Here is a 144,179-nt window from a genome sequence, read left to right as displayed (position 1 = left end):
ACTTTAGGATCTATGTGGTTGGAATAATGCCTTTGTAATGCTTGTTAATGTTTGTAACTTAAGCTTCATGCCTGGTAGGTTAATCCATTCATTGTTCAATGTTAATTAACCATCTGCCTTTGATATAGACAATTCTCAGACCCATTCTTGTTAGTCAATGTCAACTCATTGTCTAATGCTTGCTTGTATATTTTAATTATCTTTATAGAGTCATATAAACATTTTAATAGGTTAATTGCTTAGTCTTTGTTACGGGTTTTATGTGACATATATCTAACATACTGTATATACACATATTACTGCTCACTACAGTCAGAGGGTGAATTTAGACACAGTCTGTCTACTGCAGGCAAGCCACCATTGGACTGTCGTAGGCATGACTACTTTAGTGGCTATGTGTGGTCGGGCCGGCAGTGGCATGCCATCATATCAGCTGCCGTCAGTTCACCAAAATCGTCCCAATACCGGCTAGCGTGCCGACCAACAGTATATTCACCAGAGGTCCGGCTAGCGTGCCAACCAACAGTATATTCACCAGAGGTCCGGATAGAGTGCCAACCAACAGTATATTCACCAGAGGTCCGGCTAGAGTGCCAACCAACAGTATATTCACCAGAGGTCCGGCTAGCGTGCCAACCAACAGTATATTCACCAGAGGTCCGGCTAGCGTGCCAACCAACAGTATATTCACCAGAGGTCCGGATAGCGTGCCAACCAACAGTATATTCACCAGAGGTCCGGCTAGCGTGCCAACCAACAGTATATTCACCAGAGGTCCGGCTAGCGTGCCAACCAACAGTATATTCACCAGAGGTCCGGCTAGCGTGCCAACCAACAGTATATTCACCAGAGGTCCGGCTAGCGTGCCAACCAACAGTATATTCACCAGAGGTCCGGCTAGGCCGTATCCTAAAGCCTAACAGTATATTCACCAGAGGTCCGGCTAGGCCGTATCCTAAAGCCTAACAGTATATTCACCAGAGGTCCGGCTAGGCCGTATCCTAAAGCCTAACAGTATTATAAGACAGTTTTCTTACCTACACCCCCAAAGGGCAGAGAGTTGAGGGTGTAGTGCATAATAACGTCGTTGACTGTCACCCCGCCACTGGTAGTCTCAGCCAGCATTCGCTTTATCACCTTATGGACAGAGACAGAGACAGAGACAGAGACAGAGACAGAGAGAGGGATGTCCTTTATTACCTTGTTGACAGACAGAGAGAGGGATGTCTTTTATCACCGTAATGACAGAGACAGAGAGAGGGATGTCTTTTATCACCGTAATAACAGAGACAGAGAGAGGGATGTCTTTTATCACCTTATGGACAGAGACAGAGAGAGGGATGTCTTTTATCACCGTAATGACAGAGACAGAGAAAGGGATGTCTTTTATCACCGTAATGACAGAGACAGAGAGAGGGATGTCTTTTATCACCTTATGGACAGAGACAGAGAGAGGGATGTCTTTTATCACCTTATGGACAGAGACAGAGAGAGGGATGTCTTTTATCACCGTAATGACAGAGACAGAGAAAGGGATGTCTTTTATCACCGTAATGACAGAGACAGAGAGAGGGATGTCTTTTATCACCTTATGGACAGAGACAGAGAGAGGGATGTCTTTTATCACCTTATGGACAGAGACAGAGAGAGGGATGTCTTTTATAAGCCCCATCATATGTAAATACATACTGTACATACCCCAAAATAAGGACAATTGTTGTTGCCACAGTAACAGATAACCTCCTTCCAGTAAATAAACGACATTTCTGCAGGAACTCAACTAAAAGTGACTCATGCGCAATCCCAAAATAAACCCCTAAATCCTATGCCCAAATTGTGGAGATTTGAGTGGATTTGGCAGGTGTAATCTCCACTTTGTCCTCCCGTTTTTGGGGGATTTCAGCCTTACTCCATAGCTTGCTCACTAGCTCCCTCCAGACCTTACCTTCTTGTTGGAGGAGAAGACGTAGAGCGCCAGGGGCTTCTCTCTCTCGTTGATGAAGTGGATGGCGTCATCTATGTCGCTGACGGTCACTATGGGCAACAGAGGGCCGAAGATCTCCTCCTGCATCAGCCTAGCCTGGGGGGGCACGTCCTTCACCACCGTGGGGGCTGAGGGGTCAGGGTTCAAAGTTTTTTGACAGACACAACATAGTTCTCAAGTGTTTCAGAAAGAATCCCAGCTGGAAGATTCTCAATTAGTACATTCTTAGTTTGAGGATTCCCAGTTAGAGCAATCCCAGTTGGGAGATTCCTGGAATCAAGAGAGCCGAAGCAGGGAGGGAATCCTCCAACTGAGCCACACTTGGTCCCATGCAACGGCAGGGTTGTGGGTTTGATTGTCACGGGGGAACAGTACAAATTCAATTGTATGCACTCACTACTCTGGATAAGAGCGTCTGCTAAATGACAAAAAAAAAATGTTGTTTTTTTTATTTAAAAAAACGTAATTCTCCAATTTGAGATTTCTGAAAAACCTTGTAACTTTGGGAAAGGTACTGGGAATGTTGCAACCCAAGGGGAAATACAGTAATATTGAAACCCAAGTCTGCCCAACTACTAACTAATGTGTCACCAAATATCTGTGAGCCCAATGAGACTGCGTACCAATGTAGCGCTGTGATGAGTCACTCTGCCCCCCTACTGTTGCCGTGTAGCCCTCCAGTAGAGTCATCAAGCGGTTGAAGTGGCGCTGGTTGATGATGCGGCCGTAGTCAGGGGAGGATTTGGGGTCGGGCCCATAAAACTCCTAGGATTAAGGAAAACAACGTGTGGATTAGATGCTAGCTAGAGAGTAAAAGGGTTGCTACCTACAGTCAATCAGGGTCTGGGTCAATTCTGGAAGGGAATTGAAATCAAATTCATGAATTGGGAAGATTCTCATAGAAAACTATGGACTAAGTGTTTTATTTATGAATCTAATCATTTCCTTTCACTTCCCGAGTTGACTGAATTGAACATCTGAATTGATACCATACTGTGTACATTAATATACAATGTGCTAAGGTAGTAGTAATCCATTGACAGAGCTATCGTAGCATCCTTGCTAGCTAGCTACAGTAGAGATAGAGAGGACGTAAGAGACCAGTAGTGTCTGCCGGATGCCCTCCACCACTCTGTTCTGGATGCTGGGTTCACACAGGATGTAGTCTGGGGCGATGCACGTCTGACCACAGTTCACAAACTTCCCCCACGTGATACGCCTGCGGGGGATGAACAAAACCAACATGAAGAGAAAAATGAAATGAAAAAAATATACCACAGACATCAAATCAATATGCATCTTTCACATACATATCGCATCTGTCACATACATATCGCATCTGTCACATACATATTGCATCTTTCACATACATATTGCATCTTTCACATACATATTGCATCTTTCACATACATATTGCATCTTTCACATACATATCGCATCTGTCACATGCACCTTGAACATTTTTCCGTTTCAAGCATTCTGATGATTTGTAAAAAGGAGCTAAGCATGCTGTTGTCTCATTACATATAACGACCCTTTAGGGTTAAACAATTCTGAGGGAAAAATCCCCAAATCCCCTGATTTTCCAGAAATCCTGGGTGGGGGGTTATATATTTCCTGCTTATTCCCTTCTAACTCCGGGAATCTCTCGAAAGGGATTTCTGGAAAACCTTGGGAGTTTTGGGAACGTTTTGTCAATTTTGCAACCCTATGACCCTTAAATCCTGCTCCTCACATCTTTCTCAACTTTCTACATCACCAACTGCCAAAACATTAGCCACGATGCTAAGCTAATATACGTCAGCTGAAACTGCTTTGCTAGTCAAAGATGCTAACTAGCACAAAACTCCTGATCAAAGATGCTAACTAGTACAAAACTCCCTATCAAAGATGCTAACTAGTACAAAACTCCTTATCAAAGATGCTAACTAGTACAAAACTCCCTATCAAAGATGCTAACTAGTACAAAACTCCCTATCAAAGATGCTAACTAGTACAAAACTCCCTATCAAAGATGCTAACTAGTACAAAACTCCCTATCAAAGATGCTAACTGTTAAAGCTAGCTCACTATGTAATCTCCAGCTGATATCAACAGGTGGGGGGGCTGTTACCTTGACCAACAATATGGCTGTTCTATTACTGACACCATGTATTACAGAACACATGTATTACAGACCACAGGTATTACAGACCAAATGTAATTACTATGAACTGCATTGAGGTTTCTGACCGGCATGCGACTCTGAGGTCGACGTCCTTATCGATATAACAGGGGCTCTTCCCTCCTAGCTCCAGGGTCACGGGGGTGAGATGTCGGGCTGCTGCCTCCATCACCAGTTTACCCACAGTGCTGTTCCCTGTGTAGAAGACGTGGTCGAAACGCTGACGCAGCAACTCCTGAGTCTCTGACACGCCCCCACACACTACAGGGTACAGCTCCTGGAAAGACCCCAACATTAATTAACAGGACAGTTCATCCCAGAACCAAAGCTGCTTAGATGCGTGCTAAGATGCTTGCAAATTAAGAATGCTGTGTACTATCCCTTTAAGCGTGCTGTGAACTATCCCTTTAAGCGTGCTGTGAACTATCCCTTTAAGCGTGCTGTGAACTATCCCTTTAAGCATGCTGTGTACTATCCCTTTAAGCGTGCTGTGTACTATCCCTTTAAGCGTGCTGTGTACTATCCCGTTAAGCGTGCTGTGAACTATCCCTTTAAGCGGGATGTAGCCAGTATGGATGTAGCCAGTATGTGTGTATGACATCACAGCAACAGAGGACTTGTCTATACTACACGCAGTATAAAGGTCATGCTGTAATATTGGAGCTAAATCACTGACTATTGGCTCACAGTCACAGGACAAAAACAGTTCAGCTCAGATTGCTCTCATAAACTGAGTGTACAAAACATTACGAACACCTTCCGAATATTGAGTTGCTTTCACCTGGTCAGTCTATGTCATGGAAAGAGCAGGTGTTCCTAATGTTTTGTACACTCAGTATATGTATATGTATATACCAAATGGCACCCTATTCCCTATATAGTGCACTACTTTTGACCAGGACCCATAGGGTTCTTGTCTAAAGTAGTGCACTATATAGGGAGTGGGGTGCCATTTGAGGGACGGTGACATACAGTATTCTCATACAGCAGACAAGGGAGAATAGAATAGGGACCTGGTCCAGATATCGTGGGAGCAGAGCTTTGAGGAGACTAGCTGAGTATTCACTCAGCTCAGACGGCTTCACCACAGCTGCATTGCCTGCAGAGAGAGAGAGGGAGAGAGTAAGAGAGAGACAGAGAGAGACAGACAGACAGACAGAGAATGAACAGTGTGTGAATGGGATGACATCACTAACAGTGTGTGTGTGTGTGTGTGTGTGTGTGTGTGAATGGATGGATGACGTCACTAACAGTGTGTGTGTGTGTGTGAATGGATGACGTCACTAACAGTGTGTGTGTGTGTGTGAATGGATGACGTCACTAACAGTGTGTGTGTGTGTGAATGGATGACATCACTAACAGTGTGTGTGTGTGTGTGTGTGAATGTGATGACATCACTAACAGTGTGTGTGTGTGTGTGTGTGAATGTGATGACATCACTAACAGTGTGTGTGTGTGTGTGTGTGTGTGTGTGTGTGAATGTGATGACATCACTAACAGTGTGTGTGAATGGGATGACATCACTCAGTGGTAGCAGAATGCCAGACATCTAGGGAGATGGATAATGCTGTGTGTACGTGTCAGTGAGGGATGGAGAGACAACGCTGAATAAAAGACAACTACAGTGGTGGGAAAAGTAGGAGAGGAGGGGGCAGCTGAAGATTACACAGCTAAGGAGGAATAGGGAGGGGGGGGGGGTCGTTGGGGCGTACCTGCAGCGATAGCCCCGACCAGGGGCTGCAGGGTTAGGGCCCAGGGGTAGTTCCAGGCCCCGATAATGAGGACCACTCCCAGGGGCTCCGGCTGGATGTACGCCTTCAATTACAGTACATTACATTACATTCAACTTTATTCATCCTTTTTGAGTTCCAAGTAGAACCCTTTTGAATTCCAAGTAGAACCATTTTGAGTTCCAAGTAGAACCTTTTTGAGTTCCAAGTATAACCCTTTTGAGTTCCAAGTAGAACCCTTTTGAGTTCCAAGTAGAACCCTTTTGAGTTCCAAGTAGAACCCTTTTGAGTTCCAAGTAGAACCCTTTTGAGTTCCAAGTAGAACCCTTTTGAGTTCCAAGCAGAACCCTTTTGAGTTCCAAGCAGAACCCTGTTGAGTTCCAAGCAGAACCCTGTTGAGTTCCAAGCAGAACCCTTTTGAGTTCCAAGTAGAACCCTTTTGAGTTCCAAGTAGAACCCTTTTGAGTTCCAAGTAGAACCCTTTTGAGTTCCAAGTAGAACCTTTTTGAGTTCCAAGTAGAACCCTTTTGAATTCCAAGTAGAACCCTTTTGAGTTCCAAGCAGAACCCTTTTGAGTTCCAAGTAGAACCCTTTTGAGTTCCAAGTAGAACCCTGTTGAGTTCCAAGTAGAACCCTGTTGAGTTCCAAGTAGAACCCTGTTGAGTTCCAAGCAGTACCCTGTTGAGTTCCAAGCAGAACCCTCTGTTGAAAGGGTTATTCAAAGGGGACAGCGGTAGAACCATTTTAAGTTCTAGATATAACTTGGATTCTAACAGTGTAGCTAAGTGTAAATGGACTAATGGAGTGCAATGATAAGTCTTCCACAGCGTACCTGGTCTGAGATGGTGAGGAGGTTCCTCTCTACAGGCCGAGGAGCAGCCCACTGGGCCAGCTTCGACACAGCCAGGCTGATCTCATTCTCCAGGCCGATCAACTCAAACAGCGGGGTGTCGTACTGGCTCTGTGGAACGCAAGGTGAGGTTTATTCAGTAAACTTACTGAAAATCTTTGCAAAATGATCTAAAATATATAAATCTGTGTATTTGTACAGTTATTCCCAACACTATAAACTTTTAAAAGCTGCTGAGGAAGACATAATTCCTAGTTCAGAGGCGTGATAGTTTGTGATATTCTTACAAGGCTCATGTAATTGGCTTTTATCGAAGGTGTCACAATCGACCTCAGACTATCACTATCTGACTTTATGATAAGCGATCAATCTATTACCTATTACCAGAGGACTGGCCACCCCACATAGCCTGGTTCCTCTCTAGGTTTCTTCCTAGGTTTTGGCCTTTCTAGGGAGTTTTTCCTAGCCACCGTGCTTCTTCACCTGCATTGCTTGCTGTTTGGGGTTTTAGGCTGGGTTTCTGTACAGCACTTTGAGATATCAGCTGATGTACGAAGGGCTATTTAAAATAAATTTGATTTGATTGATTGATTGATCACAGCTCCATGTAATGAACTACTACTGTATGTTTGAAGCTTACCCTGTTGATGTCCTGTTTGAGGGCGGTGGCGATCTCTCCCTGTCTGTCTGTGATCATCCTCTGGAGAGACTTGAGCTGCTGAACTCTGAACTCCAGGGGTCGCGACCGCCCAGCGAGGAAAGCCTCCCTGGCCCTCTGCACCGCCTGCTTCTCCATGGTAACCGGTCACCAGCACACACCTGAACAATAAACACACAGCCACTCTAAAGTACACACAAAGTACATGTACGATGCGCATCCTTATACTTGTATCGTACATGGCTATATACTGTATCTTAACTACATTTCTTATGAAATATAATTGTTTTGAATAATTACAGTACATTGGTTTATCATAGATTTGCCTATGAATACACTCACGTGAAGAAAGTGCAGAGAATTATCCCAAACCATCGAATAAATGTGCAGTGCTTAAAATGAACAAATAGGAAGTAGGTCTACTGTATTGTTCTTGACGAGTATATTATCTTATCAACTTTGAGCTGATATGTAGCGGGATTCAACAGAGGACAAAGCACGAAAGTAGAATGCACGGTCTGCAATTTAATTTTACCTTTATTTAACTAGGCAAGTCAGTAAAGAACAAATTCTTATTTTCAATGACGGCCTAGGAACAGTGGGTTAACTGCCTGTGTACCTTGTCAGCTCGGGGATTTGAACTTGCAACCTTCCGGTTACAAGTCCAACGCTCTAAACACTAGGCTACGCTGCCGCCCCAATAGAAGAGTAACTACAGGATCAACAGCACTTTGAAAGGTATATTCAGTTGTTTGTTTTCTCTACCGTCAACCTAAATGTGGAATATAAAATAGTACTTAAAAATGCGTGAAATAATGTCCATTTCATGTTGGTTGTCAAATCGGTTGAAATAATCATGAAATGGTGAATTACGATGCTTTCACCGTACAATAAAGAAGTACTGAACAGTATTTTGTATGTTGAATAAGCTTAATTAACTACATCATCAAATACGTTAAAAACATGTAAAACAACGTTTCCAATACTCACACATGAATAAAAGAAGCACGCAGGATTATTGTCTGTTGTCAATAAATTCCATCCATAAATCGGAAAAAACGAAGGACCAAAAATACACTGCTGAAAAGTTCAACCCTGCGGGAGTGTTTAAAAAAAAATAACGATATCAGAACCTTTACTATTCTGCGCAAACTTCTTGCATAAAATAAAAAGGCATTCACCGTGTGGAAAACATGCGCTGCTATCGATGTCTCATTACCAAGGAGGTGAACTACATTATGCCACAATACCGTACCTTCTGTCCTGCCCAAGTTCTGCCTCACTGACGTAACCGTGGGATTGACGTTCATTTATTGCTCGAGGCGACGGGTGGTATCCGTTTAGCTGCAGACGGTAGCCGACTCAAATTAGCCGGTTTTTTTTTGCATTTTTGCTATTAATGGAATTATTTGTCTTTATGGAAAACGACCTAAAAATGACCTAGAATTTTCTTAATGAAGTTAATTAAATATGTTTAAAATATATACACACATATATATATATACACACACACATATATATATATATATATATATATGTGTGTGTTTTTTAATGTCTTCTAGATTTAGGACAGACAAAACCTTGTTTCTATAATGTATTTTTTGACTGTCCTTGCCATTATGAATGTGTTATTCAATTAGTTTCTATGGGCTTTAGTAGTAAAGACCCAAATCAATATTTAATCAAATCATTTGTTAATATTTTTTTAATATCCAAAGGGGTCCTAAAATAATTTTAAAAAACAAATAGTTAAGACCCATAGTACACTATATATACAAAAGTATGTGGACACATTTGAAATTAGTGGATTCCGCTTTTTCAGCCACACCCATTGTTGACATGTGTTTAAAATCGAGCACACAGCCATGCAATGTCCATTGACAAACAATGGCAGTAGAATGGCCTTACTGAAGCGCTCAGTGACTTTTAACGTGACACTGTCATAGGATGCCACCTTTCCAACAAGTCAGTTTGTCAAATTTCTGTCCTGCTAGAGCTGCCCCAGTCAACTGTAAGTGCTGTTATTGTGAAGTGGAAACTTCTAGGAGCAACAATGTCTCAGCCGTGAAGTGGTAGGCCACACAAGCTCACAGAACAGGACCGCCAAGTGCTGAAGCGCATTCATCCCTAAAGCCAACACCTCATTTGGCCGCCTTTCGTTCCAGTTCTCTGCTGCCTGTGCCTGGAACGAATTGCAAAAATCGCTGAAGTTGGAGACTTTTATCTCCCTCACCAATTTCAAACATCTGCTATCTGAGCAGCTAACCGATCGCTGCAGCTGTACATAGTCTATCGGTAAATAGCCCACCCAATTTTACCTACCTCATCCCCATACTGTTTTTATTTATTTACTTTTCTGCTCTTTTGCACAACAATATCTATACCTGTACATGACCATCTGATCATTTATCACTCCAGTGTTAATCTGCAAAATTGTAATTATTCACCTACCTCCTCATGCCTTTTGCACACAATGTATATAGACTCTCTTTTTTTTCTACTGTGTTATTGACTCTACTGAATTGTTTACTCCATGTGTAACTCTGTGTTGTCTGTTCACACTGCTATGCTTTATCTTGGCCAGGTTGCAGTTGCAAATGAGAACTTGTTCTCAACTAGCCTACCTGGTTAAATAAAGGTGTTCTCAACTAGCCTATCTGGTTAAATAAAGGTGTTCTCAACTAGCCTACCTGGTTAAATAAAGGTGAAATAAAAATAATTTCAAAATTGCGTGTAAACACCGTCTGTCCTCGGTTGCAACACTCACTACCAAGTTCCAAACTACCTCTGGAAGTAACATCAGCAAGGTTGGTTGTGAGCTGCATGAATTGGTTTCCAAGGCTGAGCAGCATGCCAAGCGTCGGCTGGAGTGGTGTAAAGCAGTGGAAACGCGTTCTCTGGAATGATCTGGCAGTCCGACGGATGAATGGACAAATCTGGGTTTGGCAGATGCCAGGATGCAATGTGCCCCAATGCATAGTGCCAACTGTAAAGTTTGGTGGAGGAGTATTAATGGTCTGGGGCTGTTTTTCATGGTTCGGGCTAGGCCCTTTAGTTCCAGTGAAGGGAAATCTTAACGCTACAACATACAAGGACATTCTAGACGATTCTGTGCTTCCAACTTCGTGGCAACAGTTTGGGGAAGGACCTTTCCTGTTTCAGCATGACAATGCCCCCGTGCGCAAAGCGAGGTCCATACAGAAATTGTTTGTTGAGATCGGTGTGGGAAGAACTTGACTGTCCTGCACAGAGCCCTGACCTCAACCCCATCGAACACATTTGGGATGAATTGGAACGCCGACCGCCAGCCAGGCCTAATCGCCCAACATCAGTGCCGACCTCACTAATGCTCTTGTGACTGAATGGAAGCAAGTCCCCATAGCAATGTTTCAACATCTAGTGGAAAGCCTTCCCAGAAGAGTGGAGGCTGTTATAGCAGCAATGGTCCAACATCTAGTGGAAAGCCTTCCCAGAAGAGTGGAGGCTGTTATAGCAGCAAAGGAGGGGACCAACTCCATAATAATAAAGCCCATGATTTTGGAATGAGTTGTTCGACGAGCAGGTGTCCACATACTTTTGGTCATGTAGTGTATAACCATCTTAAAACAATTCCACATGTCAGTTTAGCACCACGAGACGGGGTTATCAATCCATATGAATGTGCTTGATAAACATTTTAAGTGCGCTTCAACACTTAAACCACAACAACAACCACTAGAAATGTTTGCTGGGACTCTCCATAATACAGATTGAGAGGGAAATGAATTGTTGGGACTCTCCACAATACAGATTGAGAGGGAAATGAATTGCTGGGACTCTCCATAATACAGATTGAGAGGGAAATGTTTGCTGGGACTCTCCATAATACAGATTGAGAGGGAAATGTTTGCTGGGACTCTCCATAATACAGATTGAGAGGGAAATGTTTTCTGGGACTCTCCACAATACAGATTGAGAGGGAAATGAATTGCTGGGACTCTCCATAATACAGATTGAGAGGGAAATGTTTGCTGGGACTCTCCATAATACAGATTGAGAGGGAAATGTTTGCTGGGACTCTCCATAATACAGATTGAGAGGGAAATGTTTGCTGGGACTCTCCATAATACAGATTGAGAGGGAAATGGATTACTGGGACTCTCCATAATACAGATTGAGAGGGAAATGTTTGCTGGGACTCTCCATAATACAGATTGAGAGGGAAATGGATTACTGGGACTCTCCATAATACAGATTGAGAGGGAAATGTTTGCTGGGACTCTCCATAATACAGATTGAGAGGGAAATGGATTACTGCAGGTAGTTTAATCATCCAGAGAGATCCTATTCAATGATTTGCTTACTCTAATTCCTAATTCTATGGTTTGGTTCATACTGTTGTAGGCTATGATTCACACAGTACATTATAACGCTTGGAATTCCATACTAATCAGAGTACCATTGGACATAATCACTTGTAAAACAATAGGAGGCACATTATTTACATGACAAAACCGTCCTTTAGGAAATACCCAGGAATAATACACGGAATACATCATACTCAGTCTGTCATTGAGGTCAGAATACATTTTCAACAATGTAACAGAAATTTAATGCAAAATGGCACAATATGAAATAAAAACAACCTGCACTAAACAAGTTTAATGACATTATAAACGTCTTTAAAATGATTGAAGGTTTATAACCATTGTATAAATAAATAAAAGTAACATTTTAATTTAATTTAAAATGAACTATTGCATTTTTGGTAAGACTGACACTGAGCCATAACTGTTGCTTCAGTACTACAAGTCTAAATCAGAGTCCAAGATGGTGGAGCCACGCGTACACCACTTTCACCATCAGCCTCACAGCAGGAACACCACTTTCACCATCAGTCTCACAGCAGGAACACCAGTTTCACCATCAGCCTCACAGCAGGAACACCAGTTTCACCATCAGCCTCACAGCAGGAACACCACTATCACCATCAGCCTCACAGCAGGAACACCAGTTTCACCATCAGCCTCACAGCAGGAACACCACTTTCACCATCAGCCTCACAGCAGGAACACCACTTTCACCATCAGCCTCACAGCAGGAACACCAGTTTCACCATCAGCCTCACAGCAGGAACACCAGTTTCACCATCAGCCTCACAGCAGGAACACCAGTTTCACCATCAGCCTCACAGCAGGAACACCACTTTCCCCATGTCAGCCTCACAGCAGGAACACCAGTTTCACCATCAGCCTCATAGCAGGAACACCAGTTTCACCATCAGCCTCACAGCAGGAACACCAGTTTCCCCATCCGCCTCACAGCAGGAACACCAGTTTCCCCATCCGCCTCACAGCAGGAACATCAGTTTCCCCATCAGCCTCACAGCAGGAACACCAGTTTCACCATCAGCCTCACAGCAGGAACACCAGTTTCCCCATCCGCCTCACAGCAGGAACATCAGTTTCCCCATCAGCCTCACAGCAGGAACACCAGTTTCACCATCAGCCTCACAGCAGGAACACCAGTTTCCCCATCAGCCTCACAGCAGGAACATCAGTTTCCCCATCAGCCTCACAGCAGGAACACCAGTTTCACCATCAGCCTCACAGCAGGAACACCAGTTTCCCCATCCGCCTCACAGCAGGAACATCAGTTTCCCCATCAGCCTCACAGCAGGAACACCAGTTTCACCATCAGCCTCACAGCAGGAACACCAGTTTCCCCATCAGCCTCACAGCAGGAACACCAGTTTCCCCATGTCAGCCTCACAGCAGGAACACCAGTTTCCCCATGTCAGCCTCACAGCAGGAACACCAGTTTCCCCAGGTCAGCCTCACAGCAGGAACTCCAGTTTCCCCATGTCAGCCTCACAGCAGGAACATCAGTTTCCCCATGTCAGCCTCACAGCAGGAACATCAGTTTCCCCATGTCAGCCTCACAGCAGGAACACCAGTTTCACCATGTCAGCCTCACAGCGGGAACACCAGTTTCCCCATCAGCCTCACAGCAGGAACACCAGTTTCCCCATGTCAGCCTCACAGCAGGAACATCAGTTTCCCCATCAGCCTCACAGCAGGAACACCAGTTTCCCCATGTCAGCCTCACAGCAGGAACACCAGTTTCCCCATCAGCCTCACAGCAGGAACATCAGTTTCCCCATGTCAGCCTCACAGCAGGAACACCAGTTTCCCCATGTCAGCCTCACAGCAGGAACACCAGTTTCCCCATGTCAGCCTCACAGCAGGAACACCAGTTTCCCCATGTCAGCCTCACAGCAGGAACACCAGTTTCCCCATGTCAGCCTCACAGCAGAAACACCAGTTTCCCCATCAGCCTCACAGCAGGAACACCACTTTCACCATCAGCCTCACAGCAGGAACACCAGTTTCACCATCAGCCTCACAGCAGGAACACCAGTTTCACCATCAGCCTCACAGCAGGAACATCAGTTTCACCATCAGCCTCACAGCAGGAACACCAGTTTCACCATCAGCCTCACAGCAGGAACACCACTTTCCCCATGTCAGCCTCACAGCAGGAACACCAGTTTCACCATCAGCCTCATAGCAGGAACACCAGTTTCACCATCAGCCTCACAGCAGGAACACCAGTTTCACCATCAGCCTCACAGCAGGAACACCAGTTTCACCACATCAGCCTCACAGCAGGAACACCAGTTTCACCATCAGCCTCACAGCAGGAACACCAGTTTCACCATCAGCCTCACAGCAGGAACACCAGTTTCACCATCGGCCTCACAGCAGGAACACCAGTTTCCCCATCCGCCTCACAGCAGGAACACCAGTTTCCCCATCCGCCTCACAGCAGGAACACCAGTTTCCCCATCCGCCTCACAGCAGGAACATCAGTTTCCCCATCAGCCTCACAGCAGGAACACCAGTTTCACCATCAGCCTCACAGCAGGAACACCAGTTTCCCCATCAGCCTCACAGCAGGAACATCAGTTTCCCCATCAGCCTCACAGCAGGAACACCAGTTTCACCATCAGCCTCACAGCAGGAACACCAGTTTCCCCATCCGCCTCACAGCAAGAACATCAGTTTCCCCATCAGCATCACAGCAGGAACACCAGTTTCACCATCAGCCTCACAGCAGGAACACCAGTTTCCCCATGTCAGCCTCACAGCAGGAACTCCAGTTTCCCCATGTCAGCCTCACAGCAGGAACATCAGTTTCCCCATGTCAGCCTCACAGCAGGAACACCAGTTTCCCCATCAGCCTCACAGCAGGAACATCAGTTTCCCCATGTCAGCCTCACAGCAGGAACACCAGTTTCCCCATCAGCCTCACAGCAGGAACACCAGTTTCCCCATGTCAGCCTCACAGCAGGAACACCAGTTTCCCCATCAGCCTCACAGCAGGAACATCAGTTTCCCCATGTCAGCCTCACAGCAGGAACACCAGTTTCCCCATGTCAGCCTCACAGCAGGAACACCAGTTTCCCCATGTCAGCCTCACAGCAGGAACACCAGTTTCCCCATGTCAGCCTCACAGCAGGAACACCAGTTTCCCCATGTCAGCCTCACAGCAGGAACACCAGTTTCCCCAGGTCAGCCTCACAGCAGGAACACCAGTTTCCCCAGGTCAGCCTCACAGCAGGAACACCAGTTTCCCCAGGTCAGCCTCACAGCAGGAACCTCTTCAAGAAACACAAGACACAAAATGGCTCCCACTATCACCTCTATTCACAAAACAGGACAACAAGTTAATACAAACAGTGACACAGCAAGTCACAGAGATGAGGAGATTGACAATCAGATGTACTTTAAAGGGACTGTTCATGTGAGGACAAAGTGTAGAGGTCAACAAACAGAGGTACAAGAAAACAAAGGCCTCATTTAGTGGAGGAGAATGGTGCATGCTGGGTAATTAAAGGGGGGCTGTAGATCATGTAGCTAGTTTTGTGTGGTTAGATTTTTCCTCAACAACACCATACATTGTCTGACGGGTGACAAAGCCATTCTTGTGTTGCAGCAGCGCAATGGGGCTGTGTCCCCAATGCCACACAGTTCCCTATATAGTGCACTACTTTAGACCAGATCTCTATGGGGTCCTAGTAGAAAAAAGGGTACCATTTGGGACAAACGTTTAGCCTTTGGAGCTGTGGAACAATGTTCTTATAACGCATCTTGAAATCTCTGAGGAAAAATGTTACTTTTCATGATGGAGAAAATAGAAGCGTTTCCCCATTTTAGACAAACGAATAGAATAGCTCATTGAATTTTATTTTAACTAGGCAAGTCAGTTAAGAACAAATTCTTATTTCCAATGACGGCCTATGAACAGTGCAGGTTGAGAGTTACTGTTTGACAACATGAACTACTGTTTATTATCTATGCATGGTTACTTTAATAACTCCAACCAGGTTGGACTGCACTGTTCAGGGGCAGAACAACAGATTTGTACCTTGTCAGCTCGGGGATTCGAACTTGCAACCTTTCGGTTACTAGTCCAACGCTCTAACCACTCGGCTACCCTGCCGCCCCGAATGACAATAGCTGAGGTTTCTTTTTTTCCCCTCAAGATAATAATTGAATCCTATTAACAAAAATAAACTGTTTTTATGTGAAAAGAGTTACTGTTTGACAACATGAACTACTGTTTATTATCTATGCATGGTCACTTTAATAACTCTACCTATATGTACATATTACCTCAATTACCTCGACTAACCGGTGCCCCTGTATATAGTCTCATTACTAACCTGTACCCCCTGTATATAGTCTCAATACTAACCTGTACCCCTTGTATATAGTCTCATTACTAACCTGTACCCCCTGTATATAGTCTCATTACTAACCTGTACCCCTTGTATATAGTCTCATTACTAACCTGTACCCCTGTATATAGTCTCATTACTAACCTGTACCCCTGTATATAGTCTCATTACTGACCTGTACCCCTGTATATAGTCTCAATACTAACCTGTACCCCTTGTATATAGTCTCATTACTAACCTGTACCCCCTGTATATAGTCTCATTACTAACTTGTACCCCTGTATATAGTCTCATTACTAACCTGTACCCCTGTATATAGTCTCATTACTAACCTGTACCCCTGTATACAGTCTCATTACTAACCTGTACCCCTTGTATATAGTCTTATTACTAACCTGTACCCCCTGTATATAGTCTCATTACTAACCTGTACCCCTGTATATAGTCTCATTACTAACCTGTACCCCTGTATATAGTCTCATTACTAACCTGTACCCCCTGTATATAGCCTCATTAATAACCTGTACCCCCTGTATATAGTCTCATTACTAACCTGTACCCCTGTATATAGTCTCATTACTAACCTGTACCCCTGTATACAGTCTCATTACTAACCTGTACCCCTTGTATATAGTCTCATTACTAACCTGTACCCCCTGTATATAGTCTCATTACTAACCTGTGCCCCTGTATATAGTCTCATTACTAACCTGTACCCCTGTATACAGTCTCATTACTAACCTGTACCCCTTGTATATAGTCTCATTACTAACCTGTACCCCTGTATATAGTCTCATTACTAACCTGTACCCCTGTATATAGTCTCATTACTAACCTGTACCCCCTGTATATAGCCTTATTACTAACCTGTACCCCCTGTATATAGCCTCATTACTAACCTGTACCCCCTGTATATAGTCTCATTACTAACCTGTACCCCTATATATAGTCTCATTACTAACCTGTACCCCTGTCTATAGTCTCATTACTAACCTGTAACCCTGTATATAGCCTCATTACTAACCTGTACCCCCTGTATATAGTCTCATTACTAACCTGTACCCCTGTATATAGTCTCATTACTAACCTGTACCCCTGTATATAGTCTCATTACTAACCTGTACCCCCTGTATATAGCCTCATTACTAACCTGTACCCCCTGTATATAGCCTCATTACTAACCTGTACCCCCTGTATATAGTCTCATTACTAACCTGTACCCCTATATATAGTCTCATTACTAACCTGTACCCCTGTCTATAGTCTCATTACTAACCTGTAACCCTGTATATAGCCTCATTACTAACCTTTACCCACTGTATATAGTCTCATTACTAACCTGTACCCCTGTATATAGTCTCATTACTAACCTGTACCCCTGCATATAGTCTCATTACTAACCTGTACCCCTGTATATAGTCTCATTACTAACCTGTACCCCTGTATATAGTCTCATTACTAACCTGTACCCCTATATATAGTCTCATTACTAACCTGTACCCCTGTCTATAGTCTCATTACTAACCTGTAACCCTGTATATAGCCTCATTACTAACCTGTACCCCCTGTCTATAGTCTCATTACTAACCTGTAACCCTGTATATAGCCTCATTACTAACCTGTACCCCTGTATATAGTCTCATTACTAACCTGTACCCCTGTATATAGTCTCATTACTAACCTGTACCCCCTGTATATAGCCTCATTACTAACCTGTACCCCCTGTATATAGCCTCATTACTAACCTGTACCCCCTGTATATAGTCTCATTACTAACCTGTACCCCTATATATAGTCTCATTACTAACCTGTACCCCTGTCTATAGTCTCATTACTAACCTGTAACCCTGTATATAGCCTCATTACTAACCTGTACCCCCTGTATATAGTCTCATTACTAACCTGTACCCTGTATATAGTCTCATTACTAACCTGTACCCCTGCATATAGTCTCATTACTAACCTGTACCCCTATATATAGTCTCATTACTAACCTGTACCCCTGTCTATAGTCTCATTACTAACCTGTAACCCTGTATATAGCCTCATTACTAACCTGTACCCCCTGTCTATAGTCTCATTACTAACCTGTACCCCTGTATATAGTCTCATTACTAACCTGTACCCCTGCATATAGTCTCATTACTAACCTGTACCCCTATATATAGTCTCATTACTAACCTGTACCCCTGTCTATAGTCTCATTACTAACCTGTAACCCTGTATATAGCCTCATTACTAACCTGTACCCCCTGTCTATAGTCTCATTACTAACCTGTAACCCTGTATATAGTCTCATTACTAACCTGATCCCCCTGTATATAGCCTCATTACTAACCTGTACCCCCTGTATATAGCCTCATTACTAACCTGTACCCCCTGTATATAGTCTCATTACTAACCTGTACCCCTATATATAGTCTCATTACTAACCTGTACCCCTGTCTATAGTCTCATTACTAACCTGTAACCCTGTACATAGCCTCATTACTAACCTTTACCCCCTGTATATAGTCTCATTACTAACCTGTACCCCTGTATATAGTCTCATTACTAACCTGTACCCCTGCATATAGTCTCATTACTAACCTGTACCCCTGTATATAGTCTCATTACTAACCTGTACCCCTGTATATAGTCTCATTACTAACCTGTACCCCTATATATAGTCTCATTACTAACCTGTACCCCTGTCTATAGTCTCATTACTAACCTGTAACCCTGTATATAGCCTCATTACTAACCTGTACCCCCTGTCTATAGTCTCATTACTAACCTGTAACCCTGTATATAGCCTCATTACTAACCTGTACCCCTGTATATAGTCTCATTACTAACCTGTACCCCTGTATATAGTCTCATTACTAACCTGTACCCCCTGTATATAGCCTCATTACTAACCTGTACCCCCTGTATATAGCCTCATTACTAACCTGTACCCCCTGTATATAGTCTCATTACTAACCTGTACCCCTATATATAGTCTCATTACTAACCTGTACCCCTGTCTATAGTCTCATTACTAACCTGTAACCCTGTATATAGCCTCATTACTAACCTGTACCCCCTGTATATAGTCTCATTACTAACCTGTACCCCTGTATATAGTCTCATTACTAACCTGTACCCCTGCATATAGTCTCATTACTAACCTGTACCCCTATATATAGTCTCATTACTAACCTGTACCCCTGTCTATAGTCTCATTACTAACCTGTAACCCTGTATATAGCCTCATTACTAACCTGTACCCCCTGTCTATAGTCTCATTACTAACCTGTACCCCTGTATATAGTCTCATTACTAACCTGTACCCCTGTATATAGTCTCATTACTAACCTGTACCCCTATATATAGTCTCATTACTAACCTGTACCCCTGTCTATAGTCTCATTACTAACCTGTAACCCTGTATATAGCCTCATTACTAACCTGTACCCCCTGTCTATAGTCTCATTACTAACCTGTAACCCTGTATATAGTCTCATTACTAACCTGTACCCCTGTATATAACCTCACTTGTTATTTTACTGCTGCTCTTTAATTATTTGTTCCTTTTAATTATTATTCTTATTCATATTTTATTAACTGCGTTGCTGATTAAGGGCTTATAAGTAAGGGCTTATAAGTAAGGGCTTATAAGGGCTTATAAGGGCTTATAAGTAATGGCTTATAAGGGCTTATAAGGGCTTATAAGTAATGGCTTATAAGGGATTATAAGGGCTTATAAGTAATGGCGTATAAGGGCTTATAAGGGCTTATAAGTAAGGGCTTATAAGTAAGGGCTTATAAGGGCTTATAAGGGCTTATAAGTAAGGGCTTATAAGGGCTTATAAGGGCTTATAAGTAAGCATTTCACAGGGGTACCTGTTGTATTCGGCGCATGTGACTATTAACATTTGATTTGATACACTTTATACAGCCAATAAGCTGCAGTACAGGTCAGTTAGAGACACACAGTAAACTGCTGTTTCTAAGTCCTCAACTGCTCCCTATCGCATATATAGTGCGCACAAGTAGTACACTAAATAGGAAATACCATTTGGGATGCACTCTTTATCTCCCTTTCTTCCTTGGATCACTGGTCGCTGAGAGGTTCTCGTTATTTAAACCAGTCCCTCCCTCTGCCCTCACACAGGCCACTATGTTATTTAAGTAGGAGGGGTCGTAGAGACCAGCGGAGCTAAGAGGTGGGGGGGGGGGGGGGGGGGTATCTACTGTGGGGATCTCAATGGTTCATAGTATCCATTTATGAACTTTGTCCCAAATGGCACCCTATTCCCTATGTAGTGCACACTACTTTTGACCAAGGCTCTGGTCAAACTGGTTAAAATTAGTGCACTATATAGGGAATAGGGTGCCATTTGGGATACTATCATGGTTCTTTAAACCAGTGGTCACCAACCTGGCGGTCGCGATCGACTGGTCGATCTCCAAGGCATTCCTAGTCGATCACCAAGCATTTCTGTAAAAAAACAACGATAAATCCTTGTGTTTCTGTTTGTTTTATTAGTTTTGTGCTGTTTGTGCTACATTAACTACTCTAACCTGCTACATTAATTACTCTAACCTGCTACATTAATTACCCTAACCTGCTACATTAATTATCCTAACCTGCTACATTAATTACCCTAACCTGATACATTAATTACTCTAACCTGCTACATTAATTACCCTAACCTGCTACATTAATTATCCTAACCTGCTACATTAATTATCCTAACCTGCTACATTAATTACCCTAACCTGCTATGTTAATTATCCTAACCTGCTACATTAATTACCCTAACCTGCTATGTTAATTATCCTAACCTGCTACGTTAATTATCCTAACCTGCTACATTAATTACCCTAACCTGCTATGTTAATTATCCTAACCTGCTACATTGATTACCCTATCCTGCTACATTAATTATCCTAACCTGCTACGTTAATTATCCTAACCTGCTACGTTAATTATCCTAACCTGCTACGTTAATTATCCTAACCTGCTACGTTAATTATCCCAACCTGCTACGTTAATTATCCTAACCTGCTACGTTAATTATCCTAACCTGCTACGTTAATTATCCTAACCTGCTACGTTAATTATCCTAACCTGCTACGTTAATTATCCTAACCTGCTACGTTAATTATCCCAACCTGCTACGTTAATTATCCTAACCTGCTACGTTAATTATCCTAACCTGCTACGTTAATTATCCTAACCTGCTACGTTAATTATCCTAACCTGCTACGTTAATTATCCTAACCTGCTACGTTAATTATCCTAACCTGCTACGTTAATTATCCTAACCTGCTACGTTAATTATCCTAACCTGCTACGTTAATTATCCTAACCTGCTACGTTAATTATCCTAACCTGCTACGTTAATTATCCTAACCTGCTACGTTAATTATCCTAACCTGCTACATTAATGATCCTATCCTCCTGCTACGTTAATTATCCTAACCTGCTACGAATTGTCAATTCTGGTCAATTCTGACATAAAGTGTATCTCATCTAGTCAAACCCCTGTAACTGTTAGCAGAGAGGAAGAGGCGAAGCGAGAGGGTTTTACTCCAACCCAAAAAATGTGTCCATGTTTAAGCAGATCATGAATTATTAAGCAAGTGAGGAGTTTTTGTATGGGGGCAATGAGAGTACGTTGAATTTAGTCAAGATAAACATGAATTGCTATTTTGATACGTAATGCTCATTTGATCTAATAGAAGTTTGGTAATGTTTAGGTTGTTAGTACTGATATAAGTGTGATGCAAGTGACAACCTGGCAACTTTGAAAAAAAAAAAAAAAACTTTATATCAGAGCTGTCCCTGTTGAAATTCGAGACAGTCTATGCATATTCATGAGGTTGATTAATTTGTAATACCTTTGCCATAGAATTCAGGCGGTTGACGCCAACCCCTCTCATCGAATATTGAACATCCCTCATCGAATATTCACCACCCCTCAATGAATATTCAAAGAATTTGATGGAGAAGAGACCACTCTTAGGAAGTTTTCCCATAACAAAGGGGTCGAATACTTATCTACTCAAGACATTTCATCTTTTAATTTTTTTCTTAATTTGTAAAAACGTTTAAAAAACTATTCCACTTTGACATTCTTGGGTATTGTGTGTGGGCCAGTGACAAACATAATCTAAATATATTCCATTTTAAATTCAGGTTGTAAGACAACAAAATGTGGGAAAACGTCCAGGGGTGTTGAAAACGTTCTTACGGCTCTGTAACTGCAGTTGTGAGAGAAGTTGTTCGCCATGTTTTGTGTTTTTTGGCAAGGGTTGTGCGACGTCACGCACCCAAGAAGGCTCAACCAATCACCCGACAGATATTATTGACTGCCTCCAGGGATAGACCCAGTCAGTCCCGTGTTAGCTAGAACCTCGCGACTCTGCCCGCCTGTGGGGGGGGTAAACAGCCTGTGGTTACCTAGGTTACCCCATCGGCTCACAGCAAAACACTTTTTCAAAACACAACGTTCTTGTCGTCTGCTTGTTTTAGGCAATTACAAAACTGCATTTTAGAATAAGGCTGTAACGTAACAAAATGTGAAGGAAAAAAATTCAGTGGTCTGAATATTTTCTTAAGGCACTTGTATTTGCTCTGGCTCTAATCAGCACTACTCCCTTATTCATCAACCTCACCTGCAGACAGACTCCCTAGAGATACCACTGTTAGAGAGACACAAGAACAGACAGAGAGGGAAAGAGAGGAGGGATGGAGGGACAAAGCACAGTAGAGGAGGGTTGCACCCCAAATTAAACCCTATTCCCTATGTAGTGCACTACAAGATCACTTCACTACATAAGGAATAGGGTGCCATTTGGGACGAATTTGAATGTGACGAGAGATTAGTATTTTTTTTATACCTTTATTTAACTAGGCAAGTCAGTTAAGAACAAATTCTTATTCTTAATGACGGGCTAGGAACAGTGGGTTAACCACCTTGTTCAGGGGAACAGTGGGTTAACCACCTTGTTCAGGGGAACAGTGGGCTAACCACCTTGTTCAGGGGAACAGTGGGCTAACCACCTTGTTCAGGGGAACAGTGGGCTAACCGCCTTGTTCAGGGGAACAGTGGGCTAACCGCCTTGTTCAGGGGAACAGTGGGCTAACCGCCTTGTTCAGGGGAACAGTGGGCTAACCGCCTTGTTCAGGGGAACAGTGGGCTAACCGCCTTGTTCAGGGGAACAGTGGGCTAACCGCCTTGTTCAGGGGAACAGTGGGCTAACCGCCTTGTTCAGGGGAACAGTGGGCTAACCGCCTTGTTCAGGGGAACAGTGGGCTAACCACCTTGTTCAGGGGAACAGTGGGCTAACCACCTTGTTCAGGGGCAGAACGACAAATTTTTACCTTGTCAGCTCTGGGATTCGATCCAGCAACCTTTCGGTTACTGGCCCAACGCTTTAACCACTAGATAACCTGCCGTGTTGGTGACAAGAACACTGTGTCTTAACATGCTTGTTAAGCGGAGCGACACCGGGGAACCCAAGAGCAGATTCAGATGAGGAAACAGGGATGAATGAAACCAAAATATTTATTGATACACAGGGAGATATGGAGTGCAGATCCGGGGAAGCTCGGTTGAGTTGCAGAAAAACCAGATGTGGAGACTGAGGTTGGAGTTGGATGAGTAGAACAGGGTAAACAGGTCCTGATGGGAATCCAAGGTAGTGGTGGTGAGGTGTGGAGACTGAGGTTGGAGTTGGATGGGTAGAACAGGGTAAACAGGTCCTGAGGGGAATCCAAGGTAGTGGTGGTGAGGTGTGGAGACTGAGGTTGGAGTTGGATGGGTAGAACAGGGTAAACAGGTCCTGAGGGGAATCCAAGGTAGTGGTGGTGAGGTGTGGAGACTGAGGTTGGAGTTGGATGGGTAGAACAGGGTAAACAGGTCCTGAGGGGAATCCAAGGTAGTGGTGGTGAGGTGTGGAGACTGAGGTTGGAGTTGGATGGGTAGAACAGGGTAAACAGGTCCTGAGGGGAATCCAAGGTAGTGGTGGTGAGGTGTGGAGACTGAGGTTGGAGTTGGATGGGTAGAACAGGGTAAACAGGTCCTGAGGGGAATCCAAGGTAGTGGTGGTGAGGTGTGGAGACTGAGGTTGGAGTTGGCTGAGTAGAACAGGGTAAACAGGTCCTGAGGGGAATCCAAGGCAGTGGTGGTGAGGTGTGGAGACTGAGGTTGGAGTTGGATGGGTAGAACAGGGTAAACAGGTCCTGAGGGGAATCCAAGGCAGTGGTGGTGAGATTGCTAACAGTGAGGTTTGGAAACAGCGCCCCTTGTGCCCAGTGCCAGTATTACTGAATATCACTGTACGGCACACGGTCGGTATAAAAGGTACGACAATCCGGACACCGCCCAAGCCCAGACAGCAGTCTGTTTCTGCCTGAGAATCATTTGCCTCTCAGTGCAACCAGGAGGCAGGTCAGAGGTCAACTGGTTAGACTGTCTCTGTCATCACAGCCCAGTCCTAATTATGTTTGACTCAACTCCTGGCTCACACGCACACACCTCACTCATCTTCTTGGCACACCAACACACACATCCACCAACACCCACCCACCCAACCAACCAACCAGACACACACACACACACACACACATCCCCCATATCAACTACGTTCCCGATGTGGAGGAATATACTCCTTTGGAGAAGACCAGTGTAAAGTACATGCTCCGGTCATAGGGTGAAGGACTTCTAACTGTGAGATGTCTCAACGACACTATCATGGATCTAAAAACAATAAATGGTCCTTTACTGAGGTGGTGCGGGTGTTTGATGAATTTACAGCGTTGTGTTACTGTGTTGTGCAAATGGTTGGAGTAATTATGTTACTATGCATGGAACTGGTTTAAACTGTTTGGCTAAGGTATCTAAGACACACGCACGCACGCACGCACGCACACACACACACCCCATTGTCTCAGACACACACTGAGATGGAGGAAATCTAGGACACCCAAAGGTAATTAGAGCTGCTAACTGTAAATTAACAATGGTGAGATCAGAAAATTATTTAGAAATATTTTATTTTAACGATGTATCAGGTGACAAGGATGTTTTTTTTCTATTAAAAATGGTGTTTATGTTTGTGTGGTTCAGTTGTACTGTCATTGTAGTTGGGGAGACAGAGTGTGTTCATTTTATTAAAAATAAATCAATAAAACTGGTCAAAACTGACCCTCACCCACCACCAGTCAAATTTATTGAAATAGAAAGTCATACTTTCAATATATTACTCTACTCCGCAACTTGTACAAAAAGGTTAGAGTTATTACACATGAAAGACTGATCCCTGATAAACTCCCCGATAACCTCAGATTGCTGCTGGTCACTACAAAGTCTGATTGGACTCAACATGGCCGCCCAGTATTTTATTTATAAATCCTAAGTCACACAATCAATCACAGTTTTTAAACATTTTTTTTTAATGAAATGGAGAGTGAGGTATTCAGATTCACGGTTATATTATTAATATAGTATAATATAAAGCACATCCACTGTTCCATTGTAGTCTTTAAAATCAAATAAAAAAGTTATATCACAAGGACAGACTACGTAAACAGCATCTGACCAAATTACGTGAGATTTGTGTTGATTCTTACAGTCAACAGCTATTAGCCAGGCATCTTGGGTAATCCAGGGATTAATGATTGTGACCTCTCTGGATCAGATCCTCTATGTGTGTATGTGTGGATTGAAGTAGGCTCACTGTGGAGATCAATAGGCTACAGTATCATATTCACATTGTCCTCGTGGGAGCAGTCTAAATGACTGGTCTATACGATCTGCAGCTCGTGGCTGTCTGAGAGTCCCCAGCTGGCCTTGTGTTCATTGAAGAGCTTGGCCAGGGATTTCATGTTATAGGCCATGATAGTGGTCCACCTCCTCCTGAGTGGGAGAAGGCCTCTTTGGCACTGGGATAGGACTACCCACTACAGTGGTGACCGGGCAGTGGTTAGGCATCCAGAACCAGCGTTCACCTACAAACAGACATGGGGAAAAGCTCATCATCTTCTTAAATAGTTGCTGTAACCTCCAGCCCACACTCCCTTCTAACAAGATCACCTGGCGGAACATATTGTTCTCCCCATACGAGTAGACGGGCACCAGGTTGGCCCCAAACTCCAGGGCCACCCGGAAGAAGCCTTTCCTCTGTTTCATAACCACAGTGTTGACCCCAGGCAGTCTCAACAGTGACTCAGCAGCGCCCCCTATCACCATCACCACCGTATTGCCTTGTTCACTATGAGACAGAAGGTGTTTGAGACTGGGCTTGCTGACGGGACAACAACCTGTGGCCATAGAAATCTCAGATCTTCACAAGTGAATAGAGCGTAGGGTTCAGAGGTCCATTTGAGATTGGGCCTGAGAGACACTTCTTCCTCTACGGGACAGTTCAATCAAACCCAAGCAGCAGCAATACACCCTGGGGCTTCCATTACCACAGCACATCAAGTGATTTATCCCTCAGTCAATGTGTTTCCCAATGAGCTTGTGCTCCTACGGCTCTTCTCTCTCTCTCTGTCGTCGTCTAAAACGTTTTGTTTATTTCTGTTTAATTCCCGGTTGGTCCCTGAGTAGCCTTTTTTTTTTTTTTTTACAACGTTCTTCGGAGGTTGTGTCATGGTCTCTTGGAGGTTTTGTCTCGTTCCTGGTTGGTCCCGGGACGTCACCTGATGGTCGTAAAGAAACGGCCGGGGTCTCTGACCTCTAACCTGTTGGTTCATGTCATTCTGATCTTCCTGCTTGGGATTTGAACTCACAACCTCTTGGTTAATTCTGATCTTCCATGCCATGTCATTAATATCATGTCTGTATTAATGACTGCCTTCACCAGCCTATTGAACTTCCTGCCTGTTCCTACACTGTCAACTTCAAAGTAAACCTCAGGTCGGTTAAAATAACACTGAAGAGAAAGGATTATATGTATCATAGTGACTCAGGAGTAACACTACAAATAGAATAACCCCAACAACAATATTTTGTTATTTGTTTCATTAGTCCATTGTCATCATAGTCCCAAAATCAATACAGCAGGTACGATGCATTTTGCATTAGGAGTAACCTGTACGTTGATAGATTTTGTGGAGAACTTGTTCTGCCCCTTGAACAAGGCAGTTAACCCCACTGTTCCTAGACCGTCATTGAAAATAAGAATTTGTTCTTAACCGACTCGCCTCGTTAAATAAAACATAAAAAAATTTAGCAGCAGATATGATTAGATAGATCTCATACAACTGTACGACAGTTTAGCCCTGCTATACAGCAATAGTTTCTAAAGGAATATAGCACATAAACTTAATCAATATGCATCTTACCTTTCAATTGTTCCATTGGAAGAAAGGTCCCAGAATTGATGGAATCTTATTTCTGGATCGTTTGGGGCTTCTTTGTGGATGAGGTGAAAAGTGTCCTCTTTTAAAAAGGGGATTTTGGCATCATTAGGTGGTCCACACACACGTTTGGGGACGGTATATTTATCTACAACTATGGTTTTGGAAGTCGGTATGGTTGGTATGGTCGGTATGGTCGGTAATGTCGGTATGGTTGTAAATCATATAGGGCCATCTAAAAACAATATGTTCCCAATATATTATGTGTGAATCTAAACTAACCCCATCTCCCCTTAACTAACCCCATCTCCCCTTAACTAACCCATCTCCCCTTAACTAACCCATCTCCCCTTAACTAAACCCATCTCCCCTTAACTAAACCCATCTCCCCTTAACTAACCCATCTCCCCTTAACTAACCCCATCTCCCCTTAACTAACCCCATCTCCCCTTAACTAACCCCATCTCCCCTTAACTAACCCCATTTAGCTTGATTGAATTGGGCACTCACCAATACTGGGGACTGGGGACATACGAGTACGTATGGACTGGATCTCATTAAGTCCACAGATTTAAATCTTCAGCAACGTAGCCAGGCAGCGGTGTTCCACTAAGCACATTCTCCACCAAACATAAACCCACATAAACCCTTATTCCATCCTGTCAAACTGAACACAGGTACGTGTAAATATCTTCATGGTTGAATCTTCCAGCTAGAACATGTAAACCAATAGATGCATAACTCATATGAACAACCGCCCGACTCGAAGACGGGCGCCACAAAGGAAACCATATAAGAAGGGCAGCGTACACCGTGAATCAAAGCCATGGTTTTCAGGCTTCAAGGCAGGTCCTACAGGCACACCTGGACTACTGTTCAGTCGTGTGGTCAGGTCCTACAGGCACACCTGGACTACTGTTAAGTAGTGTGGTCAGGTCCTACAGGCCCTTAGTTTTGTCACACCTGGACTACTGTTCTGTAGTGTGGTCAGGTCCTACAGGCACACCTGGACTACTGTTCAGTCGTGTGGTCAGGTCCTACAGGCACACCTGGACTACTGTTCAGTCGTGTGGTCAGGTCCTACAGGCCCTTAGTTTTGTCACACCTGGACTACTGTTCAGTCGTGTGGTCAGGTCCTACAGGCACACCTGGACTACTGTTCAGTAGTGTGGTCAGGTCCTACAGGCACACCTGGACTACTGTTCAGTAGTGTGGTCAGGTCCTACAGGCCCTTAGTTTTGTCACACCTGGACTACTGTTCAGTCGTGTGGTCAGGTCCTACAGGCCCTTAGTTTTGTCACACCTGGACTACTGTTCAGTAGTGTGGTCAGGTCCTACAGGCCCTTAGTTTTGTCACACCTGGACTACTGTTCAGTAGTGTGGTCAGGTCCTACAGGCCCTTAGTTTTGTCACACCTGGATACTGTTCAGTCGTGTGGTCAGGTCCTACAGGCACACCTGGACTACTGTTCAGTAGTGTGGTCAGGTCCTACAGGCCCTTAGTTTTGTCACACCTGGACTACTGTTCAGTAGTGTGGTCAGGTCCTACAGGCCCTTAGTTTTGTCACACCTGGACTACTGTTCAGTAGTGTGGTCAGGTCCTACAGGCCCTTAGTTTTGTCACACCTGGACTACTGTTCAGTCGTGTGGTCAGGTCCTACAGGCACACCTGGACTACTGTTCAGTAGTGTGGTCAGGTCCTACAGGCCCTTAGTTTTGTCACACCTGGACTACTGTTCAGTAGTGTGGTCAGGTCCTACAGGCCCTTAGTTTTGTCACACCTGGACTACTGTTCAGTAGTGTGGTCAGGTCCTACAGGCACACCTGGACTACTGTTCAGTAGTGTGGTCAGGTCCTACAGGCCCTTAGTTTTGTCACACCTGGACTACTGTTCAGTAGTGTGGTCAGGTCCTACAGGCCCTTAGTTTTGTCACATCTGGACTACTGTTCAGTCGTGTGGTCAGGTCCTACAGGCACACCTGGACTACTGTTCAGTAGTGTGGTCAGGTCCTACAGGCCCTTAGTTTTGTCACACCTGGACTACTGTTCTGTAGTGTGGTCAGGTCCTACAGGCACACCTGGACTACTGTTCAGTCGTGTGGTCAGGTCCTACAGGCACACCTGGACTACTGTTCAGTCGTGTGGTCAGGTCCTACAGGCCCTTAGTTTTGTCACACCTGGATACTGTTCAGTCGTGTGGTCAGGTCCTACAAGCACACCTGGACTACTGTTCAGTCGTGTGGTCAGGTCCTACAGGCCCTTAGTTTTGTCACACCTGGACTACTGTTCAGTAGTGTGGTCAGGTCCTACAGGCCCTTAGTTTTGTCACACCTGGACTACTGTTCAGTAGTGTGGTCAGGTCCTACAGGCACACCTGGACTACTGTTCTGTAGTGTGGTCAGGTCCTACAGGCCCTTAGTTTTGTCACACCTGGACTACTGTTCAGTCGTGTGGTCAGGTCCTACAGGCACACCTGGACTACTGTTCAGTAGTGTGGTCAGGTCCTACAGGCCCTTAGTTTTGTCACACCTGGACTACTGTTCAGTAGTGTGGTCAGGTCCTACAGGCCCTTAGTTTTGTCACACCTGGACTACTGTTCAGTAGTGTGGTCAGGTCCTACAGGCCCTTAGTTTTGTCACACCTGGACTACTGTTCAGTAGTGTGGTCAGGTCCTACAGGCCCTTAGTTTTGTCACACCTGGACTACTGTTCAGTAGTGTGGTCAGGTCCTACAGGCACACCTGGACTACTGTTCAGTAGTGTGGTCAGGTCCTACAGGCACACCTGGACTACTGTTCAGTAGTGTGGTCAGGTCCTACAGGCCCTTAGTTTTGTCACACCTGGACTACTGTTCAGTAGTGTGGTCAGGTCCTACAGGCACACCTGGACTACTGTTCAGTAGTGTGGTCAGGTCCTACAGGCCCTTAGTTTTGTCACACCTGGACTACTGTTCAGTCGTGTGGTCAGGTCCTACAGGCCCTTAGTTTTGTCACACCTGGACTACTGTTCAGTAGTGTGGTCAGGTCCTACAGGCCCTTAGTTTTGTCACACCTGGACTACTGTTCAGTCGTGTGGTCAGGTCCTACAGGCACACCTGGACTACTGTTCAGTCGTGTGGTCAGGTCCTACAGGCCCTTAGTTTTGTCACACCTGGATACTGTTCAGTCGTGTGGTCAGGTCCTACAGGCACACCTGGACTACTGTTCAGTAGTGTGGTCAGGTCCTACAGGCCCTTAGTTTTGTCACACCTGGACTACTGTTCAGTAGTGTGGTCAGGTCCTACAGGCCCTTAGTTTTGTCACACCTGGACTACTGTTCAGTAGTGTGGTCAGGTCCTACAGGCCCTTAGTTTTGTCACACCTGGACTACTGTTCAGTAGTGTGGTCAGGTCCTACAGGCACACCTGGACTACTGTTCAGTAGTGTGGTCAGGTCCTACAGGCCCTTAGTTTTGTCACACCTGGACTACTGTTCAGTCGTGTGGTCAGGTCCTACAGGCCCTTAGTTTTGTCACACCTGGACTACTGTTCAGTAGTGTGGTCAGGTCCTACAGGCCCTTAGTTTTGTCACACCTGGACTACTGTTCAGTCGTGTGGTCAGGTCCTACAGGCACACCTGGACTACTGTTCAGTAGTGTGGTCAGGTCCTACAGGCACACCTGGACTACTGTTCAGTAGTGTGGTCAGGTCCTACAGGCCCTTAGTTTTGTCACACCTGGACTACTGTTCAGTCGTGTGGTCAGGTCCTACAGGCCCTTAGTTTTGTCACACCTGGACTACTGTTCAGTAGTGTGGTCAGGTCCTACAGGCCCTTAGTTTTGTCACACCTGGACTACTGTTCAGTAGTGTGGTCAGGTCCTACAGGCCCTTAGTTTTGTCACACCTGGATACTGTTCAGTCGTGTGGTCAGGTCCTACAGGCACACCTGGACTACTGTTCAGTAGTGTGGTCAGGTCCTACAGGCCCTTAGTTTTGTCACACCTGGACTACTGTTCAGTAGTGTGGTCAGGTCCTACAGGCCCTTAGTTTTGTCACACCTGGACTACTGTTCAGTAGTGTGGTCAGGTCCTACAGGCCCTTAGTTTTGTCACACCTGGACTACTGTTCAGTCGTGTGGTCAGGTCCTACAGGCACACCTGGACTACTGTTCAGTAGTGTGGTCAGGTCCTACAGGCCCTTAGTTTTGTCACACCTGGACTACTGTTCAGTAGTGTGGTCAGGTCCTACAGGCCCTTAGTTTTGTCACACCTGGACTACTGTTCAGTAGTGTGGTCAGGTCCTACAGGCCCTTAGTTTTGTCACACCTGGACTACTGTTCAGTCGTGTGGTCAGGTCCTACAGGCACACCTGGACTACTGTTCAGTAGTGTGGTCAGGTCCTACAGGCCCTTAGTTTTGTCACACCTGGACTACTGTTCAGTAGTGTGGTCAGGTCCTACAGGCCCTTAGTTTTGTCACACCTGGACTACTGTTCAGTAGTGTGGTCAGGTCCTACAGGCACACCTGGACTACTGTTCAGTAGTGTGGTCAGGTCCTACAGGCCCTTAGTTTTGTCACACCTGGACTACTGTTCAGTAGTGTGGTCAGGTCCTACAGGCCCTTAGTTTTGTCACATCTGGACTACTGTTCAGTCGTGTGGTCAGGTCCTACAGGCACACCTGGACTACTGTTCAGTAGTGTGGTCAGGTCCTACAGGCCCTTAGTTTTGTCACACCTGGACTACTGTTCTGTAGTGTGGTCAGGTCCTACAGGCACACCTGGACTACTGTTCAGTCGTGTGGTCAGGTCCTACAGGCACACCTGGACTACTGTTCAGTCGTGTGGTCAGGTCCTACAGGCCCTTAGTTTTGTCACACCTGGATACTGTTCAGTCGTGTGGTCAGGTCCTACAAGCACACCTGGACTACTGTTCAGTCGTGTGGTCAGGTCCTACAGGCCCTTAGTTTTGTCACACCTGGACTACTGTTCAGTAGTGTGGTCAGGTCCTACAGGCCCTTAGTTTTGTCACACCTGGACTACTGTTCAGTAGTGTGGTCAGGTCCTACAGGCACACCTGGACTACTGTTCTGTAGTGTGGTCAGGTCCTACAGGCCCTTAGTTTTGTCACACCTGGACTACTGTTCAGTCGTGTGGTCAGGTCCTACAGGCACACCTGGACTACTGTTCAGTAGTGTGGTCAGGTCCTACAGGCCCTTAGTTTTGTCACACCTGGACTACTAATCAGTAGTGTGGTCAGGTCCTACAGGCCCTTAGTTTTGTCACACCTGGACTACTGTTCAGTAGTGTGGTCAGGTCCTACAGGCCCTTAGTTTTGTCACACCTGGACTACTGTTCAGTCGTGTGGTCAGGTCCTACAGGCCCTTAGTTTTGTCACACCTGGACTACTGTTCAGTAGTGTGGTCAGGTCCTACAGGCCCTTAGTTTTGTCACACCTGGACTACTGTTCAGTCGTGTGGTCAGGTCCTACAGGCACACCTGGACTACTGTTCAGTCGTGTGGTCAGGTCCTACAGGCCCTTAGTTTTGTCACACCTGGATACTGTTCAGTCGTGTGGTCAGGTCCTACAGGCACACCTGGACTACTGTTCAGTAGTGTGGTCAGGTCCTACAGGCCCTTAGTTTTGTCACACCTGGACTACTGTTCAGTAGTGTGGTCAGGTCCTACAGGCCCTTAGTTTTGTCACACCTGGACTACTGTTCAGTAGTGTGGTCAGGTCCTACAGGCCCTTAGTTTTGTCACACCTGGACTACTGTTCAGTAGTGTGGTCAGGTCCTACAGGCACACCTGGACTACTGTTCAGTAGTGTGGTCAGGTCCTACAGGCCCTTAGTTTTGTCACACCTGGACTACTGTTCAGTCGTGTGGTCAGGTCCTACAGGCCCTTAGTTTTGTCACACCTGGACTACTGTTCAGTAGTGTGGTCAGGTCCTACAGGCCCTTAGTTTTGTCACACCTGGACTACTGTTCAGTAGTGTGGTCAGGTCCTACAGGCCCTTAGTTTTGTCACACCTGGACTACTGTTCAGTAGTGTGGTCAGGTCCTACAGGCCCTTAGTTTTGTCACACCTGGACTACAGTTCAGTAGTGTGGTCAGGTCCTACAGTCACACCTGGACTACTGTTCAGTAGTGTGGTCAGGTCCTACAGGCCCTTAGTTTTGTCACACCTGGACTACTGTTCAGTAGTGTGGTCAGGTCCTACAGGCCCTTAGTTTTGTCACACCTGGACTACTGTTCAGTAGAGTGGTCAGGTCCTACAGGCACACCTGGACTACTGTTCAGTCGTGTGGTCAGGTCCTACAGGCCCTTAGTTTTGTCACACCTGGACTACTGTTCAGTCGTGTGGTCAGGTCCTACAGGCCCTTAGTTTTGTCACACCTGGACTACTGTTCAGTAGTGTGGTCAGGTCCTACAGGCACACCTGGACTACTGTTCAGTAGTGTGGTCAGGTCCTACAGGCACACCTGGACTACTGTTCAGTAGTGTGGTCAGGTCCTACAGGCCCTTAGTTTTGTCACACCTGGACTACTGTTCAGTAGTGTGGTCAGGTCCTACAGGCACACCTGGACTACTGTTCAGTCGTGTGGTCAGGTCCTACAGGCACACCTGGACTACTGTTCAGTAGTGTGGTCAGGTCCTACAGGCCCTTAGTTTTGTCACATCTGGACTACTGTTCAGTCGTGTGGTCAGGTCCTACAGGCACACCTGGACTACTGTTCAGTAGTGTGGTCAGGTCCTACAGGCCCTTAGTTTTGTCACACCTGGACTACTGTTCAGTAGTGTGGTCAGGTCCTACAGGCAATTAGTTTTGTCACACCTGGACTACTGTTCAGTCGTGTGGTCAGGTCCTACAGGCCCTTAGTTTTGTCACACCTGGACTACTGTTCAGTAGTGTGGTCAGGTCCTACAGGCCCTTAGTTTTGTCACACCTGGACTACTGTTCAGTCGTGTGGTCAGGTCCTACAGGCCCTTAGTTTTGTCACACCTGGATACTGTTCAGTCGTGTGGTCAGGTCCTACAGGCACACCTGGACTACTGTTCAGTAGTGTGGTCAGGTCCTACAGGCCCTTAGTTTTGTCACACCTGGACTACTGTTCAGTAGTGTGGTCAGGTCCTACAGGCCCTTAGTTTTGTCACACCTGGACTACTGTTCAGTCGTGTGGTCAGGTCCTACAGGCACACCTGGACTACTGTTCAGTAGTGTGGTCAGGTCCTACAGGCCCTTAGTTTTGTCACACCTGGATACTGTTCAGTCGTGTGGTCAGGTCCTACAGGCACACCTGGACTACTGTTCAGTCGTGTGGTCAGGTCCTACAGGCCCTTAGTTTTGTCACACCTGGACTACTGTTCAGTCGTGTGGTCAGGTCCTACAGGCCCTTAGTTTTGTCACACCTGGACTACTGTTCAGTAGTGTGGTCAGGTCCTACAGGCACACCTGGACTACTGTTCAGTAGTGTGGTCAGGTCCTACAGGCCCTTAGTTTTGTCACACCTGGACTACTGTTCAGTAGTGTGGTCAGGTCCTACAGGCCCTTAGTTTTGTCACACCTGGACTACTGTTCAGTAGTGTGGTCAGGTCCTACAGGCCCTTAGTTTTGTCACACCTGGACTACTGTTCAGTCGTGTGGTCAGGTCCTACAGGCACACCTGGACTACTGTTCAGTAGTGTGGTCAGGTCCTACAGGCACACCTGGACTACTGTTCAGTAGTGTGGTCAGGTCCTACAGGCCCTTAGTTTTGTCACACCTGGACTACTGTTCAGTAGTGTGGTCAGGTCCTACAGGCCCTTAGTTTTGTCACACCTGGATACTGTTCAGTCGTGTGGTCAGGTCCTACAGGCACACCTGGACTACTGTTCAGTCGTGTGGTCAGGTCCTACAGGCACACCTGGACTACTGTTCAGTAGTGTGGTCAGGTCCTACAGGCCCTTAGTTTTGTCACACCTGGACTACTGTTCAGTCGTGTGGTCAGGTCCTACAGGCACACCTGGACTACTGTTCAGTAGTGTGGTCAGGTCCTACAGGCCCTTAGTTTTGTCACACCTGGACTACTGTTCAGTAGTGTGGTCAGGTCCTACAGGCCCTTAGTTTTGTCACACCTGGACTACTGTTCAGTAGTGTGGTCAGGTCCTACAGGCCCTTAGTTTTGTCACACCTGGACTACTGTTCAGTAGTGTGGTCAGGTCCTACAGGCCCTTAGTTTTGTCACACCTGGATACTGTTCAGTCGTGTGGTCAGGTCCTACAGGCACACCTGGACTACTGTTCAGTCGTGTGGTCAGGTCCTACAGGCCCTTAGTTTTGTCACACCTGGACTACTGTTCAGTAGTGTGGTCAGGTCCTACAGGCCCTTAGTTTTGTCACACCTGGACTACTGTTCAGTAGTGTGGTCAGGTCCTACAGGCCCTTAGTTTTGTCACACCTGGACTACTGTTCAGTAGTGTGGTCAGGTCCTACAGGCCCTTAGTTTTGTCACACCTGGACTACTGTTCAGTCGTGTGGTCAGGTGCCACAAAGAGGGACTTAGGAAAATTACAACTGGCTCAGAACAGGGCAGCACGGCTGGCCCTCGGATCTACACAGAGTGCTAACATTAATAATATGCATGTCAATCTCTCCTGGCTCAAAGTGGAGACGATATTGACTTCATCATGTTGAATGCACTGAGCTGTCAGTTTAAACTACAAGCCCATAACTCTGACACCCATGCGTACCCCACAACACACGCCACCAGAGGTCTCTTCACAGTCCCCAAGTCCAGAACAGACTACGGGAGGTGCACAGTACTACATAGAGCCATGACTACATGATGTTCCACATCAAGTAACTCGTGCAAACAGTAAAATTAGATTTAAATTAGGTAGAAAAATGCACCTTATGGAACAGCGGGGTGAAGACACACAAACACATGATAACATACACACAGGACAACATACACAAAGCTGGCATCAAGGCAAAGGGTGGCTATTTGAAGAATATCAACTATAAAAACATATTTAGATTTATTTAACACTTTTTTTTTGGTTACTACATGATCCCATATGTGTTATTTCATAGTTTTAATGTCTTCGCTATTATTCTACAACGTAGAAAATAGTAAAAACAAAGAAAAACCCTTTAATGAGTAGGTCTTCTAAAACCTTTGACCGGTAGTGTACATACTACCTCAATTACCTCGACTAACCTGTACCCCCTGTATATAGTCTCATTCCTAACCTGTACCCGTGTATATAGTCTCATTACTAACCTGTACCCCTGTATATAGCGTCATTACTAACCTGTACCCCTGTATATAGACTCATTACTAACCTGTACCCCTGTATATAGTCTCATTACTAACCTGTACCCCTGTATATAGTCTCATTACTAACCTGTACCCCCTGTATATAGTCTCATTACTAACCTGTACCCCTGTATATAGCCTCATTACTAACCTGTACCCCTGTATATAGTCTCATTACTAACCTGTACCCCCTGTATATAATCTCATTACTAACCTGTACCCCTGTAAATAGTCTCATTATTAACCTGTACCCCCTGTATATAGTCACATTACTAACCTGTACCCCTGTATATAGTCTCATTACTAACCTGTACCCCTGTATATAGCCTCATTACTAACCTGTACCCCTGTATATAGCCTCATTACTAACCTGTACCCCTGTATATAGTCTCATTACTAACCTGTACCCCTGTATATAGTCTCATTACTAACCTGTACCCCTGTATATAGTATCATTAATAACCTGTACCCCTGTATATAGCCTCATTACTAACCTGTACCCCTGTATATAGCCTCATTACTAACCTGTACCCCTGTATATAGCCTCATTACTAACCTGTACCCCTGTATATAGCCTCATTACTAACCAGTACCCCTGTATATAGTCTCATTACTAACCTGTACCCCTGTATATAGCCTCATTACTAACCTGTACCCCTGTATATAGTCTCATTACTAACCTGTACCCCTGTATATAGTCTCATTACTAACCTGTACCCCTGTATATAGTCTCATTACTAACCTGTACCCCTGTATATAGTCTCATTACTAACCTGTACCCCTGTATATAGCCTCATTACTAACCTGTACCCCTGTATATAGCCTCATTACTAACCAGTACCCCTGTATATAGTCTCATTACTAACCTGTACCCCTGTATATAGTCTCATTACTAACCTGTACCCCTTGTATATAGTCTCATTACTAACCTGTACCCCTGTATATAGCCTCATTACTAACCAGTACCCCTGTATATAGTCTCATTACTAACCTGTACCCCCTGTATATAGTCTCATTACTAACCAGTACCCCTGTATATAGTCTCATTACTAACCTGTACCCCCTGTATATAGTCTCATTATTGTTATTTTATTGTTGCTTTTTATTATATATATATATTTTTTTTTTAAATTTTATTTTTAAACTTCAGTTAATTTAGTAAATACTTCAGCACTTAAAACTGCATTGTTGGTTAAGGGCTTATAAGCATTTCCCTGTTGTATTCAGCATGTGACATGACATTAGATTTGAATTATTGTATCTAAACCGCTGTGAAATTATAATTTCAAGAACCAGAAATATTACATCTTCAGCTGGTTTTACAAAACATAAACTAAAACTTAAGAACAGGAAGCATAGAAATAGTGCATATAGAACACATCTACAACTTCTTATTTCTGTCCAGAGGATAGGGGGCCATGTCCTAGAGAGGGGCCAGTTTCTGTCCAGAGGATAGTGGGCCATGTCCTATAGAGGGGCCAGTTTCTGTCCAGAGGATAGGGGGTCATGTCCTAGAGAGGGGCCAGTTTCTGTCCAGAGGATAGGGGGCCATGTCCTAGAGAGGGGCCAGTTTCTGTCCAGAGGATAGGGGGCCATGTCCTAGAGAGGGGCCAGTTTCTGTCTAGAGGATAGGGACCACAACCAGATAAGCATTAGACTGGTGGCCAGTCACTGTTTAGCTACAACTTTCCTCACTCTTCATGCTCCAGTGGCACATGACACCAAAAGGAGTGGAAAGTACAGAAACGAGCCCCTCTCTATGAATGTTATAGCTAAACAAAGCCTAGCAACCAGTCTAGGTAACCACAGCAACTGGCAGTCACCGGCGTGGGTGGGAATCGCATTCTCAAATTTATTTCCATTCCATTGATAGAGAGACAACTCCTGGAAGAAAACAACTGTCAACTTCTAAAATGGGAAGAAAAAAAAAGATTTTAATCCACCCATTTTGAGTAGGATTGATTTGAGTCCATTTAAGTTTAAATCTTGCCGGTCACGGCTCCTCTGGTCACACAGGAAGGACAGTAGTACTCCATGAGTGTGAACCTCCGGGCTGGAACACACAGGACTGACTGGGGTTTAAAAGTGAGGCCTTCTCTGTCGGGCAGTGTACTTTGTGTCAGCTCGGACTTCCCTGGAAAACAGAACACACCACAGAGAGGGAAGACTGTAAGAGACCAGCCTTTCTGTTACAGAGCCTGATGACTTTCTTCAAATGGGGTTGTAAACTATATGAACATCATAATGTTAACCTGTACAGGATCAGGATCCAATGAGCCCAATGAGAGAGTAGCCAGGATCCCTGCCCAAATGAGACAGAGTAGCCAGGATCCCTGCCCAAATGAGACAGAGTAGCCAGGATCCCTGCCCAAATGAGACAGAGTAGCCAGGATCCCTGCCCAAATGAGACAGAGTAGCCAGGATCCCTGCCCAAATGAGACAGAGTAGCCAGGATCCCTGCCCAAATGAGACAGAGTAGCCAGGATCCCTGCCCAAATGAGACAGAGTAGCCAGGATCCCTGCCCAAATGAGACAGAGTAGCCAGGATCCCTGCCCAAATGAGACAGAGTAGCCAGGATCCCTGCCCAAATGAGACAGAGTAGCCAGGATCCCTGCCCAAATGAGACAGAGTAGCCAGGATCCCTGCCCAAATGAAAGAGTAGGCAGAGGGGTACATACCTGCCCTGTCTTCTCCTCCTCTCCTTCTTCTCTAGGACCCAGTCTTTTCCCTTCTTTGCAGACTTGCCCTTCATGTTCCTAAAGCGAGATCTTTACAAAAGACAAAACAGGAAATGACCACCAGTAGACACAGGAAGGGATTGAGACACCTTCGCTCTAAACAACCTGTAGCTATGTTTTTACATATTTCATCTTCAACTCAGCTCCGTGTCTTCTCTGACAGATGTGATCAGTGTCATTGTAAAGGACGTCACACTGCTTGCTAAGCCATTTCCTCCTGATTCGGCTCATACCAAGGCTCCAACCCAGGACCTCTGTCTCGCAAACACACAGGATTACACCCACTAACTTCTTGGTGACTGGGGGGCAGTATTGAGTAGCTTGGATGAATAATGTGCCCAGAGTAAACCTGGTACTCAGCCATAAAAGCTAGAATATGCATATAATTAGTATATTTGGATAGAAAACACTCTGAAGTTTCTAAAACTGTTTGAATGATGTCTGTGAGTATAACAGAACTCAAATGGCAGGCGAAAACCAGAGAAGAAATCCAACCAGGAAGTGGGAAATCTGAGGTTAGTCGATTTTCAACTCCGCCCCTATTGAAGATACAGTGGGCTATTGGTCATGTTGCACTTCCTAAGGCTTCCACTAGATGTCAACAGTCTTTAGAAACTTGTTTGAGGCTTCTACTGTAAAGGAGGGGCTCATAAGGGCGGTTTGAGTCAGTGGTCTGGCAGAGTGCCACAGGCTCGTGACGTGCGGTCATGAGAGAGTTAGCTCGCTTTCCATTGCATTTCTGAAGACAAAGGAATTCTCCGGTTGGAACATTATTGAAGATTGATGTTAAAAACATCCTAAAGAAGGATTCTATACATCGTTTGACATGTTTCTACGGACTGTAACAGAACTTTTTGCCATTTTGTCTGCTCCTAGTGAACGCGCTTCGTAACTTTGGATTTGTTTACAAAATGCGCTAACAAAAGTAGCTATTTGGACATAAAGGATGGACATTATCGAACAAATCAAACATTTATTGTGGAACTGGGATTCCTGGGAGTGCATTCTGATGAAGATCAAAGGTAAGTTAATATTTATAATGCTATTTCTGACTAATGTTGACTACACAACATGGCGGATATTTCTTTGGCTGCTTTGGGCTCTGACCGCCGTACTCAGATTATTGCATGGTGTGCTTTTTCCGTAAAGTTTTTTTGAAATCTGACACAGCGGTTGCATTAAGGAGAGGTTTATCTAAAGTTCCATGTATAATAGTTGTATCTTTTATCAATGTTTATTATGAGTGTTTCTGTAAATTGATGTGGCTCTCTGCAAAACCACTGCATGTTTTGGAACTACTGAACATAACACTTCAAAGTAAAATTAGATTTTCGGATATAAATATGCACTTTATCGAACAAAACATACATGTATTGCGTAACATGATGTCCTATGAGTGTCATCTGATGAAGATCATCAAAGGTTAGTGATTATATTTCTGCTTTTTGTGACTTCTATCTTTGGCTGGAAAAATGGCTGTGTTTTTCTGTGACTTGGTGGTGACCTAACACAATCATTTGTGGTGCTTTTGCTGTAAAGCCTTTTTGAAATCAGACACTGATGGCTGGATTAACGATAATTTTATCTTTAAAATGGTGTAAAATACTTCTATGCTTGAGGAATTTTAATTATGAGATTTTTTGTTGTTTTGAATTTGGCGCCCTGCACTTTCACTGGCTGTTGGCGGGGTGGGACTCTACCGTCCCTAATATCCCAGAGAGGTTAAGTGTCTTACTCGAGACACAGAAAAACTATTTGGACGAGCAAGTGGACACACTTCAGGCTGAGTTTCCCATATCTCCATCTGCTACATCACGTGATGTCAGAGGGCGGAAAAGCTGCCCGGGCAGTAACTGTAGTCAGGCAGGAAGACAGCCCTCTGTCTCTCTGGGAGATGAGCCTGGCCTGACGACAAGACCTGTCCAAATGCCATCTACCCCAACTATGTTCATGCATTGATTAATGAGTCTTCTCATTAGCATAAATGGTGGTAAACAATCACTACAACACTTCTAAAGTTGAGGATGTTATTTCTTTACCTCTGTCCTGTGAATTGGACTTGATTTGGGACGTCCCTGTCCACTGTCTCTGACACTAGCCCCTGAAACACAGGGACCACAAACCATCAGCGTTCAGCATTCAAGACAACAGTCTCTACAAATGAGCCCTTATTCTTTTCCTCACCTTGGGTAGGGTTCCTGAAAACCCAGCGAACAGACACAGGAAGAACCTGATGGGGGAAGAAAAAAAATCAGAGAAGAATGTCAGTTTTAGTCATTTAGCAGCCACTCTGATCCAGAGAGACTTACAGTTAAGAGCATTCATCTTAAAGTAACTAGGTGGGGACAACCACGTATCACAGTCATAGTAAGTAAAACCATCCCTCAATAAAGTAGTTCCCTAGCAGTCAGTAGTGTGAGTGTGAGTGCCAGAAAGACATGGATTTGTGTGTGTGTTTCTAGTATGACCACCAACTGATGACCATAGAAATAGAATCTGACATCATTGACTCATTATGACATCATTGACTCATTATGACATATTTATGCCATCATTGACTCATTATGATATCATTATGCCATCATTGACTCATTATGATATCATTATGCCATCATTGACTCATTATGATATCATTATGCCATCATTGACATCATTATGCCATCATTATCTCATTATGACATCACTGACTTAACCGGAGAGGCCCATTCTATTGGTTAAATTTGTATGGTGACTACCAAACCAGGTTGGGCCGCTGGGCGGCAGGGGGGGCGGGGAAACTCACTTTTTGGCCTTGGTGCTGTTAGGATAGTCCACCACCATGCCTCCACTGAAGCCTGCCTTCATGGCCTGGGATGTAATCAGTTCCAGCTGCACACAGTCAAGTCTATTATTCATTTGCACAGCACAGACAAACACTGAAACGCTGGCTGGCAGGTTCACCTCTCAATGTTAACAATAGTAAAATATTAAAGTAACAAAGGTGTCATAAAATAGAACATTTAGTATGAATATATATAGAAGGAAGACAGTCAACAACAGTACACAGATGAGAAGAGCAACTACAGGTCAGGAGTGGTCAACCAGGTGTCACGGAGTGTGTCGGCATGTTTCTGTGGAGATTAACTTTAATAAACTATTTTCATATCACTGTACCTGCTCAGAGTTCTCTGGGTAAAGCTGAAACACTGCACGGGCTCCTCTTGACTAAAAAGATACGGGACAATAACACAAGTAGTCAGATTGGACAGAGGTCCCTAGGGATCTCACCAGGGAGGAGGAGTTAGATTGGACCGAGGTCACTAGGGATCTCACCAGGGAGGAGTAGAGTGTACTGAAGAAGGTGTAGAGCCTCTTGGGGGGGCTGTGAGTCTTTTTGTCAGCATTGCAGAGCCACTGGAGAGCAGAAATACTGAGGGATGAGACAAAGAGGTAGGGGAGGACACAGACACAGGTGATAGGTAGAAAGAGAAGGATGGAGACAGACAGAAGGAGACATTACTAACTCAGTCTTGACAAGTCCATCAATAGTAATTTCTCAGTAGAGAACTCAGGTCTCTCTTAGAGGACAGGAAGGACAAGCTCTTTACCTGATGCAGCCATCAAAGGTCCCAGGCCTGAAGGGCAATCCCTCCCCCATATCCCCCAACACAAGGTCTCCCTCCACCTCCCGATCCAGCGCTACATCTAGAGACAAGGACACAGCACTGGTCAACAGCGGAGCACAACAAACAAATATTGACTGCTATATTTCAGGTTGCTGATCCATCTCTAAATATGAATGCAATATTTTTGCGCCAGGAATGACACCAATGGCTGTGCTGACGCCCACTCAACCACACTCACCCAACATGGCTGTGCTGATGTCCACTCCAACCCAGAAATGTCCCTCCTCTGACAGGTAGTCCCCACTTAGCCCGGAGCCACACCTGACGGGACAAGTTATAAAGACACATTCAGTCTAAAGTAGTTTTGATGTTGTTTTGTTCTCCTACCCAGACTCATTACATTAACGAGAGCCCTCAGCAGTCCCCTGGCTTGTACACATACCCTACATCGAGCAGGAAACAGGGCTGGTCCTCAGGCAGGTTCAGCAGCTCCACAGCTCTCTCAGACATCTGGCTCTGGATCTCAATCATCCGAGAACTGGAAATCCACGAGGAAATGATTGAACAGTTGATTACTTAGCTACCCTTGAATCATATTACAGTCTACTGTCTCAAAGAGATTGCATCAAGGACAGCCTCTGGTCAGTATGTAAATGGTAAAAATGCAACGATTTGTATTCAAACGATTCGTATTATGCAGGTCATTATCAAACCCCGAACTCACTTCTGAGAATATTTCTTGGCCTCCTCTTCGTTATAGAACTGCAGAACGAGTAGAAATCAAAACACAAGAAGTTAAGTGCTGCGTGCAGGTAAACACAAGATGTGTCGCGGAAATGTTGTCCACATAATGAAGTAAACATAACTAGTCACTTGCTAGGTAGGTATTTTTGGAACAGATCACTAGCTAACTAACTTAGCAAACGTGTGTTTTCTTACAGTTAATGCGGCTAACGTTAGCTAGCTCTCGTCTGTCTTAAAAAACAAACACATCATACTAACAATTTCAGGCGGAGCCATATGCTCGGGTCTTCGACAACTTGAGGCCATGTCTAATTTTGTTTACTACAAGATATCTACGAATGATCGATTTAAACCAAAAAACCTTAAACGTTTTTATGATGTCTGGCTACAGCTGAGGCTCCACATGTGAGTGTGACGTGGTATTTCAGCGACAAGGAAAGGGGCACGTAATTTAAAGAGACAGCCGCGTAGTTGGGGAAAAACAATACTATTAGAAACTACTTCAACAACCAAAACGGCATTTTGAATGAAATGCATATCTAAACACAATTTTAAAGCATACGAAAAAATAATTTGCACAAGACCATCACATCAGAGAGGAAGAGGCGATAATTGAGAACGTTCAAACCCCAATTCCTCGTATATGATTGGATGACAGAATATGTTTTGTGACCACTTCCCATTTACATATTCTCTCATTGGTCTGCTATACATTTTACCGGATCCCACCCCTGTCTTCTTCGTTTCTGTCATTTCTCCATGGCCGCTGTACCTGCTGCTACGGGAGAATGGCGGAGGTCAGTCGGAGATTGGGGAGCGGAGTTTACAGATTTTCAGCTATCAGAAACGCACCGACTCACTCCATCCCCTGCGCCGAAGATCGACCACACGAAACGATGTCAGTAGCAGCAGCAGCAACCTCTATAATTGGAGCCAGAACCTTTAAAGCCAAGGTAACCGGACAAGGGATTTACGAATGTCACCCGGTGTCAACAAGGGACAGTCAGGCGAGTTCCTGGGAACCTGAACGTAACAACCGCAAAGAGAATGCACAGGAATGCACGGAGACAGAACACATTCATCAAATACTTTCTAGGCTAAAACATGAGAACAGACTGGGGTATGGGACATTACTTTGGTCAAGTAGTGATTTGCTTTTATTAGACATTAATGCTAAACCCGTTATCATATTAGCAACTGTTCAGGATAGTGAGCTCAGACGGTCACCATTGTACCTGTGGCCCAGTGTACAGCCTCTGTCCAAGGGTAACCTAGTAACAGTGCACAGGATGATGTGTTGGAATAGCAGAGGTGTTGTCATGGCCACCTTACACCCTGAAATCTTTGGGTCACCTCAGCAGCTCCAAGCATTCAGCACGGTCATGCTGACAGAGCAGCAGTCAGGCCGGTTTCGACCTCACCCAGAGGTCCTGTACTCCACCAGGACTTACAGCTGGAGGAGCAAAAACAACCAGTCAGACTTCCCGCCTCTTCACAGGAGCAGAACGGCCTACTACGACATCCTCCGAGTGTCCCCAAGCGCCACCCAATCCCAAATAAAAACAGCATATTACAAGCAGTCGTTCATCTACCACCCAGACAAGAACCCCGACAACGAGGAAGCCACCCAGCGTTTCTCTGAGATCACCGAGGCCTATAGCGTGCTGGGGAGCATGGCCCTGAGGAGGAAGTACGACCGCGGCATCCTCAGTGGGTCAGACATCCGGGGGGCAGGGAGACCCTCGGACCGGGAGGCCACCTCCAGCAACAGAGCCTCTGGCCCACAGCAGCATCAACAACAGCAGAGATCCCGACGGTTCTCCAACGTTGGAGGGAAGGCCATGTTTGACTTTGATGCCTTCTTCCAGGCTCACTATGGAGAGCAGCTGCAGAGGGAGAAGGAGCTGAGGGCCAGAAGGGCCCAGTACCAGCAGAAACAGCAGCAGGATTATAAGCAGTGGAAGCTGGGGAAGATGTTGGAGATTACTGTAGGGGTGCTGCTGGCCATGGGAGGAGTCATCTTCTTCAGTATCACCAGGTCCTGAAATAGAAATAAACCAATCTGTCCCTACCTACCTGTTGAGGTTCTGTCTTTGTGAAACACTTCAATCAACCACTTGTCCAATGTTTAAATTTCTCTCTCTTCCCAGGTTATTTTCACAATAAACCGTTGACTTTCGACAAGAATAGCAGACAGTGATGTCGTTAATGGGCCCTACTCTCCCGAGTGTCATTATCAGAACTGGTACCAGACTTTAGCCTACTTCCTTTCTACACAAGTGATTATAGCCACACATGCATGGCCGAGCTCTTCTAAAAACTCAAAAACGACAGTTGTTTTATACAGAGATGATTTAGTTAGTTAAGTTGGATCCCCATTAGCTGTTGCACATGCAGCAGCTCCTCTTCCTGGGGTCCACACATTTACATGGACCTTTTAGTGATTTAGCAGACTCTCCTATCCAGAGTGACTCACAGCAGTACATTCACCTTAAGATAGCTAGGTGGGACAATGACATGTCACAGGCATAGTAAGTACACATTTCCTCAATGAAGTAAGAGGTGGTGGGGGGTTTATTTACAATACTCTGAAGTGGTAGGGTTTCAGGTGCTTTCGGAAGATGGGCAGGGACTCTGCTGTCCTAGCTTCAGGGGGAAGATGGGAAGGGACTCTACTGTCCTAGCTTCAGGGGGAAGATGGGAAGGGACTGCTGTCCTAGCATCAGGGGAAGATGGGGAGGGACTCTACTGTCCTAGCTTCAGGGGGAAGATGGACAGGGACTCTACTGTCCTAGCATCAGGGGGAAGATGGGCAGGGACTCTACTGTCCTAGCTTCAGGGGGAAGATGGGAAGGGACTCTGCTGTCCTAGCTTCAGGGAGAAGATGGACAGGGACTCTACTGTCCTAGCTTCAGGGGGAAGATGGACAGGGACTCTACTGTCCTAGCTTCAGGGGGAAGATGGGCAGGGACTCTACTGTCCTAGTTTCAGGGGGAAGATGGACAGGGACTCTACTGTCCTAGCTTCAGGGGGAAGATGGGAAGGGACTCTGCTGTCCTAGCTTCAGGGAGAAGATGGACAGGGACTGCTATCCTAGCTTCAGGGGAAGATGGTTCTACATTGGGGCGCCAGGACAGAGAAGAGCCTGGACTGGGCTGCAAAACACAAAACATAAAATACATGACAGAGTACAGAACATTTACTTTATATACAAGAACAACAAGATGATAATAATACATTGAATATAAAATAGTAAATTATAATGTTTCTAGAGATCTGGGAGGATGACGTCATCCCTGTTTCTATTGGTTCAGTCAGATACAGTGAATAGAGGCCTGAGACTCAGCACTGGTTTAGAATATAACTATTGTACAGTTTGGCCAGGGACTACAGTGTTGTAAGGACTGTGGAATATACAGTAGGTCATTTCTATTTTATTTATTTATTTAACCTCTGTAGTAGTACTGTAGTCTGTACCTCTGTAGTAGTACTGTAGTCTGTACCTCTGTAGTAGTACTGTAGTCTGTACCTCTGTAGTAGTACTGTAGTCTGTACCTCTGTAGTAGTACTGTAGTCTGTACCTCTGTAGTAGTGCTGTAGTCTGTACCTCTGTAGTAGTACTGTAGTCTGTACCTCTGTAGTAGTACTGTAGTCTGTACCTCTGTAGTAGTACTGTAGTCTGTACCTCTGTAGTAGTACACTAGTCTCTACCTCTGTAGTAGTACACTAGTCTCTACCTCTGTGGTAGTACACTAGTCTACCTCTGTAGTAGTACAGTAGTATCTGAAATGCAGAGGAGGCTTCTGAGGGGAGGACGGCTCATAATAACGTCTGGAATGGAGTCTGTGGAATGGTATCAACCACATGGAAACCATGTATTTAGTACCATTCCACTCGTTCCGCTCCAGCCATTACCACGAGCCCATTCTCCCCAATTAACGTGCCACCAACCTCCTGTGCTGAAATCACAGACAAGTGTATGCTGGGATGTTATTACTGTGAGGTGGCAGGTTCCCTAGTGGTTAGAGCATTGGCCCAGTAACCCAAAGGTTGCTGGATCGAATCCTTGAGCTGAAAAGGTTAAAAAAATATATATATATCTGTCATTTTACCCCTGAATAAGGCAGTTAACCCACTCTTCCCCTGAACAAGGCAGTTAACCCACTGTTCCCCTGAACAAGGCAGTTAACCCACTGTTCCCCTGAACAAGGCAGTTAACCCACTGTTCCCCTGAACAAGGCAGTTAACCCACTGTTCCCCTGAATAAGGCAGTTAACCCACTGTTCCCCTGAACAAGGCAGTTAACCCACTGTTCCCCTGAACAAGGCAGTTAACCCACTGTTCCCCTGAACAAGGCAGTTAACCCACTGTTCCCCGGTAGGCCATCATTGTAAATAAGAATTCGTTCTTGCCTGACTTGCCTGGTTTAATAAAATGTCAAATACAATAGGCCTAGAAGACCAGTCAATAAGCATATATTTTGTCCACTAGAGGGCACTGTTCTCCATCAGTTCAAAAAACAAGTGAGTACTGAGTAGTGTTCAAATTAATATGTTGTGTTGTGATATAAGGCGGATTGGTGCTAGATCAAATGTCCCGTGGGTTACTTAGAAACAGAAGACACGACAGGGCCGTTGTAAGAGTTTGCTCACGTGTTTTATTCACAGAAATATATAAAAGGACTCCGTGAAGTACATCACTTTGTACAAAATTTCACAGACTCTTCAAAACTCAGCCGGACAACAGAAAACCACCAGCATTAAGAGGAAACCAGTCCGTCACTAGCCTCTTGATATGTGAACAAGTCTGCTGTGACTCGCCGGTGACACCGAGAACAACGGAGAATGACGTCAAATTTTAAACTCGATAGGAAACAGTCACGCACAACGGGCTGAGGAATACTACTCTTGAAAAATACGATTTGAATTGTACCTGCTGTCAGTCAGACTATAGGGAAACGGGCGTCGTCGCCATAACGACCACGCTAGACAGGACAGGAAGTACAGCATTTTCTAATTACAAAATGCTATTTCAAAAACAACCTATTGTCAATTCAGCCTCCGGGGGGAGGGGGGGGAAACTACCACCAGACCATCTGAACAGTTCTAGGTCCCTCCCACTAGAGTTCACCAGCAGGCCGCACACACAACAAGGCAGCGGTGCCGTTGCGTAGCACCAAGTCCCCCAAACTACGGTCGTCAAGTCCCCCAAACTACGGTCTTTCAAGTCCCCCAAACTACGGTCGTCAAGTCCCCCAAACTACGGTCGTCAAGTCCCCTAAACTACGGTCGTCAAGTCCCCCAAACTACGGTCGTCAAGTCCCCCAAACTACGGTCTTTCAAGTCCCCCAAACTACGGTCGTCAAGTGCCCCAAACTACGGTCGTCAAGTGCCCCAAACTACGGTCGTCAAGTCCACCAAACTACGGTCGTCAAGTCCCCCAAACTACGGTCGCCAAGTCCCCCAAACTATGTTCATCAAGTCCCCCAACCATCTCACAAAGAGGAAGTCCAGGACCAGGTTCAGGAAACACAACTGTAGCACATCAAACATCACAAACATCCGTCTTCAGGCTGTACATCACATCAGATATTAGTCAAATCCATAGAGGTCACCTAGAACAACCCTCCCTCCCCTCAGGTTCTGTTGTTTTCATACTGTAGCTTACAACTATAACTGCCATAGATGTTTATATCACCATCGCTTGGCTCTCAGACGGTTGTCTTGTAGGCGCTTGCCATCGTATAGGGGCTCCTGAGTGGTGCAGCGGTCTAAGACACTGCCTCAGTGCAAGAGGCATCACTACAGTCTCTGGTTCGAATCCAGGCTACATCACATCTGACTGCGATCGGGAGTCCCATAGGGCGGCCCATAATTGGCCCAGCGTTGTCCAGGTTTAGCCGGGGTAGGGCCGTCATTGTAAATAAGAATTTGTTCTTAACTGACTTGCCTGGTTAAATAAAACATAAAAAAAAAAAAATACAATATAGCACTTATGTCCAACTTATATTCTGCATTGTCTCCAAAACAACAGTCTATATACGCCTGGAAGCAAAACATGGCCTGGTTCCTCTCTAGGTTTCTAATCTCCACCCGGCACAGCCAGAAGAGGACTGGCCACCCCACATAGCCTGGTTCCTCTCTAGGTTTCTTCCTAGGTTCTGGCCTTTCTAGGGAGTTTTTCCTAGCCACCGTGCTTCTACACCTGCATTGCTTGCTGTTTGGGGTTTTAGGCTGGGTTTCTGTACAGCACTTTGAGATATCAGCTGATGTACGAAGGGCTATATAAATAAATTTGATTTGATTTGAATATTATGCATTGAATTTGACTGGATTACAGGAGCAGCCTTCGCTGTGAAAGTGTTGCCAGCTGCACCTTGTTGATATGTGACTGGATTACAGGAGCAGCCTTCGCTGTGAAAGTGTTGCCAGCTGCACCTTGTTGATATGTGACTGGATTACAGGAGCAGCCTTCGCTGTGAAACTGTTGCCAGCTGCACCTTGTTGATATGTGACTGGATTACAGGAGCAGCCTTCGCTGTGAAACTGTTGCCAGCTGCACCTTGTTGATATGTGACTGGATTACAGGAGCAGCCTTCGCTGTGAAACTGTTGCCAGCTGCACCTTGTTGATATGTGACTGGATTACAGGAGCAGCCTTCGCTGTGAAACTGTTGCCAGCTGCACCTTGTTGATATGTGACTGGATTACAGGAGCAGCCTTCGCTGTGAAACTGTTGCCAGCTGCACCTTGTTGATATGTGACTGGGAATGCTGAGCAGGGTTCTGCTAGTGGGATCAAGTTTTCCAGTCAATTCAGGAAGTATTGGAAATTCTCTTTAATGTTTTTGTTTTTAATAAGACGGACAACTTGGAATTAGAATCGGGATTCTGAATGAACTGGAAATTCAAAGGGAATTGACCTCCAACCTTGCATGTTTTTATCCCTCTGACCTGATGTCATCACGGCCAACGAGACGGCCACAGTCATATCAGGTCAAAGGTCATTTGTGACGGACAGGCACTAAGATCTTTTGACACTAAGATAATATCCATCTCTCAAATAACACTAACACACCCTTACCATTCTTTTTTTTTTTTGTGCGGCAAAGCTATAAGAGAAGAAACGGGGCTGTACTTGTAATTCCCCTTGGGGACAGTGAGGATATCTGGGACAGACTACAAGCAGCTTCACAAACATTAGAGATATGCTCAGGAGGGCCTGGGGAGGAAAACCATTTATTTAGGGTCGCTTCACCTCTTGATCACTTAGCAGGGCGGTGACAGAGGCGTTGTTCTTAGGGAACTGTGGGTAGGGGGGACAGGAAGTGGTGTCCTTAGGGAACTGTGGGTAGGGTGGACAGGAAGTGGTCTTCTTAGGGAACTGTGGGTAGGGAGGACAGGAAGTGGTGTTCTTATGGAACTGTGGGTAGGGTGGACAGGAAGTGGTCTTCTTAGGGAACTGTGGGTAGGGAGGACAGGAAGTGGTGTTCTTAGGGAACTGTCGGTAGGGAGGACAGGGCGGTGTTCTTAGGGAACTGTGGGTAGGGAGGACAGGACGGTGTTCTTAGGGAACTGTGGGTAGGGAGGACAGGAAGTGGTGTTCTTAGGGAACTGTGGGTAGGGAGGACAGGAAGTGGTGTTCTTAGGGAACTGTGGGTAGGGAGGACAGGAAGTGGTGTTCTTAGGGAACTGTGGGTAGGGAGGACAGGAAGTGGTGTTCTTAGGGAACTGTGGGTAGGGGGGACAGGGCGGTGTTCTTAGGGAACTGTGGGTAGAGAGGACAGGAAGTGGTGTTCTTAGGGAACTGTGGGTAGGGAGGACAGGAAGTGGTGTTCTTAGGGAACTGTGGGTAGAGAGGACAGGAAGTGGTGTTCTTAGGGAACTGTGGGTAGGGAGGACAGGAAGTGGTGTTCTTAGGGAACTGTGGGTAGGGAGTACAGGAAGTGGTGTTCTTAGGGAACTGTGGGTAGGGAGTACAGGAAGTGGTGTTCTTAGGGAACTGTGGGTAGGGAGGACAGGAAGTGGTGTTCTTAGGGAACTGTGGGTAGGGAGTACAGGAAGTGGTGTTCTTAGGGAACTGTGGGTAGGGGGGACAGGGTGGTGTTCTTAGGGAACTGTGGGTAGGGGGGACAGGAAGTGGTGTTTTAGGGAACTGTGGGTAGGGAGGACAGGGCAGTGTTCTTAGGGAACTGTGGGTAGGGGGGACAGGAAGTGGTGTTCTTAGGGAACTGTGGGTAGGGAGGACAGGAAGTGGTGTTCTTAGGGAACTGTGGGTAGGGAGGACAGGAAGTGGTGTTCTTAGGGAACTGTGGGTAGGGAGGACAGGAAGTGGTATTCTTAGGGAACTGTGGGTAGGGAGGACAGGGCGGTGTTCTTAGGGAACTGTGGGTAGGGGGGACAGGAAGTGGTGTTCTTAGGGAACTGTGGGTAGGGAGGACAGGGCGGTGTTCTTAGGGAACTGTGGGTAGGGGGGACAGGAAGTGGTGTTCTTAGGGAACTGTGGGTAGGGAGGACAGGGCGGTGTTCTTAGGGAACTGTGGGTAGGGGGGACAGGAAGTGGTGTTCTTAGGGAACTGTGGGTAGGGGGGACAGGAAGTGGTGTTTTAGTGAACTGTGGGTAGGGAGGACAGGGCAGTGTTCTTAGGGAACTGTGGGTAGGGGGGACAGGAAGTGGTGTTCTTAGGGAACTGTGGGTAGGGAGGACAGGAAGTGGTGTTCTTAGGGAACTGTGGGTAGGGAGGACAGGAAGTGGTGTTCTTAGGGAACTGTGGGTAGGGAGGACAGGAAGTGCTATTCTTAGGGAACTGTGGGTAGGGAGGACAGGGCGGTGTTCTTAGGGAACTGTGGGTAGGGGGGACAGGAAGTGGTGTTCTTAGGGAACTGTGGGTAGGGAGGACAGGGCGGTGTTCTTAGGGAACTGTGGGTAGGGGGGACAGGAAGTGGTGTTCTTAGGGAACTGTGGGTAGGGAGGACAGGGCGGTGTTCTTAGGGAACTGTGGGTAGGGGGGACAGGAAGTGGTGTTCTTAGGGAACTGTGGGTAGGGAGGACAGGAAGTGGTGTTTTTAGGGAACTGTGGGTAGGGAGGACAGGGCGGTGTTCTTAGGGAACTGTGGGTAGGGGGGACAGGAAGTGGTGTTCTTAGGGAACTGTGGGTAGGGAGGACAGGAAGTGGTGTTCTTAGGGAACTGTGGGTAGGGAGGACAGGAAGTGGTGTTCTTAGGGAACTGTGGGTAGGGAGGACAGGAAGTGGTGTTCTTAGGGAACTGTGGGTAGGGAGGACAGGAAGTGGTATTCTTAGGGAACTGTGGGTAGGGAGGACAGGGCGGTGTTCTTAGGGAACTGTGGGTAGGGGGGACAGGAAGTGGTGTTCTTAGGGAACTGTGGGTAGGGAGGACAGGGCGGTGTTCTTAGGGAACTGTGGGTAGGGGGGACAGGAAGTGGTGTTCTTAGGGAACTGTGGGTAGGGAGGACAGGGCGGTGTTCTTAGGGAACTGTGGGTAGGGAGGACAGGGCGGTGTTCTTAGGGAACTGTGGGTAGGGGGGACAGGAAGTGGTGTTCTTAGGGAACTGTGGGTAGGGAGGACAGGGCGGTGTTCATAGGGATATATTGAAATGTCAGCTGATGATGAGGGTGGCCAAAGAGCCAACAGACTGGCATACAGTCTAATACGCTTCCTTGTCACATTGGAGAAACAGCACATCTCTTGGAAAACAAACAAGAAAGGGATCCATGTCCATCCACACACAGCACTCCCCAGCCATCCATGGCCTTTCACCTATTGGGTCCAAATCCCTGCACTTCCTGTGTCTCAGCCAATGAGAGCTCCCGGGTTTGGTTGTGCCCAGTTTCAGTAGAAGGAGTACTGGTTCTCCACAGCTCTGGCCCTGCGTGTTCCGTCTGTCTCCTGGTAGTCCTCAGAGGCATCACTAGAGGGATCTAACAGACGTTCTGAGCTGTTGCTCCTGCTAACCAGCCCTCCTCCTTCTTCTCCTCCTCCTCCTCCTCCTCCTCCGCTGCCTGGCTCACCACGGGAGAGGGAAGGAAGAGCGGTTGGTGAGGATGAGGAGCTGGAGGAGAGCTGAGTGTCGGAGGGGGGCCCTGCTGGCTGTGAGACCCCAGGGAGGTGAAGGGTTGGCTGGGCTGGGTCAGTACGGCAGCCTTGGTCCCTGGGTGGGGTTGGGAGCTGAGGCACGGTCACATCTGTGTGAGAGCAGTAGAGAGAGACGGGATATCTGTCTGTAAGAAAAGAGAAGTGTTTTTAGAGGCCTGATACAGTTCATTTTATAAATGTATCTTTCATTACAACCTGTTGTATTCGGCGTATGTGACAAATCAAATTTGATTTGATTTGACCTACGATCACCTCGCTTGGTGGGACGACAACAACAACAACAGCAGTGACACTGATAAAGACACGGCTGAGCAGCGTGTATGAATAAAGCCTTTTACACAGTGTGTCTGTGTAGACCCAGGGCCCGGGGGGAAACAGAGGGTCTCTTTGTGAGTGTTGGGTTGGGGCTGGAGCCTGGGCCTGTATGCAAAAACCAGTGTGGTATAATCACACCTCTCTCTCTCTCTCTCTCTCTCTCTCTCTCTCCCTCTCGGTCTCTCTCTCCCCCTCTCTCTCTCTCTCCCTCTCTATGTCTCTCTCTCTCCCCCCCCCCTCTCTCTCTCTCTCCCCACTCTCTCTTCCCTGTCTCCCCCTCTCTCCCCTATCTCTCCCTGTCTCTCCCCCTCTCTCCCTCCCTCTCCCCCTCTCTCTCCCTGTCTTCCCCCTGCCTCTCTCTGTCTCGCCCCTGTCTCCCCCCCCCCTCTCTCTCTCTCTCTACCTCTCTCTCTCCCACTCTCTCTCCCTGTCTCCCCCTGCCTCTCCCTGTCTCTCCCCTGTCTCTCCCCTTGCACAGGAGGGCATTCATCCCTTGCCAGGTGAGGGTGTGGGTAAGTTCACTGCGTTGGGGCAAGTTCACTGCGTTTCTGTGTTGGCTTCCTCATTTTAAGGACTAACCTGTAGTTAAAACATTTAAGACTGAAGTAAAAACATCAATCTGTCTGTGAGGTCATCCCACTGAAAGTTTTTTTTCTTTTTTTCTCCAAGCGATTCACTTAAGCACCCAGCGATGTTGTTGTTGTTTACAGGCAGACGTTAGAGAGTTTGAGAGGCTGTCATCTTCAATAACAAGAGTCATGTTTAGGGGTGTGTGTGTTGTTTGGGCGTACCTGTGTGTGTGTGTGTGTGTGTGTGTGTGTGTGTGTGTGGTTTGGGCGTACCTGTGTGTGTGTGGTTTGGGCGTACCTGTGGGTGTGTGGTTTGGGCGTACCTGTGTTTGTGTGTGTGTGTGTGTGTGTGGTTTGGGCGTACCTGTGGGGGTGTGTGTGTGTGGTTTGGGCGTACCTGTGTGTGTGTGTGTGTGTGTGTGTGTGTGTGTGTGTGTGTGTGTGTGTGTGTGTGTGGTTTGGGCGTACCTGTGTGTGTGTGTGTGGTTTGGGCGTACCTGTGGGTGTGTGTGTGTGGTTTGGGCGTACCTGTGGGTGTGTGTTTGTGTGTGGTTTGGGCGTACCTGTGGGTGTGTGTGTGGTTTGGGTGTACCTGTGGGTGTGTGTGTGGTTTGGGCGTACCTGTGGGTCGGTGTGTGTGTGGTTTTGGAGTACCTGTGTGTGTGGTTTGGCCGTACCTGTGGGTGGATGTGTATGTGGTTTTGGAGTACCTGTGGGTGTGTGTGTGTGGTTTGGCCGTACCTGTGGGGGTGTGTGTGGTTTGGGCGTACCTGTGGGTGTGTGTGTGTGTGTGGTTTGGGCGTACCTGTGGGGGGGTGTGTGGTTTGGCCATACCTGTGGGGGTACCCTGTACTTGTACGTAGGAACGCAGTGTGATGTCAGCGGAGCCCCCTGACTCCAGAGGGATCGGGTGGGCATGGAAGTGCCTGAGCATATCTGACACGGTGTGGAACCACAGATGATGAACATGACACTGACCGTTACCATTCACCGACAGACGCAGGTGCTGGAGGGAAGAGAGAGGAGGAGAGAGAGGGGGGAGAGGGGGGAAGGAGAGAGGAGGAGAGAGAGGGGAAGAGAGAGGGGAGAGAGAGAGGGAGGGAGGGAGGGAGGGGGAGAGAGTGGGGGGAGAGGAGGGAGGGAGGGAGGGAGGGAGGGAGGGAGGGAGGAAGGAAGGAAGGAAGGAAGGAAGGAAGGAAGGAAGGAAGGGAGGGAGGGAGGGAGGGAGGGAGGGAGGGAGGGAGGGAGGGAGGGAGGGAAGGGAGGGAGGGAGGGGGAGAAAGAGGGAGAGCGGGAGAGGGAGAAAGAGGGAGAGAGGGAGGGGGAGAAAGAGGGAGGGTGAGAAAGAGGGAGGGAGGGGAGAGAGAGAGGGAGGGAGGGGAGAGAGAGAGGGAGGGAGGGAGGGGGAGAGAGGGAGGGGGAGAAAGAGGGAGGGGGAGAAAGAGGGAGGGGAGAAAGAGGGAGAGCGTGAGGGAGGGGAGGAGAGGGAGGGGAGAAAGAGGGAGAGAGTGAGGGAGGGGAGGAGAGGGAGGGGAGAAAGAGGGAGGGGGAGAAAGAGGAAGGGGGAGAAGAGGAAGGGGGAGAAAGAGAGAGAGAGTGAGGAGGGGAGGAGAGGGAGGGGAGAAAGAGGGAGGGGGAGAAAGAGGAAGGGGGAGAAAGAGAGAGAGAGTGAGGGAGGGGAGGAGAGGGAGGGGAGAAAGAGGGAGGGGGAGAAAGAGGAAGGGGGAGAAAGAGAGAGAGAGTGAGGGAGGGGAGGAGAGGGAGGGGAGAAGAGGGAGGGGGAGAAAGAGGAAGGGGGAGAAAGAGAGAGAGAGTGAGGGAGGGGAGGAGAGGGAGGGGAGAAAGAGGGAGGGGGAGAAAGAGGAAGGGGGAGAAAGAGAGAGAGAGTGAGGGAGGGGAGGAGAGGGAGGGGAGAAAGAGGGAGGGGGAGAAAGAGGAAGGGGGAGAAAGAGAGAGAGAGTGAGGGAGGGGAGGAGAGGGAGGGGAGAAAGAGGGAGGGGGAGAAAGAGAGAGAGAGTGAGGGAGGGGAGGAGAGGGAGGGAGAAAGAGGAAGAGAGTGAGGGAGGGGGGAAAGAGGGAGGGGGAGAAAGAGGAAGGGGGAGAAAGAGGAAGGGGAGAAAGAGAGAGAGAGTGAGGGAGGGGAGGAGAGGGAGGGGAGAAAGAGGAAGAGAGTGAGGGAGGGGAGAAAGAGGGAGGGGGAGAAAGAGGGAGGGGGAGAAAGAGGAAGGGGGAGAAAGAGGAAGGGGGAGAAAGAGAGAGAAGGGAATTATGAGTAATATACACTGCGTACATCAAAATTAGGAACACTAATAATGAGTTGTCTCCTCCCCTCAGAACACCTTCCTAATAATGAGTTGTCTCCTCCCCTCAGAACACCTTCCTAATAATGAGTTGTCTCCTCCCCTCAGAACACCTTCCTAATAATGAGTTGTCTCCTCCCTCAGAACACCTTCCTAATAATGAGTTGTCTCCTCCCCTCAGAACACCTTCCTAATAATGAGTTGTCTCCTCCCCTCAGAACACCTTCCTAATAATGAGTTGTCTCCTCCCCTCAGAACACCTTCCTAATAATGAGTTGTCTCCTCCCTCAGAACACCTTCCTAATAATGAGTTGTCTCCTCCCTCAGAACACCTTCCTAATAATGAGTTGTCTCCTCCCTCAGAACACCTTCCTAATAATGAGTTGTCTCCTCCCTCAGAACACCTTCCTAATAATGAGTTGTCTCCTCCCCTCAGAACACCTTCCTAATAATGAGTTGTCTCCTCCCCTCAGAACACCTTCCTAATAATGAGTTGTCTCCTCCCTCAGAACACCTTCCTAATAATGAGTTGTCTCCTCCCTCAGAACACCTTCCTAATAATGAGTTGTCTCCTCCCCTCAGAACACCTTCCTAATAATGAGTTGTCTCCTCCCCTCAGAACACCTTCCTAATAATGAGTTGTCTCCTCCCCTCAGAACACCTTCCTAATAATGAGTTGTCTCCTCCCCTCAGAACACCTTCCTAATAATGAGTTGTCTCCTCCCCTCAGAACACCTTCCTAATAATGAGTTGTCTCCTCCCCTCAGAACACCTTCCTAATAATGAGTTGTCTCCTCCCCTCAGAACACCTTCCTAATAATGAGTTGTCTCCTCCCCTCAGAACACCTTCCTAATAATGAGTTGTCTCCTCCCCTCAGAACACCTTCCTAATAATGAGTTGTCTCCTCCCCTCAGAACACCTTCCTAATAATGAGTTGTCTCCTCCCCTCAGAACACCTTCCTAATAATGAGTTGTCTCCTCCCCTCAGAACACCTTCCTAATAATGAGTTGTCTCCTCCCCTCAGAACACCTTCCTAATAATGAGTTGTCTCCTCCCCTCAGAACACCTTCCTAATAATGAGTTGTCTCCTCCCCTCAGAACACCTTCCTAATAATGAGTTGTCTCCTCCCCTCAGAACACCTTCCTAATAATGAGTTGTCTCCTCCCCTCAGAACACCTTCCTAATAATGAGTTGTCTCCTCCCCTCAGAACACCTTCCTAATAATGAGTTGTCTCCTCCCTCAGAACACCTTCCTAATAATGAGTTGTCTCCTCCCTCAGAACACCTTCCTAATAATGAGTTGTCTCCTCCCTCAGAACACCTTCCTAATAATGAGTTGTCTCCTCCCCTCAGAACACCTTCCTAATAATGAGTTGTCTCCTCCCTCAGAACACCTTCCTAATAATGAGTTGTCTCCTCCCCTCAGAACACCTTCCTAATAATGAGTAGTCTCCTCCCCTCAGAACACCTTCCTAATAATGAGTTGTCTCCTCCCCTCAGAACACCTTCCTAATAATGAGTTGTCTCCTCCCCTCAGAACACCTTCCTAATAATGAGTTGTCTCCTCCCCTCAGAACACCTTCCTAATAATGAGTTGTCTCCTCCCCTCAGAACACCTTCCTAATAATGAGTTGTCTCCTCCCCTCAGAACACCTTCCTAATAATGAGTTGTCTCCTCCCCTCAGAACACCTTCCTAATAATGAGTTGTCTCCTCCCCTCAGAACACCTTCCTAATAATGAGTTGTCTCCTCCCTCAGAACACCTTCCTAATAATGAGTTGTCTCCTCCCCTCAGAACACCTTCCTAATAATGAGTTGTCTCCTCCCCTCAGAACACCTTCCTAATAATGAGTTGTCTCCTCCCCTCAGAACACCTTCCTAATAATGAGTTGTCTCCTCCCCTCAGAACACCTTCCTAATAATGAGTTGTCTCCTCCCCTCAGAACACCTTCCTAATAATGAGTTGTCTCCTCCCCTCAGAACACCTTCCTAATAATGAGTTGTCTCCTCCCTCAGAACACCTTCCTAATAATGAGTTGTCTCCTCCCCTCAGAACACCTTCCTAATAATGAGTTGTCTCCTCCCCTCAGAACACCTTCCTAATAATGAGTTGTCTCCTCCCCTCAGAACACCTTCCTAATAATGAGTTGTCTCCTCCCCTCAGAACACCTTCCTAATAATGAGTTGTCTCCTCCCCTCAGAACACCTTCCTAATAATGAGTTGTCTCCTCCCCTCAGAACACCTTCCTAATAATGAGTTGTCTCCTCCCCTCAGAACACCTTCCTAATAATGAGTTGTCTCCTCCCCTCAGAACACCTTCCTAATAATGAGTTGTCTCCTCCCCTCAGAACACCTTCCTAATAATGAGTTGTCTCCTCCCCTCAGAACACCTTCCTAATAATGAGTTGTCTCCTCCCCTCAGAACACCTTCCTAATAATGAGTTGTCTCCTCCCCTCAGAACACCTTCCTAATAATGAGTTGTCTCCTCCCCTCAGAACACCTTCCTAATAATGAGTTGTCTCCTCCCCTCAGAACACCTTCCTAATAATGAGTTGTCTCCTCCCCTCAGAACACCTTCCTAATAATGAGTTGTCTCCTCCCCTCAGAACACCTTCCTAATAATGAGTTGTCTCCTCCCCTCAGAACACCTTCCTAATAATGAGTTGTCTCCTCCCCTCAGAACACCTTCCTAATAATGAGTTGTCTCCTCCCCTCAGAACACCTTCCTAATAATGAGTTGTCTCCTCCCCTCAGAACACCTTCCTAATAATGAGTTGTCTCCTCCCTCAGAACACCTTCCTAATAATGAGTTGTCTCCTCCCCTCAGAACACCTTCCTAATAATGAGTTGTCTCCTCCCCTCAGAACACCTTCCTAATAATGAGTTGTCTCCTCCCTCAGAACACCTTCCTAATAATGAGTTGTCTCCTCCCTCAGAACACCTTCCTAATAATGAGTTGTCTCCTCCCCTCAGAACACCTTCCTAATAATGAGTTGTCTCCTCCCTCAGAACACCTTCCTAATAATGAGTTGTCTCCTCCCTCAGAACACCTTCCTAATAATGAGTTGTCTCCTCCCTCAGAACACCTTCCTAATAATGAGTTGTCTCCTCCCTCAGAACACCTTCCTAATAATGAGTTGTCTCCTCCCTCAGAACACCTTCCTAATAATGAGTTGTCTCCTCCCTCAGAACACCTTCCTAATAATGAGTTGTCTCCTCCCTCAGAACACCTTCCTAATAATGAGTTGTCTCCTCCCCTCAGAACACCTTCCTAATAATGAGTTGTCTCCTCCCCTCAGAACACCTTCCTAATAATGAGTTGTCTCCTCCCCTCAGAACACCTTCCTAATAATGAGTTGTCTCCTCCCCTCAGAACACCTTCCTAATAATGAGTTGTCTCCTCCCCTCAGAACACCTTCCTAATAATGAGTTGTCTCCTCCCTCAGAACACCTTCCTAATAATGAGTTGTCTCCTCCCTCAGAACACCTTCCTAATAATGAGTTGTCTCCTCCCCTCAGAACACCTTCCTAATAATGAGTTGTCTCCTCCCTCAGAACACCTTCCTAATAATGAGTTGTCTCCTCCCCTCAGAACACCTTCCTAATAATGAGTTGTCTCCTCCCCTCAGAACACCTTCCTAATAATGAGTTGTCTCCTCCCCTCAGAACACCTTCCTAATAATGAGTTGTCTCCTCCCCTCAGAACACCTTCCTAATAATGAGTTGTCTCCTCCCCTCAGAACACCTTCCTAATAATGAGTTGTCTCCTCCCCTCAGAACACCTTCCTAATAATGAGTTGTCTCCTCCCTCAGAACACCTTCCTAATAATGAGTTGTCTCCTCCCCTCAGAACACCTTCCTAATAATGAGTTGTCTCCTCCCCTCAGAACACCTTCCTAATAATGAGTTGTCTCCTCCCTCAGAACACCTTCCTAATAATGAGTTGTCTCCTCCCTCAGAACACCTTCCTAATAATGAGTTGTCTCCTCCCCTCAGAACACCTTCCTAATAATGAGTTGTCTCCTCCCTCAGAACACCTTCCTAATAATGAGTTGTCTCCTCCCTCAGAACACCTTCCTAATAATGAGTTGTCTCCTCCCTCAGAACACCTTCCTAATAATGAGTTGTCTCCTCCCTCAGAACACCTTCCTAATAATGAGTTGTCTCCTCCCCTCAGAACACCTTCCTAATAATGAGTTGTCTCCTCCCCTCAGAACACCTTCCTAATAATGAGTTGTCTCCTCCCCTCAGAACACCTTCCTAATAATGAGTTGTCTCCTCCCCTCAGAACACCTTCCTAATAATGAGTTGTCTCCTCCCTCAGAACACCTTCCTAATAATGAGTTGTCTCCTCCCCTCAGAACACCTTCCTAATAATGAGTTGTCTCCTCCCCTCAGAACACCTTCCTAATAATGAGTTGTCTCCTCCCCTCAGAACACCTTCCTAATAATGAGTTGTCTCCTCCCCTCAGAACACCTTCCTAATAATGAGTTGTCTCCTCCCCTCAGAACACCTTCCTAATAATGAGTTGTCTCCTCCCCTCAGAACACCTTCCTAATAATGAGTTGTCTCCTCCCTCAGAACACCTTCCTAATAATGAGTTGTCTCCTCCCCTCAGAACACCTTCCTAATAATGAGTTGTCTCCTCCCCTCAGAACACCTTCCTAATAATGAGTTGTCTCCTCCCCTCAGAACACCTTCCTAATAATGAGTTGTCTCCTCCCTCAGAACACCTTCCTAATAATGAGTTGTCTCCTCCCTCAGAACACCTTCCTAATAATGAGTTGTCTCCTCCCCTCAGAACACCTTCCTAATAATGAGTTGTCTCCTCCCTCAGAACACCTTCCTAATAATGAGTTGTCTCCTCCCCTCAGAACACCTTCCTAATAATGAGTTGTCTCCTCCCCTCAGAACACCTTCCTAATAATGAGTTGTCTCCTCCCCTCAGAACACCTTCCTAATAATGAGTTGTCTCCTCCCCTCAGAACACCTTCCTAATAATGAGTTGTCTCCTCCCCTCAGAACACCTTCCTAATAATGAGTTGTCTCCTCCCCTCAGAACACCTTCCTAATAATGAGTTGTCTCCTCCCTCAGAACACCTTCCTAATAATGAGTTGTCTCCTCCCCTCAGAACACCTTCCTAATAATGAGTTGTCTCCTCCCTCAGAACACCTTCCTAATAATGAGTTGTCTCCTCCCCTCAGAACACCTTCCTAATAATGAGTTGTCTCCTCCCCTCAGAACACCTTCCTAATAATGAGTTGTCTCCTCCCCTCAGAACACCTTCCTAATAATGAGTTGTCTCCTCCCCTCAGAACACCTTCCTAATAATGAGTTGTCTCCTCCCTCAGAACACCTTCCTAATAATGAGTTGTCTCCTCCCCTCAGAACACCTTCCTAATAATGAGTTGTCTCCTCCCCTCAGAACACCTTCCTAATAATGAGTTGTCTCCTCCCCTCAGAACACCTTCCTAATAATGAGTTGTCTCCTCCCCTCAGAACACCTTCCTAATAATGAGTTGTCTCCTCCCCTCAGAACACCTTCCTAATAATGAGTTGTCTCCTCCCCTCAGAACACCTTCCTAATAATGAGTTGTCTCCTCCCTCAGAACACCTTCCTAATAATGAGTTGTCTCCTCCCCTCAGAACACCTTCCTAATAATGAGTTGTCTCCTCCCTCAGAACACCTTCCTAATAATGAGTTGTCTCCTCCCTCAGAACACCTTCCTAATAATGAGTTGTCTCCTCCCCTCAGAACACCTTCCTAATAATGAGTTGTCTCCTCCCCTCAGAACACCTTCCTAATAATGAGTTGTCTCCTCCCTCAGAACACCTTCCTAATAATGAGTTGTCTCCTCCCCTCAGAACACCTTCCTAATAATGAGTTGTCTCCTCCCCTCAGAACACCTTCCTAATAATGAGTTGTCTCCTCCCCTCAGAACACCTTCCTAATAATGAGTTGTCTCCTCCCCTCAGAACACCTTCCTAATAATGAGTTGTCTCCTCCCCTCAGAACACCTTCCTAATAATGAGTTGTCTCCTCCCTCAGAACACCTTCCTAATAATGAGTTGTCTCCTCCCCTCAGAACACCTTCCTAATAATGAGTTGTCTCCTCCCTCAGAACACCTTCCTAATAATGAGTTGTCTCCTCCCTCAGAACACCTTCCTAATAATGAGTTGTCTCCTCCCCTCAGAACACCTTCCTAATAATGAGTTGTCTCCTCCCTCAGAACACCTTCCTAATAATGAGTTGTCTCCTCCCTCAGAACACCTTCCTAATAATGAGTTGTCTCCTCCCCTCAGAACACCTTCCTAATAATGAGTTGTCTCCTCCCTCAGAACACCTTCCTAATAATGAGTTGTCTCCTCCCCTCAGAACACCTTCCTAATAATGAGTTGTCTCCTCCCTCAGAACACCTTCCTAATAATGAGTTGTCTCCTCCCTCAGAACACCTTCCTAATAATGAGTTGTCTCCTCCCCTCAGAACACCTTCCTAATAATGAGTTGTCTCCTCCCTCAGAACACCTTCCTAATAATGAGTTGTCTCCTCCCCTCAGAACACCTTCCTAATAATGAGTTGTCTCCTCCCCTCAGAACACCTTCCTAATAATGAGTTGTCTCCTCCCCTCAGAACACCTTCCTAATAATGAGTTGTCTCCTCCCTCAGAACACCTTCCTAATAATGAGTTGTCTCCTCCCTCAGAACACCTTCCTAATAATGAGTTGTCTCCTCCCTCAGAACACCTTCCTAATAATGAGTTGTCTCCTCCCCTCAGAACACCTTCCTAATAATGAGTTGTCTCCTCCCCTCAGAACACCTTCCTAATAATGAGTTGTCTCCTCCCTCAGAACACCTTCCTAATAATGAGTTGTCTCCTCCCTCAGAACACCTTCCTAATAATGAGTTGTCTCCTCCCTCAGAACACCTTCCTAATAATGAGTTGTCTCCTCCCCTCAGAACACCTTCCTAATAATGAGTTGTCTCCTCCCTCAGAACACCTTCCTAATAATGAGTTGTCTCCTCCCCTCAGAACACCTTCCTAATAATGAGTTGTCTCCTCCCCTCAGAACACCTTCCTAATAATGAGTTGTCTCCTCCCCTCAGAACACCTTCCTAATAATGAGTTGTCTCCTCCCTCAGAACACCTTCCTAATAATGAGTTGTCTCCTCCCCTCAGAACACCTTCCTAATAATGAGTTGTCTCCTCCCCTCAGAACACCTTCCTAATAATGAGTTGTCTCCTCCCCTCAGAACACCTTCCTAATAATGAGTTGTCTCCTCCCCTCAGAACACCTTCCTAATAATGAGTTGTCTCCTCCCTCAGAACACCTTCCTAATAATGAGTTGTCTCCTCCCCTCAGAACACCTTCCTAATAATGAGTTGTCTCCTCCCTCAGAACACCTTCCTAATAATGAGTTGTCTCCTCCCCTCAGAACACCTTCCTAATAATGAGTTGTCTCCTCCCCTCAGAACACCTTCCTAATAATGAGTTGTCTCCTCCCCTCAGAACACCTTCCTAATAATGAGTTGTCTCCTCCCTCAGAACACCTTCCTAATAATGAGTTGTCTCCTCCCTCAGAACACCTTCCTAATAATGAGTTGTCTCCTCCCTCAGAACACCTTCCTAATAATGAGTTGTCTCCTCCCTCAGAACACCTTCCTAATAATGAGTTGTCTCCTCCCCTCAGAACACCTTCCTAATAATGAGTTGTCTCCTCCCTCAGAACACCTTCCTAATAATGAGTTTTCTCCTCCCCTCAGAACACCTTCCTAATAATGAGTTGTCTCCTCCCTCAGAACACCTTCCTAATAATGAGTTGTCTCCTCCCCTCAGAACACCTTCCTAATAATGAGTTGTCTCCTCCCCTCAGAACACCTTCCTAATAATGAGTTGTCTCCTCCTCTCAGAACACCTTCCTAATAATGAGTTGTCTCCTCCCCTCAGAACACCTTCCTAATAATGAGTTGTCTCCTCCCCTCAGAACACCTTCCTAATAATGAGTTGTCTCCTCCCCTCAGAACACCTTCCTAATAATGAGTTGTCTCCTCCCCTCAGAACACCTTCCTAATAATGAGTTGTCTCCTCCCCTCAGAACACCTTCCTAATAATGAGTTGTCTCCTCCCCTCAGAACACCTTCCTAATAATGAGTTGTCTCCTCCCCTCAGAACACCTTCCTAATAATGAGTTGTCTCCTCCCTCAGAACACCTTCCTAATAATGAGTTGTCTCCTCCCCTCAGAACACCTTCCTAATAATGAGTTGTCTCCTCCCCTCAGAACACCTTCCTAATAATGAGTTGTCTCCTCCCCTCAGAACACCTTCCTAATAATGAGTTGTCTCCTCCCCTCAGAACACCTTCCTAATAATGAGTTGTCTCCTCCCCTCAGAACACCTTCCTAATAATGAGTTGTCTCCTCCCCTCAGAACACCTTCCTAATAATGAGTTGTCTCCTCCCCTCAGAACACCTTCCTAATAATGAGTTGTCTCCTCCCCTCAGAACACCTTCCTAATAATGAGTTGTCTCCTCCCCTCAGAACACCTTCCTAATAATGAGTTGTCTCCTCCCCTCAGAACACCTTCCTAATAATGAGTTGTCTCCTCCCTCAGAACACCTTCCTAATAATGAGTTGTCTCCTCCCTCAGAACACCTTCCTAATAATGAGTTGTCTCCTCCCCTCAGAACACCTTCCTAATAATGAGTTGTCTCCTCCCCTCAGAACACCTTCCTAATAATGAGTTGTCTCCTCCCCTCAGAACACCTTCCTAATAATGAGTTGTCTCCTCCCTCAGAACACCTTCCTAATAATGAGTTGTCTCCTCCCCTCAGAACACCTTTCTAATAATGAGTTGTCTCCTCCCCTCAGAACACCTTCCTAATAATGAGTTGTCTCCTCCCCTCAGAACACCTTCCTAATAATGAGTTGTCTCCTCCCCTCAGAACACCTTCCTAATAATGAGTTGTCTCCTCCCCTTTAGAACACCTTCCTAATAATGAGTTGTCTCCTCCCCTCAGAACACCTTCCTAATAATGAGTTGTCTCCTCCCTCAGAACACCTTCCTAATAATGAGTTGTCTCCTCCCCTCAGAACACCTTCCTAATAATGAGTTGTCTCCTCCCCTCAGAACACCTTCCTAATAATGAGTTGTCTCCTCCCCTCAGAACACCTTCCTAATAATGAGTTGTCTCCTCCCTCAGAACACCTTCCTAATAATGAGTTGTCTCCTCCCCTCAGAACACCTTCCTAATAATGAGTTGTCTCCTCCCCTCAGAACACCTTCCTAATAATGAGTTGTCTCCTCCCCTCAGAACACCTTCCTAATAATGAGTTGTCTCCTCCCCTCAGAACACCTTCCTAATAATGAGTTGTCTCCTCCCCTCAGAACACCTTCCTAATAATGAGTTGTCTCCTCCCCTCAGAACACCTTCCTAATAATGAGTTGTCTCCTCCCTCAGAACACCTTCCTAATAATGAGTTGTCTCCTCCCCTCAGAACACCTTCCTAATAATGAGTTGTCTCCTCCCTCAGAACACCTTCCTAATAATGAGTTGTCTCCTCCCCTCAGAACACCTTCCTAATAATGAGTTGTCTCCTCCCCTCAGAACACCTTCCTAATAATGAGTTGTCTCCTCCCCTCAGAACACCTTCCTAATAATGAGTTGTCTCCTCCCTCAGAACACCTTCCTAATAATGAGTTGTCTCCTCCCTCAGAACACCTTCCTAATAATGAGTTGTCTCCTCCCCTCAGAACACCTTCCTAATAATGAGTTGTCTCCTCCCCTCAGAACACCTTCCTAATAATGAGTTGTCTCCTCCCCTCAGAACACCTTCCTAATAATGAGTTGCCCTCAGAACAGCCTCAGTTCGTCTGGGCATGGACTATACAAGGTGTCTAAAGCGTTTCACAGGGACGCTGGCCCATGTTGACTCCAATGCTCCCCACAGTTGTGTCCAGTTAGCTGGATGTCCTTTGGGTCGTGGACCATTCTTGATACAACATGGGAAACATTCACACACAGATACACAACTCAAACCAGTGTGCTGGTACTACCATAGTAGTACAGTGCCTTGCGAAAGTATTCGGCCCCCTTGAACTTTTCGACCTTTTGCCACATTTCAGGCTTCAAACATAAAGATATAAAACTGTATTTTTTTGTGAAGAATCAACAACAAGTGGGACACAATCATGAAGTGGAACGACATTTATTGGATATTTCAAACTTTTTTAACAAATCAAAAACTGAAAAATTGGGCGTGCAAAATTATTCAGCCCCTTTACTTTCAGTGCAGCAAAATCTCTCCAGACGTTCAGTGAGGATCTCTGAATGATCCAATGTTGACCTAAATGACTAATGATGATAAATACAATCCACCTGTGTGTAATCAAGTCTCCGTATAAATGCACCTGCACTGTGATAGTCTCAGAGGTCCGTCAAAAGCGCAGAGAGCATCATGAAGAACAAGGAACACACCAGGCAGGTCCGAGATACTGTTGTGAAGAAGTTTAAAGCCGGATTTGGATACAAAAATATTTCCCAAGCTTTAAACATCCCAAGGAGCACTGTGCAAGCGATAATATTGAAATGGAAGGAGTATCAGACCACTGCAAATCTACCAAGACCTGGCCGTCCCTCTAAACTTTCAGCTCATACAAGGAGAAGACTGATCAGAGATGCAGCCAAGAGGCCCATGATCACTCTGGATGAACTGCAGAGATCTACAGCTGAGGTGGGAGACTCTGTCCATAGGACAACAATCAGTCGTATATTGCACAAATCTGGCCTTTATGGAAGAGTGGCAAGAAGAAAGCCATTTCTTAAAGATATCCATAAAAAGTGTCGTTTAAAGTTTGCCACAAGCCACATGGGAGACACACCAAACATGTGGAAGAAGGTGCTCTGGTCAGATGAAACCAAAATTGAACTTTTTGGCAACAATGCAAAACGTTATGTTTGGCGTAAAAGCAACACAGCTCATCACATTGAACACACCATCCCCACTGTCAAACATGGTGGTGGCAGCATCATGGTTTGGGCCTGCTTTTCTTCAGCAGGGACAGGGAAGATGGTTAAAATTGATGGAAAGATGGATGGAGCCAAATACAGGACCATTCTGGAAGAAAACCTGATGGAGTCTGCAAAAGACCTGAGACTGGGACGGAGATTTGTCTTCCAACAAGACAATGATCCAAAACATAAAGCAAAATCTACAATGGAATGGTTCAAAAATAAACATATCCAGGTGTTAGAATGGCCAAGTCAAAGTCCAGACCTGAATCCAATCGAGAATCTGTGGAAAGAACTGAAAACTGCTGTTCACAAATGATCTCCATCCAACCTCACTGAGCTCGAGCTGTTTTGCAAGGAGGAATGGGAAAACATTTCAGTCTCTCAATGTGCAAAACTGATAGAGACATACCCCAAGCGACTTACAGCTGTAATCGCAGCAAAAGGTGGCGCTACAAAGTATTAACTTAAGGGGGCTGAATAATTTTGCACGCCCAATTTTTCAGTTTTTGATTTGTTAAAAAAGTTTGAAATATCCAATAAATGTCGTTCCACTTCATGATTGTGTCCCACTTGTTGTTGATTCTTCACAAAAAAATACAGTTTTATATCTTTATGTTTGAAGCCTGAAATGTGGCAAAAAAAAGGTTGCAAAGTTCAAGGGGGCTGAATACTTTCGCAAGGCACTGTATATTTCAAAGACGCTTAAATAGAGAGAGAGACAGAGAGACATAGAGAGAGAGAGAGACAGAGAGAGAGAGGGGGGAGAGAGAGAGGGGGGGGGAGAGACAGAGAGAGAGAGAGAGAGAGAGAGAGACAGAGAGAAAGAGAGAGAGAGACAGAGAGAGAGAGATAGAGAGAGGGGGGGAGACAGAGAAAGAGAGGGGGGAGACAGAGAAATAGAGGGGGGAGACAGAGAAAGAGGCCACTATGACTGACCCAAACTTAAGGAAAGCTTTGACTATGTACAGACTCAGAGAGAGGCCGCCGTAGGAAGACCTGGCTCTCAAGGGAAGACAGGTTATGTGCACACTGCCTACAAAATGAGGTGAGAACTGAGCTGCACTTCCTAACCTAATGCCAAATGTATGACCATATTAGAGACACATATTTTCCTCAGGTTACACAGATCCACCAAGAATTTGAAAATAAATCCAAGCAGGACATAATGCTGAACTGTTGGAGGAGAGTCACAGAATGCCAAGACTGACACTGGAGGAGAGGAGAAGAGCCCTGACTTCCTGAGACTGACACCGGAGGAGAAGAGCCCTGACTTCCTGAGACTGACACCGAAGGAGAAGAGCCCTGACTCCCTGAGACTGACACCGGAGGAGAAGAGCCCTGACTCCCTGAGACTGACACCGGAGGAGAAGAGCCCTGACTCCCTGAGACTGACACCGAAGGAGAAGAGCCCTGACTCCCTGAGACTGACACCGAAGGAGAAGAGCCCTGACTCCCTGAGACTGACACCGAAGGAGAAGAGCCCCAGAGGGCATGGGAACAGACCTGCTGCCCCAGAGGGCATGGTAACAGACCTACTGCCCCAGAGGGCATGGTAACAGACCTGCTGCCCCAGAGGGCATGGTACCAGACCTGCTGCCTCAGAGGGCATGGTAACAGACCTGCTGCCCCAGAGGGCATGGTAACAGACCTGCTGCCCCAGAGGGCATGGTACCAGACCTGCTGCCTCAGAGGGCATGGTACCAGACCTGCTGCCCCAGAGGGCATGGTAACAGACCTGCTGCCCCAGAGGGCATGGTACCAGACCTGCTGCCTCAGAGGGCATGGGAACAGACCTGCTGTCTCAGAGGGCATGGTAACAGACCTACTGCCTCAGAGGGCATGGGAACAGACCTACTGCCCCAGAGGGCATGGGAACAGACCTGCTGCCCCAGAGGGCATGGGAACAGACCTGCTGCCCCAGAGGGCATGGTAACAGACCTGCTGCCTCAGAGGGCATGGTAACAGACCGGCTGTCATCAGCCCCAGAGGGCATGGGAACAGACCTGCTGCCTCAGAGGGCATGGTAACAGACCTGCTGCCTCAGAGGGCATGGTAACAGACCTACTGCCCCAGAGGGCATGGGAACAGACCTGCTGCCCCAGAGGGCATGGGAACAGACCTGCTGCCCCAGAGGGCATGGTAACAGACCTGCTGCCTCAGAGGGCATGGTAACAGACCGGCTGTCATCAGCCCCAGAGGGCATGGGAACAGACCTGCTGCCTCAGAGGGCATGGGAACAGACCTGCTGTCATCAGCCCCAGAGGGAATGGGAACAGACCTGTCTGTCATCAGCCCCAGAGGGCATGGAAACAGACCTATTGCCCCAGAGGGCATGGTAACAGACCTGCTGCCCCAGAGGGCATGGGAACAGACCTGCTGCCCCAGAGGGCATGGTAACAGACCTGCTGCCCCAGAGGGCATGGTAACAGACCTGCTGCCCCAGAGGGCATGGTAACAGCCATGCTGCCCCAGAGGGTTATGGTAACAGACCTGCTGCCCCAGAGGGCATGGGAACAGACCTGCTGCCCCAGAGGGCATGGTAACAGACCTACTGTCATCAGCCTCAGAGGGCATGGTAACAGACCTGCTGCCCCAGAGGGCATGGTAACAGACCTGCTGCCTCAGGGGGCATGGGAACAGACCTGCTGTCTCAGAGGGCATGGTAACAGACCGGTCTGTCTGTTTCATGAAGGGGAGGAAGAAGAGATAGGCCGCCAGTAATTGGCTCACCTTGGCGTTGCCCTGTATGTGATTGGCTCACCTTGGCGTTGCCCTGTATGTGATTGGCTCACCTTGGCGTTGCCCTGTATGTGATTGGCTCACCTTGGCGTTGCCCTGCATGTGATTGGCTCACCTTAGCTTTGCCCTGGAAATTAAAGGTGAGGACGTACTCCCCCGGCCGCGTCTCGCTTTGGCGAATCACAAACAGCCCGTGGCTCCTAGCGCCGCCCGCCAGCACCAGTTGGGCCGCCCGTACGCGTGACAACGTCCCGTGGAACCATGGGTAGGTTGCCAGGCTGGGGTCATGCTCCGCCTCGGTCGCTACCTCACCTGAAACCCCTGAAGGGAGGAGAAAAAGAGGTGAAATCACATGGTAAAGATGGACCATACCCCCTCTGACTTCTTCAAACTATATATATGTATGTTAAACTTCTTATGGCTGCCATCCCGTTAACGGGATAATTGATATCAACAACCGCTGAACTGCATAGCGCCACATTCAAATAATATTACTACAAATATTTATATTCATGAAATCACAAGTGCAATATAGCAAAACACAGTTTAGCATTTTGTTAATCCACCTGTGGTGTCAGATTTTGAAAATATGCTTTACAGCGAAAGCAATTCAAGCGTTTGTGTAAGTTTATCGATCGCATGACAAACATTATGAACACCTAGCATCAAAGTAGCTTGGTCATGAAAATCAGAAAAGCAATAAAATTAATCACTTACCTTTGATGATCTTCGGATGTTTTCACTCACGAGACTCCCAGTTACACAATAAATGTTCCTTTTGTTCCATAAAGATGATTTTTATATCCAAAATACCTCCATTTGTTTGGCGAGTTATGTTCAAAAATCCACAGGAAAGAGCGGTCACGACAACGCAGACAAATTCCAGTATAGTATCCGTAATGTCCACAGAAACATGTCAAACGTTTTTCATAATCAATCCTCAGGTTGTTTTTAAAATATATAATCGATAATATATCAACCGCAACTGTCTTTTTCAGTAGGAGAGGGAAAGGAAATGGCTGCCCAAACTCTGTTACGGATACAAAACGCTGCTGGCACCCGGCCATACAATGACGCAATGTTATCTTTCTCGCTCATTTTTCAAAATAAAAGCCTGAAACTATGTCTAAAGACTGTTGACACCTTGAGGAAGCGATAGGAAAATGAATCTGGTTGATATCCCTTTAAATGGAGCGAAGGCAGGCTATGGAACATGGAGTTTTCAAAATAGAAGCCACTTCCTGGTTTGATTTTCCTCAGAGTTTCGCCTGCAATATCAGTTCTGTTATACTCACAGACAATATTTTGACAGTTTTGGACACTTTAGAGTGTTTTCTATCCAATACTAATAATAATATGCATATATTACCAACTGAGACTGAGGAGCAGGCCGTTTAGTTTAGGCAACTTATTCATCCAAGCTACTCAATACTGCCCCCCAGCCATAAGAAGTTAATATAGAAGAATGATGCGACTACCGTTCAAAAGTTTGGGGTCACTTAGAAATGTCCTTGTTTTTGAAAGAAAAACACATTTTTTGGCCATTAAAATAACATCAAATTCATCAGAAATACAGTGTAGACATTGTTTAATGTTGTAAATGACTATTGTAGCTGGAAAAATATCTACATAGGCGTAAAGAGGCCCATTATCAGCAACCATCACTCCTGTGTTCCAATGGCACGTTGTGTTAGCTAATCCAAGTTCATCTTTTTAAAAGGCTAATTGATCATTAGAAACCCCTTTTGCAATTATGTTAGCACTGCTGAAAACTGTTGTTCTGATTAAAGAAGCAATAAAACTGGCCTTCTTTAGACTAGTTGAGTATCTGGAACATCAGCATTTGTGGGTTTGTGCGTTCGATTACAGGCTCAAAATGGCCAGAAACAAAGCACTTTCTTCTGAAACTCGTCAGTCTATTCTTGTTCTGAGAAATGAAGGCTATTCCATGCAAGAAACTGAAGATATCGTACAACACTGTGTGCTACTCCCTTCACAGAACAGAGCAAACTGGCTCTAACTAGAATAGAAAGAGGAGTGGGAGGCCCCGGGGCACAACTGAGCAAGAGGACAAGTACATTAGAGTGTCTAGTTTGTGAAACAGACGCCTCACAAGTCCTCAACTGGCAGCTTCATTAAATAGTACCCGCAAAACACCAGATACTGGCCTTCTAGGCAGAGTTCCTCTGTCCAGTCTCAACGTCAACAGTGAAGAGGTGACTGGGATGCTGGCCTTCTAGGCAGAGTTCCTCTGTCCAGTCTCAATGTCAACAGTGAAGAGGTGACTGGGATGCTGGCCTTCTAGGCAGAGTTCCTCTGTCCAGTCTCAACGTCAACAGTGAAGAGGTGACTTTGGGATGCTGGCCTTCTAGGCAGAGTCCCTCTGTCCAGTCTCAACGTCAACAATGAAGAGGTGACTTTGGGATGCTGGCCTTCTAGGCAGAGTTCCTCTGTCCAGTCTCAACGTCAACAGTGAAGAGGTGACTTTGGGATGCTGGCCTTCTAGGCAGAGTTCCTCTGTCCAGTCTCAACGTCAACAGTGAAGAGGTGACTGGGATGCTGGCCTTCTAGGCAGAGTTCCTCTGTCCAGTCTCAACGTCAACAGTGAAGAGGTGACTTTGGGATGCTGGCCTTCTAGGCAGAGTTCCTCTGTCCAGTCTCAACGTCAACAGTGAAGAGGTGACTTTGGGATGCTGGCCTTCTAGGCAGAGTTCCTCTGTCCAGTCTCAACGTCAACAGTGAAGGGGCGACTCCGGGATGCTGGCCTTCTAGGCAGAGTTCCTCTGTCCAGTCTCAAAGTCAACAGTGAAGAGGAGACTCCGGGATGCTGGCCTTCTAGGCAGAGTTCCTCTGTCCAGTCTCAATGTCAACAGTGAAGAGGAGACTCCAGGATGCTGGCCTTCTAGGCAGAGTTCCTCTGTCCAGTGTCTGTGTTCTTTTGCCCATCTTAATATTTTCTTTTTTATTGGCCAGTCTGAGATAAGGCTTTTTCCTTTGCCACTTAAGCAGACACTTTTATCCAGGGGTAAAAGTAGAATGAATTTCTTCCCGGTACAGGACCACCCACATGTTCTATGGCCCTAATCATAGAACTACACACAGAGTCCCGATTAATTCAATTTCAGTCGTAAAGATTTTGTCATTTAACTTTGCAAACTTGTACACCTTTTATTGTGTCATAAAACACAACCGGGGATGTTTTCATCAGATAGTCGAACAATCACTTCAAAAGGTCTCCTTTACTAGGTTATCAGCGTACGTTCATCCACTCGTAACACATGTCCAGCCTCCAAACAGGAAGAGACTTCAGTCTCTTAACCAATAAGAAGTGTCCAACTGATTCCACGAAGAGCCGAGTGTCGGGGGGGGGGGGGGGGGGGGGTTCTCTCCTCCTTTCTCCTCGATTGAGGAATTAAGGTCACTAATTAGTAAGGAACTCCCCTCACCTGGTTGTCTAGGTCTTAATTGAAAAGGTAAAAGCCACAACAACAAAAAACCACAACAAAAACCCGCAGACACCCGGTCCTTCCGTGGAATGTTGATACCCCTAGGCCAGATTTAAAAAAAAAATGTAACCTTTATTTAACCAGGCAAGTCAGTTAAGAACAAATTCTTATTTTCAATGACGGCCTAGGAACAGTGGGTTAACTGCCTGTTCAGGGGCAGAACGACAGATTTGTACCTTGTCAGCTCAGGGATTTGAACTTGCAACCTTCCGGTTACTAGTCCAACGCTCTAACCACTAGGCTACCCTGCCGAATCTACGCTCTAACCACTAGGCTACCCTGCCGCCTCTACACTCTAACCATTAGGCTACCCTGCCGCCTCTACACTCTAACCACTAGGCTACCCTGCCGCCTCTACACTCTAACCACTAGGCTACCCTGCCGCCTCTACTCTCTAACCACTAGGCTACCTGCCTCCTCTACACTCTAACCACTAGGCTACCCTGCCGCCTCTACACTCTAACCATTAGGCTACCCTGCCGCCTCTACACTCTAACCACTAGGCTACCCTGCCGCCTCTACACTCTAACCACTAGGCTACCCTGCCGCCTCTACACTCTAACCACTAGGCTACCCTGCCGCCTCTACACTCTAACCACTAGGCTACCCTGCCTCCTCTACACTCTAACCACTAGGCTACCCTGCCGCCTCTACACTCTAACCACTAGGCTACCCTGCCGCCTCTACACTCTAACCACTAGGCTACCCTGCCGCCTCTACGCTCTAACCACTAGGCTACCCTGCCGCCTCTACACTCTAACCACTAGGCTACCCTGCCGCCTCTACGCTCTAACCACTAGGCTACCCTGCCGCCTCTACACTCTAACCACTAGGCTACCCTGCCGCCTCTACGCTCTAACCACTAGGCTACCCTGCCGCCTCTACGCTCTAACCACTAGGCTACCCTGCCGCCTCTACGCTCTAACCACTAGGCTACCCTGCCGCCTCTACGCTCTAACCACTAGGCTACCCTGCCGCCTCCACACTCTAACCACTAGGCTACCTGCCTCCTCTACACTCTAACCACTAGGCTACCCTGCCACCTCTACACTCTAACCACTAGACTACCCTGCCGCCTCTACACTCTAACCACTAGACTACCTGCCTCCTCTACACTCTAACCACTAGGCTACCCTGCCACCTCTACACTCTAACCACTAGGCTACCTGCCTCCTCTACACTCTAACCACTAGGCTACCCTGCCACCTCTACACTCTAACCACTAGGCTACCCTGCCGCCTCTACACTCTAACCACTAGGCTACCCTGCCACCTCTACACTCTAACCACTAGGCTACCTGCCTCCTCTACACTCTAACCACTAGGCTACCCTGCCACCTCTACACTCTAACCACTAGACTACCCTGCCACCTCTACACTCTAACCACTAGGCTACCTGCCTCCTCTACACTCTAACCACTAGGCTACCTGCCGCCTCTACACTCTAACCACTAGGCTACCCTGCCGCCTCTACACTCTAACCACTAGGCTACCTGCCTCCTCTACACTCTAACCACTAGGCTACCCTGCCACCTCTACACTCTAACCACTAGGCTACCCTGCCGCCTCTACACTCTAACCACTAGGCTACCCTGCCACCTCTACACTCTAACCACTAGGCTACCTGCCTCCTCTACACTCTAACCACTAGGCTACCCTGCCACCTCTACACTCTAACCACTAGACTACCCTGCCGCCTCTACACTCTAACCACTAGGCTACCTGCCTCCTCTACACTCTAACCACTAGGCTACCTGCCGCCTCTACACTCTAACCACTAGGCTACCCTGCCGCCTCTACACTCTAACCACTAGGCTACCCTGCCGCCTCTACACTCTAACCACTAGGCTACCCTGCCGCCTCCACACTCTAACCACTAGACTACCTGCCTCCTCTACACTCTAACCACTAGGCTACCCTGCCGCCTCTACACTCTAACCACTAGGCTACCCTGCCGCCTCTACGCTCTAACCACTAGGCTACCCTGCCTCCTCTACACTCTAACCACTAGGCTACCCTGCCGCCTCTACACTCTAACCACTAGGCTACCCTGCCGCCTCTACACTCTAACCACTAGGCTACCCTGCCGCCTCCACACTCTAACCACTAGACTACCTGCCTCCTCTACACTCTAACCACTAGGCTACCCTGCCGCCTCTACACTCTAACCACTAGGCTACCCTGCCGCCTCTACGCTCTAACCACTAGGCTACCCTGCCTCCTCTACACTCTAACCACTAGGCTACCCTGCCGCCTCTACACTCTAACCACTAGGCTACCCTGCCGCCTCTACACTCTAACCACTAGGCTACCCTGCCGCCTCTACGCTCTAACCACTAGGCTACCCTGCCGCCTCTACACTCTAACCACTAGGCTACCCTGCCGCCTCTACACTCTAACCACTAGGCTACCCTGCCGCCTCCACACTCTAACCACTAGACTACCTGCCTCCTCTACACTCTAACCACTAGGCTACCCTGCCGCCTCTACACTCTAACCACTAGGCTACCCTGCCGCCTCTACGCTCTAACCACTAGGCTACCCTGCCTCCTCTACACTCTAACCACTAGGCTACCCTGCCGCCTCTACACTCTAACCACTAGGCTACCCTGCCGCCTCTACACTCTAACCACTAGGCTACCCTGCCGCCTCCACACTCTAACCACTAGACTACCTGCCTCCTCTACACTCTAACCACTAGGCTACCCTGCCGCCTCTACACTCTAACCACTAGGCTACCCTGCCGCCTCTACGCTCTAACCACTAGGCTACCCTGCCTCCTCTACACTCTAACCACTAGGCTACCCTGCCGCCTCTACACTCTAACCACTAGGCTACCCTGCCGCCTCTACACTCTAACCACTAGGCTACCCTGCCGCCTCTACGCTCTAACCACTAGGCTACCCTGCCTCCTCTACACTCTAACCACTAGGCTACCCTGCCGCCTCTACACTCTAACCACTAGGCTACCCTGCCGCCTCTACACTCTAACCACTAGGCTACCCTGCCGCCTCTACACTCTAACCACTAGGCTACCCTGCCGCCTCCACACTCTAACCACTAGACTACCTGCCTCCTCTACACTCTAACCACTAGGCTACCCTGCCGCCTCTACACTCTAACCACTAGGCTACCCTGCCGCCTCTACGCTCTAACCACTAGGCTACCCTGCCTCCTCTACACTCTAACCACTAGGCTACCCTGCCGCCTCTACACTCTAACCACTAGGCTACCCTGCCGCCTCTACACTCTAACCACTAGGCTACCCTGCCGCCTCTACGCTCTAACCACTAGGCTACCCTGCCTCCTCTACACTCTAACCACTAGGCTACCCTGCCGCCTCTACACTCTAACCACTAGGCTACCCTGCCGCCTCTACACTCTAACCACTAGGCTACCCTGCCGCCTCTACACTCTAACCACTAGGCTACCCTGCCGCCTCCACACTCTAACCACTAGGCTACCCTGCCTCCTCTACACTCTAACCACTAGGCTACCCTGCCGCCTCTACACTCTAACCACTAGACTACCCTGCTGCCTCTACACTCTAACCACTAGGCTACCCTGCCACCTCTACACTCTAACCACTAGGCTACCTGCCTCCTCTACACTCTAACCACTAGGCTACCCTGCCACCTCTACACTCTAACCACTAGACTACCCTGCCGCCTCTACACTCTAACCACTAGGCTACCTGCCTCCTCTACACTCTAACCACTAGGCTACCTGCCGCCTCTACACTCTAACCACTAGGCTACCCTGCCGCCTCTACACTCTAACCACTAGGCTACCCTGCCGCCTCTACACTCTAACCACTAGGCTACCCTGCCGCCTCTACACTCTAACCACTAGGCTACCCTGCCGCCTCCACACTCTAACCACTAGGCTACCCTGCCGCCTCCACACTCTAACCACTAGGCTACCCTGCCGCCTCTACACTCTAACCACTAGGCTACCCTGCCTCCTCTACACTCTAACCACTAGGCTACCCTGCCGCCTCTACACTCTAACCACTAGGCTACCCTGCCGCCTCTACACTCTAACCACTAGGCTACCCTGCCGCCTCTACGCTCTAACCACAAGGCTACCCTGCCTCCTCTACGCTCTAACCACTAGGCTACCCTGCCGCCTCTACACTCTAACCACTAGGCTACCCTGCCGCCTCTACACTCTAACCACTAGGCTACCCTGCCGCCTCTACGCTCTAACCACTAGGCTACCCTGCCTCCTCTACGCTCTAACCACTAGGCTACCCTGCCGCCTCTACACTCTAACCACTAGGCTACCCTGCCGCCTCTACACTCTAACCACTAGGCTACCCTGCCGCCTCCACACTCTAACCACTAGGCTACCCTGCCGCCTCTACACTCTAACCACTAGGCTACCCTGCCGCCTCTACACTCTAACCACTAGGCTACCCTGCCTCCTCTACACTCTAACCACTAGGCTACCCTGCCGCCTCTACACTCTAACCACTAGGCTACCCTGCCGCCTCCACACTCTAACCACTAGACTACCCTGCCACCTCTACACTCTAACCACTAGGCTACCTGCCTCCTCTACACTCTAACCACTAGGCTACCCTGCCGCCTCTACGCTCTAACCACTAGGCTACCCTGCCGCCTCTACGCTCTAACCACTAGGCTACCCTGCCGCCTCTACACTCTAACCACTAGGCTACCCTGCCTCCTCTACACTCTAACCACTAGGCTACCCTGCCGCCTCTACACTCTAACCACTAGGCTACCCTGCCACCTCTACACTCTAACCAATAGGATACCCTGCCGCCTCTACGCTCTAACCACTAGGCTACCCTGCCGCCTCTACGCTCTAACCACTAGGCTACCCTGCCTCCTCTACGCTCTAACCACTAGGCTACCCTGCCACCTCTACACTCTAACCACTAGGCTACCCTGCCGCCTCTACACTCTAACCACTAGGCTACCCTGCCGCCTCTACACTCTAACCACTAGGCTACCCTGCCACCTCTACACTCTAACCACTAGGCTACCCTGCCGCCTCTACACTCTAACCACTAGGCTACCCTGCCGCCTCTACACTCTAACCACTAGGATACCCTGCCGCCTCTACGCTCTAACCACTAGGCTACCCTGCCGCCTCTACGCTCTAACCACTAGGCTACCCTGCCGCCTCTACACTCTAACCACTAGGCTACCCTGCCACCTCTACACTCTAACCACTAGGCTACCCTGCCGCCTCTACACTCTAACCACTAGGCTACCCTGCCGCCTCTACACTCTAACCACTAGGATACCCTGCCGCCTCTACGCTCTAACCACTAGGCTACCCTGCCGCCTCTACGCTCTAACCACTAGGCTACCCTGCCACCTCTACACTCTAACCACTAGGCTACCCTGCCACCTCTACACTCTAACCACTAGGCTACCCTGCCGCCTCTACACTCTAACCACTAGACTACCCTGCCTCCTCTACACTCTAACCACTAGTCTACCCTGCCTCCTCTACACTCTAACCACTAGTCTACCCTGCCTCCTCTACACTCTAACCACTAGGCTACCCTGCCTCCTCTACACTCTAACCACTAGTCTACCCTGCCTCCTCTACACTCTAACCACTAGGCTACCCTGCCTCCTCTACACTCTAACCACTAGTCTACCCTGCCTCCTCTACACTCTAACCACTAGGCTACCCTGCCTCCTCTACACTCTAACCACTAGGCTACCCTGCCTCCTCTACACTCTAACCACTAGGCTACCCTGCCGCCTCTACACTCTAACCACTAGGCTACCCTGCCGCCTCTACACTCTAACCACTAGGCTACCCTGCCGCCTCTACACTCTAACCACTAGGCTACCCTGCCGCCTCCACACTCTAACCACTAGGCTACCCTGCCTCCTCTACACTCTAACCACTAGGCTACCCTGCCGCCTCTACACTCTAACCACTAGACTACCCTGCTGCCTCTACACTCTAACCACTAGGCTACCCTGCCACCTCTACACTCTAACCACTAGGCTACCTGCCTCCTCTACACTCTAACCACTAGGCTACCCTGCCACCTCTACACTCTAACCACTAGACTACCCTGCCGCCTCTACACTCTAACCACTAGGCTACCTGCCTCCTCTACACTCTAACCACTAGGCTACCTGCCGCCTCTACACTCTAACCACTAGGCTACCCTGCCGCCTCTACACTCTAACCACTAGGCTACCCTGCCGCCTCTACACTCTAACCACTAGGCTACCCTGCCGCCTCCACACTCTAACCACTAGACTACCTGCCTCCTCTACACTCTAACCACTAGGCTACCCTGCCGCCTCTACACTCTAACCACTAGGCTACCCTGCCGCCTCTACGCTCTAACCACTAGGCTACCCTGCCTCCTCTACACTCTAACCACTAGGCTACCCTGCCGCCTCTACACTCTAACCACTAGGCTACCCTGCCGCCTCTACACTCTAACCACTAGGCTACCCTGCCGCCTCCACACTCTAACCACTAGGCTACCCTGCCGCCTCCACACTCTAACCACTAGGCTACCCTGCCGCCTCTACACTCTAACCACTAGGCTACCCTGCCTCCTCTACACTCTAACCACTAGGCTACCCTGCCGCCTCTACACTCTAACCACTAGGCTACCCTGCCGCCTCTACACTCTAACCACTAGGCTACCCTGCCGCCTCTACGCTCTAACCACTAGGCTACCCTGCCTCCTCTACACTCTAACCACTAGGCTACCCTGCCGCCTCTACACTCTAACCACTAGGCTACCCTGCCGCCTCTACACTCTAACCACTAGGCTACCCTGCCGCCTCTACGCTCTAACCACTAGGCTACCCTGCCTCCTCTACACTCTAACCACTAGGCTACCCTGCCGCCTCTACACTCTAACCACTAGGCTACCCTGCCGCCTCTACACTCTAACCACTAGGCTACCCTGCCGCCTCCACACTCTAACCACTAGGCTACCCTGCCGCCTCTACACTCTAACCACTAGGCTACCCTGCCGCCTCTACACTCTAACCACTAGGCTACCCTGCCTCCTCTACACTCTAACCACTAGGCTACCCTGCCGCCTCTACACTCTAACCACTAGTCTACCCTGCCGCCTCCACACTCTAACCACTAGACTACCCTGCCACCTCTACACTCTAACCACTAGGCTACCTGCCTCCTCTACACTCTAACCACTAGGCTACCCTGCCTCCTCTACACTCTAACCACTAGGCTACCTGCCGCCTCTACACTCTAACCACTAGGCTACCCTGCCGCCTCCACACTCTAACCACTAGACTACCCTGCCGCCTCTACTCTCTAACCACTAGGCTACCTGCCTCCTCTACACTCTAACCACTAGGCTACCCTGCCGCCTCTACGCTCTAACCACTAGGCTACCCTGCCGCCTCTACACTCTAACCACTAGGCTACCCTGCCTCCTCTACACTCTAACCACTAGGCTACCCTGCCGCCTCTACACTCTAACCACTAGGCTACCCTGCCGCCTCTACACTCTAACCACTAGGATACCCTGCCGCCTCTACGCTCTAACCACTAGGCTACCCTGCCGCCTCTACGCTCTAACCACTAGGCTACCCTGCCTCCTCTACGCTCTAACCACTAGGCTACCCTGCCACCTCTACACTCTAACCACTAGGCTACCCTGCCGCCTCTACACTCTAACCACTAGGCTACCCTGCCGCCTCTACACTCTAACCACTAGGCTACCCTGCCACCTCTACACTCTAACCACTAGGCTACCCTGCCGCCTCTACACTCTAACCACTAGGCTACCCTGCCGCCTCTACACTCTAACCACTAGGATACCCTGCCGCCTCTACGCTCTAACCACTAGGCTACCCTGCCGCCTCTACGCTCTAACCACTAGGCTACCCTGCCGCCTCTACACTCTAACCACTAGGCTACCCTGCCACCTCTACACTCTAACCACTAGGCTACCCTGCCGCCTCTACACTCTAACCACTAGGCTACCCTGCCGCCTCTACACTCTAACCACTAGGATACCCTGCCGCCTCTACGCTCTAACCACTAGGCTACCCTGCCGCCTCTACGCTCTAACCACTAGGCTACCCTGCCACCTCTACACTCTAACCACTAGGCTACCCTGCCTCCTCTACACTCTAACCACTAGACTACCCTGCCTCCTCTACACTCTAACCACTAGGCTACCCTGCCACCTCTACACTCTAACCACTAGTCTACCCTGCCTCCTCTACACTCTAACCACTAGGCTACCCTGCCTCCTCTACACTCTAACCACTAGGCTACCCTGCCTCCTCTACACTCTAACCACTAGGCTACCCTGCCTCCTCTACACTCTAACCACTAGGCTACCCTACCGCCTCTACACTCTAACCACTAGGCTACCCTGCCTCCTCTACACTCTAACCACTAGGCTACCCTGCCTCCTCTACACTCTAACCACTAGGCTACCCTACCGCCTCTACACTCTAACCACTAGGCTACCCTGCCACCTCTACACTCTAACCACTAGGCTACCCTGCCTCCTCTACACTCTAACCACTAGGCTACCCTGCCGCCTCTACACTCTAACCACTAGGCTACCCTGCCACCTCTACACTCTAACCACTAGGCTACCCTGCCACCTCTACACTCTAACCACTAGGCTACCCTGCCGCCTCTACACTCTAACCACTAGGCTACCCTACCGCCTCTACACTCTAACCACTAGGCTACCCTGCCACCTCTACACTCTAACCACTAGGCTACCCTGCCTCCTCTACACTCTAACCACTAGGCTACCCTGCTGCCTCTACACTCTAACCACTAGGCTACCCTGCCACCTCTACACTCTAACCACTAGGCTACCCTGCCGCCTCTACACTCTAACCACTAGGATACCCTGCCGCCTCTACACTCTAACCACTAGGATACCCTGCCACCTCTACACTCTAACCACTAGGCTACCCTGCCACCTCTACACTCTAACCACTAGGCTACCCTGCCGCCTCTACACTCTAACCACTAGGCTACCCTGCCGCCTCTACACTCTAACCACTAGGCTACCCTGCCGCCTCTACACTCTAACCACTAGGCTACCCTGCCGCCTCTACACTCTAACCACTAGGCTACCCTGCCACCTCTACACTCTAACCACTAGGCTACCCTGCCGCCTCTACACTCTAACCACTAGGCTACCCTACCGCCTCTACACTCTAACCACTAGGCTACCCTGCCGCCTCTACACTCTAACCACTAGGCTACCCTGCCACCTCTACACTCTAACCACTAGGCTACCCTACCGCCTCTACACTCTAACCACTAGGCTACCCTGCCGCCTCTACACTCTAACCACTAGGCTACCCTGCCACCTCTACACTCTAACCACTAGGCTACCTGCCACCTCTACACTCTAACCACTAGGCTACCCTGCCTCCTCTACACTCTAACCACTAGGCTACCCTGTCGCCTCTACACTCTAACCACTAGGCTACCTGCCTCCTCTACACTCTAACCACTAGGCTACCCTACCGCCTCTACACTCTAACCACTAGGCTACCCTACCGCCTCTACACTCTAACCACTAGGCTACCTGCCACCTCTACACTCTAACCACTAGGCTACCCTGCCTCCTCTACACTCTAACCACTAGGCTACCCTGTCGCCTCTACACTCTAACCACTAGGCTACCTGCCTCCTCTACACTCTAACCACTAGGCTACCCTACCGCCTCTACACTCTAACCACTAGGCTACCCTGCCACCTCTACACTCTAACCACTAGGCTACCCTACCGCCTCTACACTCTAACCACTAGGCTACCCTGCCGCCTCTACACTCTAACCACTAGGCTACCCTGCCACCTCTACACTCTAACCACTAGGCTACCTGCCACCTCTACACTCTAACCACTAGGCTACCCTGCCTCCTCTACACTCTAACCACTAGGCTACCCTGTCGCCTCTACACTCTAACCACTAGGCTACCCTGCCGCCTCTACACTCTAACCACTAGGCTACCCTGCCACCTCTACACTCTAACCACTAGGCTACCTGCCACCTCTACACTCTAACCACTAGGCTACCCTGCCACCTCTACACTCTAACCACTAGGCTACCCTGCCACCTCTACACTCTAACCACTAGGCTACCCTGCCGCCTCTACACTCTAACCACTAGGCTACCCTGCCACCTCTACACTCTAACCACTAGGCTACCCTGCCGCCTCTACACTCTAACCACTAGGCTACCCTGCCTCCTCTACACTCTAACCACTAGGCTACCCTGCCACCTCTACACTCTAACCACTAGGCTACCCTGCCACCTCTACACTCTAACCACTAGGCTACCCTGCCGCCTCTACACTCTAACCACTAGGATACCCTGCCACCTCTACACTCTAACCACTAGGCTACCCTGCCTCCTCTACACTCTAACCACTAGGCTACCCTGCCGCCTCTACACTCTAACCACTAGGCTACCCTGCCGCCTCTACACTCTAACCACTAGGCTACCCTGCCGCCTCTACACTCTAACCACTAGGCTACCCTGCCTCCTCTACACTCTAACCACTAGGCTACCCTGCCGCCTCTACACTCTAACCACTAGGCTACCCTGCCGCCTCTACACTCTAACCACTAGGCTACCCTGCCGCCTCTACACTCTAACCACTAGGCTACCCTGCCGCCTCTACACTCTAACCACTAGGCTACCCTGCCGCCTCTACACTCTAACCACTAGGCTACCCTGCCGCCTCTACACTCTAACCACTAGGCTACCCTGCCGCCTCTACACTCTAACCACTAGGCTACCCTGCCACCTCTACACTCTAACCACTAGGCTACCTGCCTCCTCTACACTCTAACCACTAGGCTACCCTGCCTCCTCTACACTCTAACCACTAGGCTACCCTGCCGCCTCCGCCCGGCTTGAACGTGTCCACTGCAGTCCGACCGTGTCTCGATGTGGGCAACTCATCTCTGCCTTGGCCAAACTTCTATGTTTTGAAGAGTAGGCCACTCGTTGTCAAGTCCATTCCGTCCGCGCGTGTCACGCCTATGACAAGCGGTAATGATAACGTGGTGTAATGGCCGACAGTTTTCTTGACATTTTGTTTTAATAATTGTCAGGTGTTTACAGGTACGGCCTAATCCCCTGCTATTTATTTACATTCACACCTGGTTTTATCCAAAAAACGACAGTCATACGTGCGTACAGTTGATGTTTCGGGCGGACCCGGGAATCGAACACACTATCCTGCCATTGCAAGCGCTCCCTACCAGCCGAGCCTACAGTTCCTCTTACCTGTGGCGGGGCTTTTCCCCTGGGCCTCTGGGCACTGGAGGAAACGCTCCAGTGGAACATGGGAAGGGTGCTGGGTGAAGGGTAGTTCTCTGCAGTGGACAGAGGGGGCGCTATACAGTGCTGCTGCTGAGCCACAGGATCTGTCAGGGACACGATGGACACCTGGACACAAACAACATAACATACTCTACGTAACACGACACAACATTACACGACAGCCAGATTGACAGCACATCCATTTCCTCTCAAAAGGCAATGTGTGAGGTTAGGTTACGAGTGTGTGTGTGTGTTTGTTTGTCTCACCCTCTGACAGAAGCTCACAGCTGCAGGAGGCCACCATGGAGAACTCTTTAGACGCCTGGCCGTTGGGACATGACGCCAGCTCAATGTCATCTCCACTGTCCCTGTGCCACACACACACACACACACACACACACACACACACACACACACACACACACACACACACACACACACACACACACACACACACACACACACACACAATGTATGTCTGTTTACGGCCGTCCAAAAAACACGCCGTGACTGAACAGACAAACTCACTGTACCAGAAGAACTCAGCGTGAAATAGTGTGAGAGGGGGGGGGGGGGGGGGGGGGGGGGGGGATCTGTCAAAAACTCTCTTACAGGGTGATTAATTGACTGTGAGCTGTTCCCTCCCTCCCTCCTTAGAGAACAGTAAATATTTATCCCTCCATTTACCCAGGGTCCATGCAGTCCTGGATGTCAGACACCCAGGAGTTTTTTTGCAGCGAGTCGATGGTCTCCAAGATATATTCACCTCCATTTTCCACCTGTGGAGAGAAAACACACCAAACCACAGAATATAACAGTTACTGTTTGTGAGTCCAGAGGAGAGCCAGACAGACTTCTGAACACACTGCAAGAAAGAGAAGTAGGCAGTTAGTTTGGTTTTGTTGGGTCAGGTAGTCGTGTCTATAAGGTAATGTTGTGAGAGAACAGAACAGGGAGAAGACAGAGTAATGTTGTGAGAGAACAGAACAGGGAGAAGACAGGGTAATGTTGTGAGAGAACAGAACAGGGAGAAGACAGAGTAATGTTGTGAGAGAACAGAACAGGGAGAAGACAGGGTAATGTTGTGAGAGAACAGAACAGGGAGAAGACAGAGTAATGTTGTGAGAGAACAGAACAGGGAGAAGACAGAGTAATGTTGTGAGAGAACAGAACAGGGAGAAGACAGGGTAATGTTGTGAGAGAACAGAACAGGGAGAAGACAGAGTAATGTTGTGAGAGAACAGAACAGGGAGAAGACAGGGTAATGTTGTGAGAGAACAGAACAGGGAGAAGACAGAGTAATGTTGTGAGAGAACAGAACAGGGAGAAGACAGAGTAATGTTGTGAGAGAACAGAACAGGGAGAAGACAGAGTAATGTTGTGAGAGAACAGAACAGGGAGAAGACAGGGTAATGTTGTGAGAGAACAGAACAGGGAGAAGACAGAGTAATGTTGTGAGAGAACAGAACAGGGAGAAGACAGGGTAATGTTGTGAGAGGTAGAACAGGGAGAAGACAGAGTAATGTTGTGAGAGAACAGAACAGGGAGAAGACAGTGTAATGTTGTGAGAGAACAGAACAGGGAGAAGACAGGGTAATGTTGTGAGAGAACAGAACAGAGAGAGAAAGGGTTGTGTTGTGAGAGAACAGAACAGGGAGAAGACAGGGTAATGTTGTGAGAGAACAGAACAGGGAGAAGACAGGGTTGTGTTGTGAGAGAACAGAACAGAGAGAAGACAGGGTAATGTTGTGAGAGAACAGAACAGAGAGAAGACAGGGTAATGTTGTGAGAACAGAACAGGGAGAAGACAGGGTAATGTTGTGAGAGAACAGAACAATGGAGAAGACAGGGTAATGTTGTGAGAGAACAGAACAGGGAGAAGACAGGGTAATGTTGTGAGAGAACAGAACAGGGAGAAGACAGGGTAATGTTGTGAGAGAACAGAACAGGGAGAAGACAGGGTAATGTTGTGAGAGAACAGAACAATGGAGAAGACAGGGTAATGTTGTGAGAGAACAGAACAGGGAGAAGACAGGGTAATGTTGTGTGATGATTTCTTACCCTTACCTTCAGGACGAAGGTGTTGTCTCTGTCAGGCATCTCCAGGGGCATGGTGGTCCTCACCTCCACGATGGCAGACAGAGGGATGCTCACCTTTGGCTTTGATGACTGTTGGACACACACACACACACACACACACACACACACACACACACACACACACACACACACACACACACACACACACACACACACACACACACACACACACACACACACATCCCAATCCTTTTAGATTTCAATTAAAAAGTGCTCTGTCTGTCTGTGTGTGTGTGTGTGTGTGTGTGTGTGTGTGTGTGTGTGTGTGTGTGTGTGTGTAGGTATTGTCGTAGAGGTTTATCAGTTGATCTGACTGCTCTTCATCTTCATCTCCCTGTATGACAGACTAGCTGTCCTGAGTCCTCCACTTCACTCAGCTCATCTCCCTGTACGACTGACTAGCTGTCCTGAGTCCTCCACTCAGCTCATCTCCCTGTGTGACTGACTAGCTGTCCTGAGTCCTCCACTCCACTCAGCTCATCTCCCTGTACGACTGACTAGCTGTCCTGAGTCCTCCACTCAGCTCATCACCCTGTGTGACTGACTAGCTGTCCTGAGTCCTCCACTCAGCTCATCTCCCTGTACGACTGACTAGCTGTCCTGAGTCCTCTACTCAGCTCATCTCCCTGTGTGACTGACTAGCTGTCCTGAGTCCTCCACTCAGCTCATCTCCCTGTGTGACTGACTAGCTGTCCTGAGTCCTCCACTCAGCTCATCTCCCTGTACGACTGACTAGCTGTCCTGAGTCCTCCACTCAGCTCATCTCCCTGTGTGACTGACTAGCTGTCCTGAGTCCTCCACTCAGCTCATCACCCTGTGTGACTGACTAGCTGTCCTGAGTCCTCCACTCAGCTCATCTCCCTGTGTGACTGACTAGCTGTCCTGAGTCCTCCACTCAGCTCATCTCCCTGTACGACTGACTAGCTGTCCTGAGTCCTCCACTCCACTCAGCTCATCTCCCTGTGTGACTGACTAGCTGTCCTGAGTCCTCCACTCAGCTCATCTCCCTGTACGACTGACTAGCTGTCCTGAGTCCTCCACTCAGCTCATCTCCCTGTATGACTGACTCGCTGTCCTGAGTCCTCCACTCATCTCATCTCCCTGTATGACTGACTAGCTGTCCTGAGTCCTCCACTCAGCTCATCTCTGGGGGAAGAATATCAAAGGTCACTTCCTGTATCTAAAGGGATATTTCATGTTCTTCTTGCCCCAACTGACATCACATCACATCCTTGGCAACAGTCAAGAAGAACCCGACACCATTCAAAAACTGTACCTGGAAAATGGTTCCACTCATTTCATCTGACTGGATTGATAAAAGTACCATGGAGGAGACTTAGCTCACCCCGATACCTCTATGGGATAAGGCAACATCTCCAAAGAGGAGAGAAGGGAGCCTTTTGACTGCAGCTATTGGTCCTCTGTCTGTTCGGCCTCTTTAGTCTTGTTATGAGACAGGCCTGCTGAACCAGTGTACTGTATAACAGAGAGACAGAGAGACGTGTTCTCTCCTCCCATAGTCTGTCTGTCTGTCTGTTCGGCCTCTTTAGTCTTGTTATGAGACAGGCCTGCTGAACCAGTGTACTGTATAACAGAGAGACAGAGAGACGTGTTCTCTCCTCCCATAGTCTGTCTGTCTGTCTGTTCGGCCTCTTTAGTCTTGTTATGAGACAGGCCTGCTGAACCAGTGTACTGTATAACAGAGAGACAGAGAGACGTGTTCTCTCCTCCCATAGTCTGTCTGTCTGTCTGTTCGGCCTCTTTAGTCTTGTTATGAGACAGGCCTGCTGAACCAGTGTACTGTATAACAGAGTAGTGCGTGTTCTCTCCTCCCATTGTCTGTCTGTCTGTCTGTCTGTCTGTCTGTCTGTCTGTCTGTCTGTCTGTCTGTCTGCCTGTCTGCCTGTCTGCCTGCTGGGAGATAGATGGTGTGCTGACGAGGCATGAAGCAGAGGCAGGGTATCCGGACAAGCCCAGGCAGACAGGCAGGACAAGCCCAGGCAAGGCAGAAGTGAGACTTTATGACTCAGACATTCAGTCTCATTGCCACTGTTGACTCTACAGAGCTTTGGCTTTGTGAGAACCTGGACCTCATATCCTCTCATTGTAGAAGTGCTGATCTAGGATCTGTCCAAACAAAATATAATTCATTCTGATCTAAAAGTCTAAACAGATGCCAGACCAGCACTCCTACTCTGAGAGGCTTTGTCGATACAGGGGCGGCAGGTAGCCTAGTGGTTAGAGGGGCGGCAGGTAGCCTAGTGGTTGGAGGGGCGGCAGGTAGCCTAGTGGTTAGAGGGGCGGCAGGTAGCCTAGTGGTTAGAAGCAGGTAGCCTAGTGGTTAGAGGGGCGGCAGGTAGCCTAGTGGTTAAAGGGGAGGCAGGTAGCTTAGTGGTTAGTGCGTTGGGCCAGTAACTGAAATGTTGCTAGATCAAATCCCCGAGCTGACAAGGTAATTTTGCCCTTGAACAAGGCAGTTAACCCACTGTTCCCTGGTAGGTCGTCATTGTCAAGAAGAATTTGTTCTTAACGGACTTAACAGACTTTTTATAAAAATAAAACAGGCCCTGATAGCCTTAGTGAAGCAGTCACTTCTGAGTCTCTGTTGAGACATGCAGGTTTTTTAGGGAACACATGGTCATTACTCTGTTGAGACATGCAGGTTTTTTAGGGAACACATGGTCATTACTCTTTTGAGACATGCAGGTTTTTTAGGGAACACATGGTCATTACTCTTTTGAGACATGCAGGTTTTTTAGGGAACACATGCCCATTACTCTGTTGAGACATGCAGGTTTTTTAGGGAACACATGGTCATTAGTCCGTTGAGACATGCAGGTTTTTTAGGGAACACATGGTCATTACTCTGTTGAGACATGCAGGTTTTTTAGGGAACACATGGTCATTACTCTGTTGAGACATGCAGGTTTTTTAGGGAACACATGGTCATTAGTCCGTTGAGACATGCAGGTTTTTTAGGGAACACATGGTCATTACTCTGTTGAGACATGCAGGTTTTTTAGGGAACACATGCCCATTACTCTGTTGAGACATGCAGGTCTTTTAGGGAACACATGATCATTAGTCCGTTGAGACATGCAGGTTTTTTAGGGAACACATGCCCATTACTCTGTTGAGACATGCAGGTCTTTTAGGGAACACATGATCATTAGTCCGTTGAGACATGCAGGTTTTTTAGGGAACACATGGTCATTAGTCCGTTGAGACATGCAGGTTTTTTAGGGAACACATGGTCATTACTCTGTTGAGACATGCAGGTTTTTTAGGGAACACATGCCCATTACTCTGTTGAGACATGCAGGTCTTTTAGGGAACACATGGTCATTAGTCCGTTGAGACATGCAGGTTTTTTAGGGAACACATGGTCATTACTCTGTTGAGACATGCAGGTTTTTTAGGGAACACATGCCCATTACTCTGTTGAGACATGCAGGTCTTTTAGGGAACACATGATCATTAGTCTGTTGAGACATGCAGGTCTTTTAGGGAACACATGATCATTAGTCAGTGGACCTTGGATCACAACAAGAAGTGAGCGTCAGTTTCAGGATTGCAAGGCAACTTCTACTTAATAGCAAAAAAAAAATGCGTTTGGAGAAACACACAGTTCCAGAAGATGTGAAACAACCCATTGTGTCATCATATTCAATATCCTCATTTCTCTTTCCAAAGTATTTCCTCAGATCCAGAATAACGATCCATATATAACACATCCCTCTACGTCGTTGTCTCTTCATCCTGGTTCTGGGGCCCCTAGCAACGACACACCTGATAGTTGCTAGGGGCAAAAAACTCAAATGTGCCCCACTTTGGGTCCCAAAGGACCAGGATGAAGAACCGCTGCTCGGTGTCATGTCGAATCTAACATCCATGGAAATCCCTCTATATGGCTACATCCACTCATATCTCTCCCCATAAAGCCACGTGTTCATGGGTGTGTTTCCTCAGTCAGCTCCCTCCCAAACTGCCTAATGCATCCTTCAGAAAGGTCTCTCTCTCTCTACTCTCTCTCTCTCTCTCTCTCTCTCTCTCTCTCTTTGTCTCTCTCTCTCTCTCTCTCTTTGTCTCTCTCTATTTGTCTCTCTCTCTCTCTCTGTCTCTCTCTTTACTCTCTCTCTCTACTCCCCCCCCCCCCCCCCCCCGACCCCCATCTCTCCTTGGGGCCCTCTGGTATCAAGGCAGAGTCTTATTTTGTTACCTTAAGGCCAGAGCCAGTGATCATAGACATATACTTTTTATGTGTGTGTCTGTGTGTGTGTGTCCACGTCCTTATACTGTAACTCTACCTTGGGTGGCACATAGAACTCCAACAGGAACTTGTCACCCCCTTCGTCCCTCCTGGTCTTCCTCAGCAGCAACCTACACTTCTGCCACTGAGGCACACCTATACAGTTAGTATCATCAGCTACCATGTAACGCAGAGCCCCCTCTCTCTGGATCTCCAGCAGCTCAGCCTTGTGCCCCTGAGACCCCCTGGGAAGACGCAGTCTCTGGGACCATCGGTCCCCACCTGGCTCCCCTCCTCCGTTGACCCGTCTGACCCCTCCGGACCCCACTACGGGGTCTGGTTCAGGGGAGGCGTGGCGGTGCCAGATCTCCTTTACCCCGCCCACCACACACAGACTCATGTTCCTCAGAGAGAATCCCTTCTTGAAGCGGGCCTTGGGGTGTCCCACAGACACATCCTCTGAGCTGCGTGACTGGCCCAGAGCAGAGGGTTTGTGGGAGGGCTGAGGGGTGCGGGAGGTGGCCATAGAGGAGGAACTACCTCCTCCTATCCCTTCTAGTCCTAAACCTCCACTGTCCATACTGTCCAGGGACTCGCTGGAGGCACCGGCGTCCTTGCGCCGCTGATAGAGGTCGTTGTGTCCGTAGGGCAGAAGGCAGCCCTGGATCCCCAGGAAGGGAACGATGCTGTATTTGGGGGGAGCGTTGGAGCCGTCGTCCCCTGGCAAGAGCGAGGCCTGGTGGTCCCTGGCCTGGGTGACAGCAGCAGAAAAACACTCCAGGAAGTGTCTGGCGAAGTGCTGCGAGAAGCTGCCGTCGGCGCCCGGGGCGTCGTAGCACGGGTTCTCCGTCAGGAAGCGGCGGAACTTGTGGGCAAAGTCGGAGGCGGAGGCACGGGCATGAAGCTCGCAGAACTCTCGCCAGTCGGGCAGCGGGCACGAGGAGGAGAACTCCGGGCTGCCGGGCACCGCAGCTCCGTTCATCACTGGGCCATGCCAACCCGCCTGAGGGAGGTGACAGAAGGAAAGATAGAGAGAGAGACATGTTAGAGAGTGTGGGGGGTTCATCACCATGCCAACCCGCCTGAGAGAGGTGACAGAAGGAAAGACAGAGAGAGAGACATGTTAGAGAGTGTGGGGGGTTCATCACCATGCCCTGCTAGACATGTTAGAGAGTGTGCTAACCAAGCCCTGCTAACATTCTGTCTGTGTGTGTGTGTGTGTGTGCGTGTGCGTGTGCGTGTGCGTGTGTGTGTGCGTGTGCGTGTGCGTGTGCGTGTGTGTGTGTGTGTGTGTGTCACCAATAGCAAGGAAAGAGACATTACAGTGAGAATGTGTGGGATCCTAGGATTTACAAAGGACAGCGCCAACAGAATAACAGTCTCTGTGTGGGAAAACGTGTGTCGTGTGAACCACAGAAGATGTGGGAACGAAACAAGACTTCTGAGGCTGGGAGATTGTGTTTTGTCATTTCCCTAAATAGAGGCGACAGGCGACAGGCCCAGTCCTTCTCTCTCTGTGGAAGAACGATCTCTCCCCACAGCCCTGCTACACTGACATACATCATCATCTAGTGGTGTAAAATATTTTAAGTAAAAATACCTTAAAGTACTTATTTAAGTCGTTTTGTTGTTGTTGTTGTTGTGTATCTGCTCTTTGCTATTTATATTTTAGAATACTTTTATTTTTTTTACTTCACTACATTCCTATAGAAAATAATGTACTTTTTTACTCCACACGTTTTGCCTGACAAACAAGAGTTACATTTTGAATGCTGAGCAGGACAGGAAAATGGTCTAATGTACACGCTTATCAACACATCATCCCTGGTCTTCCCTTCTGCCTCTGACCACACTAAACACACGTGCTTCGTTTGTTGGAATGTTGGAGCCTCTGGTTATCCGTAAATAAAATAAATTAAATAAAAACATGTTTTGCTTAATAAAAGGAATAAAAAAATTATTCATACTTTTACTTTTTATACTTAAGTATATTTTAGTAATTACTTTTACTTTTTATACTTAAGTATATTTTAAAACCAAATACTTTTAGACTTTTACTCGAGTAGTATTTCATACTGGGTGACTTCATTTTCTATTAAGGTATCTTTACTTTTACTACAGTGTGAGTTTTGGCTACTTTTTCCACCACTGTCCCAATCACATGGCTCGTACCAGATGACATCATCTGTTGTGAAGAGGGAGTTGACCAAGGACATGACTAAAGCCAGACGCAATCTGGAGAAAATTATTTCCTTTTAAATCATTTTTTTTTAATCGTGCTGTGTTCAGCGAATCAAAAATAAATCTGTATCCATTTACGTTTGTAGCAGTGTTTGGTTTGGACTCGAGCGCAACAATCCAATTGAAGAGGAATTTAGAAAGATATAAAGAACTATCCGTTTGTCAGCTAGAAATCTATAATTCCTCCTGCTCCTGCTCTACCTCCCTCTTTTTCCTCTGCCTGTAGGCAGCCTGCATGAGTTGTTATCCCTGTAAATCAATGTGACAGTGGCCGCCTTGTTCCCACTCTCTTAAGGAAGACACTCATCCCTCTCTCATCCTTCCATCTCTCTCTGCCTCACTGGGAGTATGACTCAGCCCTATCCCTCCCTCCCTCCCTCTTTCATCTCCCTCCCTCCCTAACTCTCTCCCTCCCTAACTCCCTCCCTCCCTCCTTAACTCCCTCCCTCCCTCCCTAACTCCCTCCCTCCTTCCCTCCCTAACTCCCTCCCTTCCACCCTCCTTCCCTAACTCCCTCCTTCTTCCCTCCCTCCCTCCCCCCCTCCCTCCCTATTTCCTCTCCCTCCCTTCCTCCCTCCCTCCCTAACTCCCTCCCTCCCTCCCAGGCCCAGGCTGAGCCACATCGGATCACAAACCCATCTCTCCAGGTAGCCTAGCGGTTAAGCCCGTTTGGCCCAGTAACTGAAAGGTTCAAATCCACAGTCGTGGTGAAAAGTTTTGAGAATGACAAATATTAATTTCCACAAAGTTTGCTGCTTCAGTGTCTTTAGATATTTTTGTCAGATGTTACTATGGAATACTGAAGTATAATTACAAGCATTTCATAAGTGTCAAAGGTTTTTATTGACAATTACATGAAGTTGATGCAAAAAGTTAATATTTGCAGTGTTGACCCTTCTTTTTCAAGACCTCTGCAATCCGCCCTGGCATGCTGTCAATTAACTTCTGGGCCACATCCTGACTGATGGCAGCCCATTCTTGCATAATCAATGCTTGGACTTTGTCAAAATTTGTTGGTTTTTGTTTGTCCACCTGCCTCTTGAGGATTGACCACAAGTTCTCAATGGGATTAAGGTCTGGGGAGTTTCCTGGCCATGGATCCAAAATATCTATGTTTTATTCCCCGAGCCACTTAGTTATCACTTTGCCTTATGGCAAGGTGCTCCATCATGCTGGAAAAGGCATTGTTTGTCACCAACCTGTTCCTGGATGGAGAAGTTGCTCTCGGAGGATGTGTTGGTACCATTCTTTGTTCATGGCTGTATTCTTAGGCAAAATTGTGAGTGAGCCCACTCCCTTGGCTGAGAAGCCACCCCACACATGAATGGTCTCAGGATGCTTTACTGTTGGCATGACACAGGACTGATGGTAGCGCTCACCTGGTCTTCTCCGGACAAGCTTTTTTCCGGATGCCCCAATCAATCGGAAAGGGGATTCATCAGAGAAAATGACTTCACCCCAGTTCTCAGCAGTCCAATCCCTGTACCTTTTGCAGAATATCAGTCTGTCCCTGATGTTTTTCCTGGAGAGAAGTGGCTTCTTTGCTGCCCTTCTTGACACCAGGCCATCCTCCAAAAGTCTTTGCCTCACTGTGTGTGCAGATGCACTCACACCTGCCTGCTGCCATTCCTGAGCGAGCTCTGCACTGGTGGTGCCCCGATCCCGCAGCTGAATCAACTTTAGGAGACGGTCCTGGCGCTTGCTGGACTTTCTTGAGCGCCCTGAAGCCTTCTTCACAACAATTCAACCACTCTCCTTGAAGTTCTTGATGATCCGATAAATGGTTTATTTAGGTGCAATCTTACTGGCAGCAATATCCTTGCCTGTGAAGCCCTTTTTGTGCAAAGCAATGATGACGGCACGTGTTTCCTTGCAGGTAACCATGGTTGACAGGGGAAGAACAATGATTCCATGCACCACCCTCCTTTTGAAGCTTCCAGTCTGTTATTCCAACTCAATCAGCATGACAGAGTGATCTCCAGCCTTGTCCTCGTCATCACTCACACCTGTGTTAACAAGAGAATCACTGACATGATGTCAGCTGGTCCTTTTGTGGCAGGGCTGAAATGCAGTGGAAATGTTTTTGGGGGATTCAGTTTATTTGCATGGCAAAGAGGGACTTTGCAATTAATTGCAATTCCCCTGATCCCTCTTCATAACATTCTGTAGTATATGCATATTGCCATCATACAAACTGAGGCAGCAGACTTTGTGAAAATTAATATTTGTGTCATTCTTAAAACTTTTGGCCACGACTGTAGAGTCCAAAACGTCTTTCAAGCTGTCAGGAATTCCCTTGGCAGCAAGAGCCTCTCGGTGGATGCTGCAGTGGACCCAATTGGCGTCGGGAGTCTCCCTGTCATGGATCTTGTGCCATCAGTACAGATACCAACACATCTTGACCACCAAAGTCCATTTGATGTCACAAAGCTGTCCAGTACTCTGGTCTGTACTGAGGGGGCTCTATGCAGACTGAAGGTAGAGGTCTGAACTGAGGGGGCTCTATGCAGACTGTAGGTAGAGGTCTGTCCTGAGGGGGCTCTATGCAGACTGTAGGTAGAGGTCTGTACTGAGGGGGCTCTATGCAGACTGTAGGTAGAGGTCTGTACTGAGGGGGCTCTATGCAGGCTGAAGGTAGAGGTCTGTACTGAGGGGGCTCTATGCAGTCTGAAGGTAGAGGTCTGTACTGAGGCGGCTCTATGCAGACTGTAGGTAGAGGTCTGTACTGAGGAGGCTCTATGCAGACTGTAGGTAGAGGTCTGTACTGAGGAGGCTCTATGCAGACTGTAGGTAGAGGTCTGTACTGAGGAGGCTCTATGCAGACTGTAGGTAGAGGTCTGAACTGAGGGGGCTCTATGCAGACTGTAGGTAGAGGTCTGTCCTGAGGGGGCTCTATGCAGACTGTAGGTAGAGGTCTGTACTGAGGGGGCTCTATGCAGACTGTAGGTAGAGGTCTGTACTGAGGGGGCTCTATGCAGGCTGAAGGTAGAGGTCTGTACTGAGGGGGCTCTATGCAGTCTGAAGGTAGAGGTCTGTACTGAGGCGGCTCTATGCAGACTGTAGGTAGAGGTCTGTACTGAGGAGGCTCTATGCAGACTGTAGGTAGAGGTCTGTACTGAGGGGGCTCTATGCAGACTGTAGGTAGAGGTCTGTACTGAGGGGGCTCTATGCAGACTGTAGGTAGAGGTCTGTACTGAGGGAGCTCTATGCAGACTGAAGGTGGAGATTTTGACCCACTGGTTTAGGGGTAATTTTGTTATTAAGTGCTGCTTGTAATTTGTGTTGGATTTGAGCAGTCCTGATTTCTCCAACCCACACAAAGTTACACTTACAATCCAGGTGGAGAGAGGAGCCGTACACACACAGTTCCACTCCATCACCTCGACTGTCTGTGCAGCATCTTGTCATTTTCAAAAACAGAATCTTGTTACACAGGTTTAGTGCACATCTCTCCCCCTCTGATTCCCGAAACAAGTCTGCAGTTCTGTGCCCAAGCTCCCTCTCTCTCTCTCTCTCTACCCTCTCTCTCTCTCTCTACCCTCTCTCTCTCTCTACCCTCTCTCTCTCTCTCTCTACCCTCTCTCTCTCTACCACGTCTCTCTCTCTCTACCCTATCTCTCTCTCTACCCTCTCTCTCTCTCTCTCTACCCTCTCTCTCTCTCTCTCTACCCTCTCTCTCTCTCTCTACCCTCTCTCTCTCTCTCTCTCTCTCTCTCTCTCTCTCTCTCTCTCTCTACCCTCTCTCTCTCTACCACGTCTCTCTCTCTCTACCCTCTCGCTCTCTCTCTCTACCCTCTCTCTCGCTCTACCCTCTCTCTCGCTACCCTCTCTCGCTCTACCCTCTCTCGCTCTACCCTCTCTCGCTCTACCCTCTCTCTCGCTCTACCCTCCTCCCCCTTCTCCTCCTCTCCTCACTGAAGCCCCGTGGTAGAGATCCAACTAAACTGGATTAAATCAGATCATATCAAGGACCTAGACTGAGCCCAGGGAAGGATAATGAGACAAACTCCAAGTACATACAGCTGTTGGTGGGACCATCCATCTATCACCTTATTTCAAGATGTAAAAACATGTTTGTGATGCCGCCCGAGATAAAACCACATCTAGAGGAATGTCAGAGGATGTGGAGGGAAGGAGGAGGGAGGGGGGGTAGGAGGAGAGGAGGGAGATGAGAGAGAAAGAGAGAGGGGGAGGTAGCAGGAGAGGCGGGAGATGAGAGGAGAGAGGGGGAGGTAGCAGGAGAGGCGGGAGATGAGAGGAGAGAGGGGGAGGTAGGAGGAGAGGAGGGAGATGAGAGAGAGAGAGAGGGGGGAGGTAGCAGGAGAGGCGGGAGATGAGAGGAGAGAGGGGGAGGTAGGAGGAGAGGAGGAAGATGAGCGGAGAGAGGGGGAGGTAGGAGGAGAGGAGGGAGATGAGAGGAGAGAGAGAGAGAGAGAGAGAGGGGGGGGGAGGTAGCAGGAGAGGCGGGAGATGAGAGGAGAGAGGGGGAGGTAGGAGGAGAGGAGGGAGATGAGAGGAGAGAGGGGGAGGTAGGAGGAGAGGAGGGAGATGAGAGGAGAGAGAGAGAGAGAGAGAGAGAGAGGGGGAGGTAGGAAGAGAGGAGGAAGATGAGAGGAGAGAGAGAGGGGGGTAGGAGGAGAGGAGGGAGAGGAGAGAGAGGGGGAGGTAGGAAGAGAGGAGGGAGATGAGAGGAGAGAGAGAGAGGGGGGGAGGTAGGAGGACAGGAGGGAGATGAGAGAGGGGGAGGTAGGAAGAGAGGAGGGAGATGAGAGGAGAGGAGAGAGAGAGGGGGAGGTAGGAAGAGAAGATCACAAAATGAAAATCAGAAGACAGATTCATGTTGAGTGAAATCACTCTGATCTCTTTGTCTGCTTCTCCTTCTCTTTCTACTCCTCCTTTCCTCTCTCTCCTCCTCCTCTCTACACCACCCCTCTCTACCCCTCCTCTCTCTACTCCTCCTCTTCTCCTCCTCTCTATTCTACCCCTCCTCTCTACTCCTCCTCTCCTCTTTCTACTCTTCCGCTCCTCTCTCTCTACTCCTCCTCCTCTTCCCTCCTCTCTCTACTCCTCTCCCCTCCTCTCTCTACCCCTCCTCTCTCCACTCCTCCTCCTCTTCCCTCCTCTCTCTACTCCTCTCCCCTCCTTTCTCTACTCATCTCTCTACCCCTCCTCTTTCTACCCCTCCTCCTCTCCTCATACCTCTCTTTCTCTCTCTCAGCCAAGTACATACAGCTGTTGGAGGAAGCATCTACCCTACCCTCTTTCAAGAGGGCCCGAGAGGGCCCGAGATAAAACCACATCTAGAGGAATGTCAGAGGATGTGGAGGGAAGGAGGAGGAGAGGAGGGAGATGAGAGGATGAGAGAGAGAGAGAGAGAGAGAGGGGGGGAGGTAGGAGGAGAGGAGGGAGATGAGAGGAGAGAGGGGGAGGTAGAAGGAGAGGAGGGAGATGAGAGGAGAGAAAGAGAGAGGGGAGGTAGGAGGAGAGGAGGGAGATGAGAGGAGGAGAGAGAGAGAGAGGGGGAGGTAGGAGGAGAGGAGGGAGATGAGAGGAGAGAGGGGGAGGTAGAAGGAGAGGAGGGAGATGAGAGGAGAGAAAGAGAGAGGGGAGGTAGGAGGAGAGGAGGGAGATGAGAGGAGGAGAGAGAGAGAGAGAGGGGGAGGTAGGAGGAGAGGAGGGAGATGAGAGGAGGAGAGAGAGAGGGGGGGAGGTAGGAGGAGAGGAGGGAGATGAGACGATCAGACAGATTCATGTTAAGTGAAATCCCTCTTATTCCTCTCTGAAGGGAGGTAATCTCGAGATCATACAGTGAAGGATGTGTGGCAGCAAAGGTGAAAGGATAAGCACTGTGTTAATGTCTACAGTCTCCCCACCAGAGATTAGAGCAGCCAGGACAGAAATACTCTTATTGAAGTATCAGCCACAGCAGGCAAGGTTACGCCTGACTCAGAGGTTTTAGTGAATGAGACTCTCGCCCACGCACACACACACATATACACACACAAACACAGGCGCATACACACACACACACACACACACAGCTGAATGAGAGAGGCCTCCCATTAAGAGTTCATACGTAGAGTTAACTAATGTTCTCTAAATCACTAGTGTCTGTTTCAATTCAACAAAAAAAGTAATCCTGACTCAATGTTCAGCATTAAACCAGTTTAATAGAAGACATTGCAGTGTAACTCCCTATGTAATTAATTATATAATCTAGCCAGCAGCGTAGGTCCAGCAAATAATGTAGGTGGGCCAGAATGTGGGCCCTCAAATCATCATAAACGCCTACCCTATACCCCTACTGTAAAGCGATTATCATCATTACATTATCATAAAAGCCTACGCTATACCCATACTGTAAAGAGATTATCATCATTACATTATAATTTTAGGCCTACCCTACACCCCTACTGTAAAGTGATTATCAGCATTACATTATCATAAAAGCCTACCCTATACTCCTACTGTAAAGAGATTATCATCATTACATTATCATAAAAGCCTATACCCCTACTGTAAAGAGATTGTCAGGTTAGTAATGAGACTATATACAGGGGGTACAGGTTAGTAATGAGACTATATACAGGGGTACAGGTTAGTAATGAGACTATATACAGGGGGTACAGGTTAGTAATGAGACTATATACAGGGGTACAGGTTAGTAATGAGACTATATACAGGGGGTACCGGTACCGAGTCAATGTGGAGGCTATATACAGGGGGTACTGGTACCGAGTCAATGTGGAGGGGTACAGGTTAGTAATGAGGCTATATACAGGGGGCACCGGTACCGAGTCAATGTGGAGGCTATATACAGGGGGTATCGGTACCGAGTCAATGTGGAGGGGTACAGGTTAGTAATGAGGCTATATACAGGGGGCACCGGTACCGAGTCAATGTGGAGGCTATATACAGGGGGTACCGGTACCGAGTCAATGTGGAGGGGTACAGGTTAGTAATGAGGCTATATACAGGGGGTACCGGTACCGAGTCAATGTGCGGGGGTATGGGTTAGTCAAGCTAATAGGTTCCCTGTTAGCTTGATAGATGCCTTGTTAGCTTGTTGATAGGTTCCCTGTTAGCTTGTTGACAACTGGCGTCTCATGGGTTTCATTTGAGATGTGTCATTAAGCTGAATCGAGAGGTGAACGATAAGTGTTGTAATAATTAGGCAGCTTCTTCTGTGAGTCAGTATAGGCTAAGGCTATCCAACAGAGAGGAATGATATGTTAGCTAGCTGGCTAAAGCTATCCAACTGCTTGCTGTACACTGTCCTGTGTGATTGTAGTGGGTTTACTAACACGTTAGGCACTAGAACTATGTTGACTATGACGTTAGCTAATAGTGTGACAACGATGTAGGCTGTGTGTTATGCGGTTAGCGGTTAACGGTTAGCGGTTATGGTATGACGATTTGGTTTGGAAAGGTTTTGTCGCCTGGTGACAGACAACTGTTGTGTTGTGCACTGAAGTCCACAGAGGAGGAGAGCGCGGTGAACGCGAGAAGTAATTCCACAACGAGGAAAAAATTATCATGCTGTTCGTATGTGGCTGCTATGAAAGTGAACTGTGTTTGTGTGCAAGTGATCAGGGGGGGGTGTCTTCATTCCACCGATTCCGTTGAAAAACATTTCTTCAACGGGAAGCAAACGGAACGAAACGGGGATAAACCTACCTGAATTTGTCCAATTGAAAGTCCTCACGATGGGTACAGGGGAACATTCTAGCATCAGCGTGAAAGTAGCCTAAACCTACCGTTGTTACATTGAACTGGGTGAATGGAAAACGAATAACAGTCATCCAATGTGCTGTAATAGAAATAAGGGTCGTGTTCATTAACAATATATTAAAACATCAGTCCTCCCTCGTGTTAAACAGCACTGACCCCCACTGTTGTGTGCAGTGGCTGGGAGGCAGTCTGATATCAGTGCAGCTATTTTTTTCATTTCCTTAAACATCCGGGTGGTCCAGCTTTCCACACATTCAGCAAAAATTAAAAACAGAACGCGAACATGACGAGGAGCATTTCTCAAGATCATGTCCTTCCGTTAAGAAGAGGATACGTGCCTTTCTAAAAAGATACTGGATAGACACTGTACACACACACACACACACACACACACACACACACACACACACACACACACACACACACACACACACACACACACACACACACAGTCAGCATGAAACTCAAGCCAGAGAAGATTGTAGAGGAAGTGGAAGCAGTGGGTTTGAGGTCTGGAGCCCAGTGGATACTGATACAATACTGAACACGGAGGGTCTCTAGATACTACAATACTGAACACGGAGGGTCCCTAGATACTACAATACAATACTGAACACGGAGGGTCCCTAGATACTACAATACTGAACACGGAGGGTCCCTAGATACTACAATACTGAACACGGAGGGTCCCTAGATACTACAATACTGAACACGGAGGGTCTCCAGATACTACAATACTGAACACGGAGGGTCCCTAGATACTACACTACTGAACACGGAGGGTCCCTAGATACTACACTACTGAACACGGAGGGTCTCTAGATACTACAATACTGAACACAGAGGGTCCCTAGATACTCCACTACTGAACACGGAGGGTCCCTAGATACTACAATACTGAACACGGAGGGTCCCTAGATACTACAATACTGAACACGGAGGGTCCCTAGATACTACAATACAATACTGAACACGGAGGGTCCCTAGATACTACAATACTGAACACGGAGGGTCCCTAGATACTACAATACTGAACACGGAGGGTCCCTAGATACTACAATACTGAACACGGAGGGTCTCCAGATACTACAATACTGAACACGGAGGGTCCCTAGATACTACACTACTGAACACGGAGGGTCTCCAGATACTACAATACTGAACACGGAGGGTCTCCAGATACTACAATACAATGTGTACCCTGTACCAATCAAAAGTTTGAACACACCTACTCATTCAAGGGTTTTTCTTTATTTTTACTATTTTCTACATTGTAGAATAACAGTGAAGACATCAACACTATGAAATAGCACATATGGAATCATGCAGTAACCAAAAAGGTGTTAAACAAATCAACATATGTTTTATTTTTGAGGTTCATCAAAGTAACCACCCTTTGCCTTGATGCAGCTTTGCACACTCTTGGCATTCTCTCAACCAGAGAGGTAGTCATGAGGTAGTCACCTGGAATGACTGTCAGTGATTTATTTAGAATTCAAGGCACACTTAACCAGCATGGCTACCACAGCATTGTGCAGCGATACACCATCCCATCTGGTTTGCGCTTAGTTATGAGATGAGGCGAGAGAAAGAGAAAGGTTGTGAGATGAGAGAGAGAAAAAGAGAGGGGTGGTGAGATGAGAGAGAAAGAGAGAGGGGTTGTGAGATGAGAGAGAGAAAGAGAGAGGGGTTGTGAGATGAGAGAGAGAAAGAGAGAGGGGTTGTGAGATGAGAGAGAAAGAGAGAGGGGTTGTGAGATGAGAGAGAGAAAGAGAGAGGGGTTGTGAGATGAGAGAGAGAAAGAGAGAGGGGTTGTGAGATGAGAGAGAAAGAGAGAGGGGTTGTGAGATGAGAGAGAGAAAGAGAGAGGGGTTGTGAGATGAGAGAGAGAAAGAGAGAGGGGTTGTGAGATGAGAGAGAAAGAGAGAGGGGTTGTGAGATGAGAGAGAGAAAGAGAGGCGGGTTGTGAGATGAGAGAGAAAGAGAGAGGGGTTGTGAGATGAGAGAGAGAAAGAGAGGCGTTGTGAGATGAGAGAGAGAAAGAGAGAGGGGTTGTGAACCTATGGAAAGAGAGAGGGGTTGTGAACCTATGGAAAGAGAGAGGGGTTGTGAACCTATGGAAATAGAGAGGGGTTGTGAACCTATGGAAAGAGAAGAGAAGAGAGAAGAAGGGGTCATGTTTTTGCTCCATGGCCCAGCTGCTAAAACAATGTATGTGTGTGTGTGTGTGTGTGTGTGTGTGTGTGTGTGTGTGTGTGTGTGTGTGTGTGTGTGTGTGTGTGTGTGTGTGTGTGTGTGTGTGGATGAGTAAGTACATATGTAGGTGGAGAGGCCACTGGGGACACAGAGGGGAAAACAGGCCCACTCCAGGACCTTGGGGCTAGGGACCCTTAATCCACCTTGAACAGCGGCTCCTGACACACACACACACACACACACACACACACACTCTATACAAACACACGTACACACAATACACTTTTCCACAGACTAGACCCTCGAGCCTTCCCCGAAGACCCTACACAATGGACAATGGACACAATGGAAGAGACTATAGGAACCCTACTGTACCATTCACTGCACCATTCAGTCACCATTTACAGCACCTTAAAGGGATCATTCAGTCTCTCTCTCTACCCCCCCCACTTCTACCCCTCTCTCTCTGCCCCCCTCACCCTCTCTATACCCTCCCACCCCTCCCTCTCTCTCCCCACCCCTCCACCTCCCAGGAGGATATGGCTGATATCTCTGTCAGGTGGTTTAAGTTCAGCAACGGTAGATGTGTGTGTGTGTGTGTGTGTGTGTGTGTGGTGTGTGGTGCGTGTGTGTGTGTGTGTGTGTGTGTGTGTGTGTGTGTGTGTGTGTGTGTGTGTGTGTGTGTGTGTGTGTGTGTGTGTGTGTGTGTGTGTGTGTGTTCATAAGGTGGTTTTAGTATGGTAATAGTAACTGACCCAGGAGATATGGACAGGAAAGAGACGAGGAGCAGGAGGCGCAGAGAGGAGCAGGAGGCGCAGAGAGGAGCAGAGAGGAGCAGGAGGCGCAGAGAGGAGCAGAGAGGTGCAGAGAGGAGCAGAGAGGAGCAGAGAGGTGCAGAGAGGAGCAGAGAGGAGCAGAGAGGCGCAGAGAGGCGCAGAGAGGAGCAGAGAGGAGCAGAGAGGCGCAGAGAGGAGCAGAGAGGAACAGAGAGGCACAGAGAGGAGCAGAGAGGCGCAGAGAGGAGCAGAGAGGTGCAGAGAGGAGCAGAGAGGCGCAGAGAGGAGCAGAGAGGAGCAGAGAGGAGCAGAGAGGCGTAGAGAGGAGCAGAGAGGAACAGAGAGGCGCAGAGAGGCGCAGAGAGGAGCAGAGAGGTGCAGAGAGGAGCAGAGAGGTGCAGAGAGGAGCAGAGAGGAGCAGGAGGCGCAGACAGGCAACTCCAACCTGTTAAACACATTGACCAGGAGACGTGTGAGCAGTGATATGATCCAGTCCTCTAAGGAGATGTTCTGTTCAGTACATCATGTTGATTAATACAACAGCACTATTTTAGCTGCTCACACACACACCACACACACACACACGCACGCACGCGCGCACACACACACACACAAACACAGGAAATGACTGCTGGGATGAGCAGGAAATGACACAACCAGACACATAAGAAACATGACAGGCCGACACAGACACATCACAGTTCACACACAGGCCCTACAAGGGTAGAATGTAACCACACAGGCCTACAAGGGTAGAATGTAACCACACAGGCCTACAAGGGTAGAATGTAACCACACAGGCCTACAAGGGTAGAATGTAACCACACAGGCCTACAAGGGTAGAATGTAACCACACAGGCCTACAAGGGTAGAATGTAACCACACAGGCCTACAAGGGTAGAATGTAACCACACAGGCCTACAAGGGTAGAATGTAACCACACATAAATAGATCCAGAAGTCATTGGTTTCCTCTGTGAATTAGACGAAGTGTACGTATTAGGGTACACGTATTAGGGTAAGTGTATGTATTAGGGTAAGTGTACGTTTTAAAACCACCAAAATCTAAGTTTAGACATTTCTAACATATACTGCCCCTAATTTCTGTAAGAAAAGTTTCTATAAAATTAAAGATTAATTTTTCATGTAAAGTTGTATGACTTTACTTTAATAAGACAATCAAATATTTGAGAAAATACTTGACAAGTCTATTCATCCTGAAAGTATCACTCATAACAGTGGGGGGTTTGTCCAATCGTATCCACAGAGATCAATATGGAAGTAGGCTTTTGTTCTTGTCAACCAGTACTGGTACATACATGATTCAACTAAACAACTAATCATAGATTTCAATCAAAACATGATTAGTTGAATCAGGTGTGTTATTTGTTGGTCATAAATAATAAATATTCCTCCGTGGATAAGAAGCCATTCATAAAAACCATAACGTATGGCTTTCAAATTCATTATCGCCCAAAGCTGATTCACATTTGCTGTTCTGCTATTCTGTTGTTAATTAGTTCAACTCGTCTTCCTAAAGCCCGTCTGAAGACAGTTTCAACTCTCCCTCTGAAGACAGTTTCAACTCTCCCTCTGAAGACAGTTTCAACTCTCCGTCTGAAGACAGTTTCAACTCTCCCTCTGAAGACAGTTTCAACTCTCCCTCTGAAGACAGTTTCAACTCTCCGTCTGAAGACAGTTTCAACTCTCCCTCTGAAGACAGTTTCAACTCTCCGTCTGAAGACAGTTTCAACTCTCCCTCTGAAGACAGTTTCAACTCTCCCTCTGAAGACAGTTTCAACTCTCCCTCTGAAGACAGTTTCAACTCTCCCTCTGAAGACAGTTTCAACTCTCCCTCTGAAGACAGTTTAAACTCTCCCTCTGAAGACAGTTTCAACTCTCCCTCTGAAGACAGTTTCAACTCTCCGTCTGAAGACAGTTTCAACTCTCCCTCTGAAGACAGTTTCAACTCTCCCTCTGAAGACAGTTTAAACTCTCCCTCTGAAGACAGTTTCAACTCTCCGTCTGAAGACAGTTTCAACTCTCCCTCTGAAGACAGTTTCAACTCTCCCTCTGAAGACAGTTTCAACTCTCCCTCTGAAGACAGTTTCAACTCTCCCTCTGAAGACAGTTTAAACTCTCCCTCTGAAGACAGTTTCAACTCTCCGTCTGAAGACAGTTTCAACTCTCCGTCTGAAGACAGTTTCAACTCTCCCTCTGAAGACAGTTTCAACTCTCCCTCTGAAGACAGTTTCAACTCTCCGTCTGAAGACAGTTTCAACTCTCCCTCTGAAGACAGTTTCAACTCTCCCTCTGAAGACAGTTTCAACTCTCAAAGACACAGGTGTAAACCAAAAAACAGAATCAGCTGGATGAATGAAGGACAACAATAGGACAATGCCTCCATCCAAAAGTACAGGAGTAGTCGTCTTCTTGTCCGTCAACCCTGATTTAATTGTTCTCTCGTTGCGTCAATGACTACCTGTCCACAACTTGGAGAGAGTACAGAGGTTTTATAATTGTTTTTTTTATCTTGGCAAAGGCTCATAATTTGCATAACTGTAGTTTTGTGTTAGAATCAACTTAAATCTGAAATAAATTAAAAATGTTCATTGAATGTTAGAGGTATCAACACACTATTCCCATGTCTTTCAATGCACACTTAACAGGAGCACACCGGGGCTTAACAGGAGCACACCGGGGCTTAACAGGAGCACACCGGGGCTTAACAGGAGCACACCGGGGCTTAACAGGAGCACACCGGGGCTTAACAGGAGCACACCGGGGCTTAACAGGAGCACTATGGGCTTAACAGGAGCACACCGGGGCTTAACAGGAGCACACCGGGGCTTAACAGGAGCACACCGGGGCTTAACAGGAGCACTATGGGCTTAACAGGAGCACACCGGGGCTTAACAGGAGCACTATGGGCTTAACAGGAGCACACCGGGGCTTAACAGGAGCACAATGGGGCTTAACAGGAGCACACCGGGGCTTAACAGGAGCACAATGGGGCTTAACAGGAGCACACCGGGGCTTAACAGGAGCACAATGGGCTTAACAGGAGCACTATGGGCTTAACAGGAGCACACCGGGGCTTAACAGGAGCACACCGGGGCTTAACAGGAGCACACAGGGGCTTAACAGGAGCACAATGGGCTTAACAGGAGCACACCGGGGCTTAACAGGAGCACACCGGGGCTTAACAGGAGCACACAGGGGCTTAACAGGAGCACAATGGGCTTAACAGGAGCACACCGGGGCTTAACAGGAGCACAATGGGGCTTAACAGGAGCACTATGGGGCTTAACAGGAGCACACCGGGGCTTAACAGGAGCACAATGGGGCTTAACAGGAGCACACCGGGGCTTAACAGGAGCACAATGGGCTTAACAGGAGCACTATGGGCTTAACAGGAGCACACTGGGCTTAACAGGAGCACACTGGGCTTAACAGGAGCACACTGGGCTTAACAGGAGCACACCGGGGCTTAACAGGAGCACAATGGGCTTAACAGGAGCACACCGGGGCTTAACAGGAGCACAATGGGGCTTAACAGGAGCACACTGGGCTTAACAGGAGCACAATGGGGCTTAACAGGAGCACACTGGGCTTAACAGGAGCACACCGGGGCTTAACAGGAGCACACTGGGGCTTAATTGAAACAACTGTGATTTACTGTCTACTCATAAAATATTCGGAAACCAATCGTTTGAGATATACATATATACTATAGACTACAATATTATGCAAGTTAATATTTATCATATTAAACAGTATTACTTGATTATAATTTACATCCTGTGCAGAGGGAGTGTTTTTTGTGCTATCAACCCTTTAAACCCACATGAGATAAATGCCACATTTACAAAAATGCAATCTATGTATAACAATGCAAGGTTCCTTAAACAGTAAAATAAGACTAAATGCATTTTAAAATGTAAGCTGTGAATGCCTGAAATCTATCATTTTGTTGTAGTTCACCAAGTTATGTGGCTACTGTGTGACTGTGACATGCAGCCACAACCGCTAAGCATGAATTGGCAAAGAAATAGTCCTTAAAGCCCATGTGCTATCATGTGCATACAGTATCAGTCAAAAGTTTGGACACACCTACTCATTTCAGGGGTTTTTCTTTATTTAAAAAAAAAACTGTTTTCTACATTATAGAATAATAGTAAAGACATCAAAACTATGAAATATCACATATGGAATCATGTCGTAACCAACAAGTGTTAAACAAATTAAAATATATTTTATATTTGAGATTCTTCAAAGTAGCCAACTTTTGGCTTGATGACAGCTTTGCACACTCTTGGCATTCTCTCAACCAGCTTCAGGAGGTAGTTACCTGGAATGCATTTCAATTAACAGGTGTGCCTTGTTAAAAGTTAATTTGTGGAATTTATTTCCTTCTTAATGCGTTTGAGCCAATCAGTTGTGTTGTGACTAGGTAGGGGTGGTATACAGAAGATGGTCTATTTGGGAAAAGACCAAGTCCATATTATGGCAAGAACAGCTCAAATAAGCAAAGAGAAACGACAGTCCATCATTACTTTAAGACAAGAAGGTCAGTCAATCCGGATAATTTAAAGAACTTCAAGTGCAGTCGCAAAAACCATCAAGCACTATGATGAACCTGTCTCTCATGAGGACCGCCACAGGAAAGGAAGACCCAGAGTTACCTCTGCTGCAGAGGATAAGTTCATTACAGTTACCTGCCCTTCAGAAATTGCGGAGTTCAAGTAACAGACACATCTCAACATCAACTGTTCAGAGGAGACTACGTGAATCAAGCCTTCATGGTCGAATTGCTTCAAAGAAACCACTACTAAAGGACACCGATAAGGAGAAGAGACTTGCTTGGGCCAAGAAACACAAGCAATGGACTTCAGACAGGTGGAAATCTGTCCTTTGGTCTGATGAATGCAAATTTGACATTTTTGTTTCCAACTGCCGAGTCTTTGTGAGATGCAGAGTAGGCGAACGAATGATCTCTGCATGTGTGGTTCCCACCGTGAAGCATGGAGGAGGAGGTGTGATGATGTGGGGGTGCTTTGCTGGTGACACTGTCTGTAATTTATTTAGAATTCAAGGCACACTTAACCTGCATGGCAACCACAACATTCTGCAAGACTGTTGGAAAAGCATTCCAGGTGAATCTGGTTGAGAGAATTCCAAGAGAGTGCAAAGCTGTCATCAAAGCAAAGGGGGGCTACTTTGAAGAATATAAAATATATGTTGATTTCTTTAACACTTTTTTGGTTACTACATGATTCCATATGTGTTATTTCATAGTTTTGATGTCTTCACTATTATTCTACAATGTAGAAAATAGTTTTAAAAAATTATAATAAGAAAAACCCTTGAATGAATAGGTGTCCAAACTTTTGACTGGTACTGTACACCATTACATTAATATCTTAAATGTACACATGTGATCATACTTTATCTGAGAAGGTACAACAAAAATATCAGAAAATGTATTTATCTGACGGTTGCCTCAACACCAAGAGTTTTTGTTCAGCTTTGAAATTGGCCACTTGTGGGAACTTAACACATAACTGTATAACTGTCAATAACTTCAAACATCTGATTGGCTTAGAATACAAACCGTTGTGGATATAACAACCAGATGAATCGGTTGAAACATTAAACAGCTGAACATTTGTCTTGTTTTATTTTTATTTGAATCCACAGATGGAAGTGAACTTAATGGGTAAACCTTCCCCTGTGTCTAAAATCAACAAGGTGTGTTCCTTCGGGATCTACAAGAGCACATCGTCAGAGAGTGGAGGGTAGCCTAGTCTGACTACTGGGATGGACTGACTGACTGACTGACTGGCTGGCTGATTGACTGACTGGCTGATTGACTGGCTGACTGACTGACTGACTGACTGGCTGGCTGACTGGCTGATTGACTGACTGACTGGCTGACTGACTGGCTGACTGACTGGCTGACTGACTGGCTGGCTGGCTGACTAACTGACTGGCTGACTCACCAAAGGAAGCCAGAGGCCAGAGAAACCAACGGCAGCCTAAATGCATAGAAAGAAAAGATGACAGAGAGAGAGGGAGCATCAGAAAAGATGGCAGAAAGAGAGGATGACAGAGAGAGAGGATGACAGAAAGAGAGGATGACAGAGAGAGAGGGAGCAGCAGAAAGGATGACAGAGGGAAAGGATGACAGAGAGAGAGGATGACAGAGAGAGAGGATGACAGAGAGAGAGGATGACAGAAAGAGAAGGAGCATCAGAAAGGATGACAGCCCATAGAGCCAGCCAGTAGATAAGACCTACAGAGATAAGAAAGGGGTCAGGGGTCAGAGTTATACAACCTTCACCTGCTCTGGCGTCATCATCACAGACCACACACTATGACCTTTGACCTGACCTCTGATAACCCTGCCGGCGCTTCCTGACTCTCAACCAACTGTCTGAGAGAGGAATGTTCTTTCTTGGTAGAAGTGGGATATAGCCTAGCAACAAATCTAACCCCCCACCCCAACCCCCATTCACTGATACAGCCTCTCTTTTAACTCCTGATAGAGCCAGATTGGGCTGACATGATGACAGTAGTCAGGGCAGGCGTAATTTACTCTATGACCAAACACTGAGTCATGCTACAAGCATAATGTACTCTGAGTAAATACACAAAAACATGGAAATGATGCCTTTGAGGAGTGCAGTATTATAACAAATACTCCCTTCAGGAATAATTTGTTTTCGTCTGATTCTGAATGTGCCTAGTGTAAGACTACAGGCGCCTCCAGTGATGTAAAAACAAGCAACAACGACCCACTTATAACAACCCACACGCAACCGTGCATGTTAAACACACATAATTAGCATGTCCTCGGGGGTGAGAAAGGGCACGGAGACAAACAGAGCTAATGTAAATATTGAGCGAGCTGAGGGTGAGCCTTCGTGCAGCGTGCCTCCACATGGCGGTGATAAAGGATAGAGCGTGGGAGACGCGCATTCCGCGACCCCGTTTCGGCTTCCTGTCCCTCTCACCCACTAAATTAATTTCACAGATGACCAAAAAAAAAAAAAACATCCTGAAATGTAAGATGTGGAAGTTTTTTTAAATTTTTCGTCTTGAAACTATAAAGATGAACTGTGCACACATAGGCTATAATCAGAGAATAAAATATGTGAACTGACAGGCTACTGGAGCATTTTTACAGACTGGTAACAAAACCAACACTTTAAAAACTTGGAATAGGTCTAGGTTAGCATACCTTGTTGCACTACACTGACATGTATGAAGTGGCATGATGGTTGTTTGATCTTCACGGGCTGTTTATCATAGTCTATCGACTAAAAGAGGCCGCGATAGAAGCAAAACAAAATATATATATAACAGTATGCCTATATAAACCATTACCAATTAGAAAGAACTGTAAAATATATGACTGTAGCCTACGCCTTTTAATTAATGGGAATAATCGATATGCTGTGGTAGCATGTGCGCACCGTGGCGGTACTCATGAATGAGAAATAACCGGCTGCTGAATGGCTGAGCGCCGACTCTACCCGTGAAAGAACGGATCCCGAAATCCGCGTCAATGAATGACCGTTATTAACAGAGACTCTATTCGCGGGGCCAGGACACAGACAGACCCTGGTGATTGTCAATGACTGCTGGAGACCAAAATGTTGTTATGGTCAGTGACCAGAGAGAGAGACCTTTACCCCTCGACAGACCTACCCCTCGGTCCACAAAAATGGATTAAGGGAAAAGTCCTTTACCGCGACACTCACTCCGGAGTAGGTAACGTCTTGAGGCTTCTCTGAGGAAGCGCATCAATCACTGAGGTGTACTCAGAACGGCATCAATCGAGTCTGTTATACCACAGGCTACCCGTGTGTTGAAATAATGGTTTTTACATGGATGCGTTTCAGCACCAGGCGCGTTGGCGAGTCGACTGGACATACGGCTATCCTTCAGCACCTGGACCGAACACAGTGAGGGCTGAGCCGAGCTGCCTATCTCGTTGCTACCTGACCTCACTAAAAGCACGACGCAAACATTTTCATAGCCTAGGAAATAATATGAAATGTGGAACGTAGCCTAGGTTACAGGTCGGCGGTTATAAAGGTAACTGGTAGGCTAGAATGTGCGCTAAATTGCTTCCAGCGACATCCAAACAGTCGGAAGTCACAAAATGGAAAACATGAACGCAGCAGCGCTCACCTCGATGTCCGACTCACTGCATGGCGCTACGCTGATGTCTGGGAGCCAATCCTTGCTCTGTTGTTTGTTGTTATTGCTGCTGTTGTTGTTGTTGTTGTTCTCCAATCAAGTCCAATAATATGTATTAATTGTCTTCATATCATTATTCTGGAGGAGCGGTTAGACAGAGATAGGAGACTAGCGGCCGCGCCGTTACATTTTCTCCATATCCATTCTGAAGCACACTGCACTGTAGGATCCACGGTCTCTCATTCCGGGGCTGTCTGCCCTTAAAGGAGCCGCCCACGGTTCCCGCTTGCCAAAACCAGTTCACTTTGCCATAGGTATAAACGTTTAGTGGGTTTTTTTTGTGAGCCAGAGGGAAGTCCATTGTGTGTAATCCCACCAGTCTCCCTCTTTTTTCTCCCTCTCTCACTCAGAGGCGTCGTGCCCTCTCAGATTTGTCCTATTAAAAAAATAATATATACAGTACCAGTTAAAAGTTTGGATGCAATAATTCAAGGGTTTTTTCTTTACTTTTACAATTTTCTACATTGTAGAATAATAGTGAAGACATCAAAACTATGAAATAACACATATGGAATCATGTAGTAACCAAAAAAGTGTTAAACAAATCCAAATATATTTTAGATTTTGGATTCTTTAAAGTAGCCAACCACCCTTTGCCTTGTTAGCAGCTTTGCACACTCTAGGAATTCACTTGGAATGCTTTTCCAACAGTCTTGAAGGAGTTCCCACATATGCTGAGCACTTGTTGGCTATTTTTCCTTCACTCTGCGGTCCATCTCATCCCAAACCAACTCAATTGGATTGAGGTTGAGTGATTGGGGAGGCCAAGTCATCTGATGCAGCACTCCATCACTCTCCTTATTGGTAAAATATCCCTTACACAGCCTGGAGGTGTGTTGGGTCATTGTCCTGTTGAAAAACAAATGACAGTCCTACTAAGTGCAAATCAGATGGGATGGCGTATCGCTGCAGAATGCTGTGGTAGCCATGCTGTTTTAGTGTGCCTTGAACTCTAAATAAATCACAGTGTCACGAGCAAAGCACCCCTACACCATCACACCCCCTCCTCCGTGCTTCACGATTTTTAACCTTTATTTAACTAGGAAAGTCAGTTAAGAATAAATTATTATTTACAATGATGGCCTACCCCGGCCAAACCTGGATGACGCTTGGCCAATTGTGTGCCGCCCTATGGGACTCCCAATCACGGCCGGATATGATGCAGCCTGGATTCGAACCAGGGACTGTAATGATGCCTCTTGCACGTAGATCGATGGGAACCACACATGCGGAGATCATCCGTTCACCAACTCTGCATCTCACAAAGACACGGTGGTTGGAACCAAAACTCTTAAATTTGGATTTATCAGACTAAAGGACAGATTTCCACCAGTCTAATGTCCATTGCTCGTGTTTCTTGGCCCAAGCAAGTCTATTCTCATTATTGGTGTCCTTTAGTGGTGGTTTCTTTGCAGCAAGTCTCCTCTGAACAGTTGATGTTGAGATGTTCAAGTAACAGACACTCTGTGAGGCATTTATTTCGGCTGAAATTTCTGAGGCTGGTTAACTCTAATGAACTTATCCTCTGCAGCAGAGGTACCTCTGGGTCTGCCTTTCCTGTGGCGGTCCTCATGTGAGCCAGTTAACTCTAATGACCTTATCCTCTGCAGCAGAGGTAACTCTGGGTCTTCCTTTCCTGTGGCGGTCCTCATGTGAGCCAGTTAAATCTAATGACCTTATCCTCTGCAGCAGAGGTAACTCTGGGTCTTCCTTTCCTGTGGCGGTCCTCATGAGAGCCAGTTAACTCTAATGACCTTATCCTCTGCAGCAGAGGTAACTCTGGGTCTTCCTTTCCTGTGGTGGTCCTCATGAGAGCCAGTTAACTCTAATGAACTTATCCTCTGCAGCAGAGGTAACTCTGGGTCTTCCTTTCCTGTGGTGGTCCTCATGAGAGCCAGTTTCATCACAGCACTTGATAGTTTTTGCGACTTCACTTGAAGATACTTTCAGTTTTTTACATTTTCCGGATTGACTGACCTTCATGTCTTAAAGTCATGATGGACTGTCATTTCTCTTTGCTTATTTTAGCTGTTCTTGCCATAATATGGACTTGGTCTTTTACTAAATAGGGATATCTTCTGGTATACCACCCCTACCTTGTCACAACACAACTGATTGGCTCAAACGAATTAAGAAAGAAATTCCACAAATTAACTTTTAAGATGGAACACCTGTTAATTGAAATGCATTCCAGGTGACATCCCCCATGAAGTTGGTTGAGAGAATGCCAAGATTGTGCAAAGCTGTCAAGGCAAAGGGTGGCTACTTTGAAGAAGCTAAAATATAAATATATTTTGATTTGTTTAACACTTTTTTGGTTACTACATGATTCCATATGTGTTATTTCATAGTTTTGATGTCTTCACTATTATTCTACAATGTAGAAAATAGTAAAAATAAAGAAAAACCCTGAAATGAGTAGGTGTGTCCAAACTTTTGACTGGTTCTGTATATATTTGACAAAGAATTAAGCATAATGATTATGGCTCTCGATTGCAGGAAAAAGCTGTTTCAGGTGTTTGAAAAATGCAAAATTCTTCAATTTACAGTCAGTGGGGGGCTAGCCCCACCTCCGGACCACCCCCTAACCATCCTCACGTATTTTGTGCCCTCTCAGATTTTTTGGGGTGCCTGTTCTCCCTGTCACTCTCTCACCCGCACACTCCCTAAAGCCTTGGGTCTAAGCAGCGCTAGTGTCGATTCACACTCTATAATACAAGACGTTCAGTGCTGGTGTGTTTCCTGGTGAGTGGGAGAGAGAGCCAGGTGATCTATTACCACACACGCACGCACGCACGCACACACACACACACACACACTTAATCTAAGCAGCGCTAGTGTCGATTCACACTCTATAATACAAGACGTTCAGTGCTGGTGGGTTTCCTGGTGAGTGGGAGAGAGAGCCAGGTGATCTATTACCAGACACACACACACACACACACACACACACACACACACACACACACACACACACACACACACACACTTAATATCCTTGTGGGGACCACCGGAACAGTTTGTGTATATTATAACAATATTATATAACAAAGTATTGAGATAAACTTTTGTTATTGACCAAATACTTATTTTCCACCATAATTTGCAAATAAATTCATTAAAAATCCTACAATGTGATTTTCTGGATTTTTCTTCTCATTTTGTCTGTCATAGTTGAAGTGTACCTATGATGAAAATTACAGGCCTCTCATCTTTTTAAGTTGGAGAACTTGCACAATTGCACACACACACACACACACACACACACACACACACATACAGAGAGAGTTAGTCTCAATCACTAGCCATTTGTCTCCCCACTCCATTATATCAGAGCCTATAAGCCTGGCACTGGCATGTCATGCTACACAAACATGCAACCAAACCCAGCCCTTTAGACACAGCAGCATACACACATTCATTTGGTGGCAGACAGACACACTCAGTAACTCACTGAGTGCAGAGAAACGTACAGACAGACAGACACGCTCAGTAACTCATTGAGTGCAGAGAAACAGACAGACAGACAGACAGACAGACAGAGTAACTCATTGAGTGCAGAGAAACAGACAGACAGACAGACAGACAGACAGAGTAACTCATTGAGTGCAGAGAAACAGACAGACAGACAGACAGACAGACAGACACGCTCAGTAACTCATTGAGTGCAGAGAAACAGACAGACAGACAGACAGACAGACAGAGTAACTCATTGAGTGCAGAGAAACAGACAGACACAGTAACTCATTGAGTGCAGACAGACAGGCAGACACAGTAACTCATTGAGTGCAGACAGACAGGCAGACACAATAACTCATTGAGTGCAGACAGACAGGCAGACACAGTAACTCATTGAGTGCAGACAGACAGACAGACACAGTAACTCATTGAGTGCAGACAGACAGGCAGACACAGTAACTCATTGAGTGCAGACAGACAGACAGACACAGTAACTAATTGAGTGCAGACAGACAGGCAGACACAGTAACTCATTGAGTGCAGACAGACAGGCAGACACAGTAACTCATTGAGTGCAGACAGACACAGTAACTCATTGAGTGCAGACAGACAGGCAGACACAGTAACTCATTGAGTGCAGACAGACAGGCAGACACAGTAACTCATTGAGTGCAGACAGACAGGCAGACACAGTAACTCATTGAGTGCAGTGACCCAGCCTCCTCCCCCACACGATTTCTCACAGTATTGTTCTTTCAGACTGTCTCCTGAAAAATAATTCACAAGGGGCTTCCTGAGGGAAGGGCTCAGACCAGCTGGACACACACACACACACACACACACACACACACACACACACACACACACACACACACACACACGTTGCTTTCCACACTGCTTCCAGTAGAGGACTGCTGCAAAAACAGTGTTTTTATTTTATATGATACAATATCAGTACTTGCTGCATTTACAACTAGTCTAAAACCTGTCATCAACTGATTTCAGTCAGTGTCTGGATGGCTGTGGATTGAATGCATTGGTTAAATGGAGTGTTGGCATATTGCCAGTTCATTTGAAACATGTATAGATTCATTCTCCCCCCCCAAAAAACCTGTCTATCTAACTAACCAACATACAGTGGAGATAAATTCCTCAAATTCATTATTTTACACAATATCTTATCACAGCACTGGCTGACCACTGGCTGACCACTGGCCACTGTTACTACATGATTCCATATGTGTTATTTCATAGTTTTGATGTCTTCATTATTATTCTACAATGTAGAAAATAGTAAAAATAAAGAAAATCCCTGGAATGAGTAGGTCAAATAAAATCACATTTTATTGGCCACTTACACATGGTTAGCAGATGTTAATGGTCACATGGTTAGCAGATGTTAATGGTCACATGGTTAGCAGATGTTAATGGTCACATGGTTAGCAGATGGTACTGGTCACATGGTTAGCAGATGTTACTGGTCACATGGTTAGCAGATGTTACTGGTCACATGGTTAGCAGATGTTATTGGTCACATGGTTATCAGATGTTATTGGTCACATGGTTATCAGATGTTATTGGTCACATGGTTAGCAGATGTTATTGGTCACATGGTTAGCAGATGTTATTGGTCACATGGTTAGCAGATGTTATTGGTCACATGGTTATCAGATGTTATTGGTCACATGGTTAGCAGATGTTATTGGTCACATGGTTATCAGATGTTATTGGTCACATGGTTAGCAGATGTTATTGGTCACATGGTTATCAGATGTTATTGGTCACATGGTTATCAGATGTTATTGGTCACATGGTTAGCAGATGTTATTGGTCACATGGTTAGCAGATGTTATTGGTCACATGGTTAGCAGATGTTATTGGTCACATGGTTATCAGATGTTATTGGTCACATGGTTAGCAGATGTTATTGGTCACATACACATGGTTAGCAGATGTTATTGGTCACATGGTTAGCAGATGTTATTGGTCACATGGTTAGCAGATGTTATTGGTCACATGGTTAGCAGATGTTATTGGTCACATGGTTAGCAGATGTTATTGGTCACATGGTTAGCAGATGTTATTGGTCACATGGTTAGCAGATGTTATTGGTCACATGGTTAGCAGATGTTATTGGTCACATGGTTAGCAGATGTTACTGGTCACATGGTTAGCAGATGTTACTGGTCACATGGTTAGCAGATGTTATTGGTCACATGGTTAGCAGATGTTACTGGTCACTTACACATGGTTAGCAGATGTTACTGGTCACATGGTTAGCAGATGGTATTGGTCACATGGTTAGCAGATGGTATTGGTCACATGGTTAACAGATGTTATTGGTCACATGGTTAGCAGATGGTATTGGTCACATGGTTAGCAGATGTTATTGGTCACATGGTTAGCAGATGTTATTGGTCACATGGTTAGCAGATGTTATTGGTCACATGGTTAGCAGATGTTATTGGTCACATGGTTAGCAGATGTTATTGGTCACATGGTTAGCAGATGTTATTGGTCACATGGTTAGCAGATGTTATTGGTCACATGGTTAGCAGATGTTATTGGTCACATGGTTAGCAGATGTTATTGGTCACATGGTTAGCAGATGTTATTGGTCACATGGTTAGCAGATGTTATTGGTCACATGGTTAGCAGATGTTATTGGTCACATGGTTAGCAGATGTTATTGGTCACATGGTTAGCAGATGTTATTGGTCACATGGTTAGCAGATGTTATTGGTCACATGGTTAGCAGATGTTATTGGTCACATGGTTAGCAGATGTTATTGGTCACATGGTTAGCAGACGTTATTGGTCACATGGTTAGCAGATGTTATTGGTCACATGGTTAGCAGATGTTATTGGTCACATGGTTAGCAGATGTTATTGGTCACATACACATGGTTAGCAGATGTTATTGGTCACATGGTTAGCAGATGTTATTGGTCACATGGTTAGCAGATGTTATTGGTCACATGGTTAGCAGATGTTATTGGTCACATGGTTAGCAGATGTTATTGGTCACATGGTTAGCAGATGTTATTGGTCACATGGTTAGCAGATGTTATTGGTCACATGGTTAGCAGATGTTATTGGTCACATGGTTAGCAGATGCTATTGGTCACATGGTTAGCAGATGTTATTGGTCACATACACATGGTTAGCAGATGTTATTGGTCACATACACATGGTTAGCAGATGTTATTGGTCACATACACATGGTTAGCAGATGTTATTGGTCACATGGTTAGCAGATGTTATTGGTCACATGGTTAGCAGATGTTATTGGTCACATGGTTAGCAGATGTTATTGGTCACGTGGTTAGCAGATGTTATTGGTCACATACACATGGTTAGCAGATGTTATTGGTCACATACACATGGTTAGCAGATGTTATTGGTCACTTACACATGGTTAGCAGATGTTATTTGTCACATACACATGGTTAGCAGATGGTATTGGTCACATACACATGGTTAACAGATGTTACAGGTCACATACACATGGTTTACAGATGTTATTGGTCACATGGTTAGTAGATGTTATTGGTCACTTACACATGGTTAGCAGATGTTATTGGTCACATGGTTAGCAGATGTTAATGGTCACATACACATGGTTATCAGATGTTAAGGGTCACATACACATGGTTAGCAGATGTTATTGGTCACATACACATGGTTAGCAGATGTTAATGGTCACATACACATGGTTAGCAGATGTTATTGGTCACATGCACATGGTTAGCAGATGGTATTGGTCACATACACATGGTTAACAGATGTTACTTGTCACATACACATGGTTAACAGATGTTATTGGTCACATGGTTAGTAGATGTTATTGGTCACATACACATGGTTAACAGATGTTACTGGTCACATACACATGGTTAACAGATGTTATTGGTCACATGGTTAGTAGATGTTATTGGTCACTTACACATGGTTAGCAGATGTTATTGGTCACATGGTTAGCAGATGTTAATGGTCACATACACATGGTTATCAGATGTTAAGGGTCACATACACATGGTTAGCAGATGTTATTGGTCACATACACATGGTTAGCAGATGTTAATGGTCACATACACATGGTTAGCAGATGTTATTGGTCACATGCACATGGTTAGCAGATGGTATTGGTCAAATACACATGGTTAACAGATGTTACTGGTCACATACACATGGTTAACAGATGTTATTGGTCACATGGTTAGTAGATGTTATTGGTAACTTACACATGGTTAGCAGATGTTATTGGTCACATGGTTAGCAGATGTTAATGGTCACATACACATGGTTATCAGATGTTAAGGGTCACATACACATGGTTAGCAGATGTTATTGGTCACATACACATGGTTAGCAGATGTTATTGGTCACATACACATGGTTAGCAGATGTTATTGGTCACATACACATGGTTAGCAGATGTTATTGGTCACATACACATGGTTATCAGATGTTATTGGTCACATGGTTAGCAGATGTTATTGGTCACATGGTTAGCAGATGTTATTGGTCACATACACATGGTTAGCAGATGTTATTGGTCACATACACATGGTTAGCAGATGTTATTGGTCACATACACATGGTTAGCAGATGTTATTGGTCACATACACATGGTTAGCAGATGTTAATGGTCACATACACATGGTTAGCAGATGTTAATGGTCACATACACATGGTTAGCAGATGTTATTGGTCACATACACATGGTTAGCAGATGTTAATGGTCACATACACATGGTTAGCAGATATTATTGGTCACGTACACATGGTTAGCAGATGTTATTGGTCACATACACATGGTTAACATATGTTATTGGTCACGTACACATGGTTAGCAGATGTTATTGGTCACATGGTTAGTAGATGTTATTGGTCACTTACACATGGTTAGCAGATGTTATTGGTCACATGGTTAGCAGATGTTATTGGTCACTTACACATGGTTAGCAGATGTTATTGGTCACATGGTTAGCAGATGTTATTGGTCACATACACATGGTTAGCAGATGTTAATGGTCACATACACATGGTTAGCAGATGTTATTGGTCACATGCACATGGTTAGCAGATGGTATTGGTCACATACACATGGTTAACAGATGTTACTGGTCACATACACATGGTTAACAGATGTTATTGGTCACATGGTTAGTAGATGTTATTGGTCACTTACACATGGTTAGCAGATGTTATTGGTCACATGGTTAGCAGATGTTAATGGTCACATACACATGGTTATCAGATGTTAAGGGTCACATACACATGGTTAGCAGATGTTATTGGTCACATACACATGGTTAGCAGATGTTAATGGTCACATACACATGGTTAGCAGATGTTATTGGTCACATGCACATGGTTAGCAGATGGTATTGGTCACATACACATGGTTAACAGATGTTACTGGTCACATACACATGGTTAACAGATGTTATTGGTCACATGGTTAGTAGATGTTATTGGTCACTTACACATGGTTAGCAGATGTTATTGGTCACATGGTTAGCAGATGTTAATGGTCACATACACATGGTTATCAGATGTTAAGGGTCACATACACATGGTTAGCAGATGTTATTGGTCACATACACATGGTTAGCAGATGTTATTGGTCACATACACATGGTTATCAGATGTTATTGGTCACATGGTTAGCAGATGTTATTGGTCACATGGTTAGCAGATGTTATTGGTCACATACACATGGTTAGCAGATGTTATTGGTCACATACACATGGTTAGCAGATGTTATTGGTCACATACACATGGTTAGCAGATGTTATTGGTCACATACACATGGTTAGCAGATGTTAATGGTCACATACACATGGTTAGCAGATGTTAATGGTCACATACACATGGTTAGCAGATGTTATTGGTCACATACACATGGTTAGCAGATGTTATTGGTCACGTACACATGGTTAGCAGATGTTATTGGTCACGTACACATGGTTAGCAGATGTTATTGGTCACATACACATGGTTAACATATGTTATTGGTCACATACACATGGTTAGCAGATGTTATTGGTCACATACACATATTTAGCAGATGTTATTGGTCACATGGTTAGTAGGTGTTATTGGTCACTTACACATGGTTAGCAGATGTTATTGGTCACATGGTTAGCAGATGTTAATGGTCACATACACATGGTTAGCAGATGTTAATGGTCACATACACATGGTTAGCAGATGTTAAGGGTCACATACACATGGTTAGTAGTTGTTATTGGTCACATACACATGGTTAGCAGATGTTATTGGTCACATACACATGGTTAACAGATGTTATTGGTCACATACACATGGTTAGCAGATGTTATAGGTCACATACACATGGTTAGCAGATGTTATTGGTCACATGGTTAGCAGATGCTATTGGCCACATGGTTAGCAGATGTTATTGGTCACATGGTTAGCAGATGTTATTGGTCACATGGTTAGCAGATGTTATTGGTCACATACACATGGTTAGCAGATGTTATTGTTGACATACACATGGTTAGCAGATGTTATTGGTCACATACACATGGTTAGCAGATGTTATTGGTCACATACACATGGTTAGCAGATGTTATTGGTCACATACACATGGTTAGCAGATGTTAATGGTCACTTACACATGGTTAGCAGATGTTATTGGTCACATGGTTAGCAGATGTTATTGGTCACATACACATGGTTAGCAGATGTTATTGGTCACATACACATGGTTAACAGATGTTATTGGTCACATACACATGGTTAGCAGATGTTATAGGTCACATACACATGGTTAGCAGATGTTATTAGTCACATGGTTAGCAGATGTTATTGGTCACATGGTTAGCAGATGTTATTGGTCACATGGTTAGTAGATGTTATTGGTCACATACACATGGTTAGCAGATGTTATTGGTCACATGGTTAGCAGATGCTATTGGCCACATGGTTAGCAGATGTTATTGGTCACATGGTTAGCAGATGTTATTGGTCACATGGTTAGCAGATGTTAATGGTCACTTACACATGGTTAGCAGATGTTATTGGTCACATGGTTAGCAGATGTTACTGGTCACATGGTTAGCAGATGTTATTGGTCACATACACATGGTTAGCAGATGTTAATGGTCACATACACATGGTTAGCAGATAGTATTGCGAGTGTAGTGAAATGCTTGTGCTTCTAGTTCCCAACAGTGCAGTAATATCTAACAAGTAATCTAACAATTCCACAACAACCACCTAATACACACAAATCTAAAGGGATGGATTAAGAATATATAAATATATGGATGAGCAATGACCGAGCGGCATAGGCAAGATGCAATAGATGGTATAAAATACAGTATTTACATATGAGATGAGTAATGTGTCCGAACCTCTTGACTGGTACTGTACATTATACCAGATTAATGAAGACAAATATTACACATCTTTATAACTGCACCATAATAGTGAATTATACTAGTCTGTGTTGAGGTTTTACCACATCGATCACACGAGGACCCAGACAGGATAATCTCCGATCTGACAGCGGGAGAGGGTTGTTCACCTCCCTGGCTATACAGGAATCTGAAGTACAGGGGGGGGGGCCTGGCGACTGCAAGATACCCCTTCCCCCTGTAGAGATGGGAGAGGTGAGCGAGATTGAGAGAGTTGTGGCAGTGACTGAGCCCGTCCACACCCACCCAGCCTTTTGATTGACTACTTCTTCTGGAAAGTGTCTGAAGTGGTTGAAGGGGAGATTGAACACTCTTGGGGGTGTTTGAGGATCAATGTACGGGTCTTCTCAACCCCCCCCCCCCCCTCCCCCTCCCCCCTCCACTGTGCCCAAACATAGACATTCCTTAAATCCAAGACAGAATTCCAGAGGAGCACATCTTATAGATTTTGGTGGGGGGGGGGGGCACTTAAAAGCACGTCTCCAAAACGGCCTGTCTGTCACAAGAGGGCCTGGCGACTGCAAGATACCCCTTCCCCCTGTAGAGATGGGAGAGATGTGGCAGTGAGACAGACCTCTGTTCTTCCTAGTGACCGAGAACAGAAAAGGACCAATGAACAGATCTTACTCAGGCTCCCACAATCCCTCAGCACCCATTTGTCTCACTGGGGTCATCAACTACATATTGATTAAAGCAGCTAATGTGTGTGTGTGTGTGTGTGTATTGTGAGTCAAATTGCACCTGATCACTCACAGAGCTAGTGATTAATTTGATGATGTCAGTATGTCTGGGGCTGGGACAGGAGAGACAACACACAGTGAACCAGACAGACCAGACAGACAACACACAGTGAACCAGACAGACCAGGAGGAGACAACACGCAGTGAACCAGACAGACCAGGAGGAGACAACACACAGTGAACCAGACAAACCAGACAGACAACACACAGTGAACCAGACAAACCAGACAGACAACACACAGTGAACCAGACAGACCAGGAGGAGACAACACACAGTGAACCAGACAGACCAGGAGGAGACAACACACAGTGAACCAGACAGACCAGGAGGAGACAACACACAGTGAACCAGACAGACCAGGAGGAGACAACACACAGTGAACCAGACAGACCAGACAGACAACACACAGTGAACCAGACAAACCAGGAGGAGACAACACACAGTGAACCAGACAGACCAGGAGGAGACAACACACAGTGAACCAGACAGACCAGGAGGAGACAACACACAGTGAACCAGACAGACCAGGAGGAGACAACACACAGTGATCCAGACAGACCAGGAGGAGACAACACACAGTGAACCAGACAGACCAGACAGACAACCCACAGTGAACCAGACAAACCAGGAGAGACAACACGCAGTGATCCAGACAGACCAGGAGGAGACAACACGCAGTGATCCAGACAGACAACACACAGTGAACCAGACAGACCAGACAGACAACACACAGTGAACCAGACAGACCAGACAGACAACACACAGTGAACCAGACAAACCAGGAGGAGACAACACACAGTGAACCAGACAGACCAGGAGGAGACAACACACAGTGAACCAGACAGACCAGACAGACAACACACAGTGAACCAGACAAACCAGGAGGAGACAACACACAGTGAACCAGACAGACCAGACAGACAACACACAGTGAACCAGACAGACCAGACAGACAACACACAGTGAACCAGACAGACCAGACAGACAACACACAGTGATCCAGACAGACAACACACAGTGAACCAGACAGACCAGGAGGAGACAACACACAGTGAACCAGACAGACCAGACAGACAACACACAGTGAACCAGACATACCAGGAGAGAACACACAATGATCCCCACCGGCTCCAATCCCCCACCGGCTCCAATCCCCCACCGGCTCCAATCCCCCACCGGCTCCAATCCCCCACCGGCTCCAATCCCCCACCGGCTCCAATCCCCCACCGGCTCCAATCCCCAACGGCTCCAATCCCCCACCGGCTCCAATCCCCCACCGGCTCCAATCCCCCACCGGCTCCAATCCCCCACCGGCTCCAATCCCCCACCGGCTCCAATCCCCCACCGGCTCCAATCCCCACCGGCTCCAATCCCCACCGGCTCCAATCCCCCACCGGCTCCAATCCCCACCGGCTCCAATCCCCCACCGGCTCCAATCCCCCACCGGCTCCAATCCCCCACCGGCTCCAATCCCCACCGGCTCCAATCCCCAACGGCTCCAATCCCCCACCGGCTCCAATCCCCACCGGCTCCAATCCCCACCGGCTCCAATCCCCCACCGGCTCCAATCCCCCACCGGCTCCAATCCCCAACGGCTCCAATCCCCCACCGGCTCCAATCCCCCACCGGCTCCAATCCCCCACCGGCTCCAATCCCCCACCGGCTCCAATCCCCCACCGGCTCCAATCCCCCACCGGCTCCAATCCCCCACCGGCTCCAATCCCCCACCGGCTCCAATCCCCACCGGCTCCAATCCCCACCGGCTCCAATCCCCCACCGGCTCCAATCCCCACCGGCTCCAATCCCCCACCGGCTCCAATCCCCCACCGGCTCCAATCCTCCACCGTTACCTCCTGCACTGTCTCACCAAGGATGGTAAGGGGGCCGGGTGAAATGGGGGGAGACAGGCCACAGAGCGGGGTGGTGGTGGGGGGGGGCTCTAGACATCTGATTGGCTGGACAGGGGTTACATGTGTGGGCAACTCAGCCAGATGCTGTCAGAGCGAATCAGAACGCATCGGGAGTGTTCAGGCAGGAGCAACCTGACAGAGGTCTGTTTCCATGGCAACGCCCGGGGGAATCCGGTACGAAGCGACTGCATGCTGGGAAAGAGCGATTAGAGAGAGAGGCGGGGTTGTTCTGGGGGAGAGGTACCGACAGTTCCCTAGGGAATGAGGAGTGGTGAAATATGCCGTCGAAAATGTCATGACCCCCCCCCACACACACACTCTCTTTGTACTTACTAATGATCGGCTGAAAAAAAATCTTGATTCTTAATTTTCTGAGCTGAGGTACTTAGCAACACAAAATAGAAAATCTGGAATGATGTTGAATCAGTGAATGAGATTTCCACAGCTACTAAGAAGTGAATGAAGAGGGAATTCTTCACATATAGGACTTCTGGCCTGGGGAGCAGGGTCAATTCCATTTCAATTCCAGTCACTTCCGAAAGTTAACCAAATTCCAATTGCAAATTTTTTCCAATTAAAATTGGACTTTCAAGTGTACTTCCTGAATCGACTGGAATTGTAATGAAGTTGACCTTTAACCCCGCGGCGTAGTCTTTAAAACAGGGGTTTAAAGTAACTGTGAAAATCGTGTTCTGTTAACTCATACCCAAATAATGTTGTTGTCTCTCTTCCTATATTCGGATTTGTGGACAAACCATATTGGAGAAATAACACTTCCAAACCGCTTCAGACTTGTATCGCAAACCGACCGTTTACAAAAAAGAAGAAGCTTCCTATTTCCTCAGAGAATGATGTCATCATCCTGAGCCGAGGATGCACTTTGCTACGTTTAGGACCTCAAATCGTAGCTTAAGGAGATCCCAAGTGACGTAATAAAACAGTCTTAAAATGATCTACATTGGTTTAGATACCTATAAAACACAAGACTTGGTGAAAGTATGTTGTTGTTGTAGTTGATCTAACTTGCTAACCTCTTTGTTTCCCCCCCCCCCCCCCCCCCCCCCCATGTGGTTTCTTCCTTCACAGACTCCCATGAAATGATGACTTCTTCCTAAATATTTGGTCACATGATTTTGTTTATGGTTTCCTAGATACAAGGGGTGGCTCAACTCACCCCTACCATTTTCTTTTTTTTTGGGGGGGGGGGGGGGGGGGTTAAACGATTGAACTTAAATTCTAATGAATTGATTAATTATAGGTCTTATTTCATAGAAATACTGGACATCAGTCTTCTGATGTCAACACATTATTTATGTTGTTATTTAACACATCCAGGTCATTTGTTATGTGTTTCTCAGCAGCGCAGGTTGAATTAAATTACACCCTAATTAGAAGAAGCAGCAGTTCGTATGTATTGTCAACCGTGAGGTAGAAAGAAACAGGAAACGTCTTTTCTTCCTGCCGGGAGACATGAGAGCACCACTATTCTTTACAGTATTTCTGCCTGAGCATCTCTATGGACAGAAACATCCCTTTAGCAACACAAACAGACAGAGAATGAAAGAGAGAAATAAGACAGAAAGGGGGAGAGAGAAATAAGACAGAAAGGGGGAGAGGGAAATAAGACAGAAAGAGAGAGAGAGAAATAAAACAGAGAAGGAAATAAAGAGAGAGAGAAATAAGACAGAAAGGGGGAGAGAGAAATAGAGAATGAAAGAGAGAAATAAGACAGAAAGGGGGGAGAGAGAAATAGAAAGATAATGAAATAAAGACAGAGAGAGAAATAGAAAGATAATGAAATAAAGACAGAGAGAAATAAGACAGAAGGAAATAAAGACAGAGAGAAATAAGACAGAGAATGAAAGAGACAGAAAGAGAGAGAGAAATAGAGAATGAAAGAGAGAAATAAGACAGAAGGAAATAAAGACAGAGAGAGAGAGAGAAATAGACAGACAGAAACACAGACACGCCCCTAAGGTGAGGATGAGAGAAGGAAAGCCAGCATGAGGCCAATAAATAATTCAGAGAACGCATTCCTCTATCGCCCTCTGCTGACGGCATGTTGTTGACGGATCGCAAAGTGTAAGTGTCTGGATTTCAGCTCGTGGGGATGTTGTGTGTGTGGTCAGACCGCCTTGTTACGGTTTAATGAGCCAGTCGACCTCCAGGAAGACTCCTCATCACAACCCTCCAAGGGGACTCCTCGCATGAATAATGCAGCCTAATTGAGTCTCCCTCAGACAGAACTGAGATCTCCTGCAACCCCTTACAAACTGTAGACAGGGACCTCTCATTCCAACACGTCAACGGGTGGGTGCGTTTGATTGGTAGGGCTCAAGCAACCGACTGTAGACAGGGACCTCTCATTCCAACACACATCAATGGGTGGGTGCGTTTGATTGGTAGGGCTCAAGCAACCGACTGTAGACAGGGACCTCTCATTCCAACACACATCAACGGGTGGGTGCGTTTGATTGGTAGGGCTCAAGCAACCGACTGTAGACAGGGAACTCTCATTCCAACACACATCAACGGGTGGGTGCGTTTGATTGGTAGGGCTCAAGCAACCGACTGTAGACAGGGACCTCTCATTCCAACACATATCAACTGATGGGTGCGTTTGACTCGTAGGGCTCAGGCAACCGACTGTAGACCAAAGTCGAAGAGTGAATTGGTGGGAAGTGCATCTGCGACAGACGAAACGGCAAGGCTCAGATCAACATGGCAGCGTTGCCATTGTTTATTAAAAGTGTTTCTTTAGACTGTTGAGATAAACATTTCCCAACCCCCTCCAGACCACACACTCACAAACTGAAATCATAAAATAATAATATACATTGTACAGTAAATCAGTGAGAGAGCATCAAACGTCACATTCATAGGCTACATGAATCCCTGCAAAGTTAGTTCCTGTTTCAGTCGTCTTTGGTCACGCTCGGATTGGTCGAACAAAAAACAACACCACCATAATGATTGGTTGACAATAGACCCTCCCACAACACAGGCGACGCCTGCAGGATGGAGTCGGCGAAGAACAACCACGCAGTCAACACTTCATGAACTTTTGATCACGTGATTTTTGTAACGTTCGTGCAGTCGACATGTCGGCGCAAACCTGAACCTTTTCATCCCCCATTAATGCAACGCACTTTTCAGACTTCACAAAAGTGATCTAAATGCTCTCCATTAGTCCGAACACCCTAAAGCGCGGAAGGGTGTGGTTGCACTTATACAGTAACCGTCCTTACCTTGTGGGCTTTTGCTGCGTTCAAAACAACTGGGAACTCCGAAATCTTCGACTTCTGACTTCAGTGCGTTCAAGACAACTGGGAACTCCGAAATCTTCGACTTCTGACTTCAGTGCGTTCAAGACAACTGGGAACTCCGAAATCTTCGACTTCTGACTTCAGTGCGTTCAAGACAACTGGGAACTCCGAAATCTTCGACTTCTGACTTCAGTGCGTTCAAGACAACTGGGAACTCCGAAATCTTTGGCTTCTGACTTCAGTGCGTTCAAGACAACTGGGAAGTCGAAGATTTCGGAGTTCCGACTTCAGTGCGTTCAAGACAACTGGGAACTCTGAAATCTTCGACTTCTGACTTCAGTGCGTTCAAGACAACTGGGAACTCTGAAAAAATGAGCTCCGACTGGGGGAAAAAAAATATCTTTGAACGAACTGCTAACTCTGGCATCTTTCTAGAGCTCAGACTTTCTAGCCTGAAGCTCACTGACGTCATGATTTTACCTCGTTCCCAATTGTCTTGAACACAACATTAGTACTTGTGTGATGCAAATTATGACCTTTATCATGCAATAAAACACTATGACAAAACCAATTTTAAGTCCCATACTGTGACAACACTGCCATCATTCCCTGTAACATCAAGCATTTTGACTTAAATATGACCTTCTGAAACAAAATGGGGCATCAGACCTTTTTGACACCACCTGATGACATCACTCAGTGTGATGTCTTTATGAATCTGACACCGCATCATTTTGATAATTATCATTGTGACATCATATTGATCCAGCCATAGAATTAGGAATTAGAATAGTAATGAGTAGAATCTCTATGATAGAATCTATAGAAATGGATTCTATTTCTTTTGTGACATCATTCCACCAGATTGTGACCAATCACCAGGTGACCAAAACACACAGGTAAATAAATGCCTAGAGTTTATTTAGAAGGATAAGATAGAGGTGACAGTGATAAGGAGGGAGAATGGATGTGACAGTGACATGGAGGGCAGCTGTAGTTAGAATATGGTCCTAACAGCAGGTAGTGAGAGGTCGTCAGAATACAGGAATCTTTCATCATAATCAACCACAAGAGATTCAGTAACCATTCATGTGAACTACTGTAACAGAAATCATGACCTGTCTGTTGTCCTCTGTCCAAATCCATCAAGCTAGGAACCAAAGACCTGGCAAAACAACCACATCACCCCCTATTCATCTGACTGGAAACAGCGTCCCTAACCGGCCACCCAACTAAGAAAACAACATGTTACGAAACAGATACACTTCAACATAAGATACAAGTTAAATCATATTGTCAATTAAATTAAATTCAGATATTTCTAGCAATTACAGGTGCTGTGATAATTCTTCTAATTTTCCTCAACGATGTACTCTCAATGAGGGAAATCTAAAAGCCAAGGATATAACTTAATCTTTAACCAACATCTCTTGATCATCCCTAAAGCCAACACCTCATTTGGCCGCCTTTCGTTCCAGTTCTCTGCTGCCAGTGACTGGAACGAATTGCAAAAATCGCTGAAGTTGGAGACTTTTATCTCCCTCACCAACTTCAAACATCAGCTATCTGAGCAGCTAACCGATTGCTGCAGCTGTACATAGTCTAATCGGTAAATAGCCCACCCAATTTTACCTACCTCATCCCCATACTGTTTTTATTTATTTACTTTTACACACCAGTATCTCTACCTGTACATGACCATCATTTATCACTCCAGTGTTAATCTGCAAAATTGTAATTATTCGCCTCCTCATGCCTCCTCATGCCTTTTGCACACAATGTATATAGACTCTCTTTTTTTCTACTGTGTTACAAGTCTGTTAATTGTTTACTCCATGTGTAACTCTGTGTTGTCTGTTCACACTGCTATGCCTTATCTTGGCCAGGTCGCAGTTGCAAATGAGAACTTGTTCTCAACTAGCCTACCTGGTTAAATAAAGGTGTTCTCAACTAGCCTACCTGGTTAAATAAAGGTGTTCTCAACAAGCCTACCTGGTTAAATAAAGGTGAAATAAATAAATAAAAAAATAAAAATTGTCTCGTAATATTTAATCCCTTAATTAACAAATATACATGCGCTTTCACAGTATTCCCAACACCCTAACATAGCCGTATCAAATGAAAACAAATGTCAATCAGTACTTCATTTTTTATTTATTTTATTTTACCTTTATTCAACCAGGTAGGCAAGTTGAGAACAAGCCCTCATTTACAATTGCGACCTGGCCAAGATAAAGTAAAGCAGTTCGACACATACAACAACACAGAGTTACACATGGAGTAAAACAAACATACAGTCAATAATACAGTATAAACAAGTCTATATACAATGTGAGCAAATGAGGTGAGAAGGGAGGTAAAGGCAAAAAAAAAAGGCCATGGTGGCAAGGTAAATACAATATAGCAAGTAAAACACTGGAATGGTAGTTTTGCAATGGAAGAATGTGCAAAGTAGAAATAAAAATAATGGGGTGCAAAGGAGCAAAATAAATAAATAAATTAAATACAGTTGGGAAAGAGGTAGTTGTTAGGGCTAAATTATAGGTGGGCTATGTACAGGTGCAGTAATCTGTGAGCTGCTCTGACAGTTGGTGCTTAAAGCTAGTGAGGGAGATAAGTGTTTCCAGTGACAGAGATTTTTGTAGTTCGTTCCAGTTATTGGCAGCAGAGAACTGGAAAGAGAGGCGGCCAAAGAAAGAATTGGTTTTGTGGGTGACTAGAGAGATATACCTGCTGGAGCGTGTGCTACAGGTGGGAGATGCTATGGTGACCAGCGAGCTGAGATAAGGGGGGACTTTACCTAGCAGGGTCTTGTAGATGACATGGAGCCAGTGGGTTTGGCGACGAGTATGAAGCGAGGGCCAGCCAACGAGAGCGTACAGGTCGCAATGGTGGGTAGTATATGGGGCTTTGGTGACAAAACGGATTGCACTCATTCATCAAAATGAATATCAGCACAGGAGATTACAGTTAATATCAGTATAGGAGATTACAGTTAATATCAGCATAGGAGATTACAGTTAATGTCAGCATGGGAGATTACAGTTATTATCAGTATAGGAGATTACAGTTAATATCAGCATGGGAGATTAGTTAATATCAGCATGGGAGATTACAGTTAATATCAGTATAGGAGATTACAGTTAATATCAGTATAGGAGATTACAGTTAATATCAGCATAGGAGATTACAGTTAATGTCAGCATGGGAGATTACAGTTAATATCAGCATGGGAGATTACAGTTATTATCAGTATAGGAGATTACAGTTAATATCAGCATGGGAGATTAGTTAATATCAGCATGGGAGATTACAGTTAATATCAGTATAGGAGATTACAGTTAATATCAGTATAGGACATTACAGTTAATATCAGCATAGGCGATTACAGTTAATATCAGTATAGGAGATTACAGTTAATATCAGCATAGGAGATTACAGTTAATATCAGCATAGGAAATTACAGTTAATATCAGCATAGGAGATTACAGTTAATATCAGCATAGGAGATTACAGTTAATATCAGCATAGGAGATTACAGTTAATATCAGCATAGGAGATTACAGTTCATATCAGCATAGGAAATTACAGTTAATATCAGTATAGGAGATTACAGTTAATATCAGCATAGGAGATTACAGTTAATATCAGCATAGGAAATTACAGTTAATATCAGCATAGGAGATTACAGTTAATATCAGTATAGGAGATTACAGTTAATATCAGTATAGGAGATTACAGTTAATATCAGTATAGGAGATTGCAGTTAATATCAGTATATGAGATTACACTTCATATCAGCATAGGAGATTACAGTTCATATCAGCATAGGATATTACAGTTAATATCAGTATAGGAGATTACAGTTAATATCAGTATAGGAGATTACAGTTCATATCAGCATAGGATATTACAGTTAATATCAGTATAGGAGATTACAGTTAATATCAGCATAGGGGATTACAGTTCATATCAGCATAGGAGATTACAGTTAATATGAGCATAGGAGATTAGTTAATATCAGCATAGGAGATTACAGTTAATATCAGTATAGGAGATTGCAGTTAATATCAGTATAGGAGATAACAGTTAATATCAGCATAGGAGATTACAGTTAATATCAGTATAGATTACAGTTAATATCAGCATAGGAGATTACAGTTAATATCAGTATAGATTACAGTTAATATCAGCATAGGAGATTACAGTTAACATCAGTATAGGAGATTACAGTTAACATCAGTATAGGAGATTACAGTTAATATCAGTATAGATTACAGTTAACATCAGTATAGGAGATTACAGTTAACATCAGTATAGGAGATTACAGTTAATATCAGTATAGATTACAGTTAATATCAGCATAGGAGATTACAGTTAATATCAGCATAGGAGATTACAGGCTAGAACAGAATAGAGCAAGACCTAAGGGGACTTTTCTGACCAGCATCCCATAGACAGCCCGACTAGCCAAGTTTAGGGTTAATGCAAGGATTTGACAATTAAATATTACGGGTTTGCACGTAAACCACGTCCACTTAGTCCCCCCCCCCCCCCCCCAAAGAAGAGAGCATGCCTACCCCCTAGTGGTTAAAAACAGCTACTGCAGAAAATAAAGCTGTTCTTCCAGTCAAACCAACTCTGGAAAAAAACTCAGACTTGGAAAATAGTGTTGAGCACACATCAACTCGGAATTCCAAGTCGGAAACTCTGGCATCTTTCTAGAACTTCAACTTTCTGACCTGAAGATCACTGACGTCATGAATTGACCTAGTCCCCCCGTCCCCGTCCCCCCACCCCAGTTGTCTTGAAGGTTTCACAGGTTGTCCCCGTTCTCATGAAAACGATGCAGGTGATCCGAGTACCTGAGAAACAGACCGAGGAGAAGACATTGAAAGATTAGAGGCAATCCTAACTAATATCCCAAACACATTGTTGTTCCGCTAGCGCGAAGGAACTCACTTCTTAGCACAGAAGGCAGAGCAGTCTCGACCGATGCTCTCACTCCAGGCAGTCTCATAAAGCACCTGGGAAAACACACAAACACACATTATGACATCAGCAAACATCTCTGAATAGCCAATGGGCACCGGGCTGGTGGGAGGTGAAAGGTCAAAGGCTATACATACCAGGAAGACCAGGCAATGCAGGAAGAGGGTGTAGAAGAATGTAATGGTTCTGGCCATCTTGTTGGAGAGAATGCTACGACCCTAAAACACATGGGTGAATTACAACCCGTTTGTTCACACATCACACAGATCTATATGTCTGTATGACTCACCAGGCCGAGGGTAACCTTGCTACAGATCTATATGTCTGTATGACTCACCAGGCCGAGGGTAACCTTGCTACAGATCTATATGTCTGTATGACTCACCAGGCCGAGGGTAACCTTGCTACAGATCTATGTCTGTATGACTCACCAGGCCGAGGGTAACCTTGCTACAGATCTATATGTCTGTATGACTCACCAGGCCGAGGGTAACCTTGCTACAGATCTATATGTCTGTATGACTCACCAGGCCGAGGGTAACCTTGCTACAGATCTATATGTCTGTATGACTCACCAGGCCGAGGGTAACCTTGCTACAGATCTATGTCTGTATGACTCACCAGGACGAAGGTAACCTTGTCCCAGGGACTGAGGCTCAGGTATCTATGGTGGCGTTCCTGTAAACACACGATGAGTCTCAACAACCAAACTACTGACTGAAACACACCACTACATACTGACCACTACACACCAATACATACTGATCAATACACACCACTACATACTGATCACTACACACTGATCAATACACACCACTACATACTGATCAATACACACCACTACATACTGACCACTACACACCACTACATACTGATCAATACACACCACTACATACTGACCACTACACACTGATCAATACACACCACTACATACTGACCACTACACACCACTACATACTGATCAATACACACCACTACATACTGATCACTACATACTGATCAATACACACCACTACATACTGATCACTACATACTGATCAATACACACCACTACATACTGATCAATACACACCACTACATACTGATCAATACACACTACTACGTACTGATCAATACACACCACTACATACTGATCAATACACACCACTACATACTGATCAATACACACCACTACATACTGATCAATACACACCACTACACACTGATCAATACACACCACTACATACTGATCAATACACACCACTACATACTGATCAATACACACCACTACATACTGATCAATACACACCACTACATACTGACCACTACACACCACTACATACTGATCAATACACACCACTACATACTGATTAATACACACCACTACATACTGATCAATACACACCACTACATACTGACCACTACATACTGATCAATACACATCACTACATACTGATCAATACACACCACTACATACTGATCAATATACACCACTACATACTGACCACTACACACCACTACATACTGATCAATACACACCACTACATACTGATCACTACATACTGATCAATACACACTACTATATACTGATCAATACACACCACTACATACTGATCAATACACATCACTACATACTGATCAATACACACCACTACATACTGATCAATATACACCACTACATACTGACCACTACACACCACTACATACTGATCAATACACACCACTACATACTGATCACTACATACTGATCAATACACACTACTATATACTGATCAACACACACCACTACATACTGATCACTACATACTGATCAATACACACCACTACATACTGATCACTACATACTGATCAATACACACCACTACATACTGATCAATACACACCACTACATACTGATCAATACACACTACTACGTACTGATCAATACACACCACTACATACTGATCAATACACACCACTACATACTGATCAATACACACCACTACATACTGATCAATACACACCACTACATACTGATCAATACACACCACTACATACTGATCACTACATACTGACCACTACACACCACTACATACTGATCAATACACACCACTATATACTGATCGCTACATACTGATCAACACACACCACTACATACTGATCACTACATACTGATCAATACACACCACTACATACTGATCACTACATACTGATCAATACACACTACTATATACTGATCAATACACACCACTACATACTGATCACTACATACTGATCAATATACACCACTACATACTGATCAATACACACCACTACATACTGATCACTACATACTGATCAATACACACCACTACATACTGATCACTACATACTGATCAATACATACCACTACATACTGATCAATACATACCACTACATACTGATCAATACACACCACTACATACTGATCACTACATACTGATCAATACACACCACTACATACTGATCACTACATACTGATCAATACACACCACTACATACTGATCAATACACACCACTACATACTGATCACTACATACTGATCAATACACACCACTACATACTGATCACTACATACTGATCAATACATACCACTACATACTGATCACTACATACTGATCAATACACACCACTACATACTGATCAATACACATCACTACATACTGATCAATACACACCACTACATACTGATCAATACACACCACTACATACTGATCACTACATATTGATCAATACACACCACTACATACTGATCACTACATATTGATCAATACACACCACTACATACTGATCAATACATACTGATCAATACACACCACTACATACTGATCAATACACACCACTACATACTGATCACTACATACTGATTAATACACACCACTACATACTGATCACTACACACTACTACATACTGATCAATACACAGCACTACATACTGATCAATACACACCACTACATACTGATCAATACACACCACTACATACTGATCAATACACACCGCTACATACTGATCAATACACACCACTACATACTGATCAATACACACCATTACATACTGATCAATACACACCGCTACATACTGATCAATACACACCACTACATACTGATCAATACACACCACTACATACTGATCAATACACACCACTACATACTGATCAATACACACCAATACACACCACTACACACCACTACATACTGATCAATGCACACCGATCAATACACACCACTACATACTGATCAATACACACTGATCAATACACACCACTACATACTGATCAATACACACTGAACAATACACACCACTACATACTGATCAATACACACCACTACATACTGATCAATACACACCACTACATACTGATCAATACACACCACTACATACTGATCAATACACACTGATCAATACACACCACTACATATTGATCAATACACACCGCTACACACTGATCAATACACATACTAATCTAACTCGTTCAGTAACATGTTGTTCTCACCTTCTTGCTGAAGGAGGCGAAGGGGTCCAGTCTCTCCTCATACTGGGAGGAGTAACGCACCGTAACCGTGTCATCACTGCCTCCAGCCTGTAGGGGGAGACAGACAGTCAGTCAGGAAGTCAGTCCAGCCTGTAGGAGGAGACAGACAGTCAGTCAGGAAGTCAGTCCATCCTGTAGGGGGAGACAGACAGTCAGTCCATCCTGTAGGGGGAGACAGACAGACAGTCAGGAAGTCAGTCCATCCTGTAGGGGGAGACAGACAGACAGTCAGGAAGTCAGTCCATCCTGTAGTGGGAGACAGACAGTCAGTCAGGAAGTCAGTCCATCCTGTAGGGGGAGACAGACAGTCAGTCCATCCTGTAGGGGGAGACAGACAGACAGTCCATCCTGTAGGGGGAGACAGACAGACAGTCAGGAAGTCAGTCCATCCTGTAGGGGGAGACAGACAGACAGTCAGGAAGTCAGTCCATCCTGTAGTGGGAGACAGACAGTCAGTCAGGAAGTCAGTCCATCCTGTAGGGGGAGACAGACAGTCAGTCCATCCTGTAGGGGGAGACAGACAGACAGTCAGGAAGTCAGTCCATCCTGTAGGGGGAGACAGACAGACAGTCAGGAAGTCAGTCTATCCTGTAGTGGGAGACAGACAGTCAGTCAGGAAGTCAGTCCATCCTGTAGGGGGAGACAGACAGTCAGTCCATCCTGTAGGGGGAGACAGACAGACAGTCAGGAAGTCAGTCCATCCTGTAGTGGGAGACAGACAGTCAGTCAGGAAGTCAGTCCATCCTGTAGGGGGAGACAGACAGTCAGTCCATCCTGTAGGGGGAGACAGACAGTAAGTCAGGAAGTCAGTCCAGCCTGTAGGGGGAGACAGACAGACAGTCAGGAAGTCAGTCCAGCCTGTAGGGGGAGACAGATCAGTCAGTCAGGAAGTCAGTCCATCCTGTAGGGGGAGACAGACAGTCAGTCAGGAAGTCAGTCCATCCTGTAGGGGGAGACAGACAGTAAGTCAGGAAGTCAGTCCATCCTGTAGGGGGAGACAGACAGTCAGTCAGGAAGTCAGTCTAGCCTGTAGGGGGAGACAGACAGACAGACAAGTCAGGAAGTCAGTCCATCCTGTAGGGGGAGACAGATCAGTCAGTCAGGAAGTCAGTCCAGCCTGTAGGGGGAGACAGATCAGTCAGTCAGGAAGTCAGTCCATCCTGTAGGGGGAGACAGACAGTCAGTCAGGAAGTCAGTCCAGCCTGTAGGGGGAGACGGACAGACAGACAGTCAGGAAGTCAGTCCATCCTGTAGGGGGAGACAGATCAGTCAGTCAGGAAGTCAGTCCAGCCTGTAGGGGGAGACAGATCAGTCAGTCAGGAAGTCAGTCCAGCCTGTAGGGGGAGACGGACAGACAGACAGACAGACAGACAGTCAGGAAGTCAGTCCAGCCTGTAGGGGGAGATGGACAGACAGACAGTCAGGAAGTCAGTCCATCCTGTAGGGGGAGACAGACAGACAGTCAGAAAGTCAGACCAGCTTTTAGGGGGAGACAGATGGACAGTCAGTCAGTCAGGAAGTCAGTCCATCCTGTAGGGGGAGACAGACAGACAGACAGACAGACAGTCAGGAAGTCAGTCCAGCCTGTAGGGGGAGATGGACAGACAGACAGTCAGGAAGTCAGTCCATCCTGTAGGGGGAGACAGATCAGTCAGCCAGTCAGGAAGTCAGTCCAGCCTATAGGGGAGACAGATCAGTCAATCAGGAAGTCAGTCCAGCCTGTAGGGGGAGACGGACAGACAGTCAGGAAGTCAGTCCATCCTGTAGGGGGAGACGGACAGACAGTCAGGAAGTCAGTCAATCCTGTAGGGGGAGACAGACAGACAGTCAGGAAGTCAGTCCATCCTGTAGGGGGAGACAGACAGGCGGTCAGGAAGTCAGTCCATCCTGTAGGGGGAGACGGACAGACAGACAGTCAGGAAGTCAGTCCATCCTGTAGGGGGAGACAGATCAGTCAGTCAGTCAGGAAGTCAGTCCAGCCTATAGGGGAGACAGATCAGTCAGTCAGAAAGTCAGTCCAGCCTGTAGGGGGAGATGGACAGACAGACAGTCAGAAAGTCAGTCCAACCTGTAGGGGGAGACGGACAGACAGTCAGTCAGGAAGTCAGTCCAGCCTGTAGGGGGAGACGGACAGTCAGTCAGTCAGGAAGTCAGTCCATCCTGTAGGGGGAGATGGACAGACAGACAGTCAGTAAGTCAGTCCAGCCTGTAGGGGGAAATGGACAGACAGACAGTCAGGAAGTCAGTCCATCCTGTAGGGGGAGACGGACAGACAGTCAGTCAGGAAGTCAGTCCAGCCTGTAGGGGGAGATGGAAAGACAGTCAGTCAGTAAGTCAGTCCATCCTGTAGGGGGAGATGGACAGACAGACAGACAGTCAGTAAGTCAGTCCAGCCTGTAGGGGGAGATGGACAGACAGACAGTCAGTAAGTCAGTCCAGCCTGTAGGGGGAGATGGACAGACAAAAAAAGGTTGGTATGTTGCGGAAAATTATTTCTATTGGACAGCTGCCAGTGTAGCCTCTAGAGGAAGCTACTCACCCTGCCAGGGTAGCCTCTAGAGGAACCTACTCACCCTGCCAGGGTAGCCTCTAGTGGAACCTACTCACCCTGCCAGGGTAGCCTCTAGAGGAACCTACTCACCCTGCCAGGGTAGCCTCTAGAGGAACCTACTCACCCTGCCAGGGTAGCCTCTAGAGGAACCTACTCACCCTGCCAGGGTAGCCTCTAGAGGAACCTACTCACCCTGCCAGTGTAGCCTCTAGAGCAGGGGTGTCAAAGTCAAATGGACGGAGGGCCAAATAAAAAAATCAGCTACAAGACGAGGGCCGGACTGTTCGAATGTTCATTGAAAAATTTTTAAATGACGCATATAGTCTAGTGAACCTAATTGAACCTACTGAAAACCTAACAAATATATTACAATATGATCAGATAAATAAAGCAATATTTTCTTATGGCTCTGTCAGTAATCTTTAATTTTCAACAGACACAAAAGACAAATTTCCTTTATATAAATATCCCCATAACATGAACATTAAATGAAAGAAACCGGTATTCAAGGCACCATCAGTAGACTATATTTTCTATTTTAGCAAAAGTGGGCTAAATTTACTTCAAAGAAAAAACAATAATAGCAATTTTCTATCATCCACTCAACTGAAATATTTTTAAAATATAATTGGATTGAAATACAAAAAAATAAAGTGCAAAAATCTATTAATCAAAAACAACACTTTGTTTAAGGAGAAGTAACATGCAGTGAAAACAAATATTAAATTTTAACTTTTAAACTTGAACTGAGTAAAAACTCTAAATATGTGATTGCACAGTAATGTTCACTTGTTTGAGGTTGAGGGTGATACTTGGTGGTGTCCCATCTTTTCCACAAGTTCATCAATGTTCGGGGTAAGGCTCTGAGCTGAAGAAATCCTCAGAATTGAGTGGAGGTGTTCAGCAGTAAGTCGACTTCTGTGTGATGTTTTGTTCAGGTTCATCAAAGAAAACAGTTGTTCACACAGGTATGTGCTGCCAAACATAGACAACGTTTGAGCAGCCTGGATGCGCAGCTGGGGCATTGTGCCGGGGAGGAAACGGGCAAACTCCGCAGCACCCACTGCCGCATATTTTTCCCTCAGTGCATCATTGCATTGGAGGTCAATCAACTCCATTTAGAGGTTTGGTGGTGAGCTTTCCACGTCAACAGCAAATGGGTTACCGAGCAGTTCCAACCTGCTTTTTTGTGCTTCAAAGTCAGCAAATCGGCGTCGAAAGTCAGTGGTAAGCATACCTATTTTATCAGCCAACTGTGTGCTCGGGAACGCACTGGTAGAGAGCTTCTCTTTCATGGTCTGGCAGCTGGGAAAGTGGCTCAAATTTTCTTTCCGCATCTGCGTCTCCCACAGAGTCAGTTTGGTTTTAAATGCCTTCACTGTACTGTACATATCAGAGATGACACGATCCCGACCCTGCAGCTGCAAGTTTATTGCATTCAGATGACTCGTAATGTCACACAGAAAAGCCATTTCACACAGAAACATTTCGTCTCGGAGTTGTGTTGTGTCTTTCCCTTTGCTGTCCAAGAATAGACAAATCTCCTCACGAAGCTCGAAACATCTTTGAAGCACCTTTCCCTGGCTTAGCCATCGCACCTCTGTGTGATAAGGCAAATCACCATGCTCCGTTTCTAACTCCGTCAGAAATGCCTTGAACTGGCGGTGATTCAAACCTTTGGCTCTGATAAAGTTAACTGTGCGCGTGATGATGCTCATTACATGCTCCATTTTCAAGGCTTTACCGCACAACGCTTCCTGGTGTATGATACAATGATAAGCTGTCAGCTCACCTGTCGCGTTTTCCTCTTGCATCTTTTCCCGTATCTTCGCCACCAGTCCGCTCCTGTGTCCACACATCGCAGGTGCTCCGTCGGTTGTCAAACCCACGAGTTTTTCCCAAGGCAGCTCCATCTCATTTACACATCTTGACACCTCTTCATACAAATCATGCCCCGTAGTTGTGCCATGCATAGGACGTAAAGCCAAAAACTCCTCTGTCACGCTTAGGCTGGAGTCCACTCCGCGGATGAAAATTGACAACTGGGCAATGTCAGAAATGTCGGTGCTCTCATCCACAGCCAAGGAATATGCAATAAAATCTTTTCCCTTTTTCACAAGCTGCTCTTTTAGATTGATGGACAACTGGTCTACTCTCTCGGCAATGGTGTTTCTGCTCAGACTCACATTTAAAAAGAGTTGCCTTTTTTCTGGGCAAACTTCGTCACAAACTTTAATCATGCAGTTTTTGATGAAATCCCCCTCCGTAAATGGCCGGGCTGATTTAGCGATCTCTTCTGCCAAAATAAAACTGGCCTTGACAGCAGCCTGGCCTTGTGATTTGGCTTTTTTGAACAGAGCCTGTCGAGATTTGAGGCCTCGTTTTAATTCCTCTGCCTTTTGTAGCCTTTGTTCCATGTCCATATTCTTGTTTTTGTCCGCGTGTTTCGTTTCATAATGTCGTCTCAGATTATACTCTTTCAGTACCGCCACACTTTCTCCACACAGAAGACACACAGGTTTTCCAGCTACCTTCGTGAACATATACTCCGACTCCCACCTTGTTTGAAACCCCCGGTTCTCAGTATCCACCTTCCGTTTTGCCATTTTTGATGGGTATCTGAAAGTTAATTTTACTGTGATGCTGACGACTGCTGTGCCAATAAATATTGAAATGAAGCAGCCTACTGCTCGGTGCGTCACCTTTGCATTGTGGGAAATGTAGTATTGGTGCGTGTAAAAGATCTGCGGGCTGCCGGCTTGCTGCGGGCCGGTTCTAATAATAAATCAAGATCATCCCAGGGGCCGTAAAAAACCTTCTTGCGGGCCGGATGTGGCCCGCGGGCCTTGACTCTGACATATGTGCTCTAGAGGCTACCATGGCAGGGTGAGTAGGTTCCTCTAGAGTCTACCCTGGCAGGGTGAGTAGGTTCCTCTAGAGCACATATGTCAGAGTCAAGGCCCGAGTATATGTCGGAGTATATGTTCACGAAGGTAGCTGGAAAACCTGTGTGTCTTCTGTGTGGAGAAAGTGTGGCGGTACTGAAAGAGTATAATCTGAGACGACATTAT

General features: G+C 46.6%; 5 protein-coding genes, 1 long non-coding RNA gene and 1 pseudogene across 14 annotated transcripts in view; 1 reads left to right on the top strand and 6 right to left on the bottom strand.

The window, feature by feature from the left end:
* LOC110503243 (aldehyde dehydrogenase family 3 member A2) overlaps nucleotides 1-8,822 on the bottom strand; it is a 16,960-nt gene extending 8,138 nt beyond the window's left edge. Inside the window, exons 1-10 of the mRNA XM_036961763.2 lie at nucleotides 8,377-8,822; nucleotides 7,369-7,547; nucleotides 6,711-6,839; nucleotides 5,861-5,963; nucleotides 5,162-5,247; nucleotides 4,217-4,425; nucleotides 3,086-3,203; nucleotides 2,608-2,749; nucleotides 1,946-2,112; nucleotides 1,038-1,137 (exon numbers count right to left, since the gene is read on the bottom strand). Coding sequence (XP_036817658.1) covers nucleotides 1,038-1,137; nucleotides 1,946-2,112; nucleotides 2,608-2,749; nucleotides 3,086-3,203; nucleotides 4,217-4,425; nucleotides 5,162-5,247; nucleotides 5,861-5,963; nucleotides 6,711-6,839; nucleotides 7,369-7,524 — 1,210 coding nt within the window. The 5' untranslated portion in view covers nucleotides 7,525-7,547; nucleotides 8,377-8,822. The remainder of the gene's footprint in view (nucleotides 1-1,037; nucleotides 1,138-1,945; nucleotides 2,113-2,607; nucleotides 2,750-3,085; nucleotides 3,204-4,216; nucleotides 4,426-5,161; nucleotides 5,248-5,860; nucleotides 5,964-6,710; nucleotides 6,840-7,368; nucleotides 7,548-8,376) is intronic.
* Nucleotides 1-18,127, bottom strand: part of LOC149972439 (uncharacterized) — a 139,810-nt gene extending 121,683 nt beyond the window's left edge. Inside the window, exons 1-3 of the long non-coding RNA XR_016491448.1 lie at nucleotides 17,109-18,127; nucleotides 16,630-16,826; nucleotides 16,063-16,597 (exon numbers count right to left, since the gene is read on the bottom strand). This is a non-coding gene — a long non-coding RNA (uncharacterized LOC149972439). The remainder of the gene's footprint in view (nucleotides 1-16,062; nucleotides 16,598-16,629; nucleotides 16,827-17,108) is intronic.
* Nucleotides 18,128-25,564: 7,437 nt separating this feature from the next.
* LOC149972438 (diacylglycerol O-acyltransferase 2 pseudogene) lies at nucleotides 25,565-27,056 on the bottom strand (annotated as a pseudogene).
* A 9,356-nt stretch (nucleotides 27,057-36,412) lies between these two features.
* On the bottom strand, nucleotides 36,413-44,444 carry bud23 (BUD23 rRNA methyltransferase and ribosome maturation factor). Of its 8 annotated transcripts, none has more exons than XR_016491443.1 (13): nucleotides 44,064-44,444; nucleotides 43,786-43,823; nucleotides 43,504-43,599; nucleotides 43,300-43,382; nucleotides 43,044-43,140; nucleotides 42,769-42,865; nucleotides 42,610-42,660; nucleotides 42,239-42,324; nucleotides 41,641-41,686; nucleotides 41,496-41,557; nucleotides 39,397-39,486; nucleotides 36,806-38,851; nucleotides 36,413-36,681 (listed from the first exon to the last, which is right to left on the bottom strand). XR_016491443.1 is itself a non-coding variant. In XM_036961674.2 (12 exons), exons 1-12 carry the CDS (start codon nucleotides 44,109-44,111, stop codon nucleotides 38,797-38,799), a joined length of 849 nt encoding a protein of 282 aa, XP_036817569.1. In that variant the 5' UTR covers nucleotides 44,112-44,444; the 3' UTR covers nucleotides 36,413-38,796. The 8 variants fall into 8 exon arrangements, 1 of the variants encoding a protein (XP_036817569.1); XR_016491440.1 differs by having other exon boundaries at nucleotides 36,413-36,805; nucleotides 36,838-38,851; XR_016491441.1 differs by having other exon boundaries at nucleotides 36,413-36,774; nucleotides 36,838-38,851.
* On the top strand, nucleotides 44,416-45,992 carry dnajc30b (DnaJ heat shock protein family (Hsp40) member C30b). The gene has a single exon (XM_021581615.3). It carries the CDS (start codon nucleotides 44,594-44,596, stop codon nucleotides 45,848-45,850), a length of 1,257 nt encoding a protein of 418 aa, XP_021437290.2. The 5' UTR covers nucleotides 44,416-44,593; the 3' UTR covers nucleotides 45,851-45,992.
* Nucleotides 45,993-48,442: 2,450 nt separating this feature from the next.
* Nucleotides 48,443-113,602, bottom strand: LOC110517470 (SH2B adapter protein 2). 2 transcript variants are annotated; one of them, XM_036961376.2, is made up of 9 exons: nucleotides 113,161-113,602; nucleotides 92,077-93,021; nucleotides 87,731-87,838; nucleotides 86,357-86,448; nucleotides 85,937-86,037; nucleotides 85,634-85,795; nucleotides 70,978-71,183; nucleotides 55,637-55,808; nucleotides 48,443-54,043 (listed from the first exon to the last, which is right to left on the bottom strand). In XM_036961376.2, exons 2-9 carry the CDS (start codon nucleotides 92,998-93,000, stop codon nucleotides 53,655-53,657), a joined length of 2,154 nt encoding a protein of 717 aa, XP_036817271.1. In that variant the 5' UTR covers nucleotides 93,001-93,021; nucleotides 113,161-113,602; the 3' UTR covers nucleotides 48,443-53,654. The 2 variants fall into 2 exon arrangements, with proteins under 2 accessions (XP_036817271.1, XP_036817272.1); XM_036961377.2 differs by having other exon boundaries at nucleotides 87,737-87,838; nucleotides 113,161-113,563.
* A 21,009-nt stretch (nucleotides 113,603-134,611) lies between these two features.
* LOC110503435 (protein CASP-like) overlaps nucleotides 134,612-144,179 on the bottom strand; it is a 158,008-nt gene continuing 148,440 nt past the window's right edge. Inside the window, exons 19-23 of the mRNA XM_036962155.2 lie at nucleotides 138,519-138,605; nucleotides 135,670-135,726; nucleotides 135,186-135,266; nucleotides 135,019-135,083; nucleotides 134,612-134,921 (exon numbers count right to left, since the gene is read on the bottom strand). Of these exons, the coding sequence (XP_036818050.1) occupies nucleotides 134,873-134,921; nucleotides 135,019-135,083; nucleotides 135,186-135,266; nucleotides 135,670-135,726; nucleotides 138,519-138,605 (339 nt within the window). The 3' untranslated portion in view covers nucleotides 134,612-134,872. The remainder of the gene's footprint in view (nucleotides 134,922-135,018; nucleotides 135,084-135,185; nucleotides 135,267-135,669; nucleotides 135,727-138,518; nucleotides 138,606-144,179) is intronic.

The sequence above is a fragment of the Oncorhynchus mykiss genome, chromosome 24, assembly GCF_057628025.1.
Source record: "Oncorhynchus mykiss isolate SJ-2025 chromosome 24, ASM5762802v1, whole genome shotgun sequence".
NCBI classification, from domain to species: Eukaryota; Metazoa; Chordata; class Actinopteri; order Salmoniformes; family Salmonidae; genus Oncorhynchus; species Oncorhynchus mykiss.
The sequence above is the reverse complement of the archived record's forward strand: the minus strand, read 5'-3'. Positions and strand labels throughout refer to the sequence as shown.

What these genes read in the sequence shown, in the direction of transcription:
- LOC110517470 (XM_036961376.2), bottom strand. Translation starts at nt 93,000, where the DNA reads ATGAACGGAGCTGCGGTGCCCGGCAGCCCGGAGTTCTCCTCCTCGTGC. An exon ending in CAGGACTGCATGGACCCTGG is followed by an intron (nt 86,038 to 86,356) that starts GTAAATGGAGGG and finishes TGTGTGGCACAG; the next exon opens with GGACAGTGGAGATGACATTG. An exon ending in AGTACAGGGTACCCCCACAG is followed by an intron (nt 54,044 to 55,636) that starts GTATGGCCAAAC and finishes CTTTTCTTACAG; the next exon opens with ACAGATATCCCGTCTCTCTC.
- bud23 (XM_036961674.2), bottom strand. Translation starts at nt 44,111, where the DNA reads ATGGCCTCAAGTTGTCGAAGACCCGAGCATATGGCTCCGCCTGAAATT. An exon ending in TGTTTCCTGCTCGATGTAGG is followed by an intron (nt 43,383 to 43,503) that starts GTATGTGTACAA and finishes TTGTCCCGTCAG; the next exon opens with GTGTGGCTCCGGGCTAAGTG. An exon ending in CATCAGCACAGCCATGTTGG is followed by an intron (nt 43,141 to 43,299) that starts GTGAGTGTGGTT and finishes CCTTGTCTCTAG; the next exon opens with ATGTAGCGCTGGATCGGGAG.
- dnajc30b (XM_021581615.3), top strand. Translation starts at nt 44,594, where the DNA reads ATGGCGGAGGTCAGTCGGAGATTGGGGAGCGGAGTTTACAGATTTTCA.